The sequence below is a fragment of the Xyrauchen texanus genome, chromosome 4, assembly GCF_025860055.1.
Source record: "Xyrauchen texanus isolate HMW12.3.18 chromosome 4, RBS_HiC_50CHRs, whole genome shotgun sequence".
In the NCBI taxonomy this organism is placed as follows: Eukaryota; Metazoa; Chordata; class Actinopteri; order Cypriniformes; family Catostomidae; genus Xyrauchen; species Xyrauchen texanus.
Genome location: NC_068279.1, coordinates 53,064,265 through 53,208,443, shown reverse-complemented (window position 1 = coordinate 53,208,443; position 144,179 = coordinate 53,064,265). Strand labels below are relative to the sequence as shown.

At 38.6% G+C, this 144,179-nt stretch overlaps 1 protein-coding gene across 6 annotated transcripts; it reads left to right on the top strand.

Moving 5' to 3' along the window:
- The first annotated feature begins 68,484 nt into the window (after positions 1-68,484).
- On the top strand, positions 68,485-128,222 carry znf618 (zinc finger protein 618). Of its 6 annotated transcripts, none has more exons than XM_052119031.1 (13): positions 68,485-68,725; positions 70,531-70,626; positions 87,026-87,299; positions 87,403-87,480; positions 95,031-95,078; positions 95,197-95,286; positions 113,154-113,225; positions 113,499-113,588; positions 117,000-117,089; positions 117,950-117,994; positions 118,302-118,379; positions 119,684-119,806; positions 123,907-128,222. In XM_052119031.1, exons 3-13 carry the CDS (start codon positions 87,056-87,058, stop codon positions 125,436-125,438), a joined length of 2,490 nt encoding a protein of 829 aa, XP_051974991.1. In that variant the 5' UTR covers positions 68,485-68,725; positions 70,531-70,626; positions 87,026-87,055; the 3' UTR covers positions 125,439-128,222. The 6 variants fall into 6 exon arrangements, with proteins under 6 accessions (XP_051974991.1, XP_051974983.1, XP_051974969.1 ...); XM_052119023.1 differs by having other exon boundaries at positions 95,197-95,295; positions 119,687-119,806; XM_052119009.1 differs by having other exon boundaries at positions 95,197-95,295.
- The last annotated feature ends 15,957 nt before the right edge of the window (positions 128,223-144,179 follow it).

The following is a 144,179-nucleotide window of genomic DNA, read 5'->3' as shown; positions in this document are numbered from 1 at the left end:
CTTCTCCCTTAGAGATAGGGTGAGGAGCTCAGTCATCCGTGAGGAGCTCGGAGTAGAGCCGCTGCTCCTTTGCGTTGAAAGGAGTCAGTTGAGGTGGTTTGGGCATCTGGTAAGGATGCCCCCTGGCCGCCTCCCTAGGGAGGTGTTTCAGGCACGTCCAGCTGGGAGGAGGCCTCGGGGAAGACTCAGGACTAGGTGGAGAGATTACATCTCCACACTGGCCAGGGAATGCCTCGGGGTCCCCCAGTCAGAGTTGGTTAATGTGGCTCGGGATAGGGAAGTTTGGGGCCCCCTGCTGGAGCAGCTGCCCCCGCGACCCGACTTCGGATAAGCGGTTGAAGATGGATGGATGGATGGATGGATGGATGGAAAACACACTGCTGACTGGCATTACGAATGATGCTGTCCGTAGGTATCCTGAACTAAATGAAGATAACTTGAAAGTTCAGTAACCCATGTTTAAAAACAAGTACAAAAACAAGACAACTGCTGGTGCTGTACAAGCATTAAAAGAAATGCCCCATGAAGTTTGTGGCCTATTCGATCAAGTAGAGACACTAGTTAGATTGCAGTCTCCATATCATCTGCAGAGGCAGAGCGCAGCTTTAGCGGATTGCGTAGATTGAAAACATGGTTGCGATCTACCATGAGTCAAAAAAGGCTAAATGGCATTGCTGTGTGCCATATTCAAAAAGAGAGGCTTGACAGGTTGGACAAAACAGAGATTGCACAGCAATTTGTGCAGGGTAATGAAAGGAGGAGAGCAGTTTTTGGTTTCTTTTGAGCGTACTTCTGGATAGTACATGTACAGTATACAGTAGACCTATAAGTAATTCCTGATTGGCCTACTTTTTGTGATTTTAAAAGTTATTGGTATCTGTATACAGTAAACTATTTAATTTATTACTTAAAATCTGAAGGAGAATAATTTAGTAATATTTTTAAAATGTTTGTATTTTATGTTAATGCTTAAAGCCTAGTTGAATATAGGGCACAGTGAATTTGTAAACATTGTATGTTTTTTGTGATAGTTCTTTATAGTTCTTATGTAAAATATAGCCATAAATATATCACTCTCCTAATAATTTGTAACATTACAGTAGGCTACTGGAAATTAGTTTTGTAAATGTAACATATTATTGAGAAGGCTTGCTGATTTTTAGATGGCTGATTGATTGGCAACTACTGTGCCAGGCAACTAATGTATGTAAGTTTGATAATATAGGCTTCTGCCCTTGTTGACCAGTGTTTATTCTTGTTCATCCATGGTTTAATAAAAATGAATCCATTACTTTTTGAATGTTAATCCAAACACAAATTATGTAAATAACTTGTCAATAATAGTTGTATGAGCCTAAAAGTTGAGAATTTTTGCTCACAGTTTGGTCCTCCCCACTTAATAAATCTCTCCTGCGCAACTGCTTAACCTAACACTGAAGTGCTATATTATTAACCACATCACAGTATATTTGGAATTCTGATTATTTTAACTGATTTTAATCAAATAGAGAGCAAATTCTGGTTGTATCATTCAGTTTCAGTGTAAATTATTAATAATAAATGAATAAATAAATAAAGTCCACAACATTTCAAAAACATGTTTTGTGTCAATCCTGTTACATTCATAATGATTTGGGGTTGGAGATAAGTGTCTGGTAACAGCCTCAGCTAGCTAATATCATTGCACCACACCACATTACTTACAGTGCTTTATGCCAAGAATAATGTTGTTCTGTAAACCATGTGGACAACAAAAACTTGTATGATGTCTCTCCCTTTAATATGAAGTCAGAAAGTCCAAACCATACATTTTAAAGGGTGTAAAAGTATAACAAGATTAAACAGACGTGAAAGACAAAGAAATTCTACATTTCTTTATTTTTTCCTATTTTTAGAGAATGCATGAAGCAAACATTGACAATATTTAAAGCAATATATTTAGATTTTAATTAAAGCAACATTTAGGTAGAATCATTTTTAAAATAAATTAAAAATAATAATTCTATATTCTATTCTACAAATTGCATTACACACTAAACAAATCGAAATAATTAAATTGATCATTTAATGTGAACATTTATCTGGACAAAAATGGCACAGTTTGTTGAGAATTATATATGTTTTATGCATTGTACTTTATTGTTATTATTATTATTCATTGAGTTCATTTGTACATATAGGACGAGAACAAACACAATTTTGTGAAAGCAGGGCTGGAACCCATGCCTAATTTCAAACCTGTTATAGTATTACACCTTTAATATATTCAGATCAGTTACTTGCACTACTCTTGTACTTTATCATCACTTGGTACTTAACATTGACATTGTGTCATGGTCAATAAAAGAACAGATGCATCAAAAATACCTGTAATGGAAATTACTAAAATAATTACAGTACCTGGTACACAGTTAAATTAAATAACATGGGTTTAAATTAAGTGTTAAAAGCTTAGCTTCAAGAATAAAAAAGGAGGCCAACATGACAACTCTCACATTTTTAAAAGCTTGACTTGAATAACATTCTGTAAACAATCCTACCACATATCAGTAAATAACTGACCATGATTAACATTACTTGAGTTGAGATCAAAACGTCTAGGGTTGCTTGAATGTAACCCTTGTTCCCTGATAAAAGCGGAACGAGATGCTGCGCAGAAAGTGCTTTGGGAACAACTTCATGTGTGTGACCAGCTGTGAATATGTGTGTAACATGTCAATGAACATTGACCAGAATTTATAGCCTCTGCCAGTGTAATCATTTGATGCACCTGGGGCTGGGCTATAAATAGATGCGTAACCAGCGCGTCGTCAGGTATTTTGTCTGAATTGCAGTCCTGGGGCATCCCAGTGTGGCAGGGAAGTGCAGCATCTTGTTTCGCTTTTATCAGGGAACAAGGGTTACATTCAAGTAACCCGAGACATTCCCTTTAGAAAAAGCTATCTGATGCTGCGCTGAAAGCGCTTTGGGAATGAGAATACCCACGCCGCTGCACTGGGGCTGTCCGGACCCTCTACGGTTGTGTAGTGTGCTCACAAGAGTGTGAGAGGTCTCAGACCTGAGCTTGAGATGTCGACTTAAGGACAGAAGACCCCGGAGTGGCATGAACATTTAAACTATAAAATCTAGTGAATGTGTGTGGAGAGGACCAACCAGCCGCATCACAAACATGTTGCAGAGGGACACCTCTAGCCAAGGCTTTGGAAGAGCCCACCCCTCTGATACCTACTGGCGAAGCCTCATAGGCCAGGGCAATAGCCTCCCTCACCCAATGCGACATAGTCTGCTTGGTGCCCAAGCAGACTATATTAGCATAGCAATTTCGCGCTCTGTTCTCAGAAGTCCTTGGAAGGTTTATTGCTTGATTATCTTGTTATTAGTTCAGTTTTTCATTGGTTGACATGTTACCCTTGTCCATGTATTTAAGCCCTCATGTTTGCCATTGTCTTATGTGCGGTATTGTTGGTGTCATTTTGTGTCATTTTTCTTTAATGTTAAGTCAAGTCATTTATGTCTGTTTTGTTTTCACTTTGTATTTACACAGTGGCCTCCACACCAGAGTCCCCCGTCACGGCCACCGAGCTAGGGTCCCCGTCATAGCCACCGAGCCAGGGTCCCACGTCATGGTTGCCAAGCCAGAGTGCCACGTCATGGTCACAGAGCTTAGCCCATCTTCTGCCCCAGATCCCTAGTCTGCTCCATGCCATTTCACAGCCACACCTCAGTCTGGTCCATGCCATGCCTGAGTCTGCTCCATGCTATGTCAAAGCCACACTAGAGTCTGCTCCATGCCATGTCACAGCCAAACTACAGTCTGCTCCATGTCACAGGCTCGCCTCTGTTCCACAAGCCAACGGCCATGCCTGCCATTGCCAATTAACCAATGCCCACACCTGCCACGGCCAACAAACCAGCATTGCAAGCCTCGTGTGTCCCAGAGACAGCTCTCACTGAGCTATTAGACCTGCATTTGGTTCCCACCCTATTCAGGAGTATTCTTCCTCCTTCTGATCAGTCAGTTCCCCCCAAATCACAGGCTCAACCATCGCCCCCCTGTAACATCCCAGACAAGGGGAACTTCTGACCCTCCGACTCTGCCTAGGCCCTCCGAGCCCTGGACTCTGCCTGGACCTGGCCTTCTGATCCCTCGACATCATTTCGAATCTACATTCCCTCGGCTACACTGTGGTCCTCCAGCCTATCGGCTTCACCGGGATTCCTCGTCCCTCCAGCTCCTCGGCCTGTCGGTCACCTTGCTCTACCTCCATCTCTACAGCTCCGCCTTGGTCCTCAGCTCCACCTCAGTCTTCCGATCCCCCAGCTCCGCCTTGGTCCTCCGAGCATCTGGCAGGACCTTGGTCCTCCATTCTGGCCCTTCAAGCCTTCGGCTACTCTCTGGGCTCCAAGTTCTCTTCAAGCTTCTCACGGCTCCAAATTCCAAGGCTCCTTCCCTCGAAACTCTTATGGCTCCACCTTCCACTGGCTCCGCCCTTGTCTCCTGCTCCACACCCAGTTTCACCAGACCATGCTCCATGCCCTGTCTCGGCAGGCCATGCATCAAGGACCCCACTCCCCAACACCCTATTGAACTATTGATAGTCTTGTTTATATTGGGGCTTCGAGAGCCGCCCCTTGAGGGGGGGACATGTCATGTTTAAATGTGTTTTTATTCATGGTTTATGTTCATGTCTTTTATTTTGGAAGTTTAGATCCTGTTCGTGGTTCATGTCATGTGATTTCCTTTCCCCTCATAAGATCTTGTCAAGTGATCCTGTCATGTGTTTCCCCTGTTCATGTGTCTTGTTTTTATTGGTTCATTGTTTGATTATCTCGTTAGTAGTTCAGTTTTTCCATTGGTTGTCGTGTTACCTTTGTCAATGTATTTAAGCCCTCGTGTTTGCCATTGTCTAATGTCAGGTATTGTTGGTGTAACGTCATGTCATTTTTCTTTCATGCCAATTCAAGTCAAGTCCTTTTATGTATGTTTTGATTTCACTTTGGATTTACGGTTTTGGATTTCACATTGTAAATAAAATGTACTTCTTCACACTACATCATCTTCATTTGCCTGTTACTGCTCGTTAATGTTACACCCGCAAACAACAGTCCCAACTGGCATCCATCCGCTGGAAATCTGATGGTCCATGCATGCTTATGAGATTTTCCACAACACTATTGCTACCGGATTATTCATTTGTTTAAAATAAGAAATAGGAACTTCTAAGGGGAGAGACTGTAATAGATCATTGAATTTTGGTATACAATTAATTTTCATAACTTTGACCTTTCCCAGCCATAGACAAATGTAGTGAAGCCCACCTATCCACATCACACAAGAAAATTTGTAGAAGGAATTAATAATTTGATAGAGGCTAGGCATAGATACTAGGGTCGGAGACAAATAATAATATATCATCTGTGTAGAGTACAAGTTTATGCACCGCACCACACCTCCTGTTACAACACCAGGAAATCATCCTCTTTTATTTCGGCTGCTAATGGTTCCAGGGCAGAACAATAAAGGGGAGAGAGGACAGCCTTGCCGGGTTCCCCTACCAAGAGAAAAATAATCTGAAATTAATCCATTAGTTTGCACTGCGGCTAACGGTTGTTTATAAAGTAACTAAAGCCACCCAATAAAAGTGTTCCCAAACCTGTACATTTCCAAAATCTTAAAAAGATAGTCCCATTCCACCCTATCAAAAGCCTTCTCTGTGTCAAGTGAGATGGCAGCGATCAGGTTCTGATCATTCACTTCTGAATACATAATATTTATAAAACATCTAATATTACCTGAATAACTACGACCATGAATAAAAGTAAAATAAATTATTATAGATATAATTACTCAAATTATAGAATCAATTAGCATTAATTTTAGACAATATTTTTTACATCTAGCTGGATCAGGGAAATTGGACGATAACTTTTTAATTAATTTGGGTCCTTATCTTTTTAAGAATGAGACTGATCAGGGCTTTCGTCATGGCTGGCAGTAGTTCACCTTTCTTTAATGACTCTGTGTAAACTTCCAACATAGTGGAGCCAGTTCTGTGACATACAATCTAAAAAATTCAGTAGACAAAGTCATGGAGCTATAAAGATCGAAATATAATTATTTAAAGGCTTTATTAATATCTGTGGCTGAAGTAAATATATTGCTTCCAGAAGACTTGGCTGAATGGAAGGAATGGTGGCAAAAAAAATTCTCTCTGTTTTATGTATCAGGCAAGAAGTGTTCCAGATTTGTCCTCCGACTGAATAACCAAAACTCAACCTTCTGTGACAGAATAGTATTTTACCTAAAGTATATTTTAGCTGGGTCAACTCTCTAAGACCATTGGATAACATTCAGTGCTTCAGCTCTGTTTAAGCACTTTTTATACTCTTTTCCAATTCTGTGAACTCTTGTGCTTTGATATTTTTAATGAATGAGGCATATTGTATGATCCGCCCCTAAGAACTACCTTAAGCTCTTCCCATGCCACGCCCACAGAGGACACTGAGGACCAGTTGGTTTCTACATAAACATTTAACATTGGTTGAAATTCAGGGTCTTGTAGAAGGGATGTATTAAAGCGCCATCTATATGATTTTCTTTTCTCTATATGCGGCAACATCTCTAAACACACCAAAGCATGGTCTGAAACTAAAATGTTCCCAATTGAGCAGTCAGTGGTAGCTGGAATAAGTGACAGATATAAAAAACTATTCTAGATTAAATCTTATGAATTGATGAAAAAAGGTGTTTTCCCTCCCAGATTTATTCAGAAATTTCCAAATGTCTGTAAGACCAAGATTTTTGCACATTCTCTGAAGTGTCAATGTTGCTCTAAAGGGTCTACACACCTTTGCATCACTATGATCAAGGACTGAATTGTGAGGGATCCCAGCAGCTTGAAGCTTCCTCTATAAAAAGATCTATAAAAAAGTTCTGATCATCAGCGTTGGGTGCATAAATATTAGCCAAAATATGGTTTTGCTCCTGTAATTCATCCAAAACAATAATAAATTATATTATCTTTGATCTGTTTGAGACATTTGAATTGCAAATGCTTACTTATCGATGTGTTGACTCCCCTGCTCTTACTCGAACCAGCACGGCAAAACACATGCCCACCCCATGCCCTACCAGGTTTTCAGATTCCTGTGAAGAAAGGTGCATTTCTTGAAGGAACACTATATAATATTTTTTACGCTTAAGGAAAGATACAGCCTACCTTCTTTTGATAAGGTGCCCCAGCCCATTAACATTCCATGTGGAGAGAAACATTTTACCTATATTAAAGTTTGACATATTGACATGTAAAGATAAATTGTGTACCCAAGGCAAAATTATATAGACCACTTTCCAATATTGATACATTAATCAAATCCTGAACAACCCACAGAACAGAAAAAAATTGTGCTTCAACCCCGAACACAACAGTCCTAACTGGCATCCATCCCCCAGAAATCCGATGGTCCATGGACGCTTATAAGATTGTCCACAGCACTGTAGTTACTGGATTGCACAAGTCTGGTGTGTTTTTTTCTCTCCTTTTTTACATAAACCATGCCATTAAATTGCACAAATATAAAATAAGCCCCAGTAAATAATCACGCTGAACCCACAAAATTCACAAACAAACTCAACAATAAGTCAAAAAAAAAGGGAGAAAGAAAAAAAAGAAAAAAGTGTAGCGTGAGAGTCAGTGGACAGCCAACAGAATAACATACCCTCTCAGGCTGCATTATTAAAATGCATGATGTGTAGTCTGTATTGCTGACCAAGTGCAAGCAAAATTACCCATTTTGATTTAATGAAGGCCATAGCTTGTCGTGGGCATATCAAATCTTGCGACTTCCCTTGGCGTCAACTATCAGCTAAACAGGTATAAGCAGTGCGAAACCCACCTTCTGTTGGTGAAGCAATTTTTTACACTATTTGAATCTGTCATGCTTCGCTTGAGTCGATTAAGCAAAGTCTGGAAAAACCATGATGTTGTGGTCCTCCCGTGCTCAATTTCGATTTCAGTGTTGATTAAATTTAGATTAAGCCCATCCAAAAACTGAAATATATCCAGGGGTGGACTGGAACTAAAGAGTTGCCCTGGACTTTCTGGCCCAGAGCAGCCCACCAAATCCGGCCCGCAAAACACACCACACATAACACACCAGCTCATTGATTGCATTTTCTGGCTCAATTTCAAATGTTTGTGTTAAAAAAAAAATATTTCTATTGACTACTAGTCATGACAACGGGCCCCACCTGTGCAAAAACTGGCATAACTTTAAAACTGGATTTTTTTTTTTGAAAAAGCACTAAAAATAAGCATTTTATAGCTCAGACAAATAGCATGTCTGAAAACTTTTTTTTCCCCAATATACAGACGTTAGGTTAAAATGTGCATGAATGTTCAAGGGAAAATGTATATTTTATGTGCTGTGACAAGTCAGCATTTCTTAAAAGTTTTTAAAGTTCATAATTACCTTTCAACTTTTTCTAGAAGTGCAAATAAACCATTGTCGAGTTTACATTACATGATTTTACACGATTTTAAGCTTGATTTTCGCTCGCCGACAGGTTTGTGGAGATCGCTGACAAAAGCCTGAAATCGTGGGCAACTCGGAGCTCGCTCCCATGAGCAAAGATCACAATGTATGAACTATTAAAGATGCAATTTGAGAGAATCGCTGATGCGTCGTCGATTTCAGCGAGATATCAAGAATGTTAAATATCTGGACCTGTCTGCGACTCCAAATCGTGCAGTGTGAAATATGTTTTGACTGAATACAACAGCAGCATTGTCCTACAGCCAATGAGAGAGCAAGAAACAGGGCACAGGAAGTTTCAGTGGGAGGAGTCCTGATGTACCTGCAACAAAACCTTAACTAGCATGGCTACAGTATCAAGAAACTCTAATTGGACCGAAGAAATGGAGTAAAAATTATTGGAACATTGGCAGGAGCACCAGTGCCTATTTGATGTTTCCTCTGAACTGTACCACATCCGGTGGAGAAAGAGAAGCGTTGGAGAGAAATTGCCAATTCTCTTGGACAGTCAGGTAAGCAAATAGGTAGATTTTTCAGTAGGAGCTACTTTTTCATTTTTTTAACCAATAAAATATATGATGCCTTGAGGCGATTAAAAACATACACATCTTAAATGCATAACATATGATCATAAATTTGTTTTCGTATCTCGTATCACTTCTCGTGTGTACTCTGTTGTGAAACGTAATTTGGAGTCCAGGCAGAGTCGTCGGGGATTCGTCAAGGATCCGACGTCTTTGAATGTCTTGTAGTGTGCAGCAGCCCTTCATTTATATGAGGTTATGGAAACAACAAGCATAATAAATATATATGTACATAAAGTTATAAAAGATCATAAAAAATGTAAAATATTTAGATGAAGAAAGTGTCACACAGCAGGTCACTGATGACAATGCTTGAAATTGTATGTTAATCCTCTCTGTTCCTCGTTCCCGTTGAAAACTAAAGGTGATCGGGTGTTTGTAGCTGCGGCCCCCAGATTGTGGAATGCACTCCCATTTACTGTTAGGTCTTCCTCCTCACTGCCGATATTTAAATCTAAATTGAAGACACATTTGTACTCTTCAGCCTATAATGTTGGTTGAGAATTTTAATAGTTTTCTGTGTAGGTTTTATAATGTTTTATTAATTTGTTCTTTTTAACATTTTATAAGTTCTATTAAATTCTGTTATTGATGTTTGTAAAAAATTGTACAGCACTTTGGTTACAACATTTGTTTTTAAGTGTGCTTTATAAATAAACTTTTTTATTTGTATAACGCCTTTCACAACACACATCGTTTCAAAGCAGCTTTACAGAAGATCAGGCATTAACAGACAGATAAAACTGTAATGTCGGTGAGCCATCATTGTTTAATTAGATAAAATACGATTATGTATTGTGTTTAAAAATAAATAATTAAATAATAATTTTATTTATAACCCTGTGGGGTATAACCCAAATGTATGACTGTGGCAAGGAACACAAAACTCCATAAGACGTTGGTCAATGGGAGAAAAATAACCTTGGGAGAAACCAGACTCACTGTGGGGGCCAGTTCCCCTCTGGCTAACATCATGAATATAATAACAATAATACTTATGTATAGTGCAAGTTATGGTTTAAAATGATTAAACTAAGTAAGTGTTAATGGACAGTGTTTAAACAGATTTTGTTTGATCTGTAAGATTAATGACTAATGTCTTTGAAGTCCATCCTATATTAACGGCAGAAGTTCACATAGATGCAATTATCCTTGTTAATTGACTGATTAAGGGTTTTGTCGGCAATTGATAGTCTATGTATTCCATTTCAAGAGTGTAGTCCATCAATAGACCGAGGTGATGCAGGCAGAGATCAGTGAGGTGCACCGCAGTTCAACCTGACCGGTAATTTCGGTGAGGTTCGTTGTGGTCTGTCCAAGGTTCATACAATGGCATATGAAGTATCCCATGTCTTATGGTTGGAGTTGGCATCAGTTAATCCTCTGAAGTCCATCTTAATAGACTGAAGTGATGTTTGGCTGGCACCGGCTGCTATTAGTCATCATCACACAGCGACACATAGCAGTGGAGTCCAACACAAAACAGGAATGGAGCTGAATCCAGCCGGTTCTAGTGACCTCAGGATAGGAGTCCCGAGGTTGAGACAGGGAAACGAATAAAATAATATTAGCGTAGATGCCATTCAATTTATTGCAGTTTTAGATCATGATCAATGTTTCTGGTTCTGGCAGAATAAACTAAAGCAGCCTAATTGTAGGTGGAAGGATATATTAGTTGTATTTCTGGCTAAATAGATGAGTCTTTAGTCTAGACTTAAACTGAGTGAGTGTGTCTTAGTCCCGAACAGGGTTAGGGAGATTATTTCATAGTTTAGGAGCCAAATATGAAAAGGATCTTCCTCCTTTTGTGGATTTTGATATTCTAGGAACTATTAACAGGCCAGAATTTTGCGATCGTAATGAACGTGATGAATATAGTGTGGTAGAAGGTCACTTAAGTACTGCGCAGCTAGACCATTCAAAGCTTTGTACGTAGTTCACAGAATTTTTTCATTAATATGGAATTTAACAGGTAGCCAATGTAACGATGATAAAACAGGGCAATTATGATCATATTTCTTGGTTCTCGTCAGCTCTCTGGCTGCTGCATTTTGAACCAATTGAAGTTTATTTATTGATCTTGCTGGACATCCTCACAGTAATGCATTACAATAATCTAGTCTTGGTCATGAACGCATGAATTATTTTTTTGGCATCAGCAACAGAGAGCATAGGCCTTAATTTAGCAATATTTCTTAGGTGGAAGAATGCTGTTCTACAAACATTTGTGATTTGATTTTCAAAGGACAGATTGGTATCAAATATAACACCTAAGTTTTTCACTGTTGAAGATAATGTAACAATACATAAATCGAGAGTCAAATTATATTTTAGCGGCCAACTATGTTGGTTTATTTAAAAAAACAAAGTTAGCCAGAATATGTACATAAATAAATATACTGTATGTAAAAAAAAATATATTTATAAATATATATATATATATATATATATATATATATATATAATACACCTCTTAAAGTGCAGATGTTTTGCAGATTAAACGCTCATATTTTCACTCAAAATATAAATATAAAAATAGAACGTGCGACGACAACGACCCCAAGTCCAGTGTTTATTTACAAAACAAACATAAACAACTTGACTAGCTTAACCAAAATTACACCAAACAATGATATATTAACAATACCTGACAAAGGACCATGGCAAACATAAGGGTTTAAATACAAGGACATGGGTAACCACATGTTATAAACAACCAATGATGAGACTGAACTAATAGAAAGATAACTAGATACTAAAACATGAACCAATGACATGACAAGACTGATAATGAGTTAACAAGTCAATAAACCAATGAAAACAAGACACATAAACATGGAGGGAAACAGGACATCACATGACCAGGAAACCTCATGACATGAACAGGAACAGGAACTAAACACATTCTTTTTTTTTATTAAACAGAATTCCAATACAACATTTATGGCATATTTCAACAATCATCCATATCTTTTTTGTGTTGAAACAGCACATGTAGAAAAGAAAAGAAAAAAACACAATATTATTATTTTTTTAAATAAAAATACAAAATAATAAAATAAATAAAAAAAGGAAAGGGTGAGGATCTTAATCTAGTAACATAAACCAGTTCAATGCAGAAAAAAGTTTCTGGGCATTTCTGTCTGTCATCCACTGAAGAGATTTTGCAAGTAGCTTCAGATCATTCTTCCATCCATTGAAATGGCGTTTAATCTTTAAATATTTACATCTGTGGATAGTGTTTACCTACAACTATCTGGTTATTTATAAAAAATTCTAGGTTCTTATCATTCAAAAACACTCCAACTTTAATTAAGATCACATTCAAAGGATGTAGCGATATATCTTTAGACTGAAACCAACTTTGAAATGAAAGCCAAAATTCACGTATAAATTTGCAATGAAAGAAAATATGTTCTACCATTTCGATTTCTTTCTCACAAAATCCACACAAATTGTTCACCCAATTAAATCTCTCATGTAAAAAGCAATTGGATGGATAAATGTCATTCGATATTGGTAAGATAAATACCGCTCCCTTGTTTTTTTTGCCTCTTCATCACTGAAATCTTGATGAACATATTTTCTTTTCAGTTGACTAGGGTAATACAGTTTGGATAACACATTTCTAATAAACTTATTTGGGAACTGTTTGCTATTTAAATTAATACCTTCAATACAAAGTGTCTCATTTCTGGTAGAGTGTTAGAGTACATTACAAACTGTTGAATCATTGTTTTCAGGGGTGCTGGAATGGACTTTATCACTCTATTGTATTCTCTAATTGGGCACTGGAAATCAAATTTATCACAAAAATCTCTGTATTTCAACAAATTATCAAAATTATCCATCTTTATCCATATCCGTGTTATTGCCCATATTCCTTTTTCCATCCAAGTCCCTTAAAACAAGGATTTTCTATTACTCAGAATATACCTGTTTTCCACAGGGGTGTTTTATGTGGTGTAAAATTATGTTTAAACATTAGGTTCCAGTACAGAAGAACCTGCTGATGGAAATCAGATCATTTTACAGGTAGTTTGTATAAATCATAGTCACAAGCCATCTTTTGAAAAATTGCATTCGGGATGCAAATCCAAAAGGAGTCTTTGTGACAAACAAAGGAATTCAGCCACTTCAGTTTTAGTACACCATTCATCACAGAAAAATCTATGACATTCATGCCCCGAATCATGTCAGTTTTTCTGATGTAATGACATTTATTCTTCCAAATAAAGTTGACATTTATCTTAACATGATCATGCTGTCTGAAATTTCTAATGAAAAGGCAGGGTAAATAGCTCTTGATATACTCTACATCTTGGATAGTAAGACCCTGCCAAAAATCTTTATATCCCTTTGCAGCCAGGAATTCAATATTACTTTACATTTATAAATTTTTTATAAGAATGTTTTCTTTTTCCATTATTTCTTTATTTCTGGTGACCCTGATGCTCAAATATTTGACATCTGTTTTAACCTGTATGTCATCAATAAATGAATTTCACATTTATTAGTGTTCAATCTAACACCTGAAGCTTTGAAGAATTGACTGATTGAATCTAACGCTGTGGAAATTAGCCTTTCGTCTTTTAGAAATAAAGTTGCGTCATCCACAAACTGACTTATTATGATGTGTTTTCCCATAATGTTAAAGTCATCAGAGTTATTAATTCTAATCATAATAGACAATAGTTCAGCGACCATTATAAATAATAAAGGAGAACTGTTGCAGCCTGGTCTAATGCCCCTCTTGACTGTGAATCGTGAGCATGTGTCATGCTCCAGAGATACACAGCTGTTAATATCATTGTAAAGCTGGCTAATTAAATTTGTGACTTTCTGTCCAAAACCAAAATGATTTAATGTTTCAAATACAAAAGGATGTTCTTCTGAATCAAAAGTTTGTAGAAATCTAAAAATACAATGAAACCCTGCTCTACCAATGTATGATTGTAATCGATTAAGTCTTGTACCAGTCGTATGTTATTATGGATAGATCTTCCAGCAAGGAAGCCAGATTGAGTTTCATTTAGTATCTGGGGCAGGCCTTTTTTCATTTTAGCTGCAATAATTCAGAATAATAATTTATAGTCAGTATTAAGAAGTGTAATTGGTCTTAGATTATCTAACAATTTTTATCTTTGCCATGTTTAGGAATAAGTATTATTAGACCTTGCTTCATGCTTGTCATTAATTTCTACTTCGCTATGCATTCTTGAATTGCCTTAAATAACAATTGTCTGATATCTTTCCAAAAGAATCTAGCAAATTCGGCAGTGAGCCCGTCGGTACCAGGGGATTTATGCAATGCCAATTTTAAGCTCATATCATCCAGATCTTCTATTTTTAAATCTGACTCACAAAATTCTTTAAACGAATCATCAATCTTGGGTATGATGTCCTTAATTTTATTTAGAAAAGTTGAGGAATCTAATTGAGAATATGCAGAAGTGTAGAGATTATTATAGAAAGTGAATTTTGCACTCTACTCCATTTATCAGTGAACTTGATATTGCCTTATTTTCCCTTCTTTTCTCTAAATTGCTGAAATATGAGATGTTCTTTTCTCCTTCCTCTAACCACTTTGCTCACGATCTCACAAATGCACCTTGAGCTCTTTTGCAATACATATTGTCTAGTCTGGCTTGTAATATCAATAGTTTGTCTTTATCTTCAGTATTTAATTCTGCCTTATCACAGTATTTACTAATTTCCTGGAACAGATTACATTCTTCTCTTCTTTTTTTCATGGCAATCTTCTTACTAATCTTTATGGAACATTGTCTAATTCTATATTTTACAAATTCCCATTTATTGCAAAAACTGTCTATGGTCTCATTATTTTCATTTTAATTTATTTTATCTTTGTACAATATTCTTTAGTTTTTAACAGACCGGAATTACATTTCCAGTAGCCTCTATTTTTCCTTATTCTATCACCTTTATTCTATCAAAATGCTTTATATCAAAGATGAACGAGAAACAAGACTTGCTCTTTGCCATAGTGGCAGTTTATCTGTGGCGAAAACGCAAACGGTCGGTCTGGGTCCACAAAACCATTCAGTCTCAGAGTCAGCACAGTGAGCTGGATGAAGCTGGATGAAGTCCGGTTCCAGCAATACTTCAGGCTTGACAGGACCCAGTTTGATGAGCTGCTGCAGAGGGTGGGTCCCTTGATTGCAAAAGATAACACAAGCTTCCGCCAAGCCATTTCCCCTGGTGAACGGCTGTCAATTTGCTTACGGCGAGTATCATAATGTGTTTACTGAACCTGATTGATTTGAATATTTTGATCGATTTAGAGGGCATTATATATCTCGTTTAATTCAGATAGAATGTTTATTATGTAATATGTAGAATTAACTGCCATGTATGTTTTTATGATTCAACATGTTATAATATACAGTTGTTCTTTGACTCTTAATACAAATAAAGGTGTTTATTTATGTACATGAATATATATATATATATATATATATATATATATATATATATATATATATATACATGAATATATATATATATATATATATATATATATATATATATACATGAATATATAAGTTATAACTGTCATATATGTTTTTTGCAGGTCAATATGCTTTTCATTACAATTTCAGGCTTAGTCACTTAATGCATATTTCCACAGGTTTCTTGCAGGAGGAATGTAGTATTGCTTTCAGCTACTGTGTTGGGCACAGCACTGAAGGTGGTATTGTTTGGGACTCCCTGGTGGGGGACTACATGCCTGTTCCCAAAGATTGGCAGAACATTGCAGCAGAGTTCCACCATCGCTGGAATTTTCCAAACTGTCTAGGGTCTATGGATGGGAAGCATGTACTAATCCAGGCTCCCAACAACTCTGGATCACTATTCTACAACTACAAGGGGACATTTTCTATTGCGTTCCTAGCAGTTGTAGATGCCAAATACTGCTAACGCATCATAGATGTTGGCAGTTATGGGAAGACCAGTGATGGTGGGACTCTAGCTAATAGTCCCTTTGTAGGTAATGCTCTTCACAGTGGAAACCTCGGCCTACTGGAGGACACGTTGCTGCCAGGAGCAGAGCACCTTGAGCCCCAGCCTCACGTCTTTGTGGCAGATGAAGCCTTCCCTCTCCGCAGAGACCTGATGAGACCCTTCCCAGGTACCACTATTCCCAGTAGACACAGAGTGTTCAACTACAGGTTTTTAAGGGCAAGACTGAATGTTGAGAATGCATTGTGTATACTCGCAGCACAGTGGTGAATGTATCGGCGTGTAATTGGTGTCAGCCCTTCCAATGCGGAAGCCTGTGTGAAGGCCAACTGTGTTCTACACAACGTTCTGTGGAGGACAACAAGGACTAGGCTGGACACACTAACCCCTGCTGCTGACCGAGAAGCCTCTGCACTGCAGAACATCAGAAGAGTAGGGAGCAACAATGCAGCACGGGAAGCAATGCGCATGAGGGAGACCCTTGTTGACTACTTTTGTGCTGAGGGTGCAGTTCCCTGGCAGCCACAGGTGTGACAGGCATGAAAGGTTCTTCTCAGAACCAAACCAAAGGAGCCACCCACATTATAATAAAAGAGCAATGTTTCCATGTGTCATTTCTTGAAACAATGATATCCTGGCTACACTATTAGATATGCCCATTATACATAACAGCAATATGAATGAATAAGTATGAATAATAAAGCATAGCACCTATAGTGACTGCAGTATGTTAATCACACTATAAAGGGTATGAACTTTAATATATACTAATAGTTTCATCTATAAAATCAATATTGGACACCACTGACTTTCACTGCATGGACAAAAACACTTAGACATTCTTCAAAATAGAATTGGATTTATGCAGAATAACTATCCTCTTAACAATAATCACAAAAAGAAACAGATTGAAAAGTCTGAAACAAATGTATGTATTGTTAAAAAATTTTACCTTAAAGTTATTGTGTTTTTTTGTAACATAAACAACAAAAAACACTAACATTATGAACCTTGCCTACAGGGTACAGCCGATAGGACCATGAGGGTAAATAAGCTTACGAACACCCCTCAAGGCCTTGTCAGCTCTACCCCACTCTCTTCCTGTTCCTGACTGCACTGAGCCTCAAAGAGTCATTGCCTTTTTGAAATGCCCTGGGGAGACTTTTCTTCCTCCTGTGTTGATTCCATTTCCTGTCTGCCTGGACCTAGATGTTTTTGCTGATTGCATTCTGCTGGCTGCTTGCAGGATCTGGCTGACTGGTGACAGTGGATGGTTGGCTGCTGAGTGGATCTGGCTGGCTGTCTGGTCCTCCCTGACCTGCTGGCTGTCTTACTGGCACTGCCTTAATTTGTTGGTTTTGGACTACAGTTGCCAAAATGGGCTCCCCAACCCATGTTGGCGCATGTTTCCACTGGTGACTCTGAACTCCATAAAGGGGTTGAAGAAGGCCATGATGGCACTGTACTTCCAAGGTTTCATGTGCTCAACTGCTGAGCCACTTTTTCTGTCTTTCAATTTGTTTACTTCTCGCCTGTATATGTCAAGGAGGTTTTTCCATTTACTTTTTGTATTCTTCCACTAACAATCCCCCAAAAAAGGCAAGTGCGTGCACACACACACACACACACAGATACATATTCCTTTTATGACAATTTATGAACAAATGTAATGAGTAACCATAGTATATGTTTATTCTGTAATATAATGCAATATACTCTGTAAGATATATAATGTACTGTATATACAGTATATCTCACAGAATACATATGTTGTATTAATATATACAATATATATATATATTAGTTAATACAGTATTAATATATAGTAATTAATATAAAGTGTACATAAGTATACAGTACATTGTATACACTGTGTATGGAGAGTCTAAACAGCACTGTTTATTTACAATCAATATTAATACAATTAATATAATTATTAATATAATTATACAAATATTAGTAAGTTATTAATATGATACGTTTATTCACAATATCTGATCATTTATATGGTTGTGTTCCATCATACATGTAACACATCTTCAAAACAAATCATTTAATAGTTAATTTTACAGATTATTTGATTATTTAAACCTACTTGGAATCCCCACGATCTCAGATACACCTTACCACGCAGTATTTTTCTAAAATATGTCCTTGTACGTGGGCAGAGAGATATCATAGAGCACTGGAAAATTGCTAACAGCAAGAATTAGACTTTCCTCCATCTTTTCGTAACTGGAGGAGCTGAGAGAGAGAGAGAAGGATCACGTGAGCTCTACAGTCTTCTCTCGTATTGGTGATTCAAAATATGGAAACTTGCACTAGATATAAAAGGAGAGTGATAAGAAGACATGGGACTAATTTTGTAATTGTTAATCAGCGTAAATAAGTTCTTTATTGTTTTTTCTTTTCATTTTCTTTGTTCTATAGTTATCTCCATTATCTTCAGCAATGTTCAACTGTTCAGTCTCATATGCTAAATTGCTAAACTGATACAAGCTTGAAGCCTGCATGTTGTCCTTCAATGAATAATGTTTTTGTTCTTGTGCCTGTTTCTCTTAAAGTACAAAGCAAATGCTATTGTTGCAATCTCTGGTGTCTATGTGGGTCTCTACATTGTTTTGTGGTGAAATGCTTTTGGTGTTATCTGTATTACTTTCTAGAATGTTTTTGTTTTATTTGCTTCTCTTCTGCAGGTGTAATAAAAGTGTAATCTCGTGGGTATAAAAGTCTGCGTTCACAACCTCAAAGTGTCTTTGCATAGACCCAGCTTTGCTGTATACATCTCCATAAAACACAATAAAGCTCTCATGCATCATTAGTCTAGTCTTTGTCTCTGGTTATCCTACAATAGCTGGTGGCTGCGGTAAGACATCACAAACAGCCATTGATCCCCATGATGGACCAGGGCCTAGATATGGCCCCTGGAAGCCTTGATAGGCGATACAACGCTACCATGGATCATTTGGACCGCAGTCTCAAGGTTCTTTAGTTACTCTGAGGATGTCTACAAGTCCCACTTTGCCAACTTCCAATGACTAGGTCCGGATATTTCGCACAAAGAACTGGTGGACCGAAACCAACATCCTGCAGGTTCTCGGTTAGATGACAGGAGACCTAAGTCAGGCATTACGAGCAGTCAAAATTGTACACTGCACTGATCACATTCCGGGGAAGTCGGAAGGAAGGAAGTAACCAGTACCGGGAGATCAATGGGAGATCAACGAGGGTCTCCAGAACAAAGTACAAAGAGGAGGACGAACCCCCCTAAATCCCCGGCAAGATCTCCATCACCTGCACCCTACCCTCTTGTCACCATAAGCAAACTCAGTTTCCCCACTTTGCTGGAAGATGACCACACCATCGACCCACCCTCTCCGCAGTCATGGGCCAAGTATGCTGAAATATATTTCTGATCAGGTTTCCATGATACGACAGATTCGAAGTGAATACAACGGATGATTGAAGATTGTAATCTGAACATCCCACATTACAAAGAGCTGTTATCAATGTTTGAATCCGCCTGGGCCAGCTGGGTGAATTACAGGAGCAGATGTTTTGGGACATTTTATATAGCGAGCAGTGTTCTGCACTCTGTTATGGAATGTTTGCTTCTCTTCTGCAGGTGCCTCAGGGCTATAAAAGTCTGTGTTTGCATCCACTAAGTTTCTTTGCATAAACCTGGCTGTTCTGTATGCATTTCCGTAAAACTCAATAAAGCTCTCAGGCTCCTTTGATCTCGTCTTTGTCTCTGGCCATCCTACAACACCTAGAGTTTCGTTTCAGAAGACATTTAAAAATACACTGGATTCATATGGATTACTTTTAAGATGGCTCTATGTGCTTTTTGGAACTTCAAGATTTTGGGACCCATTCACTTGCATTTTATGGAACTACAGAGCTAAGATATTCTTCTAAAAATCTTAATTTGTCTTCAGCTGAAGAAAGAAAGTCATACACATCTGGGATGGCATGAAGGTGGGTAAATTATGAGATAATTTTCACTTTTGAGTGAACATCCCTTTAAAATATCAAAATATGAGAATTGATATGGTGTTTTATTTGCTATTTGTGAGTGAAATAAAACACCTAAAATGTTCTAACTTATTTTGTCATTATAAAAACCAACGTGTGGCAACACTGAAAAAAAAAGTCCTTAGTAAATACTTCATAAGAAGAATGTGCTTGTTTTAGTCAACTTTATTGAGTTTGTAATGCAACTAAATAATGTCAAATACAATTCAAATTTATTTTCTATGTTTTGGTTAAACTTGTTTCACTTAATTAAAGTTGTCATTAAAGTGCAATCACTCCTAAAATCCAACCAAAAGTTTAGTTGCAGGCTGTAAATGATGTTTGGACCACTCAACATGTTTGGCAGACATGGGACAATGATAAACAGTTGTTAGATTTAGAATTTATAATGCTAAATTCATGGTTGGCAGTGATCATCTGAAGACTTAAAAGTACTCACATGACCTCACAAGCTGAATTTTCTCATAATTGACTTTCGATAGCATTTTGGTATTAAACTATGCTATTTAAATGATACTTTAAGGTATATTAAGTATTTCAGTATTTTCCATCATCTAAGCATCTGTAATCTAAATCTAATTAACACCATATTTCTATGAAAATAGTTCAAATTTTCTGACTGTTCCCATGAGTAAACAACTCTACTGAGTTGGGACTGTGCTAGTGATTTTTTTCCCCCAATCTCCATAACAGTTATTGTTTTCCTTTCATTAGGCACTTAATTATTTAAGTAATATTTAGGAATAACTGAATCAGTGCTGTTTAGAGTGTCAAGGCTGTCTAGCCCTTTGAAATGTTTGATTTTCTCCAAAGCATTTTAAACTAGACTATTCTTAATAGAATTCAAATGGGTCCCAATAGCTTTGTGGTAAGCACCACAGGAAGGTATCAAGGGAAGCTCGAATGACGTGCACTCAGAGATACAGTGGGATAGAGCAGAGCGTATGGTTTTTGTGATGGCTCGAGGCAACACTGCGGAAACTAATCTTGAATTTTACATGTTTTGGATGAGATGAGGAAGCATATTTAGTAAATATAAAGCCCCAAACACCAGATGAATGCCATTTAATTTGCAGTAAAACCATTGCAATAACCAACAAATACTTGCAGGTGTTTGAATGGAACATGTAATTAAAATAAAAAAACATCCAGGCTGGACAAAAATCAAAAATCATCAGGCTCGAGCCCCAAATAATTTGACCTAGTGACGCCGCTCAACTTAATAATTATTTCAAGTTTTCAAACATATTTTCAAGGTAAAACAATATATACAGTACAGTGCAAAAGACATAAGATGATTAACAAAAACATGTCTTAAGATGTTATTAATATCTTTAGCTTTCCTTCTGAAAATAGAATAGAATAGAATAGAAGAACATGTAGCCCTGTAACAGATGACATAGCCCCACAGAGACCCCCACTGAACATTGAGTCAGTCTGGGATTACATGAAGAGACAGAAGCAACTGATACAGCCTAAATATTTAGAAGAACTGTGGCGAATTCTCCAAGAAGCTTGGAACATCCTATCTGCCTACAACCAAGAAAAACTGTGTCCAGGTGACTCTAGGAGAATTGGTGCTGTTTTGAAGGCAAATGTGTCACACCAAATATTGATTTAGCTTTTTTTTTTTTTTTTACGTTTACTTGACTTTGGATGATGTTAATTGAAAAATATTTATGAATTATGGCACTATTTAAAAAAAAAAAATTCTCACTATGCAACATTTTTCCCAAGTGCCTAAAACCTTTGCACAGTACTGTACATAGGGAGCACCAGGAATGGTAGAAAGACACTCAGCAAAAGGATTGAATGTCATTTGAAGCGTCAGAGTGAATCTGCTCTGACAGTGTGAGAGAAAATGAAAGTTTATAGAGATTTAATGGTGATACTGTATTAATCTACCACATATAAAGCTGAATATTATGAACATTAATACAATGGGGTAATATAATTCTGATGTCAAATGTAATGTCTGATTTTATTTCATCAGTACATTTCAATAGAACATTTAAGTTGGGACATTATTTAACAACACCTGTTCTGTCGGATAAGCATGTACTTCCATTAAACATGTATTTTTGAAAATAATATTTAGATGTAATCAGAGGCAATACTATTTTACAAAAATAAAATATTAATTTAAATTATTTTAAATGTCAGTGACAGTGTGCATCCATGTGTATCTAATATAAAATGTAGTATTTGAGTTATTAATATTTCCATTTGGTGACACCATTGCCCTGTTCTGTTATATATTAAATAATTTAGCATTTTAAAGAAAAGTAATTTAATTGTAAATATATTTATATATTGTTATTATTACTTTTAAAAACATGCAAAACAGTTCCTTTAATTTAATAAAAGAGTCTATAGTTTGAGAAATAGATGCCACACATGTCCTCAGCTGACAGCTTCATTGAATTCTACCCGCTCAACTCCAGTTTAATGTACAACAGTAAAGAGAAGACTCAGGGGTGCAGGCCTGATGGGAAGAATTGTGGGTTCAGCTAGACTGTAAGGTGCATGAGATGTGCTCAACAAGACAGTCGCATCTATGGCAAGTGCAACAGGAAGTGTGAGGTGAAATGACACCTGAGTATCTGGACAAACAGACAGCTAGAATGCCAAGGATCTGCAAAGCTGTCATTGCTGCATGTGGAGGATTTTTTGATGAGAACTCTTTGAAGTAGTGTAAGTAATTGTAATAGTAATTTTTCACATTATTGATGTCCTGACTATACATTGTGATCAGTTGAATGCCACTTTAGTGAATAAAAGTACCAATTTCTTTCCTTAAGAGCAAAATCTGTACATTATTCCAAACTTTTGTCTGCCAGTGTATATGTACGGGTGTATCTAATAAAGTGGCTGGTGAGATAAAAAAAAAATTATATATATTATATACAGTTACATTTATGTTGTTCAAAAGGAAGTGAAGTTTGATTTATTTTTAAAGAGAGATTACTTTTTTAAAGGTCGTGCTCTTCCCTCCTACTTTCTTTCGTTCAAACGGGAGATGTACAACTTTCTTATTTATTTTCAAAAGGGAGACTTTTTTCACATACTTCCATAAAAAATGGTTTCAAGTTTCAATTATAAAGTGTTTGTTCAACCCAAAAAACATTGTCATTGTAATTGATAATAATAATAATAATAGTTTAATAGCGTTAAACGAAAATCTGCAACCCTACCTGGTCATTCCTACTGCTGTCGTTTTAACATTATTGTTGGATTGCTCGTCCGGCTATATCTTTAAAAATTGTGATCACAGATAAGATAAATATTGCTGGTAAAACCAAGAAATAGTTCTAATTCGAGAAGGAATTAGTTTTCTTGTCACTAAAAATGTACATTCTGCTGTGGAGAAAATTGTTACATAAACTACCGTAGTGCTCAATGGATTTAATCATTAAACAAATTAGTGAACTATCAATGTAAAAAATATACATCCACTCAGACTGCCAATAATTTCTCAAATGTAATTTTAATTGGACAAATAATCAGTTATATTGCCCCAAAAATGTATCAATCTGCTGGGGAGAGTATTTTAATATGAACTGCAGCAGTGTTTATTGCATCAGATCATTAACAAGATGAACTATCAATGTACAAATCAAACACAGAACAAATCATACAGAACAGTAAAATCACTCAAAGAAACTTCTCTGTCTTACCTGCACTCAACTCCATTGCCTCAAAGGAGATGGGTGAAGTGAGCTCTAGTGAACACTGTCATCACTCCTATTGGCTCCCAAAAGTCGCTCCTTATGTGCATAAAGTTAATCTTTTCTCAACTTTGGTGTCTCACTTGCCACTCCAACATCTAGTCACCAGAGGTCGCTGTCGCTCATGTCACTGGAAGTCACCAGCTGTGTCTCTTTGTTGCTGGAAGTTGCTGTATGTGTGTATGGGACTTATGTATCAGTGGATTGTCGTGCTGAAGTGTCAAGGAGAGCAGATATTCTCAAACACACCATTATCATCATTTTGGCCATGGGCATCACATAAAATGTGTTTACACTGGTTGCCCTGTTTCTTTTAAGTCTTGGAATTCTTTTTACACATTTGTCTCGAAATCACCCAAATATCACAAAGTAATCAGGGACTGAGAGAGACAAGACCCCTGCAAACTGCACTGACTCTGAGGAGGAGGGTCTACAAAAACCCCCACCCACACCGTCACTGTCTGAGTGTCAGCTGAGAGATAGTTTGGCCTTGCTGGAACAGTTCAGTTAACACACTCAAATCAGACTGTCAGATGCACACAACACAAATATCTGCATTCAGCAGGTCAAAGATGAACTCCAGCAGCTGAAGAAAGAGAGCAGATCCTAAATCACTGAACTCACAGAAGCTCTGCAAGAAGAAAATCACACTCTTTGTGCACAGACTGCCAAATTAAAGGAGGGCACAGAGAGAAAAGAAAAAAACAACTCTCCAGACTCAAGTTTCTCCCCAGTTTCAAGAGATAAGAGATCTACAGAAGAATACCAGAGAAATTACAGCTCACTGCAGCACCACAATGCCTGCAACCCCAACAAAAGACAATTAATTCCACACAAACACAGACACACAGTCTGCATCTAACACACAGACACCTGTAGAAACACAGTCTCATCACCCCAGCCTCCTCACTCATACCCTGGTCCAGATGTTCTCCTCCTGATGGACTCATGGACCCATGGATGGAAGTTCCGGGACTCATAGAAGCTATTCCCACATCATAAAGTTACAGTGAAATGAGACTTCTCAGGAAACCCCTCATTTGTGATTATACCGGGACTACAGTCCTTCTGATGCTGTGAAGAAAGTAAAAAAAAATCACCAGCAAAACGTTCCCAAAAACCTGTATTGTGATCTCCACTGTCATACCGCGGCATGACACACCACCTTATATCATCAACAGCATCAATTCTCAAATCTCACAAGGATGTTCTGCGCTCCAATTTGCACCTGGCCTCCACCACCTCTAAGATGGACTTCACCTACACAAAGATGAAGTGTGCCTAAAGGATGCAGCCCTGGGCCGAAATCCAACATCACTGAGCCCCTTTCCAATGACACCAGGACACTACCGGTCCATCCACTCCTACAAGCCCAGATATACCCCTTTGACCCCGATGAGGAAAGACAACTGCTGAACAAGCATCTTACATTGTCCAGTCCCCCCACACACCTACCTGAGGCTCCTTACACACCAGTGAACCCTCACTTACTTGCTCCACGTCCACCTGCCGGCCATCAACACCCCCACAAGGAAAATAAACAAAACACTGCCCCAAACCAGTAGAGAACCCCACAGAAGAGAGCACAGAGCTATGCTGAAGCTGTGGCCTGGCCCCCTGCCACACCCACACTCACAACAACAACAACAAGTGAGCTGGGCCACATCATAGAGATTCTACAAACACTGCAACCACACTTTTCACACACACACACACACACACACACACACACACACACACACACACACACACACACACACGAATATGGAAGATGCTGGTGTGGCTATCCTTATGAGGACTCTGCATAGACATAATGATTTTTATACTGTACGAACTATAGATTATATCCCCTAAACCTCACAAAACACTTTCTGCATTTTTAAATAAAAAAAACATAGTTTAGTATGTTTTTAAGTGATTTGAGTTATGGGGACACTAGAAATGTCCTCATAAACCAAATTTATAGCATAATACCCTTGTAATTACCCGTTTTTAACTTAAAAACGTCCTCGTAAACCACCCAAACCCGCCCACACACACGCTGGTATTTGTGTTTTACAAGGACTCTCTCTCAAGCCATAATCTATTTTATACTGTAAAAACTATATATTCTATCTCCTATCCCTAAACCTAACTCTCACAGAAACCTTTCTGCATTTTTACATAAAAAAAACATTGTTTAGTATGTTTTTTTTTAAGCGTGTTTGTTTATGAGGACACTTGAGGTGTCCTCATAAAGCATGTTTATAGCATAATTACCAGCGGTATAACAGTTTAAAATATCTTATGATTCAGTTTGTGTCACAGTTTAAGGGTCACAGTTTCAGTACGGTTCAGTATTTGTTATGTTTAGAAAAAATATTCCTGCCAAACCCAAAGCAAAAAATGTCTATTTGGTAACAAACACTTCAGAGATTTGCCCTCACTTCAAATCACCATGGTTTTCTACAGTAGCCATCGTTTAACAATGGTATTTGTAGTAAAATCCTAGTAACCACAAAATTAACATGGTTAAAGTCATGGTTACAATACTATAGTAATATCAAGGTTACTATATGTAAACTAAAGTATTTCTGTTGTAACAAATATTGTTAATTGTATAAAAACTATCATTTCAGCCAATGCATCAATGGTGACAGCAGTCATTGTTACTTCAGTCATGGCTAATAAAATATTACTATAGTAAAACCACATGTAATTTTCATTAGTGTCCGTAACTATTTTGTTTTCTCTAATTACTAACTCAACATTTACCTTAATACCTGCATTTATGCTTCATGCTTCAACATAAAGTGCATTTCATACTCAACATATATTCAACATTCGGAAGCTGTACATCACTATACAAGGAAAAACCTTGCTGTTAAAATGGATGCTAGAAGGGATGTCGTAATGCAACACGAGTGTTTTAATCATATGCGGAAATACCACATCTTCAACAACGAAGAAGGGCAACATGTAACTTTGGCAATGAACACTCCAAGTGCTTTAGTTATTTTTTATATGTCTGTCCGAACTAGCACTGAGTTCCATAAAGACAGAAGAGAGTGTGTACAGTTTCAGGCTAAACATCGGCTCTGTGTGCTATCTATCCTTGGGTGATGTCGGTTTAAATAACTAATCAATCATTGATGTATTATCAGTATACGGCACTAGCGTTGAGCAATGTCTGCAAACAGTACCTGCTTTGTAAAGGTTTTAACCATCACTGTTGTCACAGACTGCAAAAAGAAATGTTCCCAGAAAGGAGATTTGAATGACGCAGGGGCTTATCTATGTTGCGGCTTGTTTTCTCAGCTTGCCATTTTCAACTTCACACTAATGCGTGCAGAACTGTGATGTCATCAACTGATTAAACATACTTACAGTTAATAGGACAGTTTCTCTCTATAGAGAGTTTACCCAGGTGAAATAGGCAGAGCATGTCCATAGAGCGATACAGGTGCATTAGCGGAGGTTATAACGGCGCTTGTCTATTTGGCGCCTTATTTTCTTTGCCAAACTGTATGATCCAGATGCATAAATTAACTTGAGATGAACCGCAGAGCAAATGCGGTGGCGAACCATATGGTTAGTTTTTTTTTACCAAGAACCATTACACCCCTAATAATTACATGTGTATAATCTAGAATAGTGCTAGTGAATAGTCCTCATAAACCATATATACCTGAACACACAAACACACATAATGCAAAAGGTTTCGTAAAAATCACTAAATGAAAAAAGCAAAAACATTAACTGTAAATTGTTTGCCATGCATGTGTTTAAATGTATATATTTTAATGTTATATAATATCAATGCGTGAGTCGTGTGACGCCATGCGAGGTTCGGTGTGTGAAAGGTGAGCTCTGCGCACTTTGCTTGTTTGAATTATTTTTGTGTCATAAACCGGTGAGATTCAATACACCCTGATTCTTAACTGGAAGACAAAATGTCAAAGAACTCAAAATCAGGCTTGGGAGACATTAAAGAACACTTACGTGCTCAAGCTGAAGCCCCCGAGCAGCAGGCTGAAAGCCCAGGAGTCAATTTGGCCAGAGAGGTGAAGGAAATTCAGCAACAAAATGTATCAGCATGCTGATGAAGGTCATTGCAGACTTGGAGGAGCTTGTTGTAATACATCGATCGATCACTGGCATGGAGACAACATTCACTGAGGTGGTTGTTAAAGTGGCAGTTGCTGAGAAACGGATTGATTATCTGGAATCATCGGAGAGGGAATTAACTGCTAAACTGCTAGCAACCAAGGCAGACTTGGAACACATTTGGGAAAAGTCGGAAGATATGGAGAATTGTAACCGATGGGACAATATCCGAATTGTTGGAATTCCTGAGAGAGCAGAGGGTCAGAATATGCCGGAATTTCTGAACGGGAATTTCTGAAGTCTGCTCGACATAACAGCCATAAGCTGGAAATTGAGCAAGCTCACAGTATTCCAGTTTGGAGATCCACTGAGGGAGACAGGCTCTGAACAATTCTGGCTAAATTTCTGAGATCATCCATAAAAAGATCTCGTGTTATGCACGGCGAGGAGTAAAGGAAGGCTTTCTTGTAAGAACCACAACATTTTCTTTTTCCCAGACTTTTCAAATTCGACAAGAGAGAAAAGTGATCTAAGTGATTCAAGGAATGCAAGAAACTCTTACATCAATGGAAGATCACTTTTGCACTGATGTTCATGGCCAGATTGAGAATAGATGCTAAGGATGGCCGCTAAGTATTTACATGTCCCCAACAAGCATTGTCCTTCATAAAGTCATGGAATTTGTAAGTCATTGTGTGATTCTCACGTTGCAGCTGAGTGAGCCTGACTCACTGAACATTCACTTGACTGTCCGGGGAAGCTGGGGCATTTTTTTTTTTTTTGTGATGGTTCCGCCTAGTGGCTGGAGTTTGTTTTGTGTAGTAACACTCCTTCAAGAAACTCTTGCATTGATGGAGGATTGCTTTTGCACTGATGTTCCTGGCCAGATTGAGAATAGATGATAAGGATGGCCACAAAATATTGACATGTCCCCAACAGCCGATGTCCTTCATGGAGTCAGTGGAATGAGTGGGTCATTGTGTGGTTCTCGCATTGCTGCTGAGTGGGCTGAGTTTTTTTTGTGCTGGTTCCACTAGTGGCTGAAGGTTGTTTTGTGGAGGAACACACCTTCAGGACAGTTATGTGGATAAGTCTATACGTTCTTTGTGTTTATTCTGCCTATTGGCTGGAGTTTGTTTTATAGATTATCTTCTGTTATATAATTCTGTCTCACAAAATTTTTATAGAAACACCGGACTTGAGCCATCCGACGGCAAAGTTGTTGCAGGGGCTCTCGTAGGCGTACATGGACTGTTTGAGATTAGAGGGAGGGAGGTCGGTTTGTGCTATCGTGCACAGGGTTATTGCGCACATTTTTATTTTTTCTGTTTGTTTGATTCTGGGGGAAGTTCAGGGTTTGACTGTTGCGCTAATATTGGAATGTGGTCTTTATAATTTTGGTTTTGACACACAATTTTGTTTTTCTAATACATCAAAATGTCAAATGTTAATATGAGGGGATTATCTCTCTCCACATTTAATGTGAATGGGTTGGGGCACCCCATAAAAAGAATGAAGGTTATTTATTTTCTTAAATGTAAGAAAGTTGTTGGAACATTCAGGATCTTCATTTTTACAAAATTTGGCTTTAAAAACACAGACCAAGAATTTGTAAAAAATATCAAAGATGTCGATATTACCATTCTCACTGAAACCTGGTGTCAACAGGATGCGTTTACCCACTGTCGCTCAGGCTACTATGAAATAATTGTGTCCTCAGTTAAATTAAGTACAGTCCATCACGGACGAGAAATAGCAGGGAATTTATTGTGGTACAGGGAGGATCTGGCCAAACCATTTCTACTATTACAGTTGGTTCAAACTAAACAATGAAATTGGCATTTCAGCCACAGACACGTTTCTCTGTGCCATCTACATTCCTCCAGCGGAAACCCCTTCACATGATGAGGAATATCTGAACAACATCCACATTAGCTGTTTCCAGGCCCAGGGAAATGTGCTGCTTTGTGGAGTCTTTAATGCAAGAACTGGAACTGAACCTGATAATATTGACCCAAAGGCAAAAAAACATGCATTTGGCCAGAACCCCCTCAGCCTCAGAAAGAAATCTACCAGCACGAAACATTCTTGACCATATTTTAAATAAACATGGTACAGAATTAGTGAACCTTTGCCAAGCCTCAGGCAAGTACATACTTAATGGGAGGATCAGAGAGGACTACTTAGGGAGGTTCATGTGTTATTCAGGTTTTGGAGCTAGTGTTGTTGACTATGACATGGACCCCTCCTCCTTCAGTGCATTTACTGTCAGACAGCAAACTCCACTCTCAGACCATAACCAAACTAATATATATATATTAAAAGACACCATATACCAAAACAAAGTAGACTGGAGAGCAGTAAAATATATCAAGTCCAGCAGATGGACTCCAGACAACATGGACAAATTTATCCAGGCCCTTGTGCTTAGTTCATGGTGTTTCCCTGGCATCTGGATCTATGGGCTTATTACCCCAATTCACAAGCGTGGGGACAAATTGGACCCTAAACATTTCAGAGGCATTTGTGTGAGCAGGAATCTGGGGAAGTTATTTAGTAGTATTTTAAACAATATAATTCTAAACTTCCTTAACGAACACAGTATCCCGAGCAAGAGTCAGGTTGGCTTCCTTCCAAATCATAGAACTACTGACCACATTTACACCCTGCACACCCTAATCAATAAACACATAAACCAGACCAAAAACTGTAAAATATTTGCAAGATTTATTTAATCAAAAAAGCATTTGATTCTATTTGGCATGACAGACTGTATTACAAATGGTTATAAAGTGGTGTAGGGGGTAAAGTTAATGATATAAAATCAATGTATTCAGACAGCAAATGTGCAATAAGAATTGGCAGCAAACATACAGAATTCTTCACCCAGAAGAGAGGAGTGTGGCAGGGCTGTAGTCCAACACTGTTCAACATTGACATTGAATTAGTGGGGCAGTTGGAACAGTCTACAGCCACTGAACTCACTCTGTAAGACAAAGACATCACATTTTTTTCTCTCTACAGATGACCAGGTGCTGCTGTCACCCACTCCACAGGGACTACGGCAGCATCTGGATCTGCTAGAGAACTACTGCCAGAACTGGGCCCTGGTAGTAAACCTCAAAAATACAAACATTATGGTCTTTCAGAAAAAGCCCAGATGCCAGACACCAGTTCTCTCTAGGCAGCACCACCCTAGAGCACACGATGCAGTATGCTTACCTTAGCCTGATTATCACTGCATTAGGGAGTTTCAGTAAGGCAGTGAAGATAAGATAAAGCTTGAAGAACTCTATATAATATTAAGAATAATTTCTATAATACTGAAATACCAATTCCAATCTGGTGTAAAATATTTGATAGGGTTATACAGCCCATATACAGCCCATAGCCAGGGATGGGAAGGATTTCAGATGTATTTACAATATGTATTTTTAAATACAAAACACTATTTTGTACTTTGTATTTTAAAGTCTTTAAAGTCTAAAAAAATCTAATGTAATTTGTATCTAAATATGTTTAAGTTTGGTAATTTCAAAATACATAAAATACTTTTTGCTAGTAAACTTCTTCATTAGGCTGTTCATTTCCTTTATCAACTTTCATACATGCAAGAAATTAACCCTGAAAAAATCCCCTCAGTCAGCTGGTTATGAGACTCACTAACCCAGTTCACCAGAGGTCGGTAGTAACATGCTAAATTTACTACGGACATTTACTTGAGTAACTTTCTTTTTATATATATCTACTTTTATGAGTATGTTTTAGGTTGGGTACTTTTCCCTGTTACTCACGTAAATTTCTGATGAAAGTTTTTTTTATTTACATTACGTTACTAGTTTTAATTTAATAAGTGTTAATAAATGTGTAATTTATTGAGATTTTTGAATGGGACTCTTACTACAGCATAACAAGGATATATTTCAAGATTAAAATTGCAGCTCCAACTTAAGAAAACTTTTAGGTAAATTTTAGAGATTGTGATAATGTGGGCTTGTCTGTGTCAATCATTTTCAGCATGAATCTGTAACTGTGGGCTTTTATGACCTCAGTTTCGAAGTTTACATTTTTATATCTGTCATGTTCACTGTTGTCTTTTGTTGTTGTGCTTTTATGTTGAAGTTTAGTTTAGTTCCTGTTTCCTGTTTGGTTTTTGTAGTCCTTTGTACTTTATTTTTATGGTTGGTGTTCCCCTGATTGTTTCTCCTTCCCTGATTGTTTCCTCCAGGTGTCCCTCATCCCCTTGTTTGTTCCTTTCTGTATTTAAACCCTGGTTCTTTGTTCAGTCATTGTCGATCGTTGTTGAATGTGATGTTTGTTGATGTTTGCTCATGTTTGCCCTCGATGTTTATGGATGTTATTTCTATGTTACCTTGCCCTCCGTGGATGTGTTCTCAATCTGTGTACCCCCCCGATGGTCTTTCGTATTTTTGGTTTGATTTTCCCATTGTGGACTTTTCATTTGTTCCTGTGTTTGTCTGGTTCTTGCCTAATAAACCGCATTTATATCCTTACCTCCCGACTGCCTTCTCCTGCCTTCCTTACAATCGTAACAATATCAGTGCTGCAACATCAGTGCCTACTGTATAAATCCTTGTAAACATCCACGTTAAGTGCAAATGTTTTGCCCTGCCTATCGTGATTGTGAGCATTTCTGCACATGCACAGCATTTGACAGATGCAGGCAGATTTGTCTTATGGACGACAAGCTTCCAAACACAGAGATAAGGTGCAATTTACCCTTAGTGTACAGAACTAATTATATAAATTCCTTCGACACTGACAATGCTGGAGCTACACTGAACTAAATTCATGCAGGATGTAAAAAGCTGTGAAATAATGTCAGAAGGCATGAATAAATCATGATCTTGCTTCAGTTTATAATTAAACATTATATATAATTTGGGACTGTGTGTCATTTCTTGTAGCTGGCAGGACACAGGAGCAGACTAAAACTAAGTGTGTTGATCCCAAGTGCAGTTTTATTTGAAGACGTGCAAAACCAAAAACCCTAACTATACGTGTGAACTTGAACATGAACTTGACACATAAACTAGGCATAAACTTGACTTGACTAAAAACCTGACATGACATGACTTGAACTCAGTTACAATAAACAATACTCGACACTGGACAATGGCAACATGAGGGCTTAAATACATGGACATGGGGAAACATAAGCCAATGAACAAACAGAACTCTAAACAAGATAACAAGACAATAAGCATAGACCAATTACATGAAAGAACATATAAAAGACTAATAAACATGGAGGGAAAACAAGACATCACATGACCAGGAAACGGTAACAAAACGTTTCAAAATAAAAGACCAGAAAACAAAACATTACCAAAAATACATCTAGACATGACATATCCCCCCTCTAGGGGCGGCTCCAGATGCCCCAAAACAAAAACACAGTGTTCAAGAGGGAACAAGAGGAATATGATTTTTTTTTTTTTATGTAGCGGGCATGAGTGCTGGACCGTGGAGTGGAGGCGGGCATGGACCGTGGAGCAGAGGTAAGCCTGTACTGTGGAGCAGAGGCGGGCCTGGACTGTGGAGCAGAGGCAGGAGTAGACAGTGAGGTTTGGCTGTGACATGGCATGGAGCAATCTGGGGCGTGGCTGTGACATGTCATGGAGCAGGCTGAGGTGTGGCTGTGACATGTCATGGAGCAATCTGGGGCTTGGCTGTGATATGTCATGGAGCAGGCTGAGGCATGGCTGTGACATGGCATGGAGCAACCTGGGGCATGGCTGTGACATGGCATGCAGCAGACTGAGGCGTGGCTGTGACATGGCATGGAGCAATCTGGGGTGTGGCTGTGACATGTCATGGAGCATGCTGAGGCGTGGCTATGACATGTCATGGAGCATGCTGAGGCGTGGCTGTGACATGTCATGGAGCAGGCTGAGGCGTGGCTGTGACATGGCATGGAGAAGGCTGAGGCATGGCTGTGACATATCATGGAGCAGGCTGAGGCGTGGCTGTGACATGGCATGGAGCAATCTGGGGCATGGCTGTGATATGTCATGGAGCAGGCTGAGGGATGGCTGTGACATGGCATGGAGCAATCTGGGGCATGGCTGTGACATGGCAGGGAGCAGGCTGAGGCGTGGCTGTGAAATGGCATGGAGCAGACTGAGGCGTGGCTGTGACATGGCATGGAACAGGCAGAGGCATGACATAGCATGGAGCAGACACAGGCATGGGAGTGACATGGCATGGAGCAGACACTGGCGTGGCTGCCATGACGTGGGGCAAAGTCGTGGAGGGCAGAGCCATGTGAGGCTTGAAACTAGGAGTCCTGGATGACTTGGAAATTACCTCCATGGTCGAGTACATAGGCAGAGATTTGGAAACGACCTCCATGATGGGCAGAGTCTTGGAAATGACTTCTGTGGTCATGGGCATGAACAGAGTCTCGGGAACGACCACTGTGGTCAAGGGCAAGGATTGAGTCTTGGGAATGACCTCTGTGGTCATGAACACAGGCTGAGACTCAGAGACGCAATCCCTTCTCATCCTCCTACTTCGTGAGGTAGAAGTTGGTGGTGCAAGCTCTGGGACAGTCGAGGCTGGCAACGTTGGCAATGACGTGAAACTGGCTTGGCGGCCATGACGTGAAACTCTGGCTTGGTGACCATGTCGAGGAACTCTGTCTCGGCAGTGGCCATGATGAACAACTCTGGCTCGGTGGTGGGCATGACGAGGAACTCTGGCTCGGCGGCGGCCATGTCGTAGAACTCTGGCTCGGTATCTGCCTCCCCCACAGTGAACATGGTACCAATGATCATTATAATTATTATTTTTACATTTATAATTTTTTTATGACTTTATTGGTATAAGTAATTTTCCGCTTGTATGTTTAGACGGTTTTTTGCCTGACGGTAAATGGAAAGGAGGTTACTATATATATATATATATATATATATATATATATATATATATTAGGGCTGTCGGTTTAACGCGTTAATTCAGTGCGATTAATTTGACCAAAAATAGCGTGTTAAAAAAATTTACGCAATTAATCGCACCATAATAAGGGAGATTCCTGAGAAATGCAAGCTTGTAGTACCCCCTGTTTACTCCTGAGGGAAGTAAGTGAAATTTAATTTGTATGAGCAACACGCAATTTATTACAGTGAAGAAAACAGCCCACAACACAGTTCTTGTGTTCAAAACACTTGAAGGAGCGCAAATGCGAACTAAGGGATCTCAAGATGTGTTTAAAGATTGAGTATTAAACTATATTTAACTTGAAACAGTGAACTAAACATTTTATGTTTATGATGCAATGCACCCGAGATGCTACACAAGCATGTCTGATGCAGGTGTAAATTGACGGGCTGTTAAACAAGCCCTCGTAATAAATCTCCAACTGATTGACAAATTATCTTGTCAAATGGATTGCTGTGAACTGTATGCCAATGATTGACTTATGATCAATAATATGGTAGTAAACAATACATTGTATTCTAAAGCCGCTTTTTGTATTATCAATGATTAACTGTTCTGCTACAAGAATGTAATGCATTTTGCAATGCCGTGTCGTGATTATAAACACCCGGTCCCTTATCAGGCTAATCAAGCCTCCGAGAGGGATAAAGGCAGACTGCGGAGGATTGCGCGTGAGAGAGATAGTTTACGGACATGTCCGTCATGTGTGTGTTTGTGTCTTTTAAGTTTATTATTAAAAATATTATTTGTATCATCAAGCCGGTTCTCGCCTCCTCCTTTCCATTGAACTTCTTTACACTGGTGCCGAAATCCGGGAAGGAGGAGGGATACGCCGTAGTAGAGTTCTCGCCACTACCGTCCACCCCAACGGAGAAGCCGCGGCCATCTGCTGGGGGACAAGGAGCCCGGCCGCCTGGAAGTGGATGTAGCCGCCGACCGCAAGGAGAGAAGGGGCTCCTAACCGACCACCTGGAACGGTCAAAGCTGCAGCCAGGGGCGGAGGAGTCCCCTACCAGCCGCTGAAACGCGGCGGGGTCTGAGACCGCCAACCGCGAGCAGGGCTCGCTGCCGACCGCCTGGAGCGGGAGAACCGCTGCCAGGGGCGGGGGAGACCCCTTCTGTTCCCCAAGAACGTGGCGGGGTATTCCGTCTGCCAGGGGCTGGAGGTCTGCCTCTGATCCGCCCGGAGAGGCGTGGCTGTCATCCATTAGAGGGTGGTGGAGTGGCCGAGGAACAAGCTACAGCGTATCGGAGAACTGGCGAGTAAGTGTTTTTTTTATCTCTCTCTCCTCTCTCTCTTTCACTCTGAGTTGGCCTTTTCCCTCTCATTTAAATTGTTTGGCCATGAAATATCAGGCAAACCTGACCACTGATTCCACATGATTCTGTCTTCGACTTAGCAAAATGTTTACATATTTCTTTTTATAGGTATCTGTGAGTGCTTCACCACAGCCTTGGCAGCGGTTATCCTACCACTCCTTTTACAGCCACCTGCAGATTTGTCTACTTTCTCCACAGGCATTTCATGGCAAATTCCCTGTTTTATCTCAGCATAAGCAAGCAACCTCCACTCCAGCTACTTTCACCATGTATAAGAGGCAACAACCACTTAAAGATCTTTCCCACAGTAGTTATCATTTGTCATATCTGGTCAGTCAGACTTGGTCAATAACACATGGATATAATTTTGCTCAACCAATTAGAAGGCACCCACTCTCACCCCCAGTGGTCAAGTTGTGTATGGGAGCTGAACACACCTTACCCAGAAACATCGCAGACAAGCTTACACTCACACACTCTTGTGAAATATCCTTCAACATGATGGGTGGTCATTTAAATGCCTCAACACAGTCATGGTAGCCATGTTTAATGCCTCCCACAATTACATGTTCCTCACATTTTCCTCACTTTTGTGGAGGAGCTTAATTAAATCTCAGCTCATCCCACAATTGAGGACAATAATAAGTAGCAAATGCCAGGACATCGGTTTAAATGATCTAATCTGTCCACTTCTAATCCAATCTTTACTCCAGTTACTCATGTGACCTGTCAGTACAGCATACGAATGAATCGGTCTAAAGACAAATATGTCATCAAACTTGCATATCTCACTTAGGGAGCATGTTATTGAGAGGGCACCTGCTGTGCGGGCTCTCAGAGCGGCCACAGAGACTAGTCCATCCTTGAGCATCCTTTCTAAAGAACACAAACTCCCTCACTTGGACTGTATGAGCTATCATGTTTCATTTACATCATGGGCTCTGCATTCTGAATTACATGGGAGTTCAGCTATGCAATTCAGATGGGATCTTCCCATGAGTTAAGTTGAGTGAGGTGCCCCCTCCCCCCCTTGCAGCCTTATTTGTTTAAAACGGTACTCAGAAAATCATGAAAGAGGGTCCTTAGCGGCTCTTTTGTGTGGCGCCCGCTGGATTTACCCTTCTGTTGGCTGCAACCTTTTCTCCCCGAAATCCTGAACGTGTCATCCCGAGACCCCTCTCCCCAGATCGGTCTTCGCTTCCATCATGGTGGAGTAACTCCTGCAATCCTCTGCTCCTTGGATAAAGGCACAGACTCCTCCAGCATCATTTCTCCTCCGAAAATGGCTTTAATGAATACACGTTCCTTGGTCAACAAGACATTTATTCTCAATGACTTCTTCTCCACTCACAAGTTGGACTTCATGTTCATTATTGAAATCTGGATAAAGGTGGGAGATTTAAATCCTTTTGCTTATCTGGTTCCTGTAGACTGTACATTTTTTGATGCCCCCTGACTTAATGGACGTGGGGGTGGATTAGCTGTCATTTTTAAAAATTCTTTTAAGTCTCTCTGCCTGACCGTATTGTGTACTGGGTATTCTAGATTCAAAGCACAGCTATTACGGCTGGAGTGGAATGGACCGGTGATGCTAGCTGTGGTTTATCAACCTCCACACTCATTGAAAGACTTTATACATGAATTCACCGAATGAGAAAACAAAAGGCATCACTGTACGAAAATCCCAGCTTAACAAACATTGTCCACCTGAGACATCCTACCATCCACATTCTGCCCCCACAAACTCCAGCTGTCTCCCCCTGGTTTCCCCTACAAGGCACACACAGACACACAAGATGTACAGTATATGTGGAAATGTAACAAAGAAAAACCATGAAAAAAAATAATGTAACTAGGCATGTTTGATATCATTTAAGAGTTCTCTGTGTGACTGGTGTATTGTTCTTTTCCCAGGTTTGTAAAACTTAATGACAACAAAGTTATAAGGTCTTTGTCAAATACTGAATAATTCTGGAGGTCTATCCCCTCCTTGCCTGTATGTTGGTAAGGTTGAACCCCAGGAAGCCAAGAACCCATTCACCCCCAAATTATCATTGTTCAAAGGATAATACCATTTGGTACACAATGTGTATTCTGTATGGATATTTAAGGAAAGCTTGCCCAGAGCTCGGGGTTCTCTGAAGTCAGATGATCCCACCCCTTAATGTGTGTACCTTTATAGTAGGAATCTGCATTCAGATCTCCCATGTTTTGCAATTACATGTAGTTTTCTCAACTGCTGGGTATGTTCTTTGACTTGTTTCTTATTTATAGGAATGTTTGTCTATTCTGATCATTTGTGAAATTGGCTTTGATTTTAACATCTGTAACTTATGTTTTAAATCCTACCTGGCAAATAAATTGTTACTTTTTGATTTATTCTGTATTCCTCCGAAATCATTTATATCAATACTGGGTCTTTAAAATAGGAGAAACCGCTCTGGAGGAACCGAGCAGAAGAATACCATTTTAAGAATAATTTATATCATAACTGAAGCTTTAATGTAGGAGTAAGCCACTTATATACTATCAGTTTGAATTTCATTAGAAAAAAAGAATAGGGGGGGCGCTCGTGTGCAGTGATGGAGTAGACGTGTTTGCGGCGTGCTCCGTGACATCTCCTTTATTTTACTTTTATATCATTGCACTTTAACATTATTTTACGTTGGCCTGCCCTTAAAATCGTGTTGTAGCCTGAAGTGAGTTTATGTCAACATGCCGAAGAAAGACGATAGTCAGAGGGATACATCCAAGACGAGTTTGTCGGCCGCTAGCAACGAAGCTATACTAGCTGGTATTGCTAACCACGGGGCTGAGCTGGCGAAAATCACCTCTCTCGTAGATGGTTTAAAGAAATCTTTGGAGGGCCGCCTCGACGCAATTGAAGTAACGCTTCAGAAAAAAAGCCATGAAAATGAGTGCCGCTTTGATGATTTCGACGAAGCCATGTTAGCCAGTGACAGCCACATAACAGCTCTACGTGCAACGAGCTACAGGTGGCTAACGGTCTCCTCAGGGCTAAAGTGAACGATTTGGAGGGCCGCTTCCGTAGACTCAATGTCAGGATTGTGGGCATTAAAGAAGGGGAGGAGAAAGGCAGCCCTACTGACTTTGTTTCTAAGCTGATCCCAGAACTTCTCGGCCAAGACAACTTTAGCAGACCCATGAAAATAGACCGAGCCCACCGTAGCCTTAGACCGAAGCCTCAGCCTAATGAGCGGCCACGGATCATCATTGCCAAGGTCCACAGTGATCGGGACGTGATCGACATACTGCGATTCAGCCGTCAACAAGCACCTCTGTACTATCACGGTGAGAGAGTCTCCATTTTCCCTGACTACACGGCAGAGGTCTCGGCTCAGCGGCAAGCCTATACAACCGTGAGGAAGCGGCTAACCGAAGCTGGTGCTAAATGTGCCCTGCGTTTTCCAGCCAAGCTTCACGTCGACTACAACAACACATCGAAGATGTTTGTGTCTCCAGCTGAAGCTGAACGGTTTGCCAACACTTTAGGCCCAGCGAATGACTCTTAAATCCTATATATTATTATCATTGTGTGTATATATGGATATATAACGTTATGTATGTGTATATATATGCATGTATGTATGAATATATATATATGTATGGATAGATTTATTTTTTTCCGGACTGGATATTTTCCTATCCAGCGTTTTGATAAAGATTCAGGTCAAACGTTTACTTTCAGTTGGTCATTGATGCAGCATAAGGTAACGTTATGTGTTTAAATAGTGTTTTACACTGTGTGCTTTTTTGGGTACACAAATCCAGTACTGGGACAAGTTATTTTTTTTTACCTTTGGTCTGTATTAATATTGAGTGATACTCCCGGCTATATGTTTTAATTTGTTTACTTTTTCATATAAACACACTCTTCCCTATGGTATTTTCTTTTTATTTTCTTAAGGTTGATGTTTTATATGCTGCACCGTTTATACCCTCCCACCTGTTATCTATATCTACTCCAAGCGTGTGTTTTGAATATCGCTTACACTGTATACTTCTTGTGGGTGCAATTTAAACATTAGTTAATGTGTTGGAGATGAGCACGGGGCCCCGTGGTAAGTGGTCTTTTCGGTGAGTAGTTTGGCCGGCTCTGTTACCCGGCAGCCTCCTTGTTAGCTAGTGGGATGTACCGCTTAGTTCTTTTAGCGGGTTTGTTTTTTTTGGGGGGGTTTTATTTGTTTTTTTCATCTGACTTTTTGTCACTTGTTGTTTTGCCAGCCCTTTGTATGTCGCATATCAAACTTCACCTTATGTCCCTCTGCATAGATCTATGTCATTTATTCACTTAGGTCAGGGATGAGTCACATCACTTTTACTACTTGGAATTGTAGGGGTATGGGCAGGGCTCTAAAACGCGGTAAAGTATTCTCACATTTGATGTCCCTGTCTTCTGATATTGTATTTTTGCAGGAGACCCATATCCAACCTTCGGAGCAGAGGCGCTTAAGATCTGCATGGGTTTCTCAGGTATACCAGTCCACCTTTTCCTCCAAGGCGAGGGGGGTTGCCATTCTTGTTCGCAGAACCATCCCTTTTGTATTCAAATCGCAGACTACCGATCCAGGTGGGAGGTTCATACTTGTTATGGGTACGGTCAACTCAGTCCCTTTAGTTCTCTTAAACATCTATGCCCCAAATTTCGATAACTCTGATTTTTTCTGTAAAATATTCAATCTTGTCACAGAATACAATGATTACAACATAATTATAGGCGGCGACTTTAATTGCTATTTTGACCCGCTATTGGACAGGTCCTCCTCGTCCGTGCCCCCCCGTTATTGAAATCTGTCTGTTCTCAACAGCCTTGCCAAATCTCTGGACCTGGTTGACATGTGGAGGCACCAGCACCCCTTAGAAAGGAAATTTTCTTTTTTCTCCCCCGTGCATGGCAGTTTCACAAGAATTGATTATATGCTGGTTGACTCTAGACTTATTTCGAGTGTAATAAGCTCAACTTACCATAGAATCTTAATTTCCGACCATGCGCCCCTCTCAGTGGTGATTGATTTCAAACTTTATGCCACTCAATATAGTTGGAAATTCAACCCCTCTTTATATTTAGATGACTCGTTCAGTGGCTATATATCGACCAAGATAGAAGATTTTCTGCTCATTAATGACAATGGCACTGTCTCAGATTCTATTTTGTGGGAGTCGTTTAAAGCTGTAATAAGAGGGCACATCATCTCATATCAGTCGTCTCGAAAAAGGGCTAGGCTCAGGCGTCGCACTGATATTGAGGCTGAACTAGCTAAACTGGAGGAAGATTATCGAAACACAGGTTCTGATGACACTCTTAGCTCTATTTTGAAAGTGAAATATGAATATAACCATATTTTGGGTGAGCAGGTTGGGAACTATATTCGTAAACTAAAACAGAAGCACTTTGAGCTGGGTGAGAAGGCTGATAAATTGCTGGCTAGGCAACTGAAGGGTGTCATATCTGATAGGGCAATACATAAAATTGCCTCCTCCACCGGTCAGCTTTTAACTGATCACAAGCAGATTAATGACAGATTTTTTAGTTTTTACAGCCAGCTATATATTTCCAGCTCTACTGCCACGGATACAGATATTGCCCATTTTCTCTATACTTTAGACATTCCAGTCCTTTCTGAGTTCGCAAGATTATAATTGGAATCTGAATTTACACTGGAGGAGATCAGAAATGCTATTCGTTCTTTTCCCGGTGGCAAAGCATGCGGTCCAGATGGATTTGGAATAGAATTTTACAAGACGCACGTTGACGTTATTGCCCCACTCCTGCTTCGGATGGTCAGTTGCTCAGTAAAAAAGGGTATCTTCCCTCATACTCTCTACGACGCCCATATCTGTGTCCTTTTAAAAAAGGACAGAGATGAAACAAATGTCTCTTCGTATCGTCCCCTATCTCTGCTCAACTCTGACCAAAAAATGATAGCAAAAGTCCTGACTAACCGGTTAAACAAACATATTGGCACTTTAATTCATCCTGATCAATCAGGTTTCATCCCCAATAGATTTTCCTTCTCAAACACAAGGTGTTTGCTTAATTTAATGTATTCAACTAAATTGCCCCACTCTGCTGTGATCTCACTAGATGCCCAGCAGGCCTTTGACCAGGTGGAGTGCAGATACATGTTCGCTGCTCTTGACAAATTTGGTTTCGGGTCGAAATTTATGAATATATTAAAAATGCTGTATGCTGGCCCCCAATCTTCTGTTATAACCAACCACGAAAGATCCACCCCGTTCCTGTTGCACCGGGGCACCAGGCAGGGCTGCTGTCTCTCTCCAATGCTTTTTGCTCTAGCTCTTGAGCCGCTGGCCATTGCCATTAGAGCCAACCCCCAAATCTCCGGCATAAGGTGCGGCACATCCGAGTGCACCATCGGTCTGTACGCAGATGATGTAATTCTGACCCTTTCAGATGTAAAAACATCCCTTTCACCCCTTCTTAATCTGATAGATGGCTTTGGGTGACTCTCTGGGTTTACTATAAACTGGGAGAAATCTGTTTTTATGCCTCTGTCTAGCAGTCTTGACTCCAGTTTTCTTCTCAATCTGCCCTTCAGAGTCTCTCATGACCACTTTTCCTACCTGGGGATTAACATCCCCAGAAATCCAAAACTTCTCTTTAAACTTAATTATATGGATCTGATTGGCAGGTTCAAGGGTATGATAGATAAATGGAAACTTCTCCCCCTCTCATTGATTGGCCGTGACAACATTGTTAAAATGGTCGTGCTCCCTAAATTTACTTATCTATTTCAGAATGTGCCCATCTTCCTCACCTCTTCCTTTTTCAAGACGTTAGACTCTATTATCATGCCCTTCATCTGGGCCTCCAAACCCCCCCCCCGTATTTCAAAGGCCCACTTACAGAAGCCCACTGAGGTGGGTGGTTTAGGCCTGCCTGTTTTCCGACATTACTACTGGGCCTGCAATGCCAGAGCATGGGTTTTCTGGAATCTGTCCACGGCTGGGGGTGCAGAGATGGGTGGACCCTGCCCTAGATGGCCTGAGATTGAGCTTAGTAATGCTGTGTCACTTACTGGTGCCTCCTTGTCAGCCATTCTATTCTCAAAACCTGATATTAAAATTAAATCGCTACGCAATCATTTTTTACTTTGCAACTCGATTAAAATTTTAAAGCAAATCAAGGTAATTCTGAAACTCCCAGAAAATTCAATTCATGTCCCCATATGTCAGAACCCCTGTTTCAAGCCTGGTTTGATAGATGCTGTCTTTACGCAATGGTCAGATAAAGGTTAAACTACTATCAAGGATCTTTATGTTGATAATTACTTTGCATCTTTTGCCCAGCTCCAGGCTAAGTTCAAACTCCCTGCTAACCCATTTTTTCGTTATCTACAAATTAGGAATTTTGTCAAGCATACTTTTTCGCTCCTAGATGTGACCCCCATGCAACATGCCTTTTTTGATATTATGACCAGCCCTCCCACCTCCAAGCATTTGATTTCTCGGTTTGTTAATCTCTTTGTTGTGGCAATCCCCTCTCTTCATATTAAAGAGGCGTGGATCAAGGACACCGGCGAAGCCATATCTGACAAGCTATGGGCGAAAGGGTTAAACAGGATAAAAGCATGCTCTATTAATGCTCGACTTCAGCTTATTCAGTTCAAAGTAGTTCATAGGTTGCACTATTCCAAGACTAGACTGAACAAATTATTTCCGGCTGTCTCCCCCACTTGTGATAAATGTAAATCAATTAATGGTACTCTTGGGCATCTTTTCTGGTCCTGCTCTAAGCTCACAAATTTTCTGGGTCCACATTTTCAGTTTGTACAGTGCTGTGTACAATAGACAACTGGTTCCTGACTGTCTCCTAGTAGTACTGGGCTGCTCCGAAGGTTCTTTGGCTCTACCATCCGCTTTACAACAAGCCCTCATGTTTGGTATGGTCATTGCAAAACGGGTTATTCTAAAGGAGTGGAAGTCAGCTTCCTCTCCTTGCTTCAAGAGATGGCTTAGTGATATGGTTTCCTGTTTATACCTTGAAGAAATTCGGTTCTCTATGTCTAACTCTCAAGATAAGTTCAAGAGGATCTGGTGCCCTTTCATAGAATATATCAGGAAGGATAGAACTCAAACTGGGACCTAAATGCAATGCACTTTTTATTTTATTTAATTTTTGGGTAGTTATCTTTACTGAGACTGCCACTCCCCTCCGGCTCAGGCCTCCTTGACTCAATCTGTGTGAGTGGACTTTTTGTGATATCTATTCATTGTACTGACACGTATATTTATACCTGTTTTTTTCTACAGAATGTGTAAGTGCTGGCTGTTTGTTTTTCTTGTTTGTTTTTGTTCTGTTGTTCTTTTGTGCCTTAATTATCTTATTTACTGCCTTTCCTTTTGTTTGTATTATGTGCACCTGTGTATAAAATAAAAAATCTGTATAAATAAAATTTACAAAAACAAACAAAAAAAAAAAAATAGAACTATCTTTAAAATAGGAGAAACCGCTCTGGAGGAACCGAGCAGGAGAATACTATTTTAAGAATAATTTATATCATAACTGAAGCTTTAATGTAGGAGGAAGTCACTTATAGACTATCAGTTTGAATCTCATTAGAAACTGATCAAAAGTAAAATGAATAGAAGAGGATTCAGATAATAAATAACTTAAAAGATTATAATAAAAGAATGATCAGAAAGTAATTAGAGCCTTAATCTAAATTAGATGTCAACTTGAAATTGGAGTCAGATTAATATAAAATTGGAGTCAGATAAAATGAATAATATAATGAATTTGTAAAGTGTAAATTAACAATAATTGCTTTACTTCAGTGCTCAGAAAAGACATAACAACGCAGAGACATTCAAAGGGCAATCTATTCTATTCAAAGGGTTCCACTCTGGACCGATAGGTTTATGAGTTTGCCCTTCTTTTGCCTGCCATTTTACATACTCTAGACTTGGTTCTTTCATACGGTTTGTCCATTGCTGATATAGAAGTTTCGGGTACGTTGTTATCTGATCACCTGCCGATATTATTTTATATGTCTCTCCCTATGCTCACCCAAAGAGCAAGTCAAGATAAAGTACTGGTCCATTATTACTCTCTTTATTTATGTGAGGATTTTAAACAGGGTTTTAATAAGACCAGTACATCACTGTCCCTCGATTCTCTGTTACCAGATCTGGATGGTGACCACCACCTCAGGTTTGTAAACACTGCATGGTTGGATGTTTTAAATGCTACTGCACTTCTAAAACAATGTAAATTGAAATGTAGATCTGAACCATGGCTCAACTCCATTACTCGCTCTTCTAGACATACATGCAGAAGAGCTGAGAGGAAATGCAAAAAGGACAAACTTCAAGTTTCTTTCGAAATACTGAAAGATTGCTAATTGGCATATCAGAGAACTGTAAAATCAGCAAAAGCTGCTTACTTTTCTAATTTAATTACAAATAATCACAATCAGCCTAAGGTTTGTGTAAAGGGATCAATGGAAAGGAGGAGGCGAGAACCGGCTTTTCAATATAAATAATGGTTTAATAATAAACTGAAACTTTATCAGACAAACACACATGTCGGACATATCCGTAAACGATCTCTCTCTCTCACACGATCCTCTGCAGTGGACATTTATCCCTCACGGAGGCTTGATTAGCCTAATACGGTTCCAGGTGTATAGGATCATGACCCGACCCCGCCCTCCACCCTGCCACATTCCTCCCTCGTTCTCTCAGGCTGGGGAGCCAGAGGTTGTATGCCTCAGGGATCTATTCTTGCAACAGTACTTTTCTCTCTTTACATGCTCCCTCTTGAGTTCCATTTTCAGAAAGCATGGTATCTCCTACCATTTCTACGCTGATGACACTCAAATCTAATTACCAGTTAAATGAAATGATCAGCTTGCCTGGAGGAAATAAAAGGTTGGCTAGTCAAAAAATGTTGTTTTTGAATAAAGATAAGACAGAAGTGATTGTCTTTGGTCCTACAGATCATTTTGATGTCAGTAATGCTGATTGCGGAAATCTCAATACTTTCCTCTCTCCTCAAGTACGGAACCTGGGTGTCCAGTTTGATAGCCAGCTGAAATTTGACAAACATATTGGTGCTGTCATAGGTTGTCATAGGAAGCTACAGTCACACCCTCTAGCATAGGCATGGGTGGGCCTGGGTGGGCCAGTGCCATCCATTTGACATTCATTTACCCAACTATTGTTTCTAAATTTGTAAATTCTTTGCCCAACAAATTTGCATGAAGATGAGAAATGTATATAATTGGATATATTGAGGCAACGTGAGGATCTACAATGGCCTTTACATGGCATCCAAATGCTAATGTATGTCTGTGAGAAAGAGAGGCCAGTAGATACTGTTTCGGATGCATGTTGCAAGCTGCAGACAGCGGGGGTGAGAGACGAGCTCAGATTGGGTCTCTTCCACGACTGGTTGAAGCGGCTCTGACCGCACCGAGAATGACAGTTTTGGAGTTTGTGTTTAATTACATGGCACACTCCCGTATTATATGAACTTTAATTAAGGATCAAATAAAGATATATCGCAAAGCTGTGATCTGTGTTTCTATCAGACACTCGAGCTGCAGACAGCGGGGGTGAGAGACGAGCGTCTCAGTGTTAGAGTCCGCATCACCCGGCGGAACTTTACATCTAGCCTAACACCCCCCCTCCCCATTTCTGGAGAGAAAGTAAGCCACAGCCATCTGCGCCCCCGGTCTGTGTATCACCTCAATTTGAATGGCTAAAGTTCCAGGTACCAACGGGTGATCTGCACATTGGTATCCTTCATGCAGTGGAGCCACTGGAGTGGGGTGTGATCTGAGCAGATGGTTAAGGCCCGCCCCAGCAGGTAGTAGCGGAGGGTGAGTACCGCCCACTTGATTGCCAAACACTCCTTTTCAATGGTGTAGTTAGTTTCCCTCAGCGAGAGTTTATGACTAAACTGTGTGGAAAACAAATATTTTTCTCGAGATTTGGAGTTAAGTGGATCTGCCAATAATTCTTTGTTAAATCCAGTGTCTAATACAATTGAGCACACCAAACCAATCGAGCAATTCGTCAATCCAGGGCATTGGGTACACGTCAAATTTAGACACTTCAATTTTCAATTTTCGGCCACACAGAATCAGACCATCCCGTAACTCTTACGCACTAGAACCACCAGGCTGGCCCAATTGTTGTGCGCTGCAGGCCCATCTCAAGCTTTTTTTTTTTTATTTCAGGAATGCGATGGGGCGGCTACGAACCACCACACCCGGGTTGATCTCGATGTGGTGCTCTATTAGGTTAATGCGGCCGAGGAGAGGTGAGAACATGTCTGCGAATTCTGCTTGTCACTTGACTAACTCTGAGAGCTGCAATGATGAGAGCTGGTCTCCACATGGGACTGGGGTAAACTGATTAGGTTTGAGTGTCACCTCTGGCATGATCTCTGCCCTCTTGGGAACTACCGTTGCCAAGGCCATGACTCCCTCCATGATTTTAGAAGGTTGAGATGGTAATCTCACTCACCGTGTGACCTCAAAGGGCCTATGGAGGTGAGGGCATGGCCGAGTGCCCATCTGGGGAGAGAGAGAGTGGTAAGGACATCCACCTGAGAGGAATTTTGACTAATAACCATCTCTATGTTCACAGTGAGAGTCGGGGGATATAAAAAGATTGCCAGTTCACAGAGAGAAGAGAGAGACAGACAGACCAGAGTCTTCGTGTCTGTCCCCTGAGAGAGAGAGAAAGAGCATTGTGTTGTGTGAAGCTGAAAAGCGGACTGTTTATTTGAGTGATGCTGTAAAGCCGTTTTGAGTGAAGCTGTACAGCGATTGCTTGTTATTTGTGGATAAAATGGACTCACGTGAACTGTGGAAACCAGTTCCCACTTCCTCCTTTATCTGTCCAACCAGAACCTTTGTTACACTGGTGCTGAAACTTGGGATAAGGAGGAAGGTACGCTGCGATGGAGTCATCTTCACCACTGCAGGAAGTGTTTCAATCCCTCGCCAGCATCCACCAAGCGCAACACCAGGCCCTCGTGGATCTGCGGGTGGAGCAGCAACAGCACTTCGAGGCACTCCTTCAAGGTCAAGAGAAGGAGTGATGGGCATTAAGGAGCTTCGTACCCAGCAGCGAACCCCCATGTGACGCTGGCGAATATGAGGGTGCAAGATGAGCCAGAGGCCTTTCTGGAGCTTTTTGAGGGCATGGCCCAAGCTGCAAAACATTGTTTCAGGATGAAAGTTCCATGGATCCTCTGCATTCTCCTCAGCCTATGAGTCGCCCTATCCAGTGATGTGTTCGAGCCCGGCCTGCTGACCAACATCATCCTACAAGGGACATCTGGCCTCTTGATCACCCGTAGTAACCTGTATACCCAGAGAATCTACATACGTTTAGATCCCTGGGATACATACTGCAAACACATCCACCTACCCCCAAGATTGACTGAAACCTAAACGCATGACACAGTCAAACGTGACAAGCAGACAACTGTTCACACCCTTGAACAATTGCAGAAATTCCTTGTGACCGAGGAGGACCTCAGTGGTCAGACATGACCAAAACTATTTCTCTATGGCCTGCCTGATGTGGCATCAGCAATCAGGTCACTGTTCTCCAGAGGTGGGATAAAGTCACACATGTTCAAGTCACAAGCAAGTCTCAAGTCTTAACCATTAATCTTGAGTCAAGTCTCAAGTGCAGTGCAGACAAATCAAGCAAGTCAAGTCAGTGACTCACCTCAAGCAAGTCAAGTCGAGTTCTGATGAGCTATAAGTCAAGTTGAGTCAAGCCACAGTTCTAAAATAAATAGAGGTTAATTTTTGAAATAAATATTTGTTTTTGCTCTGAATAGATGAACTTATATAGAAATCATTACATAATTTTTTTATGTGAATTATATAACAGTAATGTGTTATACAATATATAAAGTGCGATTTAATTTTATAAAAAAGAATGCGTTCAAAAAATTAACGCAATTGATCGCAATGCCCCCGGATCATAATAAGGAAGATTCCTCAGAAATGCAAGCTTGTAGTACCACCTGTTTACTCCAGAGGGCAGTAATTTAAATTTCAGCTGTGTGGCAAAGCACAGTTTATACAGTGAACAAAACAACCATCCAGCAGACAGCACAACACAAACATGTGTTACGTTCTTGCGTTCAAAACACTTGGAGCAAAAATTCGAACTAAGGGATCTCAAGATGTGTTCTAAGTATTAAACTATATTTAACTTGACACAATGACCTAAAAATGTTATGTTTATGACGCAATGCAGCCGAGACGCTACACAAGCATGTCTGACGTGTGTGCCAATGATTGGCATATGTTCAATAATATGGTAGTAAACAATACATTGTATTCTAAAGGCGCTTATCAATGATTAATTCTTCCGCCACAAGAATGTAATACATTTTAATTATCTGAATATTTTTTATTATATTCCTCTCCGGGAACCATCACCTTATTGTGGTGGAGAAGTTTGTGTGCCCTTATGAACCTGAGGGCTGAGTTGTCTGGAGCCAGGTGCTCCTGGTAGGGTCTCCCAAGGCAAAGTGGTCTCAGGTGAGGGGCAAGACTAAGAATGGTTCACAAAGACTCCATGGAATAAATGGCAAGAGGAGGAGTTACCCTTCCCGGAAGAAGCCCGGGGCCCCCATCTGGAGCCAGGCCCAGACAGAGGGCTCGTCGGCGGATGCCTGGTGGCCGAGCTTGTCATGGACATTGAATCGGAGTGGGCAATGTTCAAAGCTTCCATTGCCGAAGCTACGGCCTCAAGGTCTTAGGTGCCTCAAGGGGTGGTAACCCTCGAACACCGTGGTGGACACTGGTTGTCAGGGAAGCCGTCCGACTGAAGAAAGAGGCCTTCCGGGATTTGTTGTTCCGGAGGTCACCGGAGGCAGTTGCAAGGTACCGACAGGCCTGAAGGCATCTGATCTACATGTGTTTTGTGGATCTGGAGAAGCGTATGACCGGGTCCCCCAGGAGATACTGCCTTCTTAGGGCGATCCAATCCCTGTACGTCCAAAGCGAGAGCTGTGTCGGGGTCTTCGGCACAAAGTCAAGTTTGTTCCATGCGCGGGTTGGTCTCCGCCAGGGCTGCGCTTTGTCACCAATCCTGTTTTTGATATTCATGGACAGGATATCGAGGCATAGTCGGGGTGGGGAAGGTGTGCGGTTCGGTGGGCTGGAGATCTCATTGCTGCTTTTTTCATAATCGGTCCGTGACCTTCAGCTCTCACTGGATCGCTTGGCAGTCAAGTGTGAAGCAGCTGGGATGAGGATTAGCACCTCTAAATCTGAGGCCATGGGTCTCAGCAGGAAACCAATGGAGTGCGTACTCCGGGTAGGGAAGGAGGTATTGCCCCAAGTGAAGGAGTTCAAGTACCTCAGGGTCTTGTTCATGAATGAGGGGACAATGGAGCGGGAGGTTGGCCGGAGAATCGGGGGCAGTATTGCACTTGCTCTATCGCACCTTTGTCATGAATAGAGAGCTGAGCCGGAAGGCAAAGCTCTCGATCTAACGGTCAATTTTAGTTCCTACCCTCACCTATGGTCATGTATGTGTGTGTGTATATACTGTATATATATATATATATATATATATATATATATATATATATATATATATAAAATAACAAATATCCAGATAATTAAAATGCATTACATTCTTGTAGCAGTAATAAGAGTTAATCATTGATAAGACAAAACAAAAAGAGGCTTTAGAATACAATGTATTGTTTAATACCATATTATTGATCATAAGTCAATCATTGGCATACAGTTTTCAGTTTTACAAATGGCATCATTTCACAAGTGACTTTGTCAATCAGTTGGAGATTTATTATGAGTGCTTGTTTAAGAGCCCATCAATCTAAACCTGCATCAGACATGCTTGTGTAGTGTCTCAGGTACATTGCATCATAAACATAAATTGTTTCACTGTATCAAGTTAAATATAGTTTAATACTCAATCTTTAAACACATCTTGAGATCCCTTAGTTTGCATTTGTGCTCCTTCAAGTGTTTTGAATGCAAGAACGAAACGCATGTTAATATTGTGGGTTGTTTTCTTCACTGTATAAACAGTGCATTGCTCATACAGCTGAAATGTCACTTACTGCCCTCTGGAGTAAACAGGAATCTTCCTTTTTATGGTGCGAACAATTGCGGAAATATTTTAAACGCATAATTTTTTGTCAAATTAATCGCACTGAATTAACGCTTTATATCGACAGCCCTGATATATATATATATATATATATATATATATATATATATATATATATATATATATATATATTTTTTAATATTTAAAGATAACTATAATTATTTTGTTATTATAAATTGTTATATGAGGGGCTTTCTCAGCAAATATTTGGATATGCGATTAAATGTGATTAATCACGATATATATATATATATATATATATATATATATATATATATATATGTACATATATATGTCAGTTTCTGAACATGCACAGTATTTTTATCATGTGCACTTAAAATACTGTGAATACTTCTAGATATTGCATTGAATTAAATTGTTTCGATTTTTAGAATTGGCTATATGCACGGTTACTTCCCGGTTTAGATAAGCCAGCTCAGTAATTTCGGTCAACTGTCAATCCCGAAGATGTCAGAGATGTTCTATACTCACTGCCTGCAGGATCTACCTCGCATCAACATAAATGATGTACATCGCCTGATTCAGTCAAATTCAAAGACATCATCAAGCAAACGTGAAAAGGGATTTAAGCTGTACATATCCAGCTATATCCATGACTACGAAGGTAAGTTGGCAAAAGTTAGCAAAAGTACGCTATAATTGTTTCGTTCTTTAAGCTAGCTATAGACAGCTAACGTTGTCGAACGTAGGTTAGTTGCTGTTAAGTTGAAAGACCAATGATAGCTTAACTTTAGCATTGGTAAACAGAATATAACCGCTAAATTGGCAGCATTTAGATATATAGATCTGTCTCCAGCTACTCTCCTTGACATATCCAGTGCTTGGCACTAGTATAACATTTTGTATTGCCATGTGGTCCTTGCTTAATTCATTGACTCTGTTTCTCAGTTTCTGACAAGAATGAGGCAGGAGAGGTGTCTGTGAGGGCAAGCTGCTTCAGGTTGATGAGGAAAAAAGAGAGACCACACAACTTGAGTGTAGGGGAATGAGAGCAGGTTCAATAATGTTAATAAGTTCTGCTTTCTGGGAATTACATGTGCCAGTATAAAATAGGCTGAAGAATAGATAGTGACTGTAATATTGTTTGGACCTACAGCTTACTGTTGCACCAACAGAACCGTGCACCATCTAGGGCCTACGCTGTGTGTTTCAAAACGTATTTTACTCAACAGTACATAGTACACTCTATGTTTATTGTGTAGTAGACATAGGGGACACAGGTAAAAATTCCCAGAGAGTAGAGGTAGGTAGGTTGCCAGCATTTGACATTGTACACAGTGAGCATGTTTAAAACGCATAATTAGCTACACTGTGACCATGTAGATCTGTTATTAAATATGTATTTCAGTAATCTCAGCCACTCTCAATAAAATGATTTACCTGAACCTCAAAACACATAAGCTGCAGTATAAAATGATAATTATTATTATCTCTTTACAGGTTGTTCTCAAAGACTCTAAACCTGTTGAGCTTTTGGGCTGTCATTGCTCATGTGTGGCATGGCTTGCACTATGCAATCATGTTGCAGCTTTGCTGTACCAGACCTCACATTACAGCCAGCAGGGAGCAATGGCTGTCCCCCCTACTCACAGCTGCACAGGGTCTGAGCAGCAGTGGCACAAACCTAGAACCCAGGTGATGTTTTCAACACTACCACTATTAACATATTATGTTACATATGTGTTTCACTTCTTCCTGGTTATGTCATGTAAATCGTGTCAACTTTCAAGGCTCCATGCAGCATCCTGCCTTATGAAAATGTGATCATATGAGCTAAACATTTTTTACACTAAGTAAATAAGTTATTGTACAACATTTCTTGACAGGGCTTTAAGCCTGGACCAACAAATGAGATGGTAGTGTTATCAGCTAGGCCCAAGGAGAGAAGATTGGCTGAAGGGATCAGGTAATCTGTAGAAATGGGCAGGATGTCTGCTACATGAATTAAAATATGTACTGGAAATGTAAAATTGTACTTTGTATTTTTAGACTATTCTTTTTTAGGCTTAAGACGAATCTCTAATTGAACTGAATTTCCATACACAGACACACACAACATCCCCGTAGCGTAGAGCTACACAACACTGAAGTAGAATTTGACATGATAAGCATTAATTTATGATAATAACAAACAGTACATAAACGCTTGTCTAACTGTTCAGTTGTGTATATTTTCAGGAGTAACTTGTACATGGGGGCCTGTGACCGGACCTGTGACTTTCCAGACATGTCAATTCTGCGTGTGAATGACATTTACCAAGGAATGCCAAGGGAAACTGCTCCACCCATAACAACAATGGGAATAACAGGGGATGTACCATTGGTGGACAGTGCCTTTGGAAAATTCAAGAGGGGAGTGTTCTCTCCTATCACCTTCCAGCATGGAGTCCACCAAAAACTTGCCCACATACCACCACACCACCACGACCATCCTTACCGCTTTATGGCTACTATCTGGGCCCCTCAGAGTGCTGTTTTGTGTTAAGCTACCATCAACAGCTGCACATGAATTCTCTAGCAACATCAGAGGTCATGGCGCACCAAATTGAGTAAGGCACAAGACAGCAAAGCACTCTGAAGGAATGGCATCAATTAAGAAAGCCGCATGTGACTTCCTCTAGATTCAGGTAATTATAAACTTTGTGACACGAACGTCAGCATTTTGTTTTTCATGTTATTTAAAAACTTATGGTGTTTGTATATATTAATGTATTTCTAGAGAGGTTTGCCATGTGAGAGGACAGTCCTCAGCAGAGAGCCTGGCACTGAGAATTTTGCAGCCAGGCTATCAGAGTGGAGAAATGAAGAGGGGCCTTCAAATGGAGCCCAAAGCAGTAGAGGAATACTGCTTTGTTAAGGAGGTAAATCACTACCCTTGTGGTTTCATCATCCACCCTGACGCACCTTGGCTTGGCTCATCACCAGATGGGTTGGTGTGTGACCCTAAAGCTGAACCTGTGTTTGGACTGCAGGAAGTGAAGTGCCCAAATGTGAGAAGCTATGTAGACTGTGCCTACCTTAGGGTCTCCGATGGAGTGCTACAGCTCAAACAGTCTCATGCATACTACTGGCAGATACAGGGCCAACTACTCATCATTGGTTCAGAATGGTGTGATTTTGTTGTTTACACTGAAGATGACATGTTTATTCAAAGAATCTTCCGAGATGGGAGAGTCATAAAAACTATCAAACAAAAGGTTGATTACTTTTACCTACCTATTCTTTTGGCTTGACAATATCCTTTCAATCAGTTTTTTTTTTTACAAAGTTCAAATAGTTTGGTTTTAATTACATTTCTGAGCAGTTTTCATGTGTCACTATTGTCATCTGACATATATATTGTAATAAAATATAATTCTTGTATACAAATTAAGTAGTTGAACATGACATCATTCATTTATTAAATTACATATTTTCCTATAAATGTTATTTATTTGAGTGTTTGGGGTTATATCTCATTAGTACCTAAAAATAGTATTGTTTAAATGCTGTTTGTAATGGCCACAATAAAATACACAATGCTTTGGGGAGCCCTTTAAAAAAGGCAGTTATAAACAAATGTAGGTTTATTCACTGGAAGCATGAAATTGAAAATGAGTGAAAAATACAGGTCCCTGTATGAAGTTGTAGAGATGTAAATCCATTCTTTATCATTGAACAAAAGCAGTAGCTAACAACAGTAAAATAGCTTAAATAATAAACAGAACTGCCTGTATTTTATTATTTAAATAATAAACACTTGTGTGCTGGCATCTGAGGTCTCTCAGAAAGAAATGCAGGCCTGTACACTTTACAGGGCACACAGTCATCCACAAGAAAGCCTCTGTCCACCATTATTGCCATATCCTGCCTAAGTAATGGAAGTATTCCTGACTCTGCAAAGATCTGCTTGTCACTTACTGAGCCAGCAAAGAGGGGGAAACAAAGGTTATAGCACCATGGGGGGCCATTCCAGTCATTCCCTTCAGGGTACAGTGGGACTTGTAGTTTGAATACACTTCACTTTGGAGCAATGAGGAGGTAGGTGTTTGGCATCTGAGCTCTGTGCAGTCCAGGATTACGGTAGTGTCTGCGTAATCTCTGAACTCTACTGGCAAGTGCTCATTAATTTTGTGTTGGGGCATCCAAATTCGCTGTGAACCAAGAATACAGAACAAAAAACTGCTCCAGGTAAGGATGATCCCGCTGACGGTAGATTGATGGACCCCATACCGATCAGCCAGGTCCCTCTGCTTCAATCCAAGGGCAAGGTAGTTCAGGAAGAGGAACAGTTCATCTATTGGCTGTAAAGACTGTCAGATGAAATATATATATAAAAAATATATACTTACATTTGCTGTAATGCAGAATAGGATATTACTGTTAATATGAAATTAATGTTTATGATTACATGATAAAATCGTAAAAAGTAATTGTAATAATATACCATGGCAGCACTTTTTGCAGAGTCACCATTTGGAGTTCTTGCTCTGTAAACTCGAACCATGAAATGCAGCGATGGTTCAATGAGCTGCCAAAACCGCATCAGGTGGTCATAAGAGGAGAACCTGGAAAAATAAAAATGTCATGGTAAGCATATATTTCTTGCATTTCTTGAGAATAGTTAAAAGTTTTTTTTAGTAAATTCAAGGTTTTTATTTTAATAGACTACTTTGTTAGTCAGAGGTGAATTTTAAGTAACTTGCATTGGCATGTCTGCATGACCGTCGGTTCGCATTCTTAGAAACTATCCTAAAGCGTTTGTGCCTTGGAGAGCATTTGCTTGTAACCTTAAGTGTTAATGAGGAAATTACTTTTACAAGATTTATAGTCGCATTTAGTGGCCTGAATAATGTTTGTGGACAACTCTTCAATTTAAGGACAAAGTAAAAAGCCTGAAAAACAGAATAAGAAATATTAGTCAATAATATAAGAAGTGAACAAACGTGACATAACAAAATAGACTATGGTATTAGTGAGGTGTCACTTAGGCTATTAAATAAGTAGGCTTAAATACCTTGTGTAGAAATGGATGTCCCTGTCAGAGCCTGAAAAACGATGTAGCCCAAAACGCTGTTTGAGTGGCAACTGCTCCAGCTGCTGCCTCAGTTGTACGATTTCTTTGCGAATGCTTTCGTTTTCGCTGAGAACAGCGTCAACAAATGCGGGATCGGGAGCTGTGCCGTAATCATGGTCGTTGGCGTATATAGGGCCAACATCTTCCCCATTCTGCTCAATTTCTGGCCTCGCTCTCCGTTCCCAAACTCCAAGCCTTCTCACTCCAAGAGAGTAATTGTTCCAAGGGAACAACACAGGTACGGCACCAGGCTTCAACCTCCGCCTACCTCCTAGATCAGCCGGCTCTGTGACCTCTTCTGACACAAAGTGCCGGCTACACACACGGGTATGGTGAGAGATGGTTAGGTTCACTCTTCTTATATTTGAGATCCATTTCTTTCGTTGTTGGACGTCGGAGGGGAAAGTGTGAAAACTAATAGTCGAATTGAATTTAGCTGAGGATGAACACTGAGGAACGCAACAGTGCTCCGCTGTCGTCCACTCACAACGCTGAAATTTAAACGTCTTTTTCATTTCGTTCACTTATTTTTATAAGCTATTTAAACAAGTGAATAAATGTTAGGCCTAACTATTACAACAACAAAAAGATTGATATCGCCTTATAGCATAGCAAGTGACGTTTCACCGGAAGATTTTTAGCTGGCTTATATTATTCCGGAAGGTGTAATTAACGTTCCATGCATATAGCCCATTGACTGGTTAAAATTTATAACACCGCATGTATGCTATGTAAAAATGCGGTCAGATTTTCATATTGATCTAACAAAAACAATAGATGGGCTGAATGAAAATGCTAATTCACTCTCTGACAGTAGGTGGTGCTTATGGAACAGCAGAAATATAGCTGTTACCCTGGTAACACCTGTACACAAAGCAGCACTGTGCTTATAAACACTACTTTATTAGGCATTATATGGAGGTAAGATGAAAATAAAATGCCATCGAAACTTCAGTCAGAAAAGACAGTCAGTTCCCTTCAGAGATACATTTATATAAAATAGTCATAAATGTACTGCATTAAAGGGCTTTAGTTAATGTCTTCAGAAGTCATAATTACTTTGAGAGCACTTGGATTTCATCACAATCATTCTGTATATTGTATACTACTTGTCACATTTAAATGGTGTTGTGACTGCAAATCTGCCTGTTTTGTTTTTATTTTGCCAACAAATGGTTATGGTATATTGTTGACTGTTGAGAAAGTTTAGAAAAGGCACACACATTTATAGGCAATGTCGGGTAACTTCAAACTTGTCGTGCTACAAAACATGAGATTAATTGTGAATCATTTTAATTACTGACAACCCTCAAACATTTGAACAGTAATTTTACATATGAATCTTCCTGAGAATTGTATTGGATATTTTTGTGTTGCATATTGTGCATCTGGCAAATCTTTTTTTATTCACATGGATCAATTCAAATACTTTATTTTTTTTATTATTTATTTTTATTTGTCATTTTGGCACATTGTGAGAGCAGTTATCTGCTCAGATGCAGATCAGTGGTGCTGGCAGGCTTACATTTTTGCATATTTATTAATTGATTTCGCACTATTTTAAACACATTTCATTACTGTTTATAATAATAATATATAAAAAACTTTCAAGTCGACATGTTGAGTTATGCAGTTCAAGTCAAGTCTCGAGTCACTGTTCTCAAATCAAAGTCAAGTCAAGTGATTTTCTTCATTTAGTCAAGCAAGTCACAAGTCCTTAAATTTGCGACTCGAGTCAGACTCAAGTCAAGTCATGTAACTCAAGTCCCCCACCTCTGCTGTTCTCCATTGGCCTCTCGGATGCCAACTCTGTCAGCATCAGTGCACTTCAAAGGCACATGGGTGAACTCGATGAGGAAATGACAGAAATCCAACAGAGACTTCTCCTCCAACAAGAACAATTACGGGGCCTGGGTAAAACCCTTCACGGTACTGTAAATACTCACTGCTCTTTTCAATAACACTTTGCTTGCTTTAGGGACTTTGTCAGAGGTTGTCAAATATATAACGTATGTGTAAATTGTTAGAGATCTAATGCAGGACCTCATCAGAGAATTTAGCTCCTCAGTCCTGAGTTAGCTCCTGAGTGGTGGAAGGATTCCAACTTACTTGGTCTCCCTAGATCTTGTCGAACAAATGATTAGATCTACTACTACATTCTTTGTGCAACCTTCACAGATTCACCTGGCGTATAGTCTTGGCAGTGCAATTCCAATCTATGTAAATACTCAGAACCTTGAAATAGGACTCATCCTCAATCTACCCATCATAGAAAGCCAGAATACATACAGACTAAAGGCTGTTTTGAATGTTGGTTTTCGGTGAGGTAACACACACATTCACCTCAAAACACAACCAATATTCGCCTACCACGATGAGGACCCCTATCTCTACAGTACCTTATCCTTAACCTACAAAGCATGTGTAAAGGGACAAAGGACACTCATTGGGTTATTCCAAGCAACCTCTTTTTTAGAGAGGTGATTAACTACCTCTGCGGCCTAAGAACCGAATCCCCTGAACAAAAGTATTAAGGTAGCATGTCTGTCAAAGATGAAGGAACAGAGACAAAGGTAGAGTGAGCAGGCAATCGCCGGCTCTTTAACAAACCAGCCACCAAAGTTCTAATGTCATACAACTGCCATTATACAGCCACTAAACTAACGCTAATAAAACCAGACAGTGTTCTTGATGTTTCCCCAAGGAGCCACCGTGCACACTGACGATATGTTCCTCCATCTCAGCGTCGACAAGCATGACATGGATATTGAGATCATGGATGCATTTAGAGGTCACAACCTCACCATTGATGACACCCTTCAACAGCAGCTTCAGGCTGAACGGATGAAATCAGTGAAGTTCAGTCTCAAACGATTGGCTTGACCACTATATTTCCTTGTCACATAAGCAGATTGTCATCTTTCCAAGAACACCCTATCAGTCTGGTCACCTTCTGGCTCCTCCTTAGTGGTTGGCTCATCATGGCAATTATTGCACACACCATGTAAAGGTCCATTCAAAACCTACAGGTCAGACAGGAATCCTTCCTTCTCGTACAGCTGTGTTTTACAAACCAGACTGAGCACATCCCACAGGTTAACCCCAATAATTTCCAAGGATAAGCCTTTTAACCTCTAAACCCTTTCCTCTAATGTTTTGGTCCTAGTATCCATTGTAAGGTTCTACTATGATTTTGTGTTATGACCAAAGAAAAGGATTGTGTTACAGTTAATGCTGTGCCTACCTATAACTTGGAATGTTTGTCTTTATGTGTGATGAATGTAGTTATAGACTTTAGACTAGAAGTTCTATGCCCAGATGTGCCTCAGTCTCTGCCCAGACGATAAAACCTATTTGAACTCTGTAAAGCAGTTCAATGGAAAGGAGGAGGCGAGAACTGGCTTGACAATATAAATAATAGTTTAATAAAGAAATAAACCAACATAAACAATCACACACATGGGAAGGACAGCTGCCCGTAAACATACTCTCTCTGTTGCACCACCGTCCGCAGTCGGTCTTTATCCCTCTTGGAGGCTTGATTAGCCTGATAAGGGACAGAGTGTGTAAAATCACAACCCAGCCCTCCCTCCACCCTGTCACATTCCTCCCTCGTTCTCTCAGGCCGGGGAGCCCCCGGCATGACGTACACCCCCCTCCCCCTCTTTCCCTGGGGGAGGGCGTGCCTTTATGCCCCATCTGCCGGCAGGTTATCCCCGCCTTCCTGAATCTGGAAGGGGACATGGGGAGAGGAAACAATAATGAAAAATAGGGTGGTAAACCCTGTAACAGTGCAGTACCCCCCAACAAAAAATAAATAAATTTACAATTTAAAAGAGAGGGAAAGGAACAATGCAGAGTGGCAGTGGGAGAGAGAGAGAGAGAGGACTTACTCGCCGGTTCTCCGATATGCCGTAGCTTGGTCCTCGGCCACTCCTCCACCCTCTAGTGGACGACAGCCGCTCCTCCCTGGGAAGATCGCAGGCTGTCCTCCAGCCCCTGGCGGACAGAAAGGCCCACCACGTTCTCTGGGAACAGAAGGGGTCTCCCCCGCCCCTGTCAGTGGTTCTCCCACTCCAGGCGGTTGGCAGTGAGCCCCTCCCCACTCACAGTCGGTGGTCTCAGACCCCGGTGCTTTCAGCGGCTGATAGGGGTCTCCTCCACCCCTGGCAAGGACCCTGACCGCTCCAGGTGATCGGCTAGGAGCCCCTTCTCCCCTTGCAGTTGGTGTCCAATTCCTCCACTTCCAGACATCCGAGCTCCTCCGTCCCCTGGAAGACGGCCATGGCTACTCCATTGGGGTGGATGATAGCGGCAAGAACTCCACTATGGCGTATCCCTCCTCCTTCCCGGATTTTGGCACCAGTGTAAAGGGATTAATGGAAAGGAGGAGGCGAGAACCGGCTTGACAATATAAATTATATTTAATAAAGAACTTAAACAAAAAGACACAAACACACATATATGTCGGACAGCTGCCCATAAACACTCTCTCTCTGTCACACCACCGTCCACGGTTGGCCTTTATCCTACTCGGAGGCTTGATTAGTCTGATAAGGGGCCAGGTGTGTAGAATCACGACCCGCCCCCGCCCTCTGCCCTGTCACAGGCTTATAATCGATCTCTTTTCTCCCCATGTCAGCAAACAGCCTAGCATAAACAGCCTAATTCCTTTAGAAGAATAGTGTTCGCTGTCCTTTTCTGCATATTACGGCGCCATTTTGTGGTCCGTTCTGCATAACGTGGCAAATAACTTTTGCTTATCGTGGCACATTCAGCACGTTTCGTGACCAACCCACAGGCCTGCACAGGTCTCCCGATGGCCAGGCCACCCCTAATTGACCCCAAAGTGCGTCAGTCCACTGGGAAAAAGCCTGGTATGCCAGATTAATAGTCCAGCCCTATTTCTTGTACTTGTACTTAAATTCTGTTGCTTTTAAATAAAAATGTATATGATGAACAAGTCACTTTCATGGTGGAATTTAATTATAATAATATATTTGAATATAACATGTTGTCTATGCTTTTGAAACACACTGTCTACTGCATCTTGACATATGTAACACCTGGAGTTATTTTTTAGTTTGAAATTGGTGGTCTGTCTTAAAATGAGCTTGACAGTTACGCCGATGTAAAATGCTCATCCCAAACAAATTGGTGTGGGGTGAGGAATCACCTGTAGTAGGTCTATCTACGGGGTTCTGCCGGGGCAAAGATTTGTATTAATATATATATATATATATTTGAAATAATTATGGTCTAATTTTACATTTTGTGGTTTTAATTATTAGTAGAATGATTCAACTTGATTCATTCTCAGGTATTAGGGGTTCGTCTGGTAATGTGAATGCAGGAGTCAGTAGACTAATCGCACATCCAACCGGACGACTGCAATGGAGATATAATGGGAGATACTTTCAGGGCTTGAAAGAGACTTTTAAGAAAATACATTTTTAAATATAATTGTATCACATTGATACATTTTCTGCCCAGTTTAGCAAAATGAAAGGTTTAAGGATATAAGGATTAATATTTGGATATTTATTTGACATTCTTGATCAGGAACTCTTCACTTCTGCTGTAGACAGTGTGTTTCAAAAGCATACACAACAAAAGAGAGAAAACAATTTAAGACTTAGGCTCAGGAAGGAACTGAGAAACTATTTCTTTTTTTTTTTTTTGTCACCGTTATTTTTTTTCCATCTTGTGGTTCAGGGCTTCCGTACATCGCAAACTAGATGATTTGAAAAAATAATTATTTTTAAGTTAGTGTAGAGCGCAGCATTTGAGTCATACTGCTTGTGCCCAGCCCATAAAACTGATGAGCTCCACCCTGACTTAAAAAATCAAAAGTTATGACAAACTTGAAGCAAATTTGCTGCAATCTTGTTGCAAAATGTAGCCTACACTCATTATTTTCACAAGAAAATGAGCTTGCGATTCCCTGCAAATGTTTTCCAGAAGTTTGCAGCTCTTCACCGGTAGTGATGAATCTGCAGTAAATCTTTGACGTCAATTAATAGTTTGCCGCAAACTCATTTGCATATGAAATTTACGAGGAGCAATTCTACTGCAAGATTGCTAAAACTCTCTAATTTTGTAAGGGCGGTGGATCTAGTCCAGTACGGTTAATACCCCCCCAAAAAAGCTTAAAAAGATTAATTTCCCTAAAATGTTTTATTTAAAAATACAATGAAAATGAATGTTAGTTATACTATTCACTACAAATGTAAATAAGTATAATATAGCTTGGTTCTGTTATTTTGTTTATACGTAAATCCATAAAACATATTATCATGCTATACTGTAACGTATCTGAGTCCATGGACCATGCATCCAGTAGCCAGAGGGCGCCATCGCATGGATATTAACCTGGTTCTGAACTACAACTCCCAGCAACCTTTGCTCCCACCATGTTCCCCACACCTGTTTCCAGTTACCTCATCAGCTTCGTGTGTATTTATAATCTGCTCATTCTTACACTCAGTGAGAAGTATTGCCAGCTTACACTGCCGTATTGAGTGGTTTCGCATTGTGAGTTTGGGTTTCATGTCATGGATCGTCTGCCTGTTTATTACGATTTTGGAATAGGGGCTAACTGTCTTTGATTTCGTTGCTGTGTATCTCCCTCACCGCGTTTATGACCCTTTCCTAGACTATTGATATGACACTTGTTTGGAGTTTACATTTCGCCTGTTTGTTTTAATAAACGCCCGCATATTTAATAAACTCTTGCATATTTCCGTAAGCTTCAGCTTTCTCTATAAAACATTTTTTTTAAATCCTTTAATATTAAACGACTGTGATTGGCGCATCCTGGACAGCGTTGAAAAAAAGTATTGTGACAGCGCCGTCTATAAGCGCTGTTTCAGTAGAAGTCTGAACAATTTACACCTGATAAATGATTCTGGCAAACTTCAGTTGGAGGCGGGAAATTGTCAACGCGCTGCACGTGCCGGAAAATGCCGTTGCGCACCGTCTTCACTTTGAACGCTGAGTTGAGGTAGCAAGTTCTTTATGGCGCAAAGCTCACCCCGTGTCACCCTTCTGGCCACTCCCCTAGCTGCTCTGCTTTGCGTATGTTTAAACAAGGCAGAGGAAAATAAATTGCGCACATTGGTTTGCTAAATGTGTGAAAGTGAACTAGATTTGAATAATGGCCAGCCTACTCTGATGCGAAACGGTTTCAGTTGGATGAATTGAGAAATATATTTTAATTATTTAATGTTTTGCTTATGTTTTGCTATAGCAAGACCGCACGATGCCATAATTCTATGTAAACAAAAGAATACAATTGTCCAGTAAGAATTCACATAAATTGCTGAAATGACGTTGTACCCTAATTGTAATCTGTATTATAATTTGAATTCTAATTGTAATTTACATTTTGTAATTTAGCAGACACTTTTATCCAAGGCAACTAACAATTGAGTAACGATTTATCTTAAAGTCACCATCTTTGAATTATGACTGTAATGAAAACGAGGCAGTGAGGCATAGACACGCTGTCTCTTCAATTGTCCAAAAACACTTTAAACAACTACAATCCATAGAAGAGATTGTACGTCCCTCACAGTCTCGTTGTCATTGCTGTAAAAAAGCAAAGATGGTGGTGCTGTGATAAGGTCTATACTATACCATTTAATGGGGAAGTAGGCATATTTGAATGCATAGAGTGTGTTTGGGTATTCTCTGTTGCTATTAAACAAAACCTGTTCACTTCCTCTTCTGTTAAAAATTAATTCCTAAAAGAATGCTTGTAAATACACCCATGATCCTTTTTATTTTTCCAGCACGCAATGCTACACTCTAGCTGCCTGTGGTGAATTTTATTGTGATACTCCACTGACCCCTGCTGGACTTTATTATCTGCTGCTTTCACTAGGATGGATGATTGACGGATAGATGACGGATGGACAGATACATAGATAGATTACAATGACACTTAACTCAAATTGTTACATTTGAGTAAAAGCTATATAAGTATACATCATGAACTATATCATTTTAAAGGATTTTTATTTTTTAAAGATTAAGAATTTGTATTTGTTTAGAAAAAAGAAAAGGTGCATTTTCACTTATGGTGTCAGACTTTTGAACCCCACTGTACATATATACATATAGAGCATATATGTCAGGTCAAGGCAAGTTCAATAAACTGTTAAATAGCTTTTCTGTTGTCAAGACTGTATGTGCCTTTAGATTACACAAACTGGCCTTCAAAAAAAATAAACCTTACTAATATTAAGTTTAGTATGAAATGTGACAACTAGCCCTGCTCTCCACTATGCCCCTAAAAATAAAATGATTATATATATATATATATATATATATATATATATATATATATATATATATATATATATACAGGTTTGGGAGGGTTACTTTTGAAATATTTTCCACAACAGATTACAGAGTTCATACTGTAAAATGTCATTTGTAACATATTCCATTAGATTACTTAAAGTCAATAATTTATTCTAAATACTTTGGATTACTTATTCAGCGCTGGCAGATTTTACATTTACATTTATGCATTTGGCAGACACTTTTATCCAAAGCGACTTACAGTGCACTTATTACAGGGACAATCCCCCCGGAGCAACCTGGAGTTAAGTGCCTTACTCAAGGACACAATGGTGATGGCTGTGGGTCTTGAACCAGCATCCTTCTGATTACCAGATTACCAGTTATGGTGCTTAGACCACTACACCACCACCACTCATATTTGATGATAAAACAAGATCATCAAATTGATCTTGTTTTAAGGATTTTTAGATATTTTTTAAAGGGGAAAAAAAAATACTCAAGAATACGATTTTTGCCCTAATATCAAAGGTCTTACTAGAAAAATAGAAATTATTATCCAACGTGAATTTTTCTTGATAAAATAATATGATTGTGTCTGGTAACATGTGCATGTAAAATGGCTAGAAATAGCATTTTAGCTTAGCGTAAAGCTAACAATTTACACAAGGTTTGTTTCTATTTCTTCTGCTCCAAACTTACTTCAAACGTACTTCTCTGTCTGCTCGTATGAATGTGACACATCATCAGAAAGTGTTTCACCGCTGTTCAAATGCACTTTGGATCGCATCATTTATATGTACAAATGTTTTCCATCTGAAAGCACTAAATATTAAATGAAACAAATACAATAAAATGCAAAGTAATCTCTTCAGTAATCAAAATAATTTTTGAATGTAACTATTCTAATTACCAATGATTTCAATTGTAACTGTAGTGGAATACAGTTATTATATTTTGTATTTTAAATTCAGATTCCCGTTATTTTGAGTTAATAATTAAACTGAAAAGTCATTAAATAGCCTATAATACAATTTAAATACAGACACCTTGTGGAAGGTTTTTTGTTTTGTTTTTCTTATTTTAGGGTCGCATATAGTGGGGCCATAAAGGTCCAAAAAAGTGTTTTTAAACCAAATGAATACAGTTTTAGAATTTAGAAAAATGTCAACCAAAGAATGGTTACAATGTACAATAAAAATTAATATTTAGTATTCTGAACTATTGTGAAATTAACATTTGTACAAAATGTTTCCTTGCTCTAATCGAATGACATCATGCTGGGACATGGATCCATGCAAGCCCAAGTACATGCTTCCAAAAAAACAAGAGGTAGACCGACAAAATATTCAAAGGTAAAATTTCTCCTCTTATCATTATTATAATTTTTTTCATATTAGTTTTATGCTGATAATAAAGAATGCTGAATAAAAGTATCACTAGGGGTCACAGACTCAGATTCCACTCTGGTGGTCAAACGTTTTTCTCCTCTGAATATTTCTCAGGGTAGGTTTATTTTTGTAAGTTGTCATAGGGGAACCTTCGATTAAAAAAAAGACAATAAAAAATTATGAAACAATTCCAGAAAGAGCATAAATGCAAATGAGTAAAAGAAAAAAATTCATCCATTGCTTTGGCCAGTAAATATTGTAATTAATAAACTATTTAAATGTATTAATTAACATTTAAAACACGTAACAACTAGTTTAAAGTTTTTGATCGGAGGACAGACTTCACAAAAAAATTCTAATTTAAAAGGGGTTTGAAACAATCAAACATAACCACTGCTAAAAAAACACATGTAATTGGACTTTTGACTGAAAAATTTAAAGGGAAAATAAAGAAAAAGGTGAACACTTTCTATTGTTTAAAGGTAACTTTTTGTTTGTTTCATCTTGGACTTACCTAGTGGTGTGGGTGCAGTATCATTTAAAATCTATAGTTTTCAGTTACAGATGCCATTGTAGAAATGTACTATTCACAATCAGCCATGATTAATATAACCCAAGAGTGAAAGTGTCCAATAACAAGATGGTTACTGAGATTAAGCGAGTAGTATTCAACTGGTTATGTGATTCTAAAATGGCAGCCCCCTGAGAGCCCCCATGAGGGCACCCCTGCCCCATGTAGAATAAAACAGCTTTTATAAGGTTGAGAGTGAGTGGTCATGATTTTATACATAGGTATCAAAATTACCATTATTGTTTAATTGGGGAGATGGGCTAGTTGTCATACAGGGAAGTTGTCACATGGTAACTAAGTTTTTGAGTCAAAGGTCCATTCATAAATGCACTGTCTAACAGCAGTTTTGTATGTTGGTTTCAAATACCTGTTTCAAAGCTGCCTTAAATTAAAATATTTTTTAGGAATTCTAAAGTATTCTTTAAACTAAACAAAAAAAAAATTAAAAACAAGTTCATCATATTTTTGTAATAGCTGTTGGGAAAACAATATTTCACAAGTTTTCACATTTATATCAGGACAAGTTGAAACAAATGTGAATTAATTGCACTTTCTGTTGGCACTGTTGTTTTTTGCTTCATAATTGTTCGTTTAAACTCAAATTGCCTTTAAAACATTTAAACTATGTTTTAGATTACCTTTTTACCTCAGACAGTATTTCATATGTGTCTTATTCATAACAAATAGGTGCCAACAAATAGCAGGCTACCATTGTGACAACATGCCCTTTAATAGGGTCAACATGTATTCATTGAACTGTTCAATTTCTTTAATGTAGTCAAGACTTTCAGGTAGATGTCTATAGATCTATACAGATACTGACTTTCAAAAATAAACTTACCCCAAGAAATAATGCTTAAAAATATTGGGTAAAAAGTGTGGCAACTAACATCAGTCATTGCGTTCTGTAAGATTACAGAGTACTTTGTGTCATTAAGAAGCAAATTCTGAGGTAAATAATCATGGATGTTAAAAATGCATGAGGTACACGAATACTTGAAAAATATTTTTTATAAGCAGTAGCCTATAACAATGCAAAATAATACAGCAGCATGCAGTAGCCTATGTGAACGTTCACTGAAACATGCTGACACCAGTACATTTACATTATGATTATAGGTACTCTTATTATTATTCGTATTTGCATTTTGTATCAAATGTCATGTTTTTTTTACACCATCCTACGACTCGCCGCTAGGGGGAAACGATCAAACATAACACATCTGAGAGCTAAAGCGGAAAACAAGTAATAAGCATAAAAGTCCTTTGCTTCAAGATTCACTTTGTAATTATATTTGTGTAGCATAAAAATGGGTAGATAATGTAGTAATTTTCTTTACATCTAGACATGTTTGTGTATATGACAACATTATTTCCTCTCTGTAAAATAGTATAGCAATAAACACAACTAAAGTCATATCGTGGCAAAAAGCATTGCAGTTTTAATTTGGGCAACACACTGTTTCCATTACTGAACAAGTGACATTTTTGTGTTACAATTTTTCGACACAAAAATGATTCGACCCCCCCAATTAGATGGAATAGCTACTATTTCATAAATGTAAAACTCCTGTTCTGTATGGGCACATTTTCTATCGCATTGCAGCCTGCAGTTAAATGTTTTTGCATATCTAACCTAGTTGATGGGCCAGCTGACGTGATATCAGCTACATAAAGCCATTGTGTGAAATTAATGCATTTGCAAATTAAGAACCTGCCCTTGCATGATGGCGGATGTGTGTGTCCATAGGACAGACCGCAACATTAACGTAACCGACCAACACTGAAAAATCGACCGCCAGTGGCGTATAGCTATCAGGAGGGAAAGAGACAAATCCTTAGAAATCAAATCGGGAACCCTGTTTCTAAAAAAAATGCTCCGGAAAGGGCCGCTCGTTTCGTCATTTTAAGATCCGAAAGGGAGGATTTCTTCATTCCCAGAAAAATTTTCCGCATGACCTGCATCATTTTGGGAGGTAACAAAGTAGCGCGAAAGCGCCTTTCCTCATTCACAAATGATATGTAATGAAATGTAACACACTTGAGATTCAACGCTTTCACTTCAATCATCTGGAGTTCGTTTTGTGCGCGCGGTAAGATCTGATTGCGAATTCTCTCAAATGTGGTCTGAATGTGTCGTACAGTGCATGGATCGGTTGAATTGTTTCGCGGAGCTGTTTTCAAAATAAAGTTTTGAAGCGAGTTTGTGTTGCGGTTCTTCTGTTCTTCTCTCTGTGTGTTTGGATGTAAAATCGAGTTGATGCTTTTGCTGGAAATTTGTGGAGTTGAAATCATGCGGGGTAGGGTACAATCTGAAAACATAAAAACCACACACAGCAGCCATGTTTGCTGAATTTTCATCAGAAATTTTCTGTTCTTTGCGATGAAAAGGATGGCTTGGCTTGAACTGTTCATTTTATTAAGCAACTTCATGAACTGAGATAGGAATCAGATTAATGTTATGAAACTGGTGTTACTGAGTGAGGACGTTATATTCGAGAAAAAAAGATTATAAATGCCGTTTTTGTTTTTTGCAGCAAAATTGGCGCCATCTGTCGGCAGATATTTCGAGAAATTACGAAATTACAATTAATTTTGCTTGGAGGGATTTTTTTTCTCATCACTTTCCATTTTATGAACTGTATGTTTTGGTGACAGTGCGTTTGTGAATTTTTTTTTTGTTGATTTCCCTTTCGGACAAACTTCATGATTCTTTTGTTCCCCTCATTTATTTTATGAATTTAGGAGTCAAGCTGTTTTGAAACAACCAATTTCCTCCGTGTCATAAAACATTAAACAGCTATCGCCAAGTCACTCTCTCACCCTATCTGGTATTTTCCTTTCTCACACATTGATTGATTGATTTGATTTTTTTTTTTCCAGCTCAACTGCAAATATTAGTGGGTGGAACATAGTTGGAATTTTCTTATGTCATGAACAAAAATTGAACTGTCATTATGTTTAATGGTCACATATATTTGGTATCTGAATATTTCTGTAAATTACACGTGGGAATTGAGATGCATGACTATTTCGAACTTCCTCTTGAAATGACTGAAATCATATCTTTAGATTTATGATGGAGGAAATTCAGCCATTTTGTGTATTATGTGAAAAATATGAATGTGCCCCAGCATATTTTTATTTAACAGTAGCAGCACAGTCCTAAACATTTGAGAAATGGATTACATTAAAATGTGTGGACTGAAAGCAATTTTTCTGCTCTGGGAAGCCACGTTTTGTTTTTCCATCAGCTGTGAGATGATGGGGCATTTCTTTGCATTGATCTGAATTTAAATGTTCAGAATTTGGCAGCTCTTTTCTTTTAACAGTTTTAACAGAAAAGTCCAATGAAGTTTGGTAAATCAAAACAAACATGTGAATGTAAATTTGCAATATTGTAAGAATCTGCACAGTAAAGGGGAGATTGTGGCTGGTTGTCAGTTTATGTTTATTATTTATTTTTTAGGGTAGGTGATTTGGAAGTCAATTTCTGTAAACAAAGTCTTGACTACAATAAATTAATACAAATATTTTAGTTCATCGATGCACAGGCAGAAGGAAAAAAACGGCCTACACTGTCCTCCAACTACTAATCTAAGAATAGATTTTTCATGGATTTTTTTCAGAAGGCTGCCTTTCCCCATTTTGTGTAATAAATTTAGGGATTTTCCATGCATGCAGTCTGGAATGGGTCTGTAATTTTCCACTGCATTTTATTGTCAGTTGATTTAATGTGGAACAGTTGGCTAATTTTTAAACCATTTACTCTTGTTTTCAGGTCTTACTCTTGTTTGGCTGTTTCAAGAAAAGGGGACAGGAATCTAGAGAAGATTGAAGGAACAGTAGAAGAGTCCTCAAAGCTCTGCACCAGGAGGTGAATGCCTTTTACTGTTGAATACAAGAGTGTTTTACACCAACATAAATGGTGTACTTTTGTCTTTTACTCAAATAATATTTCACCCCAACATGAAAATCTATCATAATTAACCCTTCAATTTCTACTTCTTAAGGCAACTAAGCTACAACATCAGTCCAAATTAGTACTTGGTGTATACAGTGTTTTCTGTTAAATCTCAGAAACATTAATAATGTCCTGCTTTTTCCAAAAACAGCAATGAATGCAAAATGCCTTTTTGGTATTTGTTTGACTGCACGATAGAGCTTAGCCCAACAGTCTTTACAAAATTAGTATTTTGCTGTAGAATATGTGATATTAGGCCTTATTTATAGAATGTTGTAATGCTGTTTATGTAGCTCCACGGCTCATTGTTCCACACGGTTCCCGTGTGCTTTGAGTCTGCATGTGTCATTTTAACATGGTTGTTCGAGTTCTGTCTTTTTCCTGAAGTGTAAAGGAATAGTTCACCCCAAAATGACAATTCTCTCTTCATTTACTCACCCTAATGCTGTCTCAAACTCGTAGAACGTTCCTTCTACTGTGGAACACAAATTAAAGATTGTTTTATGGAGATATGATGCGTTTATATCCATGCTAGTCAATTGGGCCCAACTCTTTTAAAGCTCCAAAAAGGAAAAAGGCGGCATAAAGGTAATCCAACTTTTGTGTTTGTATCAATCGGTTTTGTATAAGCTGTCCATACTGCAACACATTTTTCTCTAAGAATCTTGACATTTGCTTCTCCTAGGAGCAATCATGATTTGAAGTTTGATTATGTCCTCATGTTTGATGCATGCACAGAGCACATGTACAGCACTCTGCACGTGTGTCAATCACAGTTCTCTTAGATAATCGCAGTTATAACAAATTATCGCCAATATTAAATCCTCATTTACAGTTTTATTGTAGGTCTACTGTTTTAACCTTACTAACTACTGGATCTACTGTTAACGTTTTACTATTTCAGGGCTCGACAATAAGGACTGCCTGATGGCCTGGGGCCAGTGTGAGAGATTCAAGCCAGTTGCTAGAACTGTCACCTGCCCAATCGGGCCAGTGCTGCATTTATAACATTAGTGCAAGCGAACAACAAATGAGAGAGCACAAAAATGACACTGAGCGAACAAAGTCTTCTAACCGAGGAGCGAGCGCAAGTATATTTATCTCGCAAATGCATAATATACTGGACGCACAAAGGCAAAGTTGTGTGCATGCATAAGATCACGCAGACACTTGCTCTTGTCTAAGTGTCTTTGCAGCAGCTATTTTCAGTGTGTAGAAAATGGCAGGAAAAAACCCCACTTAATGAATTTCGTAGTGGCATTTAACGTCTTGTGCAACATTAAGTATTCCTGCACATTCTGTGTTCACGGTGCACGAAATCCCCACATTTTTCATTTTACATGTTGGTGAAAATTAGTAATCGCACATTAGAACACAAGAAATCCACAATTTGTTTCTATCTATAGGACTGAAAGTCCATGTCTCTCCGTGCATATGTCTCATCATCTCTCTCCGTGCAGCGTAGACTGTTTAACATGTATGTGCTCTCGTAAAGGGACAGACCGCTATTTTTATTCCCACTGTAAAAAACAAACACATTTTCTCATTAATTTACATTTAGAGATGAAACACCAAATGAGATGCAATACAATTTGTTAAACCCCAGTTATACACATGTCTGGAAATCATGAGCTGCTCAATATCCAAAATGTAAGTATACATTTAATTAGGTAATGTTTCAAAATGTAAACATTAATTCAACACGATAATAGCGTTTGATATGAAACGAAGCAAGATCACTATGGCTATTGGCTATTATTATCAGAGCTGTTCAGCTGCTGGGTGAAGATGAATATTTGAAACAGTCTACTTCATATCCTCATAAAACACCTGTTACATGTCTAATTTCAGGACCATACAGGTATTTGTGTTCTTTGTATATCAGTCAGTGTTGGTCTTGTTTGGGTTGTCTGATTTCATGTTGTATACACATTGTTAATTCACAGATCAGGCCTAATGTCTGCCTACGGTATATTACACATCACAACAGATTTAGTAGAAAGTCTGTTCTCTCAGCCAATAATCAAATCTTTAACTCATTGAATAATCTTTGATCATTCTTGTGAAAACACTACACATGAGCAAAAGTTGCATGACCGCATGACTAAGCCGGTGACCGAAAACCCATCATCTCCACAGATTTCTTGGCTTAAAAACACATGTGTAAATGGCTGGAAGGCTGAGGTTAATATGATGTATTTATGAATTTAGATCTGTAAAGCGCATGTATGGGATTAAATAAGGCATAAATCATATCTTGCAAATATTTTTATATAATATAAAAATATTATATATATAATATTTCCCAATGTGCTAAAAGTCCTCGTGGTGGCAAAGTGACTCACCTCAATCTGGGTGGTGGAGGATGAATCTCAGTTGCCACCACGTCAGAGACCATCCATCCGCACATCTTATCACGTGGCTTGATGAATGCGTTATTGCGGAGACGTAGCGCGTGTGGAGGCCCACGCTATTCTCCACGGCATCCAGACACAACTCACCACACACCCCACCGAGAGCAAGAACCACACATTATAGCGACCATGAGGAGGTTAACCCCATGTGAGACTCCCCTCCCTAGCAACCTAGCAATTTGGTTGCTTAGGAAACCTGGCTTGAGTCACTCAGCACGCCCTGGATTCGAACTCGCGACTTTACTCGATGGTACTGACAGCTGTTTGTCATTTATTTCATTGTCAAAATTCTAAGCCTTGAGCCCTGTGTATTCTTGAACCAAAGTTTACTTGCATTGTCTAAGGCAGAACATTTTCGTTTAAAAAATAATGAAGGGTCTTCCATTTAACTCTTATTAGCCATATCTCGGGTTTCATATCTTAAATGTATTGCAGTTTTGTATTTATATATTTTTTTGCTTGCTAGCTGCATATTCAGTTGTCATGCACTAAATTAATTTCAGGAAACTGCACTTACATCGTCATTGACACAAATTCCACAAGTGTACTATGATTGTTTGCATTTTCATTGCAAACAACAACAAGGAAAACTGCAAATGGCATCACAATTTCTGAGCAAAGCCGAAGCAAATTTAATCAATTTAGGCTGCATAAATCAAGAAAAAGTGCCGTGAAATCCTGGTAGGGTAACGAGACACATGCCACTCGTGTGTGTGTGTGTGTGTGTGTGTGTGTGTGTGTGTGTGTGTGTGTGTGTGTGTGTGTGTGTGTGTGGTTAGACTCGCTGATAAATCAAAACATACAAGTGCCACAGCGCAAAAAGTTATTATTATAATAATTAATTATTATAATACTTTTATTATTTTTTCTATTCTTGTCATGTGCTAGTGTTATGTGTTTTTTTTATGAATATAACCGTTGGCCAAAAGGTCATGTTTGTGACAGCCATTCTACAGAGATTGCTTGCTGTTGTCCTTTTTTTTTAAGCCATAGTAGCTTTTGAAATGCTATTTACTGATGATGCTGCCGCTAAAGCTAAAGTATACTAATTTGACAAGAAATCAGTATTTATTTTACCTCTAAAAAGGCACATTCTGCAGGGAAGCGCATTTGCGCTCCCCTGCAGCAGTGTTTAATGCATCATATAATTAATCAAGACGAACGCTATATCAATATATGAATCAAACTCACTCAGAATGCCGACACGGTTTTCCACGCATCATTTTATTAGGCCATATCCATGTATGTGGTTACAGACAAATTATATTAAACGGTGAAATTGTGCACAGAAACGTTTAATTCTCCATCTTGCCTGCACTCGAGTCGATTCCAGAATTTCACCCTGCCTGGAGATGGATTACGTGAGCTACGCTGTCTTCACTCTCATTTGTAGTTGCTCAGAAATGTCGCTCATCATTTGCATAATGTTGACATTTTCAAACTCTGTCGCCAATAGTCACGACAGCTCATGTTGCCGGAAGTCGCTGTGCTCTCATTGAAAATGAATGGCATGGTGTCTCTGTCTCGTGCGACGTGTACGTGTATTGGACTAATCACAGCTATTGTGGTCTGCAAAAATTACAATTTTGGAGAGTTGCCTGTCAGACGCATTTGAAAAACGCCATTTTGACGTAGATGCATGAAACTGCCTTTGGAAAAGTGACTTGATGGCTTTCACTTCTAAAGTAGGCTACTGAAGAAATTGTTGATGTCTAGACAGTCTTCCTTTTCCAACAATTAATGAACATGCACCTGTGAAATGGTCATTACAGGGCTCATCGCTAAGGATTTTTTTCTACTGGCCCGATTGAACCAGTATTTCAGATTTTAAAGATCTTTAGTTCTGTGGAGGAGATGATGGGTTTTCGGTCACCCGTTTAGTCATGCAACTTTTGCCCATGTGTAGTGTTCACAATGATCAAAGATTTAGTCACTGAATTAAAGATTTGATTATTGAGAACCGACTTGCTACTAAATCGGTTGTGATGTATAATATACAGTAGGTAGACATTAGGCCTGATGTGTGAATTAACATGGTGTATATAACATGAAATCGGACAACCCAAACAAGACCAACACTGACTGATATACAGTGGTAATAAAACTAGCGCTCCTGTCCCTTTACGAGTGCACATACATCTTAAACAGTCTTTTCTGCACTGAGACAGATGATGAGACATATGCATCATGTGCGTGCACATGACTATGCCTTCGCACATCCATTACATTATGCATTTGCGCATTTTGCGAGATAAATATACTCGCACTCGCTCCTCAGTTAGAAGACTTTGTTCGCACGTGTAATTTTTGTGGTCTCTCTCTGCATGCACTGGCCCGATAGGGCAATTGACAGTTGTAGCAACTGGCCCGAATCGTTCTCACTCTGGCCCCGGGCCATCGGGCAGTCCTTATTGTTGAGCTTACAGACTGTAGGCAATTAAGGTCACAGTTATAAAAACTTAGAACACTAAAGAGACCTTTCTACTGACTCTGATAAACACTAAAAGAATGATTCTCAGGGTCCCTGCTCATCTGGGTGATTATGCCTTAGGCATGCTGCATGGAGGCATGAGGACTGCAGATGTAGCCAGGGCAATAAATTGCAATGTCTGTACAGTGAGACACCTAAGACAGCGCTACCGGGAGACAGGAAGGACAGCAAATCATGCTCACAATGACCGACAACATGTAACAACACCTGCACAGGATCGGTACATCCGAATATCACACCTGCAGGACAGGTACAGGATGGTAACAATAACTGCCCGAGTTAGACCAGGAATGCATAATCACTCCAACAGTGCTCAGACTGTCTGCAATGAGAGAGTGGCTGATAGAGAGCTGGACAAAGGGCTTGTAGGCCTGTTGTAAGGCAGGTCCTTACCAGACATCACTGGCAACAACGTCACCTATGGGCACAAACCCTTCACTGGACCAGACCGGACTGGCAAAAAGTGCACTTCACTGACGAGTCACAGTTTTGTCTCACCAGGGGTGATGGGCGGACTCACGTTTTATAGTCGAAGGGATGAGCGTTACACCGAGGCCTGTACTCTGGAGCGGGATGGATTTGGAGGTGGAGGGTCCATCTTGGTCCGGGCCGGTGTGTCACAGCATCATCAGACTGAGCTTGTTGTCATTGCAGGCAATCTCATTGCTGTGCTTTTACAGGGAAGACATCCTCCTCCCTCATGTGGTATCTTTCCTGCAGGTTCGTCCTGACATGACCCTCCAGCATGACATTGCCACCAGCCATACTGCTCGTTCTGTGTGTGATTTCCTACAAGACAGGAATGTCAGTGTTCTGCCATGGCCAGTGAAGAGCCCCGATCTAAATTTCATTGAGCACGTCTGTGACCTGTTGGAAAGGAGGGTGAGGGCTAGGGTTGGGCGATGTCCCCTAAATTGGCAGTTGACGATGTTGACAGTAAAACATCGCGATGGACGATGATATCGTCGGTGGGGCGGGGGCGGGGGGGGGATTATATAATTTCATATAATTTTCAAAAATTATATGAAAAATTATAATTTCATTATTTTACGAACCCAACTAATGACTCGTCGGCGCTTTATCAGTAGGTTGCACGACACGTGAAGCATTTTTTTTTTTTAGCTTTCATTTAAGAATTGTGCACTTTTTATTTTAATGTATCTCTTTACACAAATACTACTTTCCACTTAAAAACTATAATTTTGTTATTTTACTCACTGATGAGCAAAAGGTCGAGGCAGAAATGACCATGTACCTGCAGGAAATGGCCATTGATGGGGAAGAGGACCCGCTGACTTGGTGGAAAACGAACGACAAAATGTTTCCGTTCATGGCAAGATTAGCACGGAAATATCTGTGCATATGTGCTACCAGTACTCCATCAGAGCGGGTCTTCAGCACAGCGGGTAGTGTAGTTACTCCAATCCGCAGCTTATTAAAACCAGATAAAGTGAATATGTTGGCATTTCTGTCCAGAAACATCGAAATTTAAACATGGTCTATGGTGAAAGATAATAGACTTCTTTGCGCATTTTTCGCCATCCGTTGCGGAGCTATTCGATTTTGCATATTATTTTTTAAACGTTCATTTGTGTAGTTCATATGACCACTTTACAATATTTCAATAACATAATTTATTTTGTAGCCTGTGCTGAAGTTAATTGTGCTGCTAATTATAAGTGAAATGTTGTTTCTCGTTTTATTTGTTGTTCTTCTATGTTTTAATAAATGTGTGTTATTCATATTCACTTTGTTTCTTTCATTTGATTTAACATTATGGATTTATGGCCAAGGAAATTTTTCTTTAAAAGTATTAACCAGACAAAAGTTATTTGACGTTCGCTGGTCTGGGTTTATCTTAAACTGCCGCTTCAGTATACAAGAGTACGGGACAATGAGCAAGATTTTCTGAGACACTACAACTACTAATAATTAATTAATAAAGGCTATTTTCTTGTAGCCTACAACATAAAATATTTTAATCTAAATGTACCGTGTTAGACATGTAAAAAAAAGACAAGAAGCTAACAATGTCAAGATCAATATTTGTGTAGCCTGCCTGACACTGTATTTTCACAGACTAACACGTCACGTCTCTGGCATATACTACAGTATTTAAAATAGCATATATGCATTAGTTATATTCTCAATTTAATTTACAGAGCAATCCCTGCAAAGTTTTTAGGTTAACTATAGAAGAGACTAGGATTAGTGAGTCACACTAGCAAGACTCGCAAAAGGGGGCGTGGCATCACGATGGTGGCTCTACATCGTGATGTTGGTCAGCCATCACCGTCCATCGGCACAACCCTAGTGAGGGCTAGGGCCATTCCCCCCAGAAATGTCCAGGAACTTGCAAATACCTTGGTGGAAGAGTGGGGTAACATCTCGCAGCAAGAACTGGCAAATCTGGTGCAGTCCATGAGGAGTAGTACTCTGCAGTACTTAATGCAAACCCCCATTTGTTCATGGACACATTATTTCATTTCTGTTAGTCTCATGTCTGTGAAACTTGTTCTGTTAAAACGGTTTCAAAAGAACTGTGGGCACATTCCAAAAATTTATTATATTCCCTCCTTGGTGACGTATCGAGCCCCAATGGAGAATCGGAGGACATTTTCTAATTTGGCACGGGTAAACATTGAGGTGGGTATGAACAGCCCCCAGACACAATTTTGGGGCTTTAGGAAAAACACTATTGCCACTGCCAGTTATTAAATTTCAGCTTTTGTTCGCAAAATCTGACACATTGCTGTTTTTGCCATTTAACTTTTTAGCCATATATCCTAAATCATGAGCTTGGTGTCCATGTAGTCCTTGGGCCATGAGGATGTCAACAATATAATTTTTTTACCAATCGTCTCTACACCATATTGAATTGGACTATAAAGCAATGTGTCTTTTGAAGACTTAGTCGGATTTGTATGGAAATTGTGATGCATCTTCGATATCATGTCCTGAAGACCTGAGTAGTTTGGATACAGCACCACATAGTTATCAAAATGCTTAGTCAATTTAAACAACTTTGTATGCATCATTGCTTTCTAATACTAAGTCTTCAGAAAATTGCAGAGAGCAATTTGTAATTTTTTATTTTTTTTTTCTTTCAAAACCTGCTGACTGTCAGCTTGGTGTGTCCCTTTTGGTGGTGTAAGTTCTGTGTGGTGCCGTGGGAAGTGCGCAGAAATGTGAAACGGAGAGGCCCAGGTTCAATCCTTCCCTGAGGCAACTTGTGGAGTGGTGCTGGTTTGCTTTACGTGTCGTATTCAGTCTGAGTGTGCTGCAGTGCTTGCCGTTTCGGAGCTTGGCCCTGTATTTGCTGCTTGCTATATTTATTATTTCTGTGCCTGGTTTATGCCATGTTTTCCTTTTTGTTACAGCGGACTTGATGGTGCTCCTAGGATCATTAAAGATTTGCTAATGTTTTATACCTTTCTCCAGCTTGTGGAGCTTCATACATTTCTGAATTTAGTGTTTGGCATGCCCCATTTTTCTTTGATGACAGCATGCACTCGAGCTGGCATGGACAAAACCTGATGATCCATGTTAGCTCAGCATGATTTGAGAGTGTTCCAAAGGGCATTTTATGTGCCTCAGTGAAAGCAAGAAAATCTGACCTTTTTGTACAAATTTCATAAGTGCTGGTCTCAGTCGTCTTTTATTTATTTATTGTCCCTACCTACCACAGTGAAGGAATCCCAAAATATGATGCTGCAGCAACCATTATTCTTTGTAGGGAAGGTGATCTCAGTATTATGTAGATTTGCACTGAGCTTGAAAAGTACAGTTTATTTCTAATCAGAGCATCAAATCTTCCTTCAGGTTTCTTGTTTGATTTTATCTCTCTGTTGGGATCTTCATTTCTTGGAGAACTGTAACTCCTTAGAGTTGCTAGTGGCATCCTTTTACTGTGGCTATTCTTGGCCAGATCATTTGGAGGGTGGCCAGTTCTGGGCAAATTCAAAGTTGTTCTCTCTACTTGAGTTTCTCAACTTTGTATTATTTACAGTGCATGGTAGGCTACTTAAAGTATTGTCATATTTGTACTTTTGTAATTAATCTGTATTGTGATATCTTTTTTTTTTTCTTTTTTCCCCCTGACCTGTCAGTACTGTACCAGGGTTTTACCTGACTCAAAATGAGGTGGAGGTGGTACCATACTTATCTAAAAAAAAAAAAAAAAAAAAAGTGATGTTAAATACATGTAAATTTGGCTTTTCGTTAATGCACTATTAATGACCTGGCAACTGAATACTAGTGTTAATTTTGTCAGCCGTTGTTTTTTATTTAGTTTGAGTCTTAATCCTGTGTCAAATGTGCTTTTTAGTTTTTATCATATTTAGTCAACCTTACCCTATTTGGTTTTTTTTGTTTTTTTTTTAGTCAAGTTTTAGTTGACGAAGTCTGGGCTTAACAGGTTAATGTAGTTTTAGTCAATGAAAACTGTTGACATTTTAGTCATATTTTAGTAACAGTTACATTTTAGTAACCGAACACCGTAAACAGTTTAGCCATAAGAGTATTATTGATAAGCATTTGTCAATCTTGTCTATCCAAAACCAATATTTATACACAGTATCTTACAAAAGTGAGTACACCCCTCACATTTTTGTAAATATTTGATTATATCTTTTCATGTGACAACACTGAAGAAATGACACTTTGCTACAATGTAAAGTAGTGAGTGTACAGATTGTATAACAGTGTAAATTTGCTGTCCCCTCAAAATACCTCAACACACAGCCATTAATGTCTAAACCGCTGGCAACAAACGTGATTACACCCCTAAGTGAAAATGTCCAAATTGGGCCCAAAGTGTCAATATTTTGTGTGGCCACCATTATTTCCCAGCACTGCTTTAACCCTCTTGGGCATGGAGTTCACCAGAGCTTCACAGGTTGCCACTGGAGTCTTCTTCCACTCCTCCATGATGACATCAAGGAGCTGGTGGAAGTTAGAGACCTTGTGCTCCGCCACCTTCTGTTTGAGGATGCCCCACTGATGCTCAATAGGGTTTAGGTCTGGAGACATGCTTGGCCAGTCAATCACCTTTACCCTCAGCTTCTTTAGCAAGGCAGTGGTCATCTTGGAGGTGTGTTTGGGGTCATTATCATGCTGGAATACTGCCCTGCGGCCCAGTCTCCAAAGGGAGGGGATCATGCTCTGCTTCAGTATGTCACAGTACATGTTGGCATTCATGGTTCCCTCAATGAACTGTAGCTCCCCAGTGCCGGCAGCACTCATGCAGCCCCAGACCATGACACTCCCACCACCATGCTTGACTGTAGGCAAGACACACTTGTCTTTGTACTCCTCACCTGGTTTCCGCCACACAATCTGGACACCATCTGAACCAAATAAGTTTATCTTGGTCTCATCAGACCACAGGACATGGTTCCAATAATCCATGTCCTTAGTCTGCTTGTCTTCAGCAAACTGTTTGTGGGCTTTCTTGTGGATCATCTTTAGAAGAGGCTTCTTTCTGGGACGACAGCCATGCAGACCAATTTGATGCAGTGTGCGCCGTATGGTGTGAGCACTGACAGGCTGACCCCCCCCCCCCCACCCCTTCAACCTCTGCAGGGATGCTGGCAGCACTCATACGTCTATTTCTTAAAGGCAACCTGTGGATATGACGCTGAGCATGTGCACTCAACTATACAAAGGTGTACACTGCAGTCTTCAAAGACAAAGGACAACTGGCTTTAACAAGGACAGAAAGACATGTGGAAGGCCAGATGTACAAGTAAACAAGAGGATAAGTACATCAGAGTCTAGTTTTAGAAATAGACTCGTCACAAGTCCTCAGCTGACAGCTTCATTGAATTCTACCCGCTCAACACCAGTTTCATGTACAACAGAAGACTCAGGGGTGCAGGCCTTATGGGAAGATTTGCAAAGAAAAAGCTATTTTTTTTAAACCGAAAAACAAAGAAAAGGTTAGAGTGGGCAAAGAAACAGACATTGGACAACAGCTAATTGGAAAATAATGTTATGGATCTTAAACCCATTTAGCTTTTGTGTAATCAGCGTGAGAAGTGCCCAAAAAGACAGACACATCTATGGTAAGTTCTACAGGAAGTGTGGGGTGAAATGTCACCTGAGTATCTGGACAAATTGTCAGCTAGAATGCCAAGGATCTGCAGATGGAGGGAGGATATTTTGATAAGAGCTGTATGTAGATTAAGAAGTTATAAAACATTTTTCAAATTGTAATAGTAATTTTTCATGTTATTAGTGCCCTGACTATACATTTATTCACCAGAGTAGCATTCAACTGAACTGAAATTACCAGTTTCTTTCCATAAGAGGAAAATCTGTACATTATTTCAAAAATTTGGCCGCCAGTGTGTGTAATAACCTAAAATATTTGCTAAATTTGAATTCCAGAACTGGAATGCAAAATCATGATGAAAAAAGAGGTTAGGTAGTTTTTAAAGACCCCAGAATTCTAACAAAATAGGTAGCTTCTGATTCACACTTGAAAAACTCAATCCAGTCACACCCTGTGTCAGACATGCTTGTGTAGTGTCTCGGGTGCGTTGCCTCATAAACATAAAATGTTTAGGTCACTGTGTCAAGTTAAATATAGTTTAATACTCAATCTTTAAACACATCTTGAGATCCCTTAGTTCGCATTTGCGCTCCTTCAAGTGTTTTGAACGCAAGAAGGTAACACATCTTTTTGTTGCTGCTGAATTTAGTTTTCTTCACCGTATAAAATGCACGTTGCTCATACAGCTGAAATTTCTCTTACTGACCTCTGGAGTAAACGGGATGTACTACAAGCTGTCATTTCTCAGGACTCTTCCTTATTATGGTCTGGGGGAAGTGCGATTATTTGCATTTTTTTAGCGCGTTATTTTTTTTGTAAAATTAATCGCACTGAATTAATACGTGAATTCGACAGGCCTAAAAAATATATATATATTCAGCGGCAGTAACTGGGAGACTAGTCAGGATCAAGGGAAAGATGAATGCAGCAATGTACAGAGACATCCTTGATGAAAACCTGCTCCAGAGCGCTCTGGACCTCAGACTGGGGCGATGGTTCATCTTCTAACAGGACAAAGACCTAAGCACACAGCCAAGATAACAAAGGAGTGGCTAGGGGACAACTCTGTGAATGTCCTTGAGTTGCCCAGCCAGAGCCCAGACTTGAACCTGATTGAACATCTCTGCAGAGATCTGAAAATGACTGTGCACCAACGCTCCCCATCTAACCTGATGGAGCTTGAGAGGTCCTGCAAAGAAGAATGGGAGAAACTTCCCAAAAATAGGTGTGCCAAGCTTGTAGCATCATACTCAAAGACTTGAGGCTGTAATTGGTTCCAAAGGTGCTTTAATAAAGTATTGAGCAAAGGCTGTGAATACTTACATATGATTTTTATTAAATTTTTTAAATTGTATTTGTAATAAATGTAAAGATTAAAAACAAATTTTTCACGTTGCCATTATGGGGTATTGTTTGTAGAATTTTGAGGAAAATAATGATTTGAATCCATTTTGGAAAAGGCTGTAACATAACAAAATGTGGAAAACGTGAAGCACTGTGAATACTTTCTGGATGCACTGTATAATAGAGATGTAACGGTATGAAAATGTCATATCACTATTATCGTGACCAAAACTATCACGTTATCAGTATTATCACAATATTGTTAAAATGTGCTGGAAATGTACAAAAAAAGGACTGATTGTTGATTTTTATTTTTTTTATAAAGGTTCACTGCCTTTGTAAAGCAGCATATTTTTTATGGTTTCAAAAATCACAGCAGTACAGGTTCTTCATCTGCAGCTTGCATTGCAATTTTGATTTCCATCAAAAAATTTAATCTCAGTGTTTATGGGCTCAGTCCTGGCCTGGATGCTGCCCCGAGTTTCTAATTTTAGTCTTCTTTTGGGGATTTATTTTTTTTGCATGCTTTTCAATATCTCCTAGTTATTACATTTTAATTCAGAGATCATTATCATATAAATTGAAAATGCTTTTGAGTTGCCCACTCATTCACATAAAATTTAAGAGGTGATATTTGTTTTAACCCCCCTCCCCTCAATTAAAAATAAAAAACAAAAACAACAAAGAAATTATCCTCAGCAGTTTATTGGTTCATGCAGATGTGCTCTGCTAATAAGAACATGGCAATGTTGTTGTCAGTGTGTTTCTGGTTCAAGGAAACTAGGACTGTCAGTCTAATATTCTTCCATCATCTCCTGAAATAGCCCAAGAGAGATACATCCTCATTAGATGTTAAAATGAATGATTCTGCTCATAGCTACCACAGTTTGGTGCAAGAAAACTTAACATCTTCCAGCAGCTTTGTTGTTTTTCTAACTGAATTGAAATCTGAAAACCTTTTTTTTTTTTTTTTCATTCTTCAAGTGTTTGAAGAATTTCTTATTTGATGTGTGTAGAAGTTTGCCGGATATTTTGGACCTGAATATTTTGAGATGCAACCATCCTATAGTATTTTTATTTTTTTTTTTTTAGATGTGCAGTCCGTTTTATTTCCATTTCTGTTTTTAATTTTAGTACAAGATATAGGGCTGTACAATTCCAGAAATATTGGAATCAACTCAGATTCCTGAAATTGATGGAATTTATGTGACTGGGCAGCCCAGACACAGAAACTACAAAAGCCAAATTAAATCCCAGATTATGTTTATTGTGCTACCAAAATCTCAATAATAACCAGTTTAAATAAATAAATAAGTAAAGATATGGTACATAAAACGGGACTTTTAATTATAAACAAGCCTGAAATACACCAGTGACTCTTATTTTGAAATGTCTGCACTCCCAGGTGTGAACTCACTGACGGCTGATTCGTTGCATGATTCAAGCTCCTGATTTCAGACCAATTTTGTGAATTTCTTTTCTGCTGTTTCATTATAAAGACAGTTCAAAAGAGTCGTTTGTGAATGTCAGCGAGCTCATCTCAACAGAAAGAGTGAAACGTGATGTAACACACTGGATGCACTCTAAATATGCAATTCAATAAGTGAAAAGATGACTTCTGATGAAACAGTGTTCCCAACTATTTACAATGTTTCTAGATCTTATTATTGTCAGAATTTGTCACATTTGAGACTATTTTAGTGGCAGTCTGAAGCACTGTTTGGTCCGTATTTTAAACATCACACTTATACTGTATTCAAATAATTTCAGAGGTCTTTTTTTAAATTTTTTATTGCTTTTCAAACTCAATGTTTCATACCCATAATGCCATAGATGCTATGTTTGTCTTTATAATCAATCAAGAGATGTAGCCACTAAAAAAAAAAACTTAATGGTTCTATTTAAAAAAAAAAAAAAAAAAAAAGTGTGCTAAAACTGCAATGTTACTGTAGATATAGATGATGCTTCCACATTATCTTTCGATTTTTAAGTTTTCTATACTCTCTCTGCAAAGGGATTTGAGCACTGCACATATCTCTTATCCCAAAGATCAGTAGTTCTGTTATTAGTATCTCCCACACAGATGATAAAGGGTAATATTCTGTTTTCAAAACACTTCTGCATTACTGTATTAAAAGTGTAATTAGATTTTGCTTGTTTGTCTGATTTTGTTGTGATAGTCGAAGTTCTTGTTACACACTTTGAATACAACAACTTGTAGGGACATTAATTGTCCCTAATAGGTTGCAGGGAATTTTATCATTACATCTAAGCTGGATTAAACTCAAACATTCTTTAATTTTCTTAAATTGTCTGGGTGGAAGCCCACATGCTCATGGGGTACTCAAGTTAGATTCTAGGATTCCTATGCCCCCATCTTCTCCCCATTGCGTCCTGTAATTTCTGTACTCTCCTATCAATTAAATGCAAAAAGTCCAAGATAATAATGAATATAGCCACAAGCGGTAATTATTGGGGGCCAAGCACGTATGGAAAAATTACAAAAATAATCAGTTTTGAATGGAAAGATCCTGTGGAACCCTAACCTTATCCTAACTGCCTTAATTACAGTAGCACACATAGGATTTTCTTAAGTTATTGCACCCCCTAGCATCAAAAATGTATGAAATTTCCCTTACCTCGGATCCGAGGCAGTCCTCCAGCATTCTCGGGGAACAAAAGGGGTCTCCCCCGCCCCTGGCAGTGGTTCTCTCGCTCCAGGCGGTCGTCAGCGAGCCCCTCCCCGCTCACGGTCGGTGGTCTTAAACCCCGCCGCGTTTCAGCGGCTGGTAGGCGACTCCTGCGCCCCTGGCAGTGGCCCTGACCGCTCCAGGCGGTCGGCTAGGAGCCCCTTCTCCCCTCGTGGTCAGCGGCCATCGTCCTCTTTCAGGCGGCTGGGCTCCTCGTCCCCCGGCAGATGGCCGCGGCTGCTCCGTTGGGGTGGACGGTAGTGGCGAGAACTCTACTACGCCGTATCCCTCCTCCTTCACGGGTTTCGGCACCAGTGTAAAGGGATCAATGGAAAGGAGGCGAGAACCGGCTTGACGATATAAATAATAGTTTAAGTAAACTTAAAAGACAACATAAACACACACGACGGACATGTCCGCTAACGATCTCTCTCTCTCCCGCACGATCCTCTGCAGTCGACCTTTAAACCTCAGAGGCTTGATTAGCCTAATATGGGACCGGGTGTGTATGAACACGACCCGGCCCCACCCTCCGCCCTGCCACAAGTGGGTAAAGTTTTCATGCAGAAATTTGAAATCCATGTGTCCATTATGATTTGAGGGCTCTGAAGGATTTTGAGAAGCTGAGAGAAATTATTCTAGCATATACTGTTCCGGCTTATTGTAGCATCACCGTGTGGCTGATTCGTGTAGAGACTCTTCTTGAGTTTAATAAGTTTCATGCCCATCAGCGTTTTCCAATTCAAGTTTTTAGGTGCTGAAGTTTGGGAAGTTGATTGGCTGTTGGTGGCCATTTTGTTTTTGTTTTAGCATTTGAACCAAAGAAGGTGCACATTTTATTCTAACTTTGTCAATCTAACGACTGTGGACTTATTACAGTTTATTTTGTTGTAGCGCTTAAAAAAATAAAAATGTGTGTGTGTGTGTATGTATATATATATATATATATATATATATATATATATAACAAAAAAGTTGATTTAGAAATCAATTAAATGGCATCGCTGTGAAATAATAATTAAAACAGATCAGTTCATCAAAAAGAGAATTTTTCATTTTAAGTTGATTTTCAAATGTGTGAACAGTCCTGTTCCTCAAATCATTTGCCAGTTAATAATGAAACCAATTACACCTGACACCGATTTCTGTCTTTTTATATATTTATTTTATTTAAAATCCTACCGGAGCTGCAAAATAGCTACTAGTCCATGTAACATGATATTATTTATTGTACCTGTCAAATAAACAAATTCAGCTCTGAGGGCAAAGCTAATAATTCTGCTGAATTTGACTCCACTCCTGTTTTTATCTCTTGCAGTTTCTATCGCTCTTGCTGCACAGACGAGTCATGAGCTGTCAGGAGGTGCCGAACCCAAGTCAGGAGCCGAAGGACACTTCCGTAGTCCCCACAGAGGCAGGAACCACACAAGCTGTCCCCACAACCTCCCCAAAGCCTCTATCTGTCAAAGTAAAGACTGAGGTGGCTTCCCCTAGCGAGTCAGTGGCTAGTAATGGCAAAGCCAGCGACAGCAACATGCCTGCTGAGATCTGTGTGGTTTTAGGGAACAACTCGCGCAACTCTCAAACACAAGGTACAGCTCTTTCTCCAACTAAAAGTTTCAGGATTAATACATTATCCATTCTCTCTCCTCTATATTCATCTAATACAGTCTAACAGAGTTTTCTCTTCCACAGGCTCTTACATTTGTGGAATATGTGGAAAAAAGTACAAATACTACAACTGCTTTCAGACACATGTCCGAGCTCACACAGGTCTGGTTCTGTTCTTGGCCTACGGGTGGGGTGGGGTGGGGTGGGGGGTGATCAAAATGGCCCTTTTTTCCTTTGGAATTCTGATTTACCATAGCATTTTGGATCAATTTTGGCAATAATCAATTATTCCTTGACATTCCATAGATAAATCAAACTTTATTTTTTATGACTATATTTTAAATATTTGTTTATAGTTGTCATTTTCATTTGACACACTATACATTTGTGTGGAGAAAGCTGTTTATTAGATGGTTTTAAAGATGAAGGCTCATAAAAAAGTATTTCGTGAAAAGCTGCAATTAATTTAAATGATATTGAATATTATCTCTTTATGGTATACTTTTTTAACTGGGTATGTAAATTAAAAGTGAACAAATAAGCATTAATTAAACATAAAAAGTGAGGGTCACTCAAGTGTCAGACGTGTGAATGCAAGCTCTGTGCACTTTGCTAGTTTTAATACTTTTTATGTCATAAACTGGTGAGATTCGATACACTCAGATTGACTATTCTAGGATGACAATTTGAGACAATCCTGAGGCTCTGGAGACATTAAAAGACACTTACATGCTCAAGCTGAAGCCCCTGATGAGGCTGCAAGCCCGGGACTCAATTTGGACAGTGCAGGGAAAGCGATTCAGCGTCAACATTGAACATGTCGGCAATGCTGGCGAAGGTCATTGCTGACTTGGAGGATTGCTGTAATATGTCGATTTGATCACTGCCATGAAGATGAGAGATGGTAACGGGAATGTTGGATGTTGAGAAACGGATCGATTATCTGGAGTCATCAGAGAGGGAATTTGCTACTAATCCGCTAGAGACCAATGTAGACTTGTAGCGTGTCTGGGAAAAGTTGGAAGACTTAGAGAATCGTAGCCTGCAAAACAGTGTCCGAATTGTTGGAATTTCTGAAGACGAAGAAGGCCGAGATATGGTGACATTTCTGGATGGGCTCTTCCCGAGTCTGCTCGACATAAATCGGCTCAGAGTTCCGCTGTGGGAGACGGGCCCAAATCAATTCTGGCCAGATTTCTCAAGTCATCCGATAAACATCTTGTATTACACGAGGCGAGGAGTAAAAGAAGGCTTTCTTGGAAGAACCACTACATTTTGATTTTCCCAGACTAGGGTTGCAACGGTATGAGATTTTTACAGTATGATAACAGTCTCAGAAAATATCACTGTATACGGTATTACACAATTATTATTAGCAGTTACAATGACCCTTAAAGGAGATTTTTTTTGGTTGAAAAACACATAATTATAATTGAAACTTTTTAAATTAAGTATGTGTAAAAAGTCTCCCTTTTGAAAATAAATAGAATAAATAAGAAAGCTAACAAAATTATTATAATGAACCGAATTAAAAACATGATAAAATATTGCATGTAACTATAATATTTTATATAACTAAAGCATGTTATTTGACATTTTAGCATAGCATGTTAAATTATATTAAAAGCTCACACAGCTGATGTTCTTTTTTTTTTTTTTTTTTTTTTTGTAGTTAATGTCCTATGATTATTAACAATTAACATATACTGTAGTTGCGTGACAGCAGAGCCAGATTGCTCCTGTCTGTAACTTAGTGGTTCTCAACTGGTTTTGCTTTAGGACAGATTTTACATCGGAATTCAAGTGGCGACCCACCATAGTAAAAACATAACCTGCGTTTCATGTATGCTGGGTCACATTTCCTTTTATGTTGCATAGTTTTGTTTATGGTTTTCAAGTATAAGGACATGCATCAAGTGGCATTTAAAATCTACAGGAAGTCCCCCTTTAAAAATTGAAAGGGGGGGACTTTATTATCACGTTTGTTTCTTAATTTCAAACATCATTCAAACAGAAAATGCATATTACACAGAAGGAAATGCTCCTCATTACCATGGTTAGGTCATTGTAGCTAGTCTTAAATAATAGTAATAATAATAATAACATTATAGCATTTATGAAAAATAAATACTAGCTGAAACGCATCTTAAACTGTCACTGTTGATATAAAATAAGGTCTAATAGATTTTACCTTTTAGATTATTTAATAAGAAACTATAAAATGTTGTCAAAATATATCAGTTACTTTTACTCATGTAAAATCGTGAAAAAATTAATAATTCAGTGCAATGTGTTGCTCTTTTCCTCCTGAGTGCTGTTTTGCATGTCAGGGCTGCCTACTGTTTGAGAGGTTTGACTTAATTTCCTCCGTAATGCTTTAAACTAGAAAAGTCTCACTAGAATTGAAATGGGTCACTTTAGTTTTGATGTCCTCAATATCGAGGGAAGCCCAGTTGTTGCACGCGCGTGCCAGAGAGCAGAGTATATATTGATCACAAGCTGGTTCCGTTACACTTGTGCAAAAGTGCAGATGAGAAGCCTTTAGCTGATTGCGAGATTATCATAAAATCTGCCTTGTAAGTCCTAAATAGGCTATCACTTGGACGGCCGCCGAAATATCTTCAATGGGAGAACTATGGCATTGTTCTTTCCCTGCTGTCCGATAGACCTGCAACACACTTTTGGGTCGTGACCCATCAGTTGAGAAACACTGCTTTAAGTCACACCAACACAAACACACACTTATGTCAGACCCCCTTGCCTCGCATCTCTCTGACATTTTCTCCATTGCACGTGTGAGTGGGGAGGCAAGTTGACGAGTCTGACAGGCAGTCGAGGAGGAAAGGAGATGCACACGCGCAGGTGAGATTCTCCGTCTGGCTGCATTTTTTTTCTCAATACCGTAGTGAAGCAAATGTACATGGTATGATATCCGTCAGTTTTCCTACAGCGGTATACCATGAAACTGGTATAGTTATTTTGTGTGTGTGTGTGTGTATATGTGTGTGTGTGTGTGTGTATGTATATATATATATATATATATATATATATATATATATATATATATATATATATTATTATACACACACACAAAGACTGAGTGTGTTTTTTTTTTGCTGGTTCCGCCTAGAGGCTGGAGTTTGTTTTGTGGATTAGCACACCTTGAGGACAGTTTGTGAATGTATCTGCTCATTCTTTGTGCTTTTACGCCTCCTGTTGGTTGGAGTATGTTCTGTGGAATATTTCTTGCAAAACATTAGTGTGATTAGGGAATCTGTTGCACTCATTTAACAGCCGAGTGAGCCTGATTCACTGAACATTCACTTGACTCTCTGAGGAAACTGGGAAAATATGGGGTGGACATGTTTTCTTTAGTGTTGGCTCAAGTAAGAGCAGGGGAGTCATTATACCATGTAAACATCTACAATTCAAATGTCTCAAATGGATTAAAAATAAATTAGAGTCATTATTTTTTTTTAGCAGAAATGCAGGGGTAATGGTTGATTTTGGCTAATATTCACACAACACCGATGATCGGGGCTTTTTTTATAGATCTTGAAGGGATGTTGCAAGCCACTGGCACCCCTCATGATATAATATTGGGAGGAGACTTTAATATTTTGATGCACTCAGTCCTTGATCATAGTGAAGCAAAAGTGTGTAAACCCCCTAGAGCGACAGTGACACGTCACAGGATGTGTAAAAAAAATCTTGGTCTTACAGATATTTGGAGACTTTTGAACCCATCTGGTAGGGACTATAAACATTTTTCATCAGTACATAAGATTTATTCTAGAACAGATGTATACACTCACCTAAAGGATTATTAGGAACACCATACTAATACTGTGTTTGACCCCCTTTCGCCTTCAGAACTGCCTTAATTCTACGTGGCATTGATTCAACAAGGTGCTGAAAGCATTCTTTAGAAATGTTGGCCCATATTGATAGGATAGCATCTTGCAGTTGATGGAGATTTGTGGGATGCACATCCAGGGCACGAAGCTCCCGTTCCACCACATCCCAGAGATGCTCTATTGGGTTGAGATCTGGTGACTATGGGGGCCATTTTAGTACAGTGAACTCATTGTCATGTTCAAGAAACCAATTTGAAATGATTCGAGCTTTGTGACATGGTGCATTATCCTGCTGGAAGTAGCCATCAGAGGATGGGTACATGGTGGCCATAAAGGGATGGACATGGTCAGAAACAATGCTCAGGTAGGCCGTGGCATTTAAACGATGCCCAGTTGGCACTAAGGGGCCTAAAGTGTGCCAAGAAAACATCCCCCACACCATTACACCACCACCACCAGCCTGCACAGTGGTAACAAGGCATGATGGATCCATGTTCTCATTCTGTTTACGCCAAATTCTGACTCTACCATCTGAATGTCTCAACAGAAATCGAGACTCATCAGACCAGGCAACATTTTTCCAGTCTTCAACTGTCCAATTTTGGTTAGCTCTTGCAAATTGTAGCCTCTTTTTCCTATTTGTAGTGGAGATGAGTGGTACCCGGTGAGGTCTTCTGCTGTTGTAGCCCATCCGCCTCAAGGTTGTGCGTGTTGTGGCTTCACAAATGCTTTGCTGCATACCTCGGTTGTAACGAGTGGTTATTTCAGGCAAAGTTGCTCTTCTATCAGCTTGAATCAAAACCTCTGACCTCTAGCATCAACAAGGCATTTATATATAATTATATATATATATATATATAATTTTTTTTTTTCCCCCAAGTTTCTCATTTCATCTTTTGTTGGTTGTTCAATTGGAAACCTTTTAGTCTCAGATCATGCCCTGGTGAATTTAGAGGTGTTGCCACATACGGAAAAAAGAAATCATATAGTTGGCACTTAAATATATCCCCGTTGCAAAATCCTGAATTCCAACTAATTCTAAAAGCTGAAATTAATGTCTATATGGAGACTCAGTATCCTCTGTGGGCATGGCTTGGTTGGCAATTAAGGCAGTTCTTTGGGGTCGGATCATACAGTATGCCTCATTCACTAAAAAATATAAAGCACAAGAACATGTGGAGTTGGAAGGGAATATTAAAAGTGCAGAGACAGAGCTGAAGCGCCAAATGTTGTCTGATGGCCTCAAGAGAATTTACCTGATTGAAATACAGATATAATGCTATTTAATCGCGAAAGGTGGAGTTTTGGCTATTCAGGGCAAGGCATATTTTGAGGGGGAAAAAAGCAGGGAGCTTTTGGCTAGATGTATAAAGCAGAGAGAGTATTTTTCTACAATTCCCTCAGTGAAATCTTCTGGTAATATTAATAATGCTTAAGCAATTCTGTCTTGATCTTTATAGTTCTTCATCTTCTTATGAAGTTATTAGAAACTTTGTGGAACCATTAGAACTCCCTAAACTGATGACCACGCTAATAAATTACCTTGATTCTGAGATAAACTTGGAGGAGCTTGGTAAGGTAACTAAGGCCTTGCCTACAGGCAAGGCTCTGGGGCCAGATGGCTTTGCCACCTGAATTTTTTAGATCTTATGCTACAGAACTGGCTCCACTTTTGCTAGAAGTTTATACTTCATATAGAGTATATACATAACAATTAGAGTGAGTGAAATTAAATTTTGTTACAACAGTCAAAGCAAAACAAATAATCCACTCATAAAGCCTATCTTGGACAAGCCCCCAATTGTTACAAACTCACTTTAAAGTCTAGGGCCATGATCCTGTAACAAGGGTTTTGTGGGTGCAATTCTGGCCCGTTCCAGCTCTTTACAATAAACACAAGTTTACAAGATAAATCGTATTTTATTTTGGAAAATAATTGTCGAATTACTAAACCGGCGCATCCTGAGTGAAGCGTTTTTTATTATTATCTGCGGTAGCAGCATCATAATAATAACGCGGAATACAAGATGGTGAATTGTTTCGAAATCGAACATTTATTAAATGCTTGCTGAGCAAACAGCAATAACAGTAACACAAGTGCGACACACAATAAGAGTGTGTCGCACTGATCACACTCCCCTTGGAAACAAGTGAACTAATATTACCAAAATCCAACTAAATGAAAAGGAAAGTACATATAATAAATCTATATTAAATATTTAGTTACTATACTATAATGCATTACTAAATATAATAAAATAATGAATAAAAATAATTACATTAAATGGTGACAAACTAACCAAAATTTTCGCTTTAAATTTAATTACACCCAATGGGTTATCAGTTCAACTTTAGTTTGTCATTAAGCCTCATTCTTTAGGACTGTCTTATATACAGTAAAGAATATTTTTTATGAGCCAACTATTTTTTAAGGCCTAGAATAAAGAGTAACATTTATATTTAAAAATTATGTTTGGTGTTTATTGCATTATTCAATCAACCAAAATTATTTTTGACAGCAAAAACTAAGCAACAACTATGGTTTAACCAACAGGGAAATTAAGTTAACAGTGACCTTGAGCAGAAAGCTTACATGTAAACAGTTTTGACAGAGCTGCTGATAAAAAGTTAAATGATCAGTATCGATTGATGAGATGAAAAGAAAATTGGAGATTGTATCAGATGTTAAAATCCTGACATCTGAATATGAAGAAGACTTTGTTTCACTGTTTATATATTTATTTGTTTGTGGTTGAACTGAAAAAATGTCTCAGTTAGGTTCTTTTTAAGAGGGCTCAAGTGTGAAAACCCCAGCTGCCTTTTTGCAGTTTCATTTACGCATTTGGCAGACGCTTTTATCCAAAGCGACATACATTGCACTTATTACAGGGACGATCCCCCTGGAGCAACCTGGAGTTAAGTGCCTTGCTCAAGGAGTGGTGGCTGTGGGGATCGAACCAGCGACCTTCTGATTACCAGTTAAGCGCTTTAGCCAACTACGCCACCACCAATCGCAGTATTTTTCAAAATAATCGCATAAAAAGGTTTTTGGGCGATGTGCAGGCAGGCAGATTGTTTTAAGAGGATGGAAGTCTGCTGGAGCACCCTCAAATCGGGAGTGGTGCGAGGAGATTGGGAGGGTGGCAGCTTTCGAGGAGGTGTAATGTAGATGGCTGGGGATCTGTGATTTCATTTGATTGGAAATGGGGCAGTTATTTGACGTTTTTTGGGGGACTCTCGGTGAGGGACTGTGGAGGGAGAGGTATAGTTTTAGATGTGTATGATTTAGAATTGTATTTTATGTTTCTGTGTGTGTACTTATGTGAGACAACAGGGAAGTCTGTTGGGGGTCTGGGTTTTTGATGAGGGGGTAGTAGTGGGAGTTAAATGTTGCTGCATTGTGTGTATGTATGTTTTGTTTTTCTTTGTCATTTTTATGAATCAATAAAACTGTTAATCTAAAAACATTAATAATTTGCCATTGATCTAATTCGTAAATAGTTTCTAAAGATAAAGAAATAAAAATACCTTTTCTTAAAAGAAAACCATTAAATCCTGTAAGGGTCATTTTTACCACCTCAATGCATTTGTGAAGTTTTGTTTGGGTCATGCATCCTGGGGTGAAGTGTTTTGTTTGTAATAAATGGTACTTCAATAAAAAGAATTACAATGTTACCAAAAAATGTTAGGTTTTTGTTCAGTATTTTAGTTTAGAATATAGTTAGGGCCAATTATTGGGTGGGGTGAAGTGTTCTAAAAGTATTAAAAGAATCATTAAGTGGAATTTGAAATTGTTAAGTAACGATAGTGACCAATATATAGATTTTTGTAATTTGTGTGCCTTTTACTCTGTAGAGTCAGAGAGTACAGCATCTGGAGAAGGAGCATCCTTAGGAATCAATAGTAAGTAATTTTTTATTTTATTTTTTTCATGAAATATTTCCAGAAATTTCTTAAGGGGGAAATTGTTGACTTTAGTAATACATTTCTGATTATAGAAGTGTCTTTTTTTTTAATCCAGGTGCTTTCCGTTATACTTGTGATGTATGTGGGAAAAAATACAAGTACTACAGCTGTTTTCAGGAGCACAGAGACCTCCATGCAGTTGATGGTGAGCAATGTATGTCCATTTGGTAATATATACCATTCATGTTTGGTTTACTGGTTAATCTGAAGAAGCACAGTTTTTTTTGTTATGACTGTCTGGAATGTCTGTCACACTGTCAGGAAAAAGAAAATGTGCAAAAATTTAACTTTTGTTCCCTCTAGTTTTTAATTATTATTATTATTATTATTATTATTTTTTACTTTTTTCTTGCTGAGCAAATCCTATTTCAGGATATCCGTGGTTCCTTAACCTGTTGATACGCACCCCCTTTTTGTGCACAAACCATGAAAATGACATGCCTGAAGTTAAATGGTTGTATTTACTGGACCCTTTGGAGTATGGAGACAGTTGTCGTATCTTTTGAAAGAAGACACCTTGGGCTTTATTTCCCAAGTTTAAAGTTAGAGAAGCTGAAGTTTACAATAATGGAAATATTTATAAAAACCTTTTATATAATATTTTATAATCTAAAAAACTATAATAAAAGTACCAAGACAACACATAAATACAATGTTCTCAAAGCTACAAGTCTAAAGAACTTATGTTTCAAATTTGAAGAAGATCTAACAAAAAATTTGGTTTCTGCAAGCTTTTTTCACTGTAAAATCGCTGGAGGCGTACAGAGTAAAATTAAGGCTCCGCATTTCAAGAAGACACACAATCTGACGGCACTGTTTGGCTATTATTTTTTTAAACAGACTTTGGAGACAGGCTTGTTTTGTTTATGAGACTCTAATATATAAGATCATATATAGCTTTACAACATGAATGCTGCTCAGATAGTTTGTTGAAGAACGATGTCGAAGGGTAATTCTTTCAGGCGAGATCTCATGTAAACAATGGAGAATATATCAATATGTCTCAGATTTATCACTTTTATGGACAAAAAGTGCTATTGGATGTTTTTCAATGAACGCTTGTCATGGACAATTGACCCATGTGTGGCGAACTGGATTTATCTGGTGATCACATTTTCATCACAAAGGTATGAAGTCCCGTTTTGATATTGCATGTTTTCATTTGTACTCCTGGCACAAATAATTCAATTGTTTCACGATAGACTGCGTGAGTCAAAACTAGGGATGCACCGAAATTTCGGCCGCCGAAAATTTTGGCCGAAAATGGCACTTTCGGTTTTCGGCCGAAAGAGAAAAAAGGCCGAAAATATGAGCCGAAAATATATACCTCCTCGCCCGCCCTCAGTGCTCAGATTTCAATCTGGATCGATCTAGCCCTTATCACAGCGCTACCAAACAAAGGCCGATCATGTCAGCGGTGTGGAAATTCTTCAAAGTTTCTGATAAGGACATCAAATTTGCGATCTGCAGTGTTTATTCAGCAGAACTTTCAAGATATATATATATATATATACAGTGAGGAAAATAAGTATTTGAACACCCTGCTATTTTACAAGTTCTCCCACTTAGAAATCATGGAGGGGTCTGAAATTGTCATCGTATGTGCATGTCCACTGTGAGAGACATAATCTAAAAAAAAAAATCCATAAATCACAATGTATGATTTTATAACTATTTATTTGTATGATACAGCTGCAAATAAGTATTTGAACACCTGAGAAAATCAATGTTAATATTTGGTACAGTAGCCTTTGTTTGCAATTACAGAGGTCAAACGTTTCCTGTAGTTTTTCACCAGGTTTGCACACACTGCAGGAGGGATTTTGGCCCACTCCTCCACACAGATCTTCTCTAGATCAGTCAGGTTTCTGGGCTGTCGCTGAGAAACACGGAGTTTGAGCTCCCTCCAAAGATTCTCTATTGGGTTTAGGTCTGGAGACTGGCTAGGCCACGCCAGAACCTTGATATGCTTCTTACAGAGCCACTCCTTGGTTATCCTGGCTGTGTGCTTTGGGTCATTGTCATGTTGGAAGACCCAGCCTCGACCCATCTTCAATGCTCTAACTGAGGGAAGGAGGTTGTTCCCCAAAATCTCGCAATACATGGCCCCGGTCATCCTCTCCTTAATACAGTGAAGTCACCCTGTCCCATGTGCAGAAAAACACCCCCAAAGCATGATGCTACCACCCCCATGCTTCACAGTAGGGATGGTGTTCTTGGGATGGTACTCATCATTCTTCTTCCTCCAAACACGGTTAGTGGAATTATGACCAAAAGTTCTATTTTGGTCTCATCAGACCACATGACTTTCTCCCATGACTCCTCTGGATCATCCAAATGGTCATTGGCAAACTTAAGACGGGCCTTGACATGTGCTGGTTTAAGCAGGGGAACCTTCCGTGCCATGCATGATTTCAAACCATGACGTCTTAGTGTATTACCAACAGTAACCTTGGAAACGGTGGTCCCAGCTCTTTTCAGGTCATTGACCAGCTCCTCCCGTGTAGTTCTGGGCTGATTTCTCATCTTTCTTAGGATCATTGAGACCCCACGAGGTGAGATCTTGCATGGAGCCCCAGTCCGAGGGAGATTGACAGTCATGTTTAGCTTCTTCCATTTTCTAATGATTGCTCCAACAGTGGACCTTTTTTCACCAAGCTGCTTGGCAATTTCCCGTAGCCCTTTCCAGCCTTGTGGAGGTGTACAATTTTGTCTCTAGTGTCTTTGGACAGCTCTTTGGTCTTGGCCATGTTAGTAGTTGGATTCTTACTGATTGTATGGGGTGGACAGGTGTCTTTATGCAGCTATCGACCTCAAACAGGTGCATCTAATTTAGGATAATAAATGGAGTGGAGGTGGACATTTTAAAGGCAGACTAACAGGTCTTTGAGGGTCAGAATTCTAGCTGATAGACAGGTGTTCAAATACTTATTTGCAGCTGTATCATACAAATAAATAGTTAAAAAATCATATATTGTGATTTCTGGATATTTTTTTAGATTATGTCTCTCACAGTGGACATGCACCTACGATGACAATTTCAGACCCCTCCATGATTTCTAAGTGGGAGAACTTGCAAAATAGCAGGGTGTTCAAATACTTATTTTCCTCACTGTATATATATATATATATATATATATATATATATATATATATATATATATATACAGAATACTGGCAAGTGATTCTACAGGAAAATGTCACAACTAGCGCAGCTACAACACAACTTGAGACGTATAGCTGAACTACGCCAGAAGCGACAATCCCCTTGACTACGGGCGCATAAACAAACACCGCTTTCCATTGCTTGCGCGGATTGCGCACAGATATTTATCTGCCGAAGCACCAGCACAGAGAGTGAGAGACTGTTCAGTGCACCATCTCATGTTCTTGATGAGCTTTCTGACAGGAGAGACTGTCAGAAAGTTTAGCAACTTTTGTTCTTGAAGAGAAACCTGTCACTTGTAGTTAAATAGAAAGCGGTCCAATATGATGTGTATAGCAATTACATTACACTTGTTCTTCACTTGAGGATACATCTGTCGTTTACAGTTGAGGTTGGGTTTAGTTCAATTACTGCTGTTTTGCACAATCATTTTCACTTAAAGTGTACATACGTTTACATAAACAGAATAGAGCACTGATCTATATATATATAATTATATATTATAGATATATAGATCAGTGGAATAGAGGTCCTCTGCCATTCTGTGTTCTGCCTGTTGTTTTAATTAAAATTACTGTTGCATATTTAAACTTTTTGAAAGATGTTAGCTAAGTTCATTTCTTGACTCTTGTTTTGCATATAATAGTTTTCTAAAACTTTACATTATTTGGATAATTGTTAATAAAATCTGTAAAATTAGATTTTTACAGAACTGAAAGAAGAATAATATTTAATATAGTTTTAATATATTTTTTGTCCAATTTTGGTGTGCTACTTTCAATAAAAGTGTGATTTATTTTATTGGTTTGTAGTTTTTCAATTCAGATTAATTAAATTCATGAAATTAATGAAAAAGAATAAAATTATACACAACATTTTTTTTTTTTTTTTAAATAGGTAAAAATTTCGGTTTTCGGCCAAGTGCATCCTGGATTTTCGGTTTCGGCCCAGATTCGGCCAAGTGCATCCTGGATTTTCGGTTTCTCTCTCGAGCATCAGTCATTTAGCAGCTGACGCTTGGGTTTTGTGTGAGCGCATGTAGGGAAGCGCATTTTTACTGTACTTACGATGTTACACATGTATAAACCTTCATAAACCTGTTAATCCGAAATGCAAATGCCGTTATTTTGCATCTCTTAACACTGTCGCTCCTGCTTATAATTGACATAGTGGTTACAATTTGCAAGCGAGCAAGGTTGGAGAGACATTTGATGCCTTTCAAATCACTTCCATATTTTACTCTACCATTGACAATAATTGTAAATCTAACAGAACTACTCAGCTGCACAGTTACACCTGTTATATCTCTCATCTCCATCTCTCTAGATCTAGGGCTGCCAACGCAATTGACACTGTTCTCATGCTCTCACGCCACACGTCCCTTTTCTCATGCAGTGGTAATGTCGCAGACCAAAGAGAACACTGACAGTGCGAGCACAGACAAGACAGAGCAGCCTGCACGGTGCTGCGAGTTATTCAGATCAATCAGCGTCTCTCCTTCTCTTTCATAATTTAATCTGTTAACATTTACAATACATCTTGTCAACTTTATACGGCCATTTTTAAGGTAACTGACGAGTTTTTATTTGAGATATTTCCCACAAACATTTTAATTGTCATCACTTACCTTCATGCTGTTGCAAACCTGTATGACTTTCTTATTTCAGTGGATATCAAAAGGAAATATTAGGGAGTTTCAGTCACCATTCACTTACGTTGAATGGAAAAACAAGTGACAGTGAACTGAGACTGGTGTGGTAGTGGCATAGTGGGCTAAAGCACTGAACTGGAAAGCAGAGGGTTGTTGTTTCGATCCCCACAGCCACCACCATTGTGTCCTTGAGCAAGGCACTTAACTACAGGTTGCTCCGGGGGGGATTGTACCTGTAATAAGGGCACTGTAAGTCGCTTTGGATAAAAGCGTCTGCAAAATGCATAAACATAAATGTAGATTAAACATTTTGCTTGACCCTCTGGGGTCTGAAGGTATTTTGGGCCCTGGAGAAGTTTTGACATGCCTTTTACATTTGTGTTTTTTCAGTTGCTTAAAAACATATTAATGGCTAAAGTCTGATAACACTGTATTCAACACAAACTGGGCTACAATAATATGTGAGCAACATGTACACGTTTGTATTTTTGAGAAAATAACGTTTATGCATGTTTTTTGAAAAAACAACAATTTTAAGTCACCGAAATAAGGCCATATAACAAACAATAATAATAAACATTTGTCCACAAGACTTTTGAGAACTGGATCTTGTAGCCTAGAGTTTTTGCTACAAAATTATGTGAAAACCATCCTGATCACTCATTTATACAAAACAATATAGTACTTCAACTTTTATAAGACAATTTTAGTGTTGAAAGGTAATATGCGAGGAGGCGTGAATGATCATGTATATTCATTGTAATTCCCACATGAGAGACAAAGACCCTCCCCTGGGAATATCAATGAGGGATAGAGAATGAATGTGAGGAGACTTAATGATCCAAATCAAGTTTTAAGTTAAAAGAAGTAATCTGACTATATATTTTCTTTACATAAAGACTTTACTTAATTTTAGACCTACGCTACTGTTAAAAGAAGTCTCTTCTGCTCACCAAGACTGGATTTATTTGATCCAAAATACAGAAACAACATTGATATTCTGAACTCTTTTTACAATTTAAAAGAAAAGTTTTCTATTTAAATATATTGTAAAATGTATATATTTTCAGCATCATTACTGCAGTCTTCAGTGTCACATGATCCCTCAGAAATCAATATAATATGCTGATTCTCTAATATGGGCATATTTAAAGTGCAGTTTACTCATTTACACCTGAACAGATATTTGCAAGCACAAGCTTTGTTGATGATAATGAGGCAGCATAAACGCTATTTAAAATAGAATCTAAACATTCATATAATTTTATATCATTTTACATATCATATTTATATTATACAGCTTACAATTTAAATACCTGCTTCAGCAGAAACAACATTTAAATGTAACTAAAACTTGCTTATTAGGACATATTTAAAATGTCAATACTCTGAATCCTGGCTGGCAAGTCTGGAAAAAGTCCCACTAGTAAAATATGCACATGTTTATATAAAATAGCATGTCAACTAATGAAAACGAAATGACTTGTCTGAAATTGTATCCTCGGCTGGATCAAGTCTCTCTTCAAAATACAAATGTTCATCGGAGTCCCCCTCTTCTGAGGAAAATGTTAACTCTTCCATACTAGAGTTGCGTTTACATTAAACCTCAGAGTCGGGGGCATGTACATTTGCGTTGATCGTCTCGGCACATTAGCGTATGAATGGCGCGCTCTGCTGGTGGGTGGGATCACATTACAGATAATTAGATAGTCAAGTAACAAGTGTACATCGCTTTGTTTCAAACAGATTGCGTTGCAGGAGAATATTTGTTTTAAATTTGAATTGTTTTATTTAAAAGTAGACATTTTTAGCTTTATTTAGACAGAGCAGAGTTTCAGTTCATTTTTGTGACGTGTTTCTGAAGTATTCTCGTGAACACGGAGACTGCTTACAGCTCTATTTTACAAAAGCACAAGATTTTGTTGTTATTGTGAGTGTACACAAATAAAAGTAGACCCTTTAGAATAGTTTAATGATGTCTTACACTTATCTGTATACCCAAAAATGACGGAGTATGTTAAGGTGTTTCTGCTGTAATGACGAAAATATCCTGCAGGATGCCGGTGTGTCCGTCGACCCCAGAGGGTTAACATCTCCTTTTTGGTTCCATGGCAGAGAAAAACTAATTCAGACTTAAGGGTGATCAGTGATGACAGAAATTTTAAGTTTTAAATGAACTACCCTATAGCTACCTGTTATAGAATTTGTTAAAGGTATCTACCAAGAAAAAAATATGTAAATGTTATTCAGCACATGCTAGACCTTATTCATAGCAGCGCCATCTTTGATTTTGAATGGGAATGACAACAAGGCTGTGTGGGATTGACGGACATTCTCTTCAATGGGCTGTACTGCAGTTTAAAGTATTTTTGGATCGTTCAGTGTACAAAACATTAAAAAAACTTTTTTCAAGTACACTCAGTTGACAAACTCTAGACAACATGAGTTGTGAAAAATCTGATTTATTGAAGTAATCGCTCACAGCCTCGTTTCCATTCCCATTAAAAATCAAACATGGCACTACTGTGAATAAGGTCTATAGACCAATCCTCTTATTTTCAGTAATGCTTCAAAATTCGCTCTGGCTGCCCTGGCTGCCCTGCCAACAACGCTATCGAAAATTTGTGGATGCTCTGACGTATTTGAAATAGGCGGCAACGTTCGTTGAGTGCTTGGTTTTGTGAACTATATTTAAAGGGGTCACAAAACATCCAGGCATGTAGACCGGTATCTTTTTGACGACATATCACAAGTACTGTATATACTCATGAAATATTTTTATATATTGTTATATAATATTATATAAACCATAATATCCACTTCATCAACTCACCTGGCACACTAACAATTTCAGACACCTTTGTCCACTCGTTGTTTTTTTTATTTTATTTATATCCCTGGAAACAAACGGGGACAGATCAAATATTACGGGAAAACTCGCCACGGCAATAATCAGTTTCTCCATTTTGTCTTCGGAAATAATGTTTGGTGGGAACCAAAATTTACACTGTTTTGTTCTCTAGACTTCGCTAGAGCAGAGCACTTCTATATTCCAATAGGTTGCCGCCGAAACGTGTCAAAGCTCATTACCATAATGTTGGCTGCACTTGAACTTTCCTCTGACGCCCGCACCACCCAAGACTCGCCGCGCCGCTTCTCGGCGCCGAGAGAAGCTAACTGTCATAGAAAATTTATGACTTCCAGTCGATTTTACGCTCTCGATGCCTCTGGTCTGAATGCACGGTTTGAGATGAAGTGCTGATAAAACCTAATAAACTTTGTTAAACCCCAGTTATACATGTGGCTGGAAATCTGAACTGCTCAGAATCCAAAATGCAAGTAGACCTTGGGTAATGTTTATCAAAATGTAAACGTTAAATCGACATAGTAAAGGCATTTGATATGAATAGAAGCAAAGTCACTACGGTTATTTATTGTCAGAGCTGTACAGCTGCAGGGTGAAGATGACTATTTAAAACCGTCTACTTCATATATTTCTCATAACACCGGTTACATTTCTCATTTCTGGATTGTACAGATACTTTCTGTGCTTTTGTGTATGAGTCATTGTTGGTCTTCTTTGGGTTGTCTAATTTCAAGTTTATATCCACACTCTTAATTTACTGTACACATCACAACTGATTTAGTAGCATGGTCTCCTCTCTCAGGGATTCATATGTTTATAACATTCAGCCAATAATCAAATCTTTAACTCAGTGACTAAATATTTGATCCCTCTTGTGAAAACTACACAGAGTTTAAAAGTTGACAGCAAGACCAAACCGGTGACAGAAAACCCATCGTTTGCTCCACAGAACTCTTCACTAAAAAACATACGTAAATGGCTGGATGGCTGAGGTTAATGTGATGAATTTATGAATTTATATCTGTAGAGCACTGATATGGGACAGTCATTTAAAATTTAGTCACCACTGGCGACAGTCAGGTTGTATGTGTTCGTATGCGGTTTCGTCAGATATCATCTTGTGAGTTATTGAATGTTTTTAGAACGTGCACAACCAGATTGTCTTGTGCCGCATTTCACCCGTTCTGTTTCTGACGAGCTTGATGCACCGCACGCATCAACAAACCCAGCACGAGGGTTTGAACTCAGGAGCTCAGGTTAGCAGTGTGACTCAGATTCACTTACTCAGCGAATCAGCCATCAGTGAGTTCACAACTGGGAGCGCAGACATTTCAAAATATGATTTCCATGTGTATTTCGGGCTTCTTTATAATTAAAAGTCCTGTATTCTGTACCACTTTTCTTCTTCTGGTAATTATTCATTGGGAATGGAGTAGCACAATAAACTGCATCTGGGGTTTCTTTAAATTTGCACTTGTAATCTCTGTATCTGGGATAAAAACAGTAAAGATTTTAAACAATTAAAATTATATTTATATAATTATAATTAAATGTATAGAATGCAAACATTCATTGATGCTCAAGAAGACAACACTACTATTTGCATACTACACTTTACTTAAATATCTGTATTGTAGATTCTGAAGAGCAGTACTAAATAAATACAAATCTCTTATATTTTTATAAATTATGAAAGTGATGTAAACATTCATGAGACAAAAGGGAATGCAAACTTAAATTCTCAACTATATATACTGATTATTAAACCTTTGATGAATGGGTTATCAGCTGGCTGACTTTTCTTTTGATTTCTATCTTGTTTCTGAACAGCAATCTAAATCAAGAAAATCTGTGATATGGCTACTAAAAACAACCAATTGGCACCTTCATTTTTCAGTTTAGGAGCCAATGGCTCCACAGTAATTTTCTTAGTGTGGAGCCCTGGTTTAATGGTGTAACAAACAATCAAGTCATTTTTATTTGTATAGTGCCTTTCACTACACACATAATTTCAAAGCAGCTTTACAGAAGATCAGATATTAGCAGAAGATAAAACTGTAATGTTTATAATGTTCTAGAGTGAGCATTGTGTATTTTGATAAAATACGATTGTGAATTGTGTTTAAATGTAAGTAAATAATAATTGTATTAATAACCCCTGTGAGCAAGCCGAAGGCGACTGTGGCAAGGAACATAAAATTCCATAAGATGTTGGTTAATGGAGAAAAATAACCTTGGGAGAAACCAGACACACTGTGGGGGCCAGTTCCCCTCTGGCTAACATCATGAATATAATGTAAATATTACTTATGTATAGTACAAGTCATGGTTTAAAATGATTAAACTAAGTAAGTGTTAATGGTCCGTGTTTAAACAAAGATTTTTTTATGAACTGTATGATTAATGATTAATGTCTTTTGAAGTCCATCCTGGATTAACTGATGAAGTTCACATAGATGCAATTGTCCTTTTTAGTTGTCTGATGAAGAGTTTTGTTGGCAATTCATTGATGGTCTGTGTATTCCATTTCAAGAGTGTAGTCCATCATTAGACTGAGGTGATGCAGGCAGAGATCAGTTTGGTGCATCGCAGTTCAACCTGGCCGGTAATTTCAGTGAGGTCTATCCTAAATCCAAGGTTCAAGCAATGGCATATGAAGTATACCATGTCTTTTGGTTGGAGTTGGCAGCAGTTCATCCTCTGAAGTCCATCTTAATTGACTGAAGTGATGTTTGGCTGGCACCAGCTGCTATTAGTCATTATCACACAGCGATACGTAGCAGTGGAGTCCAACACGAATAGGATTCCCGAGGTTGAGACAGGATTTTTTTTTTAATAATATTAGCATAGATGCCATTCAATTTATTTCAGAGTTATAGATCATAATCACTGTTTCTGGTTCCAGCAGACATAACTAAAGCAGCCTAATTGTGAGTTGAAGGATAAATTAGGTGTAGGCCTGGCAAAACAAATGAGTCTTTAGTCTAGACTTAAACTGAGTGAGTGCGTCTGCATCTCGAACATTGTTAGGTAGACTTTTCCATAGTTTAGGAGCCAAATATGAAAAGGATCTACCCCCTTTTGTGGATTTTGATATTCTAGGAACTATTAACAGGCCATAATTTTGCGATCGTAATGAAGAGTAGGTACTGCAGAGCTTGACCATTCAAAGCTTAGTACGTGGTTAACAGAATTAAAAAATGTATAAAAAATTTAACAGTTAGCCAATGTAATAATGATAAAGTTTGGCTAAGTTTATTTATTGATCTTGCTGGACATCCTTCCAGTAATGCATTACAATAATCTAGTCTTGAGGTCATGAAAGCATTAATTCGTTTTTCGGCATCAGCAACAGAGAGCATGTGCCGTAATTGAGCAATATTTCTTAGGTGTAAGAATGCTGTTCTACAAACATTGGTAATTTTATTTTCAAAGGACAGATTGGTATCAAATATAACACAAGTTTTTTTGCTGTTGGAGATGATGTAACGGTACATCCATCTTGAGTCAAATTATATTTTAGCTGCTTATTTTCAGAGGTTTTTTGTCCAATAATTAGTACCTCTGTTTTGTCAGAATTGAGTAGAAGGAAATTTCTGGCCATCCAAACTTTTATTTAATTGATTCACTGCTAATTTGGAGAATTGTGACGTCTCATCAGGTTTTGAAGAAATATAAAGTTGGGTATCGTCGGCATAACAGTGGAAACTTACTCCACGTTTCTTGATAATATATGGGTAAATAATATCTCCAAGAGGAAGCATATACAAGGAGAAAAGCAGAGGCCCTAAATCTGATCCCTGTGGCACACCATACTTTTTTTTGGTTTGACTGTTCCTCATTTACATAGACAAAGTAGTAGCGGTCTGTTAAATAGGACCTCAACCATGCTAATAAATCTGCACATATGCTAACATAATCATCTAGCCTCTTCAAGAGAATATCGTGATCTATCGTGTCGAAGGCAGCAGTAAGATCTAAAAGCACTAGAAGCGAAGTGCAGCCACGATCAGGTGATAAGAGCAAGTCATTTGTAACTCTGATAAGTGCCGTCTCTGTACAGTGATGAGGCCTATATCCTGACTGAAATTGTTCATATATACCATTTCTCTGTAGAAATGAACATATTTGGGAGGATACTATCTTTTCTAGTATTTTCGACATAAACGTGAGATTTAAAATCGGTCTATAATTAGTCAGTTCTCCAGGATCAAGTTGTTGCTTCTTAAGAAGCGGTTTGATAAACTTAACAAACTGCCATTTTAAAGATTCTTGGGACATGTCCTAAGGATAGCGACGATTTAATAATATTAAGAAGAGGTTCTGAGATTACAACTCTTTTAAGAGCTTGGTTGGTATTGGATCTAACAAACATGTTGTGGCTTTTGATTGGAGGTCGACCGATATTGTTTTTTTTTTTTCAGGCCGATGCCGATCTTTTGAAATCCGGGTCGGCCGATGGACGATTAATGTTGCCGATTTATTTTGGCCGATATGTGCTTGATTTTAACCTCTTATTTGAACCTTTTTATTTGAAAGATAAAATATAACACAAATAATTACTTAAGATAGACAAAATTTCTCAACAAATTCATTTATTGAACACTTGACCAATCTGCACTTGTACACTTAAATTAAAAATGTATAATGTAAAAACATATTGTATAAATAATGTATAACAAATATATTAAATAAACAAAGCAGGTGTTACGAACTGCTCCGAGACACAAAGGTTGAGATCCAAATGCAGCTTTAGTTAAGGGGCAATCCAGACATGTAATCCAATATTCAGAGCATCCAAGAGAAGCACAGGCATAACTAGGGATGGGTATCGTTAAGGTTTTAATGGTATTACTACTCTTACCGATACTGCTTATCGATCCGGTACTTTAACGGTATTCTTAACGGTTCTTTTTGTTTAATAAATTATATATATATATATATATATATAAAACAAAGATAAATATATAATATATAAAACAAAGATAAATGTTATATAGGCACAGTGATTTAATTTCAGGAAGGTCTACTAATATTACTGTTCAGATGTGGTCTAAAAAGAAATCTAATAAAGTAATCAATTGTAAAATAACACTGCATAGTTTATCATAGATTTATTAATGCAGAAGTTATTCATTCAAGAGCTGTAAGTGATTTTCTCTTTGCCTTTTGTTGTTTGATTTGCAGTAATGGCTCAATCGTCAGCATGTTCATTAGACAGCTTCCCCTTTAAGACAGAGTTTAGATCTAATAGGCTCCTGATGCAGCATATTTTCTCCCAACTATTTCCATAAACTGTGTTTAAGTGAATCTCCAAGCTGGTCGTTTTGACATATTTTTGTGTATATTTGATTGTTTAGACGCGCACATGAAACCCAAAGTAGCCTATACTTTGCTTGTCTCGTTGTGGTCTGTTTCGGAGCGCGCGCGCCGCCTTGGGAACGGTATCTCTTGCGCTCTTTTTATTATTAAATGTGTCCCGCAATTTAGCAACAGTAGCTAGACTGCATTTTACAACAATCACCGATCGTGCTGATTCTGACGTTAAGTTTGAGTTTTAGGGAGAAATGTCAGTGCACCGCTGTGAAGGGAAGGAAGTTGTGCTAGACAGAATGCGGCTTACGTATAAATATTTTTTTATAATCTTTGGAAGGCGAAATCTAAAATAAAATCAGACTAATAATCGCAGATCTAAACCAGGCTACGTTTGAATGTTTAGTTCTGTCACTCATTAAGCCGGGCTCTTGTTGTGCTCGCTGTAGCACCGCGTGAGAGATCTATATCTCTCTCTCTCTCTGACTGCGAATAGCTAAATTGCATCACAGTCAAATGGTTTCATATTATTATACATAGAAATGGCTGACGAGATAAAATAACTTTCTCTTTATAGCAATAATAAATGTATTTTCTTAATTTCTCCAGTACCGACAGCAGAACCGATAACGTCCGAGCTTACAAAGCCAGTCCTTCAATAGTCTATAGTGCGTTGGTATCTTTTTTATTAATTATTTCTCTGCATTGAGTGACAACCCTCTCAAATATAAGACACACAAACAGAACAAATAAGTCTCAGATTCACTGTCTGTAATTGCAAAATTCTTGCTTGCTTGCTTATTGTGACATGATAGCAACCCTTCTGCTGTGATAATGCAACTTCAACTACGCTATCAATATCCAAAGTAGCCGATCGCGTTTTTTCTTGAAGTTGGCAGTAACATATCAAAAGTTTTTAATTAAATATAAAGAAGTTATACAAATTTAATCCTTACTGTTTTCTCCAAGGAACTTGGCTCCTTCCATAGGTCTGCTCACTCTGCTGGAAAATGACTCTAGGGGCAGCGTGCGTAGAACACGTGTTCCACAACAACACTAGGCTGCCCACAGATGCGCCTGCCTAATAATCGGCTTGATATACTTGGATATTGGCCGATGCCGATTATGTTAAAAAATGCAAAAAATCGGCCTATTAATCGGCCGACCGATTAATCGGTCGACCTCTACTTTTGATGTTTCGATAAGTTGTGTTAGCTCTACCTATGACAGCAAACGATTAAAGTTGCATGTGAGGAAAATTATGAGACACTGTTTTCTGAGCTGCCATGACAGATGATTGCATAATTCCAAGTTTATTTCTGATAATTTAAATTTTATCATTAAAGAAATTCATGAAGTCATTACTCTTGAACTGCGACGGAATATCTGGTTCTGTTGAGGATTTATTCCTAACCAATTTAGCCACAGTACTGAATAAACACCAAGTATTGTGGTGGTTATTTTCTATGAGTTTGCTCAAATATGTTGACCTGGCAGCTTTTAGTGCCTGTCTGTTTCTACAGACACTGTCTGTCCCTGCACCACGAAATGCCTCTAATTTTGTGTTCTTCCACTTGCGCTCCATTTTCCATGCTCACAAAGTACTATTCTTTAGAACGTAGCACAATGAATGAAACACAACGCAGGTGTTACAAGATGTTTATAAAAATGTAAGTCTTTTTAACTGTACTCGTGTCTAAAAATGCACGATTCTGCACAAGGCACTGAAAGAAAAAAGTGAGATTCAGCCAGTGCAACAGTCTAAAACACCCAGCGTGTGTCAGTATCACTGATCTATAACAGAAAAACAGCACAGATGCACACAAAAACCATGTTTGTACAGCCCCTAACTTGCCCTATACTTGGAAAAACTGACCCAAATACAGCCAGAAAACCTTATGGTTTGTCAGAACTCGTTGAGCTCTAAGCCGTTAAAGACATCTATGCACGTGTGGAATAATCGAATAGTGATTTTGATCATCAAATAGTAGCACATCTAACGCTGAACTGAATGTTGACTCCGTGCAAATCCCTAGTGGTTATATTTATGTGTTGTTTCACGACTCGATAATGCATACTTGTTTTCACACAAGATTTGTCTTAAAGCCCTCTACTGGAAAAAAACAAAACACTGAGCATGCATTTAGCTCTAATGCAAGAAATCTCTAGGTTTTCCCCACACACCTTTGACCCTGCAAGGAGTACCCAGGGGCCCTTGAATAGCTGGGGGGGCCCTGGGCTTTAAGTTTGCGCGATCCAGTTTGGCAACCCCCCCTGCTCAAACCCATTATCAATGAAAACGACCCATAATCCGTCCCTGCCATCTACATGTCAGTTAGTATTTATGTGTACGTTGTTAATTCCTAAAGAGTATATATTGGTGGCTTATCTGTCCCTAAAGGGTCATGTATATTTGTACCTTAAGGTTTAAAGGGTGTATTGTAGATGTATCTTTGCTGGGTAGTGAGAATCACCCTGGCACCAATTGAAATGACTTGGACCTCACACAAGACACAAAAGGATGTGGTGATTTTTGATCACACTTCACTTAAGGTGTATGCGTGTGAGCTTATTAATATCAGATGGCCCCTCCCTCCATCCTCGGGGCACCAGCTAAGGAGTTTCACCTTAATAGTAAAATATTTTTATCCAAGTAGACATAAATTAGTGTTTAAATATGTAAATTGGAGGGAGCTGGTCATCTGGTTAATCTGAATGATTCATGAATTTCGGCCTAACCCTAAACTCTTCTGTATCATCAACACAAGGAACACATGACTTTTATTTACAAAAAGATAAGTAAAAAATATTTTCCAAAAACTATAAAATGGTACTAATTTACTTTAAAATAAATTAATGGATAAATTAAGTGCATAGAATGGAAATATGCAAGTGTTTGAATTGGATGTAGCAATGGTAAAGTATGACTTATCTTATGGAAGATAAATTGCTGTTTCTCTGTTAATAAGGTGAAAACCTTTTTTTCCATTTAAACAAATATCTCAAATATTATTTGCAAGACATTTGATACACAGGTTATGCAATCTAAAGAACATTAGAAAATTACAAACTGATAGTATAGACTAATGCCAAGGTCTCAGGAAAGAAGTATAGTAGTGATATTTATGTTCTCCTTGATGGATTGATGAGTTTGGTGATGGAGACGTCTTCCACTAGGTCTCAGGGCTACTTTACAGTGGGGAAGGAGCACGAAGTAGCTGAGGAATGATGATCTCCTGGTAGCACCGAGAGGGTTCTTGCAATCTGGAACACGCAGATATACAGCCCTTATGTCATTGCAAGATTCAAAATCTGGAACATGCAGATGGACGAACCTATGTCTAAATGAGCTAAACCTTGTCACTGTAGTTATCTTCCTGGTATAGGATTCCGAACTTGCCGTTGCAATAGTCTCTTTTAGTGAGACTCGGTACTTGGTCGATCTTCTTCTGTCTCTGGGATGGACACTAAAAACATTGGGTGATATGGTATCCTCTCTTTCTGTGAAGCGGAGACTTAGCATGTTGGATGGTTTGTATTCCATTACATTCCATATGGCTACCACTCAGGCCAGAGATTCAGAATGTTCATTATTCTGTTGTTGCTCCAGAACTCAAACAGCCGGGAACTCAGAACATTGATTATTATTCTGTTGTTGCCTCTCTCACATAGAGTGAGACCAGAACAACTGTGTTTTAGAATGACCATGTTAATGACCCTCTAGACAGGGACTCTTTATACCTTCCTGATGAGGAGATTTTAGTTGGGCACCTTCCTATTTCAGGGTCATGATTGGCTGTTGAGATCAGAGGGGAGGGCACACAGTGTGGTCAGCCATCCCTTCTCTGTGTGGAACTCATTTGCATACTCATTGCATGCTTAAAGTTCACAGTTAAAACAATGTCCTTAAAGTTTTATATATGCGTTGTTCCTTTTCCAAACCTCTTCAAAAATACTCTTGGCTTTTTTCTAAAGATATAGAGTCCAAACATGATATTAAAAGATAACATTTTTTGCATGCATGAATTTAAACCATCATAGTTCAGTTTGTGTGAACTATTGTGCTATTTGCATTTTGTGCTATTGTGCTATTTTAACATAGAGTGGATGTTGCATTTGGTGTCCTTGTTAGGAGTAAAGTTTGTGTGCAAAGATTAGTTTCAGCTTTTGCCACATGTTAATTTAATGCTGTTTCGAGAGGTCTTGGAAGAATTTTATGATCCTTCTCACCTCTGGCCTTCGTGATTGAGAGGTTGCTAAGAAACCACTCATGGACCAATGAGAAGTCTTTTCCAACTTGTTGGAAGGTCCAGGGTCTTACTTTCTGAAGCATCTGGTAGTTGTCCGAGCAGCTTATCTGTTGACTGTGCAGGTAGTTTTGGTAACGAAACAAATTTCTCACTGAATTTGTTGAAACTCTTGAGAAAAACTGCTAAAAATAAATAAGTTAGGGAAAGTAACACTCGAAGCCCAGATCCAAACCCTACCCCCAAATTAAATCCAAGAAATGGCATTGCAAGATTCTGGCGATCCATATTAATTAACAGAAATGGAGCCTTCATTTTAAATGTTTAAAATAAACAAATTCCCAAAAGTATAAAGAACCTTTTGCATATAAAAAATTTTAATCACAAGAAACACAAAACTCTCATGCAAGTTCCTCTCACAAGTTTGAAACATCTGAGGTACACCAAAGAGTGGTATACGCCACATCTTTTCCCTGTGTAGGGTCGGAAAAAGATACCACGGAGAGTTTTGGTCGAGCTAATCATCACCTTTAGCTCGCTGGAAATAGACTTCAGTCTTGTCTGAAACCATAAGCTCCAGAGCTTAAGAGAGCCGGATCCAGACCAAGAATTTACATTTATGAGACTTGGACCCAGAGCAATGGCACATTTATCTCTATAGATCAGTCACATGACCACCACCATTAGATTGAAACTCAAACACTGCTTAATGATAAAAAGACAAACCTTCTCTGAGAATTCACCAATTTGTGTTTCTCATCTTGACCAGATCCATATGACCATGTGATACCTGTAGATGACCCAAAAGAGGAGACTGAACCCTTCCAGAAAATGGGACCAAGTAAGAGTGCTTCCAATTCATGCTAGTTCTGATTATTTTGCTGGTGATTTTAATATTGATTTGCTTTTCAAATCAGAAAACTTGCCTCTGTTATATTAAACAAACATTCAAATGTACTGTAGCATCATGGTTGTGCAATTGCAGCTGCTGCAGTAGAGATCTGATACTTATTGGTCATCTTGCGTCAATCAAACAAATGCATCTTAAAATAATCATGTTGATCGTGATCTGTTATTCAGCCTCTGTCTAATTATTGTATTTTTTGTCCAAAAGAAACAGGAAGTTACACGTGTGAGTACTGTGGAAAACAGTACAAATACTTCAACCCTTATCAGGAGCATGTGGCTCTTCATGCTCCATTGAGTAAGTTCTCAATTCATTACCAGTGTTTGGTGTTGACTACAGCATTGAATTTAGAGATTCATAGTACATTGTCTGTAGTATTTAGCAAAGCTCATTAGGCTAAATGTGGAAACCTGTTCAAGAAACAAAAAAAGAAATATACCAAGATTAGCATCTCTGTTGTGAATCTACTAAATATGTCTGCAATGAACCTTAAACTTACAGGGTCTTAAATTGATAATGCAATCTCCTTTATGTACTTTAACCTTTAAAGGTGTCCTGTGAAGTCTGTCTCGTTATTTTCGTCCTTCGTGTCTCCTCATTTATCTCTTAGTCCTGCAGTGAGGATATACAGAGGAGTTTGACATTGAAAGCTATTTAAAGTATGGTGGAAATATAGAAATGGGTCAGAGAGACTTTAGTGATGCTACCAGAATACATTTTCAGTTGTTTTAAAATTAAGGATTATTCTAATGAGCTTTAAAAAAAAAAGAAAATAAGGTTTGTGATTGGATAAAGGTTTGGCTCAACCAAAAATTACTATTCTGTCATTTATATTTCCCATCAATTAAAGGAAAATGTTTGTTGATCACAGTAACAGTTAAACTGGGGTTGAATGGTTGCACTTAAGGTTGGATAATGAACTGGGCCACCTGAGAACTTGGAGTGGCCTCAGGCTGAGGGGCCCACTGTGGCGCAACACTGAGGAACAACGCACAGCAAATGCAAAATTGATAAAAATATACAAACAGTTCTTGAATGTGACAACTATGTTATCTCTCCCTAAACCCCTAATCAGGATTAATTTAAAATAATATTCTGGGTTCAATAATTAAAGCTCTATCGACAGCATTTGTGGCATAATATTGATTACCACAAAAATGTATTTTGACTTGCCCTCCTTTTTAAAAAATCTAATCTTGTTTACTGTGAGGCACTTACAAAAGAAGTTAATGGGGGCCAATTTTTTGAACATTAAAATACTCACCGTTTCAAATATACACCCCCATGACATAAACAATATCCGTGTTAACATGATTTTAGTGTGATAAAATCAGTTACTGACCTTTTCTGTGTAAAGTTATAGCCTAGTTTACAACTTTGTTGCCATGAGGATATAATGTCAACAAACCCTAAAATGACGGTAAAAATTACAATTTAAACAACTTTACAGCTCAAAATGATACATGAGTTTTAACAGAAGAATTCATTTAAGTGCTTTTTTAAAATTATAAGCTTCACATTTCTGCCTTTTTAAACCCTCCAAAATTTGGCCCAATTGTTATTAAGGATTATTTGCCAAGTATGAGATATATATATATATATATATATATATATATATAAATTATTTTTTTTTAATTATCAATGTTTCCAAAAAATGTATATACATTTTTTTTAAATATTATTTTAATGTCATTAAAGATTGAAAAATGATTTCAAATTGTCATTATGGGGTATTGTTTGTAGAATTTTGAGGAAAATAACGAATTTAATACATTTTGGAATAAGGCTGTAACAACACAATGTGGAAAAAGTGAAGCACTGTGAATACTTTCCGGATGCACTGTGATAGGATCAAATGGGCAGATTACATCATATCAAACTTTATTGTCTATACACTGACCTAAAGGATTATTAGGAACACCTGTTCAATTTCTCATTAATGCAATTATCTAATCAACCAATCACATGGCAGTTGCTTCAATGCATTTAGGGGTGTGGTCCTGGTCAAGACAATCTCCTGAACTCCAAACTGAATGTCAGAATGGGAAAGAAAGGTGATTTAAGCCATTTTGAGCGTGGCATGGTTGTTGGTGCCAGACGGGCCGGTCTGAGTATTTCACAATCTGCTCAGTTACTGGGATTTTCACGCACAACCATTTCTAGGGTTTACAAAGAATGGTGTGAAAAGGAAAAACATCCAGTATGCGGCAGTCCTGTGGGCTTAAAATGCCTTGTTGATGCTAGAGGTCAGAAGAGAATGGGCCGACTGATTCAAGCTGATAGAAGAGCAACTTTGCCTGAAATAACCACTCGTTACAACCGAGGTATGCAGCAAAGCATTTGTGAAGCCACAACACGCACAACCTTGAGGCGGATGGGCTACAACAGCAGAAGACCCCACCGGGTACCACTCATCTCCACTACAAATAGGAAAAAGAGGCTACAATTTGCAAGAGCTCACCAAAATTGGACAGTTGAAGACTGGAAAAATGTTGCCTGGTCTGATGAGTCTCGATTTCTGTTGAGACATTCAGATGGTAGAGTCAGAATTTGGCGTAAACAGAATGAGAACATGGATCCATCATGCCTTGTTACCACTGTGCAGGCTGGTGGTGGTGGTGTAATGGTGTTGGGGATGTTTTCTTGGCACACTTTAGGCCCCTTAGTGCCAATTGGGCATCATTTAAATGCCACGGTCTACCTGAGCATTGTTTCTGACCATGTCCATCCCTTTATGGCCACCATGTACCCATCCTCTGATGGCTACTTCCAGCAGGATATTGCACCATGTCACAAAGCTCGAATCATTTCAAATTGGTTTCTTGAACATGACAATGAGTTCACTGTACTAAAATGGCCCCCACAGTCACCAGATCGCAACCCAATAGAGCATCTTTGGGATGTGGTGGAACGGGAGCTTCGTGCCCTGGATGTGCATCCCACAAATCTCCATCAACTGCAAGATGCTATCCTATCAATATGGGCCAACATTTCTAAAGAATGCTTTCAGCACCTTGTTGAATCAATGCCACGTAGAATTAAGGCAGTTCTGAAGGCGAAAGGGGGTCAAACACAGTATTAGTATGGTGTTCCTAATAATCCTTTAGGTGATTGTATATACAGTACTGTGCAAAAGTTTTAGGCCCTTAAGATGTTTCACAAAAACCTTTGTCTTAAGATGGTTATTTATATCTTCAGCTTTAATGTGTAAATAGGAAATATAAATTTTAGACTCTTAAACATTCCTTCTGCAAAAAGAATATAATAGAAGAACGGGGATACCTGCAACAGATGGCAAATTTTAATTTAACATGTCCACTGATTTTATGACATGTATACGTATCAAATATATTTGTATCAAAGATTAATGCATGCAAAAATGTGTCTAACTCTACCTGCAAAAAAATTATAATAATGTACATAATGATGACTAACCGATTTCTTAAATGTTTTTTTAATGTTTGTTGTAATGTATCATGCACCATTATTTAATCGTGGTTAATTACAGAAAACTGTGCAAAATAATTAGTTCAATTTTTGTGATCAATTCACAGTCCTAAAATATATATATATATAATATTAGGGCTGAATGGTTTCCTTTTTGACTGGTGCATTGAGAAGGACATGTTCAATAATTTTCATTTCTCTGCATTACTCAGCTTGGACTGATATCTGTAATCTTACTTGCTTTGATTTATGGCTTTGCAGAGGGAAATTATGGCCTTAAAATGGAAGGGAAAATGTCAAGCCAGTCAGGACAGTCTAGTCGTGCAGACATCAGTTCCCAGAACTCGAATGGTATGTAACATTAAAATGGTTTATGAATGGGAATCTGGGGTTTTTCAACTTTCGATTTTTCAACTGTGGCATATTTGAATGTTATAGATTTTTGACTTTGCACACCGTTCTGTTTTACAGTCACAATCAAAGGTCTGTAGCGTCTTTCCACAGGTGGCCTTTCACTGTTTTGCAAGCGCTGTGAAACTTGTGTAAATCAGTAACTTTTACTTCAGTTTTTATAGTGTTCCTTAAAAGGAAAATTTCTTGCACTTTTCAGATGCAGTATACTATTAATTTGAATATCCTTTTTTATAATGCTAGTCAAATTTACTTGCAAAAAAATCTATATAAATAATAATAATTTTGTTTCCATGACACTTTTTGTGACCCTGAGAGTGTGTTTTTGCAACTGTTCCTTTAAAGCTTCTGTAAAAGTAAATGATTTGTTATGATTGCTAAATGCTTTGCATTGAAATGAATAACAGTGCTGGGCCAACATTATATTAGCTGTACTATGTACTTAAGTTTAAAAATGCACCTTTAAAACAACAAACTTATTGTATTTTAATGTGCTCGTGGTTCATTAATGCCATGACCGTTTTTGCAGTGCTGTTTCCATGAATAATCTGGGTGGACTGGGGAAGGTAGTTTTAGGTTTTACTAAAAAGGAATATATATATATATATATATATATATATATATATATATATATATATATATATATTCCTTATATTAAAAAGATATTGTAGTTTCTCTCTCTCTGTTAAATAGTTTTTAATTATTATTTGTATATATTTGGATTTTGAAGTTGTTTAATTTATAATGTTGTGTTTTTGCACAGAAGTGTTGTGTATTGACATTAATTGTTCATCTTCCAGATACTCCAAACAGCCGGGCTTTCAGTTCTCTCCCCAGCTCTCAGAGTATGTACTTGAAAATACTTCACTTTTACTTATTCATTCTCACTTGATCTCATTCTTCCAATCTTGCATATAGTCTCATGTTTTTTACTATCATTATTGTCTTCACTCATGCCCATCTGTGTTCCATTGCACGGCTTTCAAAACCTCGCGGGTGTTATGTTAAAACATTTTGCATAAATGCTTGACGGTGACCTAAATTTGTTAGCAGTATATGTAGTGCTCTGATATGGATCATTGGCTTGCTCTCCAAGCTTTGTCATGAGAACATTGCTGTGTTCTGAGAGAGAAACTGGACCTTGTGTTCCAGAAACCTACACGTGTGGAGCCTGTGGAATTCCGTTTCAGTTCTACAACAACCTCCTGGAGCACATGCAGTCCCATGCTGGTGAGTGAGCCCAAAAAATAAAAACCTTTTCAGCTCTTCCAAATTTGGACTCGTTATTAGTTTTTTTACATCAAATTTTGCCTCAGCACGTGGATAACGTTTTAATGCAAAGAGCACGTTTTGACAGATGGCATGATGTGAGCACTGCATATCAAGTTTTTTTCACATCTTTTGCTGTTTCTGATCTGTAAATTATTTTTACATCTTTACTTATCACTTAATCATAGGCCTGCACTAAATTGGTGCTAGCAGAATTCCACAGGATGCCAATAATTCATTCAAGTTAAATATATCCTGTATTGCATTTATTAACCTGGTCCCCACTGCCAAGGAAAACCTGCAATTATTTAGAAAAATGTTGTGATTGTTATAATGTATGTTGCAATGGCTTTTATTTTGGCGGACAATGGAAGGAAGACCTTTGAGTTTCTGTGTGAGGTTGACAACAGCTTTAAAATGTGCTGCTCACTACAAATATGGTGAAATGCGCTCAACTCCTTCTCTGTCCACAAAACCCTGGTGTCATGGGGTTACTTAAGATTTGTTTAGTAACTTAGGAATTTAGCAAATTTGAAATTAGGGTGAATCTGGAGCGCTTTAAGTACAACACGCTCAGTGCATGGCACACCGCAAATTCAACTGCACTCTGTTACTCTGATCACAGGATGGAATTTGTGTGTATTGAGCTTCATGCTTTTCAGAGTACACTAGTACACTAAAGACAGAACAGAGCAATGAGCAGTGTGTGCTGCCTACGTATTTCATTAAAATGCAGCCTTTTGCGGTTTAATAATCGTACAAGTTTATATTGCAATTTTGATTTTATTTTGATTTAATTGTGCAGTCCTATCTTTAAATATCAAGGAATTTTAGAATTGTGATTTCACAGTTGTGATTTAAAAAAGTTATGCTAAAAATTTCTCTCTGTGAGTGCAATCTCTATAAAATAATTTTTGTTTTTGTTTTATCAGAACATCTGGTTGTTGGGGACCCTGTATTAAAGGTTTTGGCTAAGTTTAGCTTTGCTAATCCATTTTTTAAAATCTATTCCACGAAATTCATAGACTTATCCCTAAAATCTGAACAGAAAATATGAAAATTGCTGATTCCGTGTGGGCCTATTTATTTTTACATCACTTTTATAAACCCATTGCTCAAAAGAATCATTGTTTTTTTTTATTCTTGTTTTCACTGCTTTCATAACTCTTAGTGTGTAAGTCTATTTCTCATTGTTTTATAGAAATTACCCTAGATTAAGTACATTTAAGTATTTTATTTTTATCTCTCTGTAACTACTCTTGTAGCAGATAATGAGAATCATATTAAGGATGAGTCTCCGAAACCTTGCCAAGCACCTGCAGCCACACAGGAGCAGATGTGGAAACCTCCACAGCCGGCCCAACAGAGGAACCATGTACCCTCTTTTCGTAAGTTCTTGCTTACTGGCATAACTAGAACCCACTCAGTGTTAAACAACAACATGCTTGCTTAATCATAAAACTGCTCATGTTTTATAGGCCAGTGAATTTCAAATACTGTATAAAGTTCAATTGTGCATTTGACAGTGTGTGACAACATATGGCCCTGCCCTGTTAGCCAGCGTTACTTAAACTATGCTTTGCGCAACCCAAATTGGGTTGAGCACTCAAGTATGGCATATTCACGACACCGCAGTAACAGTGTACACTCGCCAAACAGAAAGATGACCACTTCTCCTTTTTTTTTTTATTTGATCAGAAAGTGTGGGCGAGTTCAAAGTACTCTTTTAATAACAATATTAGACAGTGTCCCCTCATGCAGCACCCACAGCTCGAGGAAAAGACGCAAAAAGTCAATTTTGTCAGCTATTTTTTTTATTTAATCTTAGTCTTAGTCCTGTGTCAAATGTCCATTGTTTTACTAGTTTTTAGGCAGGTTTTAGTTTACTAGTAGTTTTAGTCAATGAAAACTGTTGACATTTTAGTTATATTTTATTTTTATGGTAATGTGAAGGACAATAAACACAGCATTGTCACCAAATGCATGCCAAATACATAAGTCATTGGTCTATTCTCAATCCAACGTTAAATTTACCTTGCTAATTTTCAGCTCCTTCACAGCTTACTGAGTTCGGTTTAGCTATAAAACACAGCCTACATAATGTAACACCACCGCCTTTTCTTAATATAGCTTATAAAATTGTCTAATTGTACCTCAATTTCTTTTATGGTTAGCCTTCATATCATCCAGGTCCAACTGTTGTTACCATTATTTAGTGAAGGTTAGAGAGTAGACTCCTCACTGTGCTTGTTAGTCCTGATATGCAGCACACACCACAGGAAAGGAAACTGCTGCTCATGCTGTCCAATGAACAGGATATTTGGATTGTAATTTTTGAAAAAAATAAATACTAAGACCTATATTTTGTTAATGACGCCGGTGCCGTCTCGTCTTAGTAATGTGGAAAAAAGGACGTTGATGAAAGTTTTTCGTCATGGTTTTCACTAACGAAATTAACACTAGTGTCATGCAGTTAATTTTTCATAGTGCAGTCCTAAATAAATAGAAAGACATCAGTATGACCAATAATGGTCAGCTTGACATTAATTTGTAGATCTTATCTGTTGAACTAATATTCACAAACATGTGAACGTTTTACTATTGTAACCATAGTTTCTTCCAAAATGTTCTTCCAATTATTTTTACTAAGCTAAATATAAAACTTGAAATACATTTTCGTGACTAATAATTTGCCACTGGTTTGTTTTGTTTATTTATTTATTTGTATTAACTATAGTCACTGTGGTATAATAGGCACATTATATTTTTCACAAAAACATTTGTCTTAAGATGGTTATTTGATATATTCTGCTCTTAGTGTATCAGTAGGAAATGTACATTTTAGATTTCAACATTCCCTTTGCAAATAGAATTGAAAAGAACAACAACAAGGAGCCTTACAACTAATTGTATAGCCCCCACGATCTCAACATCGAGTCACACTATTACATGAAGAGACGAAAGCAACTGAGAGATCCTAAATTGATACCTGGAAAAACTGTCTAGATATTCTTAGGAGAATTTATGCTATTTTGAAGGCAAAGATGATCACACCAAATATTGATTTAGCTTTTTGTTATGTTTACTGGACCTTGCTTGACATTATTTGAAAAATGAAAACTTTTTTTGAAGAAATCCTCACTAGCCCTATTCAGACGGCAATTATTTTACATAGGGACGTGAGGTTATTCCAACATTTACAGGGGGTAGTCAGTGATTTTATTGACATGTGAATCCGAAATGTTGGTGTTTTTCTCCCACCTGCCGCGAGAAAATTCCAGGCCAAATTACCTACTGTTTTTTTGACAAACATCAAGGTTGTGCTTTAATTTAATTAGCGTCCGAATCCACATCTCTTGAGTTTATAATCCAAAAGCCATTTTGGAAATCCGTTTTGACCATTGCCAAGTGCCGTACATTTGTGCTGCACATTTGTGCTGCGCATGGTAACAGCTCTTGCAGTAATTGACAGTTGTGAAAGTTGGAGGATTGTGTAACACAAATTTTTTAAATCACAATAGTACAATTATTTTGCCGATCCACCATAGTGAGTGGGAACTCCTAAGTAGAAGGGAAATGAAAATGAGAGCTAGATCACATAAACTTTGAAATGGTCCATTATTATGGCAGCAATGTAATAAAATTGTAATGTATATCACATTTTAATGTGGAAGCGTTTAATAAATACTTTTATTCATGGGGCTTTCATGACTAAATCATTTTCTTGATTTTTTTTTAATTGCTCTTTGCAAGAATTTTAGCTTGATCCATATGTGAAAACTTACACTCTAAATGTCCGCAGCACAGTTCTCTCATGCTTTAATAATTGTATTTTCACTTAAGTGTAATTCCAAACATATTTAAATGCAGTTACAGAGCTCACAGTTTATGGATTGATGAATTTTCCATATAACAAGCTCAGCTGCAATCATGTGATCGACAAAAAATCTTGCTCTTCTCCTGTTTGTCATCCAAACGCATGAGTTTATCACAGATAAGTTATGAAAATGTACTTGTACAGACCCTGAGAAACAAATTCCATCCCAATAGGGCTTATGCAACTTTTTTCACAAGTACCTAAAACTTTTGCACAGTACTGTATTTTTGGCAGAACTATGGTTGCCATGGTATACAAAGCCAATGAAATGCCACTGCATTTCATTGGCTCTGTACTTGTATTTTGCACAATGACAATAAAGTTGAATCTAATCTAATACGTTTATGTGATGCTTTCATGTTCAAACTGGAAGCAATTTATTTGATCAGTTTCTATATATATTGTCTTAATTTCTACAATTTGAGATTTTGCATGATTGTGTGTTTGGTCAAATGTTTCATTTCAGGTAACCTGTTTTTTAAGGAAGTGAAAGAATAATAATGATTTCTATAAGAGTCTGTCTACGTCAGAAATGCTTTAATGATAAAAAGTAAATGAATGGTTCTAGCAAATACAGCAGGTAACAACTGGGGCCTGGTTAGCTCAGCGAGTATTGATGCTGACTACCACCCCTGGAGTCACAAGTTCGAGTACAGGGTGTGCTGAGTGAATCCAGCCAGGTCTCCTAAGCAACCAAAATTGGCCCGGTTGCTAGGGAGGGTAGAGTCACATGGGGTAACTTCCTCGTGGTCGCAATAAGTGGCTCTCGCTCTCAATGGGGCACGTGGTAAGTTGTGCATGGATTGCTGAGAATAGCATGAGTCTCCACATGCTGCGAGACTCTGCAGTGTCATGCACAGCAAGCCATGTGAAAGATGCGCAGATTGATGCATAAGTGGAGGCAACTGAGACTTGTCGTCCACCACCCGGATTGAGGTAACCATGCCACCACGAGGACCTAGTTAAGTAGTGGTTATTGGGCATGCCAAATTGGGGAGAAAAGGGGATAAAAAAAATACAGCATGTTACACGTTGTTCTAAGTTTGTGTCTGCGGGTAAACGTAAAATGTCATATTTGGGTCCTGGGCAGAGACCGTTTAAGAACACCTGCTCTAAGCTAACCAGTTAGCAGGTGCTACATGTGGCTTGACCACTGTTTTTGGAACTTCAAGCCACCACAATCATAACAACTGACCCTTTCACTAAGCTCCACTCCCTTGGTTAACATTGCTTGCTCAGCCATACTTAAACAGAAATCTCACATACATCATACATTTCTGTAAAGCATGGCATTCAGTTAACTCTTAAAATTATAAATTACACAGCATATCAATTATAATAAAAGGCCCTTGATACAACATACTGCACCACTGTATTTTTGGATAATTTCTGTGGTATTAATTGTTGTACCATCCAATCACAGAGAGACACATTAGGAAACAGCAAAAGCTTTTCTGATAATATGGTGGACAGTTGATGTAGAAATACTTTTTAGACAGTTGATGTAGTAATACTTGGTAAAGTTTTAAGGTGGGACTTAGAGAATGGTCAATTAACTAATCTGTTAGAGATAACATAGCCTAATTTATTTTTCACTCTTTCATTTTGCAGAGAATAGATTACTTCCAGAAAAAGAGAAGCAACAAGTGGCTGAGCGTTTACTGAGGGTTATGTGTGTGGACCTTGGCCTTCTGGGTGTTCTCAGCAGTAAAGATTTCCTTAAACTGGCTCAGACCCTGGTGGACACTGGTGCACGTAACGGGGCCTACTCCATCCGTGAAGCTCTAGGAGATATGAGCTCGCTTGCCCTTAAGCAACTCCCTCGGATGTATAATCAGGTGAAAGTTAAAGTGACCTGTGCCCTGGGTTCCAACTCTTCCTTAGGCATTGCAGTGACCTGCCATTCACAGACAGTTGGACCCGATTCATGCTACTTGCTAACAGCATATCAAGTAGAGGGTGTGCGACTCCGACGCTACGTGTTGGGGCTCAAGGAGGCCACTCTAAGGGAGAGTCCTGAGCAGATACACCACTGGGTACAGAATGTTCTGTCCGAGTTTGTCATGTCAGAAATCCGCACAGTCTATGTGACTGAGCCACGCTTGTCTTCGCTAGCATTTTGCGGTCGCACTGGAGTTAGTCTCCGTTGTGCAGGTTGCTCTCTAACAGCCACAGTTCAGGCTGTACTTGGCCGGCGAAGCCTGCAAGCGCGAGGACTCCACGAACTAGGTGAGCTTCTGGCAACATGCCGTGACATTACCGCAACAACCAGCTTTAGCCGTGAGGTTAAAGCTGCAGAGGAATCAGCTGCTCCGCCCTGCTGGGATCCAGTCGCAGAGGCCTTGCTCAAGGTTCATGACAACTTTGAGGCCACCTGCGAAGCATACGGCCGGTCCAAGAGCACCGTGCCACTCTTGCAGGGCCTGAACAAGCATCTTCTTGGCACTCTTGCATGTTTGCTAGCACCACTAAGACAGGCAGCACAGGAGCTGAGTGTTGAACGCTGCCCCACACTGCAGCATATGCTCCCCGTCTACCTGCGTCTTGAAAAACTTTTCACCTCTAAAGCTGGTGAGGTGGGTACGGGCAGTAAGCTCTGCCACTACTTCCTGGAGGCCCTGAAGGAGAACTTTAAAGTGGAGTGCATTCATCAAGTTGCAATGATCCTGGATCCACAACTGAAGCTACGGCCTGTCCCAGCATACCAGCATGAGGACATCATCTCACGAGTGTGTGATATGGCTGCTAATATTAAGGAGACGGGAAGTGGTGGATCTGGAGGAACACCTGTGGATGAGAGGGATAGCGACGGACCCTCAGCAGCTAAGCGAGGGCGCCTGGACTGTGGGTTAGAGAGGGCACCATGCGGGACTGAAGAGCCACAGGTACGAAAGGAGCTGTTCCAGTACCTCGGTGAACCACTGTTCAGTGGCACAGGTGATCTGTTGCAGTACTGGAGTTCGGTCATGGACCGATACCCCAGGCTGGCGCGGTTGGCACTGTGGTTGCTGGCCGTACCGGCTGTAGCTGTACATGGAGAATGCGTGAACATCTGCGAGCAGACCTTAGCCATGAAGAGAAAGCAGCAGGTCTCTACAGAGGAGATGAACAAGCTGATCTTCCTCAAAAGTAATTTTGCTTGAGGCAGCTCAGGGCTTTCAGCTAATAGCACCATAGTTTTAAATGAAGACATCAATGTACCAGATGGATGATTCGTTTATCTTTTTTTCCATCTTTACAGAACAGATTTTATGTTAGTGTCTAACAATGAGGCTCATGATAGACGTAGGCAAAGAAGTGATACAATGACAATAGATTGACAAATGCCTGTTCAGACTGTAGTTTAGCTTTTCCTACAAAGCAACTCATTATGCCCTGGATTTGAACTTGTTTTTAATATACTGTATTAGTTGAAAATATCTTAAACAAAATTGTCATCTTTTTGAGTCAGTTGGAGTCATTTATCCCTCTTAAAACCATTTTGTGGACCACATTAGAGTTTCAGTGAATTGATTGTTGAAATGATCAATGACAATTTAGTGAAGGTAAAAACGGGATACTTAGAAAAAGCCATGATTTGCAATTACGCCTTTACGAAAATCACACAAAGCTCAATACCTCTTTGCGTTTTTGCAGTGGGCAAATAGACTGTATAGATCTAAGTGTTGTGATTTGTGTGCCATGATTTAGTAATCGCTTAACCACTTTCAGTGTGTTAAGCTCAGTATTGTACAGTTGCAAGAGTTTACGGCCAGCAGAACTCCAGTTTATGAGTTAATGCTTTTGCAGTTATTTATTTTTTTCCACAATAACATTGCAATAACATGTTACGTAGCACAAGTTACTCTCAAGCTGACTTTGATGCCTTGGACCTTTTTGTAGCAGCCTTTTTCCCTCTTTTTTTTATTATTATAGCTCACTGGCATAATTTCCTTCTACAACACAATCTGCAGTAGTTAAAAATGTATTTTTGTGTTTTAACCCAATGTTGTTGGGGATCAGAAATATATGGGATTGTTCTCCTGAAGCTGTGCAAAGTTCTGGTACAGTTATGTGCGAAGTTTGAAGTTGAAATAAGGCTCAAATTAAATTCAGAAACACTCTCTCTCTCTCACACACTGTCTCAGTACAAACCTTGCACAGAGGCAGCTAATTGTATTATTTGAATGCATTTTCTGATTATAAGATAAGGACAGCTAAACTAATGCTTCATTATTAATGCACTGGATTTCTGTTATCCACATATCCCTCATCAATCTGTAGTGGTTTATTTGAGTAGTGAAAACCTTGCAAAGTTATTCCATTAAGTTCAAATTCCACATGAATTTTCACTGCCTTGGATCAACATTTTTAAACACTTCAGTGAATGAACTGAAGTTCTAACTTCCATGATAAAATAAATAATCTTTAAGAATATTTTACTGTAGTTTTCATGGAAAGATGTGATTACCGGTAGTTTGATATCATTTGACTAGTAATGACTTGATCATCTTTGACAGATATGCATGCAGGAAAAATAAAAGTTTTTTTATTATTTATTTTTTATCTTTGTTTAAGAGAGCAAGAGGTGCTTGTGGGGATCAGACATAGGCTGCGCTGCGTTCACACAGCTGTAATCACTAATATCATCCTTTCTCAGGTTAAGAAAAATGGCAGAAAATAGGGCTGTTGACACAATTCCTGTCTGCTTTTGTAAAGTATGTACAGGACGTTTTACAGTAAGTAAATTACAGCTGTTAGTTAATATGGTTTTAAATTTTAAACCATGACTGTGTGAACGTAGCCATAAAGTGTGAATTGCTGAAGAACGTAGCTAATGCAAAAACTGTTCTGCTGAAGAGAAATCTAGATCAGATATCTCACATACCCCAAAATAAAGATGTTCATACTGGCTAGCATGTAAAGAATAGTTTGTGTAAAAAAGGCTTTAAATTTGACCCTGAAATGGAAACAGCTGCTGTCAAATATCGTTTTATTTCTCTGTAACCACAAGAGGGCAGAAGTGTCTTTGCAAAGAGTCTCTAAAAAAACCTTACCTCTGTTTTCTATTCAAACATTACAGATATTTTGATAAACTCATGACTTAATGAAGGTTTTACTTTTCTTTTTTTTTTTCTTTTTTCTGAATGAATGTGTGTTCGTCTTTGGGTAAAAATGGAAATGGTAGAATGCAACATGCTCATACAGCCAGGTTTGTTTAAAATATACTGAGATCTGAAAGTATAAAACACTGTTTTAATCACAGCTATTTATGGATACACCACAGTTGTATAATATTCTTTCTGTTTGTTTGAGAAGGATTTTTTTTCTTCTTCCTGTTGTAGTTATCTTGCTTAGTCTAGATGTTTGTCATTGACAGGCATCTTTCTGATTTGGTGTATTGAGTTGTTTTAGCAGTAGGTCTAATTTATACATTTTTTTAACACTATTTTTATAAACATGACTGATAATAGAGTTTTCTCTCCTCATTGACTGTCAGTAGTGTACTACACTGTTCTGAGAATCTATCTACACTTGTAGTATGTTCTGTGTGAATAAAGTATCCTCAGTGAGTTCATTTTTATATAGTTTTGGATGGGTAAACTTTATATTACAGTGTATTAATGCAAGTATTGAAAACTGCAATTACTTATGTTTACGTAATGGGCAAATATTTTGCAAATAGAATTGAATAGGAGTCTTGCCCCCACAGATCCCGGATACCAACATCATTGAGTCACTTTGGTATTACATGAAGAGATGGAAGCAATTGAGAGAGCCTAAATATATACATAAATAGATACCTCAACAAAGGTATCCAGGTGTTCCTAGAAGCATTTATGCAGTTTTTAAGGCAACGATGGTCACACCAAATATTGATTTAGCTTTTTGTTTACTGGAATTTGCTTTACTGGACTCCTGTAGTATGTGCTCTGTGAATAAAATATCCTCAATTAATTCAAAAGTTTTATATAATTTCGGTTGGTCACAATTTATATACAGTGTAGTAATGAAAGTATTGAAAACTGCAATTACTTATATTTATTTAATAGGCCTATTTGTATATATTTTTTTAAATTGATGACTTTTGCTTGCTATGAGGGATGTCATGGAACCTGGTCATGTTTCTCTCTCTCAAAAAAAAAATAATGTTATCTTTTGCTTAAAAGAAAATTTAGATTTTTATAGCATTATGATAAGTATCAATACATCATGGAAGTATTTGTTGGGACTGCCTTTACAGAATAGTATTTAAATCAGCAAAATGCAGTGTATTTACTGTGAGGTAACACAGTAAAATCATTTAGAATAATGTGCAATACAAGAAGAAGAAAAAAAAAAGAATTAGTCCTAGAAATACATTTTATTTTCTTTGTGCAAAATGTACTTCTTCAGAAGATGGTTGTTATATGGAAGCCCTGAATAATACTGGTGTCTTTGTGCCTTTCTGTGTCTATGTCCAACATTTTGTTTTCTAAAATTTATTTCTAAAAATGTGTGTGTGTACATATATATATATATATATATATATATATATATATATATATATATATAATGTATGTGTATGTATATATATGTGTGTGTATATATATATATATATATATATATATATATATATATATATATATATATATATATATATATATATAATCTCTTTTCTCAAGAGGCAACACGTGATAATTTTTTATGTTTGCTTGCTAGCGAACAATTAGCTTGCAGTACCAGCCTCGGTCACCAGGTGCCACTATCAGTAAGCATGGAATCTTATGCTTAAGGTTATGGATGACTGCTGTGGTTATTGATCCGTTTATTTTTATTGTTGTATAAATACATCATGAATGTTTTGCAAATTTTAGTCAAGGAAAGAAACCACGTTTGAGAGTCTACTACATGAGATTCCCCCAATTAAACGAATATAGAGTGGTAGCCAAAATATTGGCACCCTTGGTAAATATGAGCAAAGAAGGATGTGATAAATGTCTTTTGTTTACCCTTTTCATCTTTCATTTAAAATATTCTCAAAAATATATCCTCAAATTGATATCAAACAACTGCAAACATAAAACGTTTTATCAAAAAACAAATACATTTTTCAAATATATGTGTGGCACAATTATTGGAACCTTTTATTCAATACATGTGCAACCTCCCTTTGCCAAGATAAAAGCTCTGAGTCTTCTCCTATAATGCATAATGAAGTTTGAGAACACATGGCAAGGGATCTGAGACTAGTCCTCCATACAGAATCTCTCCAGATCCTTCAAATTCCAAGGTCCAAATCGTGGATTCGGTTCACCCCACAGGTTTTCTATGGGGTTCAGGTCAGGAGACTGGGATGGCCATGGAAGAACCTTGATTTTGTGGTCAATGAAACATTTTTGTGTTTATTTTGATGTGTGTTTTGGATAATTTTTCAGAAGATCCAACCAGGGCCTGTTTTAAGCTTTCTGAGGCAGTCAGGTTTTGTTTTTTTCATGAGTTCATGATGCCACATATCCTAACAAAATATCAAGGACCTTTAAAACATAAAACAACACCACAACTTTAAAGATCCACCACTATATTTAAACTTGGCCATGAGATACTTTTCCATATGGCTACATCTCTGTTTGTGCCAAACATATCTCTGGTATTTGCTGCCAAAAAAAAATTGTTTTATCTGACCATAGAACCTGGTTCCATTTGAAGTTCCAGTAGTGTCTGGCAAACTGAAGATGCTTGAATTTGTTGTTGGATGAGAAGCTTTTTTCTTGAAACCCTCACAAACAAATTGTTGTGATGTAGGTGATGTCTGATTGTAGTTTTTGAGACTTCCTGACTCCAAGATCCAACTAATTTTTGCAATTCTCCAGCTGTGATCCTTGAAGAATTTTTGGCCACTTAAACCATAATCCTCATTGTGCCTGGAGACAATATAGACACGTGTCCTCTTCCAGGTTAATTTTTAAAATCTCCAGTTGATTGGAACGTCTTAATTATTGTCCTGATAGTGGAAATTGGTATTTTCAATGCTTTAGCTATTATCTTATAGCCGTTTTCTATTTTGTGATGCTCAACAACATTTTGCTGCTCATAATAGCTTTATTCTTTGGTCTTACCCATTGTCATAGATGACTACCGTGCATCCGGAAAGTATCCACAGTGCTTCACTTTTTCCACATTTTGTCTTATTCCTAAATGGATTAAATTAATTATTTTCCTCAAAATTCTACAAACAATACTCCATAATGACAATGTAAAAGAAGTTTATTTTAAATCTTTGCAAATTTATTAAAAATAAAAAATGAATATAATCACATGTACATAAGTATTCACAGCCTTTGCTCAAGACTTTGTTGATGCACTTTTGGCACCAATTACAGCCTTGAGTCTTTTTGTGTATGATGCTACAAGCTTGGCACACCCATTTTTGGGCAGTTTCTCCCATTCATCTTTGCTGGACCTCTCAAGCTCATCAGGTTGGATTGGGTGTGTCAGTGCACAGCCATTTTCAGATCTCTCCAGAGATGTTCAATCGGGTTCAAGTCTGGGCTCTGGCTGGGCCACTCAAGGACATTCACAGAGTTGTCCCGTAGCCACTCCTTTGTTATCTTGGCTGTGTGCTTAAGATCATTGTCATGTTGGAAGTTTAACCTTCGCCCCAGTCTGAGGTCCAGAGCGCTCTGGAGCAGGTTTTCATCAAGGATGTCTCTGTACATTGCTGCATTCATCTTTCCCTTGATCCTGACTAGTCTCCCAGTTCCTGCCACTGAAAAACATCCCCACAGCATGATGCTGCCACCACAATGCTTCACTGTAGTGATGGTATTGGCCAGGTGATGAGCGGTGCCTGGTTTCCTTCAGACATGACGCTTGCCATTCAGGCCAAAGAGTTCAATCTTTTGTTTCTCATGGTATGAGAGTCCTTTAGGTGCCTTTTGGCAAATTCCAGGCAGGCTGTCATGTGCCTTTTACTGAGGAGTGGCTTCCGTCTGGCCACTCTACCATACAGGCCTGATTGGTTGAGTGCTGCAGAAATGGTTGTTCTTCTGGAAGTTTCTTCAAACACTGGAGCTCTGTCAGAGTGACCATCAGGTTCTTGGTCACCTCCCTGACTAAGGCCCTTCTACCCCGATCGCTCAGTTTGGCCGGGCGGCCAGCTCTAGGAAGAGTCCTGGTGGTTCGGACTTCTTCCATTTACGGATGATGGAGGCCACTGTGCTCACTTGGACCTTCAATGCTGCAGAAATGTTTCTGTACCCTTCCCCAGATCTGAGGTCTACAGATGAGGACTTCATGGCTTGGTTTGTGCTGTGGGACCTTTAGTTATCATTTCTGGATTAATACAATAATCCATACATTGACGGAACTTTCAACAAAAGTAAAGTCGTGCAGAATTCTTTACATTGGACCTTCATCTTTGTTAAAAACAAAGTACCCAACTGATTTTCAATGTCAGCGATATGTAACGATGAGCAATGAAAATGCCAAAAGCAAAGACCTCGGTTTTATCCTCATTAAGCACGAGGAAGTTATCAGATATCCATAATTTAACTTCCTCAAGACAGGAGATGAGATTAATGATGGAACAACAGTCGTTAGACCTGACAGGAAGGTAAAATTGTGTGTCATCAGCATAACAATGGTAGGTTACACTGTACTTCTGAAAGATGGAGCCTAAAGGAAGCATATAAAAAGAAAAAAGCAGAGGACCCAACATAGAGCCTTGTGGAATGCCACATGTGAGCAGTGTTGGGGAAGAGAAGTGATTATCAATACTGATAGATTATTTCCTTACGATATGAGGAAAACCAGTTTAATGCAGCTCCCTGAATGCCAACCACCTTCTCAAGGCGATTTAAAAGAATGGAGTGATCGATCGTGTCGAATGCTGCACTGAGGTCTAGAAGGATTAAAATTGCCCTGTTGCCAGAATCCAGGGAGACTAACATGTCATTGGTCACCTTTAATAGTGCAGTCTCAGTACTATGCAGTGCCCTAAAGCCTGATTGAAATTTTTCAAATATGTTGAAGGTGGTTAGATAAGAATTCATTTGAGTTAACCTGTCCCTGCATATAAAAGTTCCCTTTTAAACAATCTATAGTACACTGGGGTGGGTGGGATCAGCCTATAGATCTTACCCCCCAAAAATGAGGCAGCAATTTGCATCAGCTTTATTTGAATACATTTTCTCAATTTTAGCATGCGATATATAGGTTAACCTGTTGATACGCACCCCCTTTTTGAGCACAAACCATGAAAATTACATACCTGAACTTAAAATGGTGTACGATGAGCCTTTGGAGAATGGACACAGTTGTATTATCTTTTAAAAGAAAACACTTTGGGATTTATTTCCCCAAGTTTCAGAATTAATATATGTTACTTTTTATAAGTTAGAGACGCTGAAGTTTATAGTAATGGAAATATTTTGTGCTGAACATGTTTTTATAATCTAAAAAAATAGAATAAAAGTACCAAGACAACCCAGAAATACAATTTTCTCAAAGCCACAAGTCTAAAGAAGTTATGTTTCAAATTTGAAGATGAAAAATGTGGTTCCCTCAAGGTCTTTTCTCTGTAAAATCGCTGGAAGTGTACAGAGTATAATTAAAGCTCCGCTTTTCAAGAAGACACAAAATATGACTACACTGCTTGGCTATTATGAATAAAACTATGCCACATTTTTAAAAATAGACTTTGGAGACAGGCTTGTTTTGTTTATGAGACTCTAATATATAAGATAATTTACAGTTTTACAACATGAATGCTGCTCAGATTGCATAGTTTGTTGAAGAACGATGATGAAGGGTAATTCTTTCAAGCGAGATCTCATGTAAACAATGGAGAATATATCACTATTTCTCAGATTTATCACTTTTATGGACAAAAAGTGCTATTGGAGGTTTTTCAATGAACGCTTGTCATGGACAATTGAGCCATGTGTGTTGAACTGGATTTATCTGGCAATCACATTTTCATCACAAAGGTATGAAGTCCCGTTTTGATATTGCACGTTTTCATTTGTACTCCTGGCACAAATAACTAAATTGCTGTTTCTGGAGCATTGCTATCATGAAATAGAGATTGGATATCAATGTTGAACCCTTAGTTAGACCTTTGAAAATATGTATAATTTGTTAACATTAATTACATTTATAGACAGTAAATTATATATTAAATGTAAGCAGAGTGACGTCACTACTGTGTGCGGTGGGTGGGTGGGGGGGTGTATCAACGGGTTAAGAATATCAGGTAAAGTCTAGCAATATAACAATATTACTTCGTAAAATAGGCAAAAGTTATGTTTAAATATTGGGTTAAATTAACCCAACTATTTATATACCAATTTTTTTCCACTATTAATTATTGATATACATAAGAATCACATATGATCTGACATCCAGTTCTTTACAAAAAGTCCTATAGTACACAATCCTTGTTGCTGCTTTTTGTCAGTACTTCATTGTCCTCAAAATGATAGCAAAAGAAAGATTTCCATATCACACGGTTGTATAACAGCTATATCTGTGTTGAATTCAAGTGGGCCGTGAAACTCGTTTACCACTGTACATCAGGGGCCAGTTGCACCAGCTATACGGAAGTTACAACTTAGCCTAGTTGTGGCGTAAATGGGCACTAAATCACAATTTACGCATTACTAAATATGTGAGTGTTGCACCATTAAACTTAGGTAGGACATAACCCTACGAATAAACTAAATATTTGCTGGAGCCTCCGGCCAGGAGTAAAGGTAGGAATTAAAAAGGAGACTGATATATTATGACTCGGGCTGTCAATCGATTAAAAGTTTTAATCAAATTAATTACATGGTGTCCCGATTAATTAATCGTGATTAATCGCATATACAAATATTTGCTGAGAAAGACCATCATATAACAATAATTCAATATATAATGATTATACATATTTATATCAATATATATTGATACATAGTTATCTTTAAATATTTAAAAATATTATATATATATATATATACATACACACTCACCTAAAGGATTATTAGGAACACCATACTAATACTGTGTTTGACCCCCTTTCGCCTTCAGAACTGCCTTAATTCTACGTGGCTTTGATTCAACAAGGTGCTGAAAGCATTCTTTAGAAATGTTGGCCCATATTGATAGGATAGCATCTTGCAGTTGATGGAGATTTGTGGGATGCACATCCAGGGCACAAAGCTCCCGTTCCACCACATCCCAAAGATGCTCTATTGGGTTGAGATCTGGTGACTGTGGGGGCCATTTTAGTATAGTGAACTCATTGTCATGTTCAAGAAACCAATTTGAAATGATTCGAGCTTTGTGGCATGGTGCATTATCCTGCTGGAAGTAGCCATCAGAGGATGGGTACATGGTGGCCATAAAGGGATGGACATGGTCAGAAACAATGCTCAGATAGGCCGTGGCATTTAAACGATGCCCAATTGGCATGAAGGGGCATAAAGTGTGCCAAGAAAACATCCCCCACACCATTACACCACCACCACCAGCCAGCACAGTGGTAACAAGGCATGATGGATCCATGTTCTCATTCTGTTTACGCCAAATTCTGACTCTACCATCTGAATGTCTCAACAGAAATCGAGACCAGGCAACATTTTTCCAGTCTTCAACTGTCCAATTTTGGTGAGCTCTTGCAAATTGTAGCCTCTTTTTCCTATTTGTAGTGGAGATGAGTGGTACCCGGTGGGGTCTTCTGCTGTTGTAGCCCATCTGCCTCAAGGTTGTGCGTGTTGTGGCTTCACAAATGCTTTGCTGCATACCTCGGTTGTAATGAGTGGTTATTTCAGGCAAAGTTGCTCTTCTATCAGCTTGAATCAGTCGGCGCATTCTCCTCTGACCTCTAGCATCAACAAGGCATTTTCAGCCCACAGGACTGCCGCATACTGGATGTTTTTCCTTTTCACACCATTCTTTGTAAACCCTAGAAATGGTTGTGCGTGAAAATCCCAGTAACTGAGCAGATTATGAAATACTCAGACCGGCCCGTCTGGCACCAACAACCATGCCACGCTCAAAATTGCTTAAATCACCTTTCTTTCCCATTCTGACATTCAGTTTGGAGTTCAGGAGATTGTCTTGACCAGGACCACACCCCTAAATGCATTGAAGCAACTGCCATGTGATTGGTTGATTAGATAATTGCATTAATGAGAAACTGAACAGGTGTTCCTAATAATCCTTTAGGTGAGTGTGTGTATATATATATATAAAATAAAAAATATTCAGATAATTACAATGCATTACATTCCTTTAGCAGAAGAGTTCATCATTGATAAGACCATACAAAGAGCGGCTTTAGAATACAATGTATTGTTTACTACCATAATATTGATCATAATCCAATCATTGGCATACAGTTCACAGCAATCCATTTCACAAGTGAATTTGTCAATCAGTTCGAGATTTATTATGTTTAAGGACCCGTCAATTTACACTTAGGTCAGACATGTTTGTGTAGCGTCTTGGGTGCATTGTGTCATAAACATAAAATGTTTAGGTCACTGTGTCAAGTTAAATATAGTTGAATACTCAATCTTTAAATACATCTTGAGATCCCTTAGTTCGGATTTGCGCTCCAAGTGTTTTGAACGCAAGAACGTAACGCATGTTTGTATTGTTCTGTCTACTGAAGTGTTTTCTTCACTGTATTAACTGTGCATTGCTCATACAGCTAAAATTTCACTTACTGCCCTCTGGAGTAAACAGGTGGTACTACAAGTTTGAATTTCTCAGGAATCTTCCTTATTATGGTCCGGGGGCACGTGATTTAATTGCGTAAATCTTTTTAACGCATTCTTTTTTGTAAAATTAATCGCACTGAATTAACGCGTTAAATCGACAGCCCTAATTGTGACATCAATGAGCTCATGTTTTGACACGCTTCAGTCGTTTTGATATGCAGTATGATGTTGACATTTACAATCGATTACATTTACGAGAGAGAGAAAAAAAACTTTTAAACATCTCTTTAGCATGAAACCATTCAAACGGTGCAGTTTTCAGGATGTCACCCGGTGTCAAGTTTCAACACATTTAAAATATATATGGAATATTAAAATAATAAACATCCCACAAGCAATTTATTACTTTCATTTTTATAGGTGTTTCATGGACACCCTTCAGAAAGCACCAAATTACTCCAATTTGAGATTTATAGCTTCTCATGAGGGCCTTAGGAAATGTGCAAAATTTTAAGTCTGAATGAATTAAGTGCTTAATTAGCTGATTTGTGCACCAGCAATTTTTCCAGAATATTGTTTTTCACTTTTTTTAAGTACTTGAGACACAGAATATTAATACATTGTTTATGAGGGCCCAAATATAAAATATTCCTAGGTATTAGCATCAAATTTAAGTTTATTTTCACCAGGAAGTGCCCACGTGCAATCTATTTCAAGGCCGCCAAATAGGTGGTCCGTAGACAGTCCATTTATTGCTAATTATAAATTTTTCAAAGTTGTAAATGCATTTATAGGAGTGCCCTGAATGTTATACATTATATTTTAATGATAAAATTACATGCAAATGGCAAGAAAAGCCATAAACATGACTGTCCACGAACCATGTATTTTCGACCATTAAAATTAATTGTACGTGTGCACTTCCTGCACGATTAAGCAAAAACAGGGAGTGCCCACGTGCAATTTATTTTAATGGTGGCAAATACATGGTCTTTATAATCTAATCACATTTTTTAAAAGTTATAAGCATGCATTTATAGGAGTATTTTGAGTGCCATACATTGTTTGATTGATAATATTTAATTTCATTGCTAATAAATGCACATATATACAGTATCTCACAAAAGTGAGTACACCCCTCACATTTTTGTAAATATTTGAATTATATCTTTTCATGTGACAACACTAAAGAAATGACACTTTGCTACAATGTAAAGTAGTTAATTTGCTGTCCCTTCAAAATAACTCAACACACAGCCATTAATGTCTAAACCGCTGGCAACAAAAGTGAGTACACCCCTAAGTGAAAATGTCCAAATTGGGCCCAAAGTGTCAATATTTTGTGTGGCCACCATTATTTCCCAGCACTGCTTTAACCCTCTTGGGCATGGAGTTCACCAGAGCTTCACAGGTTGCCACTGGAGTCCTCTTCCACTCCTCCATGATGACATCACAGAGCTAGTGGATGTTGAGACCTTGTGCTCACCCTCCTTCCGTTTGAGGATGCCCCACAGATGCTTTTTAGGGTTTAGGTCTGGAGACATGCTTGGCCAGTCAATCACCTTCACCCTAAGCTACTTTAGCAAGGCAGTGGTTGTCTTGGAGGAGTGTTTGGGGTCGTTATCATGCTGGAATACTGCCCTGCGGCCCAGTCTCCGAAGGGAGGGGATCATGCTCTGCTTCAGTGTGTCACAGTACATGTTGGCATTCATGGTTCCCTCATTGAATTGTAGCTCCCCAGTGCCAGTAGCACTCATGCAGCCCCAGACCATGACACTCCCACCACCATGCTTGACTGTAGGCAAGACACACTTGTCTTTGTACTCCTCACCTGGTTTCCGCCACACACGCTTGACACCATCTGAACCAAATAAGTTTATCTTGGTCTCATCAGACCACAGGACATGGTTCCAGTAATCCATGTCCTTAGTCTGCTTGCCTTCAGCAAACTGTTTGCAGGCTTTCTTGTGCATCATCTTTAGAAGAGGATTCCTTCTGGGACGACAGCCATGCAGTGTGCGGCATATGGTCTGATCACTGACAGGCTGACCCTCCACCCCTTCAACCTTTGCAGCAATGCTGGCAGCACTCATACGTATATTTACCAAAGACAACCTCTGGATATGACGCTGAGCACTGAGGCCTGTTCTAAGTGGAACCTGTCCTGTTAAACCGCTGTATGGTCTTGGCCACCATGCTGCAGCTCAGTGTCAGGGTCTTGGCAATCTTCTTATAGCCTAGGCCATCTTTATGTAGAGCAACAATTCTTTTTTTCAGATCATCAAAGAGTTATTTGCCATGAGGTGCCATGTTGAACTTCCAGTGACCAGTATGAGGGCGTGTGAGAGCGATGACACCAAATTTAACACACCTGCTCCCCATTCACACCTGAGACCTTGTAAAACTAATGAGTCACATGACACCGGGGAGGGAAAATGGTTAATTGGGCCCAATTTGGTCATTTTCACTTAGGGGTTTACTCACTTTTGTTGCCAGCAGTTTAGACATTAATGGCTGTGTGTTGAGTTATTTTGAGGGGACAGCAAATTTACACTGTTATACAAGCTGTACACTCACTACTTTACATTGTAGCGAAGTGTCATTTCTTCAGTGTTGTCACATGAAAAGGTATAATCAAATATTTACATAAATGTGAGGGGTGTACTCACTTTTGTGAGATACTGTATAAAAATTATGGCAATTTTTCATAAAAAAATTGTAAGTCCAATAGGAATGACCCATCTCCAGCTTATTTAATGGACGTGAATTCATGGTTCATGGATAGTCATTTTTTAAGCATATTCTACACTTATGATATATATTATATATTTATGAGTTATAAATTTCATTGTTACATTTAGTATGTTTAGTCCTCAACAGGTGGTTTTATGAATAGTATCACATACAAATACTAAGAAATGTCCTAAAACATGATTGTACACAGACCACATATTTGTCACCCATAAAATAGATTGTATCTGGGATGATCCCATGTTCAATATGTGACAAGGTCCATGAGCAATTTTTGAATTAAAAATCACATTTAGGTGACTCCATGATGCCCCCTGAACAACATACACCCTTCAATGTTACTGTCCACAAACCATCTAAAAATTTGAATATGATACATTTTATGTGGGATTTCCCTAACACTCCATAACATGTCTTTTTGCACTAAAAACACAATTCCAATAAGAATACACATCAGTTTATAAATAAAATAAAGACTTGTTTAAATATTTAAAATTAAGTTGTTTAGTGTTTTTTGTGTGAGTGCAAGAGTCCATGAATCAGTTGGTCCTTACTAATTGGGCCATCACCCCAGTCTCCAGTACAAGCTTTCAAACTGTCATTTCAGGGGCTCAGTGGAAGTCCCCTCTCCTCTGGCCCACTGTTCCTGCAACCGACATTGGTGAGGGTGTATCTACAGACGGCCAAGTTTGGTGGCGGCCGGGACCTTCTCAGTTCAACCCTGGCCCCCTCTTCCGAATGATGATGAGCGGTACCCCTGCCACATTGTTGTTACCTTTTTTGGTGGCCACCTGTGTTTTGTGTTGCTCGTCCAGCCTGTCCATTGTGGTGGCTGCTGTGGCTCAATCATGTTTATGGGGCGGCTGTGGCTCAGTTGGTAGAGCGGGTCGGCCAATAATCACAGGGTTGCTGGTTCGAATCCCGGCCCACACGACTCCAAATGCTGAAGTGTCCTTGGGCAAGACACTGAACCCCAAGTTGCTCCCAATGTCAGGCTAGCACCTTGCATGGGTGCAAGGTGAATGAGTCACAGTATAAAGTGCTTTGAATACTATTAAGGTTAAAAAGGTCAATTTACCATGTGTTGCTCGCTTGTAGAGGACCATCACGTGTTTACCCACCAGAAAGTTCCTTTAGTCCAGATGGCATCTTAATTGCATTCAGGGTGAGCCAAAGTGAGGTAAACTGTAGAGATGTCAAGCCTTTCCAGCCCTTACCCACCCCCAGGATGGTGAGCTTGTAGTCCACCTGGACTCCATCCACTGGCAGGGACAGGAAATATACAGGTCCTGTGCAAAGCAGCACTTCCAGAGCACATATCATATTATTGTACTATTTTTATCATATTAGTAATTATTTCTGATGGTCAAAGCATGTATCTTAATGTGTGTGTCTGTGTAGAGGCCTGTGTAGGAATGGAATGTGCTCACATCTGTGCTCATGACAGCTGAGAAAATATATGGTGAGGATCTTCCACAGGTGTTTCCAGTCCACTTCTTAAAATAAACAGACTGGAGTCAAAGAATAGGATGATGGATAATTGTGACATGTTTTGAATGTATTAGCCATGCTTTGTTAGATCATATATAGGCGGGAAGGAATCCAGTTGCTGGAGATGTGCTGGGAGCAACTCTGCTTTTTTATCTCTGTCTATCTTCTGGCATCAAAACCCCAAGACTTTGAGAGTGATTTTTCACAGAAATGGAAGAAACATTTGTTGTGCTTGCCACAACAAATTGGTGATGAGGATGGGATTGGAAAGGAGCAGGACAGAGGAAGACCACAACGGACAGGCTCGACGAGCAACACAAAACACAGGTGGCCACCAAAAAAGGTAAGCATTTTTGCTTGTAATTAGTTTGTGTTGCTTGCCAGAATCTGCCCATCATGGTAAGGACATTCAAAAAGCTTCTCCAAATTTAAAGAACAACTCCGCTTTTTCATCTCTGATAATAAAATCTATCTTCTGGCATGAAAATCCCAAGACTTTGAGAGTGATTTTTCACAGAAATGGCAGAAGCCACAACAATACATGAAACAAATTTTCCTATTTCTTTCCTGCACTCATATTCTAGTACAGGGGTCCCCAAACTACAGCCCTCAGAACCATGCCTGTCACACGTTTTGGTGGCTTTTTATACCTGTAAGACTGTCTATAGTGTGAGCCAATAGCATTCGAGTACAAGCTGTTAAGGAGCATATCATTAGTTTGACCTGCTGAACGAATACACCCCTTCACTGAAATTTGAGTTGGTTTTTTGAGTCTGAACGAGATGAGACGTCTCATGCATGAATCAGTAATCATTGACACGGATCTGCTGAACAACTAAACGAGTGTAGGAGGCAAGTTGTTTAATTAGGCAATTTCATTCAACAAGACAATGGGCCTGATTAATAAAAAATACAATGAAGTTATTGAAACTCATAATTATTTTTAGGCTAGTATTGGCCTTTTTTTTATAGCTTGATAAAAAGTCATGCTCAGCAGTTCATAGTATGATAGATGTGCTTTGTTGACATTTGTGGGGAAACACTTATGATGCCTAAACACTTTGCAGTGCTGAAGTCTCTTAACAAAATTGTTGACATGCAAATTTTAAGAAATAATAATTAGACCCGATCCAGTCTTGAATAACACTTCTTTTCCTTATTTAAAGCATACAATAAGTTAATTTGTTGCCATTTACTGGAGCAAAAGAGCAATTTGCAGAAATGGTCAATTATTGAATCAATTAACTAATCTGAACAAACCTTTTTGGTGAACAGATTAATCAAAATTATCACCACTACTAGAGAAAGTACCTATTACAAGTTCTTTAAACCAATGGATGGACAATTCAGGATGGACTTTTAAAAAACGTATTGGGAGTCGTATGGCACCATGCAAGGTTCGGACATGTGAACGGTGATCTCTGCGCACTTTGGTAGTTTTAATACTTGTTGTGTCATAATCTGGTGAGATTCAATACACTTACACACAACTGTTTTATGAAGACAATATGTCGAAGAATTTAAACCCACGAGTATTCCCCCCTTCTCTTCCGGAAAAGGACAGGAGGAGGGGCTTCTACGACTTGGTTCATAGTAAAGTACAACCAATAGCTGGAATCAAGTAGACGCGCATATTTTCTGAACTTAACAGGTAGTCCTACTTTCTCGCTCACTTTCCTCCAACTGATGTCTTTTTTCGTCTGCTCTCTGTACATGTATGACGTTGTGTCATACAATTCTAGGTGCCCACACACCGCTACAACAATTTTATAATAAATGTTTCCATATTTCTTCTGCTACAACGTCAGTACGACAGTGACATCCGGACAATCTCAATGCTGATAGGCTTTCACGGCAATGCATCATGTGGAATGCAAATGAAGTGTTTTCACGTGTCTGTGCTCTTCTGATAACATTAGGCGTTTCATCAATATCATGATCAGACTCCGGTTGCTGCCATCTCACTTGATGCCAAAATGGCATTTCATATGGTAGAATGGGATTATCTTTTTAAAATTTTGGAAATATTCAGGAATACTTTAATTTGAAGGATTAAGTTACTTTATAGACACCCGGTACTGCTGCTAACAAACAAATGGATTCATTTCAGATTATTTTACTCTGGATAGTGGTACCCGTCAAGGTTGCAATCTTTCCCCATTATTGTTCTGTCTTGCCCTGGAACCATTAGCAGCCATGATAAGAAAGGAAGATGATTTTCAAGGGGTGGTGGCGGGAGGTATGACTCATAGCTTTTGCTTTATGCATATACATTTTATTATTTGTCTCCGACCCCGCTAGATCTTTGCCTTGCCTTCACAGAATTATTAATTCCTTTTCTAAGTTCTCAGGATATATAGTCAATTGGTCTTAATCTGAAGCTTTGGCTCTGACTGTGTGCTGCCCAGTAACGGCTTTTCAGCTAGTCACCTTCCAGTGGCCCAAACAGGGCATTAAACTAATTAGTTTATTAAACTAATTAAATTAGTTATTAAAAATGTTTTCATGAGATGTGGACAGGTGGGCTTCATTACATTTATCTATGATTGGGAAGGTTAATGTTATTAAAATGAATTATATTCTAAAATTTAACTACCTGCTGCAGTCTCTCCCTGTAGATGTCCCCCTCTCTTATTTCAAATAATTTGATAGCATAGTGAAGTCCTTAATTTGTAATGGTAAGCCTCTCAGATTACATTTCAATAAGTTACATAGGCCGATTGACAAAGGTGGGCTAGGCCTACCCAAGATTTTGTTTTATTATTATGCATTTGGTCTCAGACATTTGGCTCACTGGTCGCATCCACCTGAGAGAGCACCTTCCTGGTTTTGTATTGAACAGGAAGCCTTTCTATCAAACTAACCAGAGAAGTTGAGTTACACCCCGTTATCTCGTATTTGCACTCAGTAATGACAAGAGTGTTTAATTCAGACATTAATTTAAATGTTGCCTTGAACATATGGCTGAACCCCAAATTAATAAGTTCCCTTTCTGCTGGTGAGAGTGGATTGTGAGGGGGGGTTACTTCACTGTGACCTATATGAGAGTGGAGTGTTGAGATCCTTTGAAAATTTGGTTCAACATTTTGGGATTCTCAGATCTTAGTTCTATAAGTATTTACAGCTGTGCCACCTGCTCTGCACTGTATTTGGGAGTAGTTTACACCCCCCTAAAACGGCAGATGCTCTGCTAGTGATGATTAGTGCTTTTGGAAAATGTCATAAGGCATCAGTGTATTACTCCTTGCTAAATCAGAGTCTGGGGGATGGAGCTTTAACATATATCAAGAGAGTATGGGAGAAAATGTTTAACTTGGTATTGGATGAGGGAGTGTGGGTTAGGATTCTAAAAAAACATCAAGTGCACATCTAGAGATGCAAGGGTGCACTTTATGCAATTCAAGATAGTACATAGATTCTATTGGACCCCCTCTAGATTGTTTCGGCTTGGTCTTAAAGACACATCCAGCTGCTGGCGATGTCAATCAGAAGTGGGGGGTTAAGATCCAAGGATTTTGGTTGAAGATTCAGAGTTTAATGTGTGAGGTATTGGGCGCACAAATTTTATTTTGCCCCATACTTGGTATTTTAGGCAATGGGGTGGTCAACAATATAGAGAATAGGTGCATAACATTTTTTGTGGGGTTAATAGTGGGGGTTAAGTATTGGTTTCTGTTTGTATATGTTTTTCTGTGCTTTTGGAGCTTCAAAGTTCTGGCCACCATTCATTTACATTGTATGGACGAACAAAGATGAGATATTCTTCTACAAATCTTAATTTGTGTTCTGCAGAAGAAAGAAAGTCATAAACATCTGGGATTCAGTTTGATTTTCTGAAATAGATCAGTTCAGTTGTTACAGTTATTGACAACTAACAAACACCACGAGTGTTCAACATCACATACATGTGATGACAAAGATGTGGTTAAAAACAAGAATGATATATCCAATATTAGCACCACTCCTTCAGTGACA

What these genes read in the sequence shown, in the direction of transcription:
- znf618 (XM_052119009.1), top strand. Translation starts at nt 87,056, where the DNA reads ATGAGCTGTCAGGAGGTGCCGAACCCAAGTCAGGAGCCGAAGGACACT. An exon ending in TGCAGTTGATGGTGAGCAAT is followed by an intron (nt 95,296 to 113,153) that starts GTATGTCCATTT and finishes CATCTTGACCAG; the next exon opens with ATCCATATGACCATGTGATA. An exon ending in GGCTCTTCATGCTCCATTGA is followed by an intron (nt 113,589 to 116,999) that starts GTAAGTTCTCAA and finishes ATGGCTTTGCAG; the next exon opens with AGGGAAATTATGGCCTTAAA.